This window comes from Euwallacea similis, chromosome 4, assembly GCF_039881205.1.
Source record: "Euwallacea similis isolate ESF13 chromosome 4, ESF131.1, whole genome shotgun sequence".
Taxonomy (NCBI): Eukaryota; Metazoa; Arthropoda; class Insecta; order Coleoptera; family Curculionidae; genus Euwallacea; species Euwallacea similis.
The window spans coordinates 105056-247611 of record NC_089612.1 but is presented as its reverse complement, the minus strand read 5'-3'; the positions used below and the strand labels follow the sequence as shown (position 1 = coordinate 247611).

Genomic DNA, 142556 nt, shown 5'->3' with positions numbered 1-142556 from the left:
GCACACTCAAAGGATAATAAAAATGTAATATAAGAGCGTAATCGGACTTCTAAATTTTATACTCGTCGGATGAAGTTAGAAGTTGAACGATCGCTAAAGAATCGAGGAGTTTCCAAACGACCCTCCCTCGTTTTTCTTAGGAACAGTATACAATATACATAATATGGTTAACGAGAGTTGTAAATTCGATACGCCTCGTCTCCCCTATAACTTTCATGAAGCGCTACAGGAGATAATTCCATTAAACCACGTAAATGTTAACAAAATAAGTGAAGTTGCCCAATATTCTAGGGCAGGAAAACTTCCATGCTCAGCATTGTCAATCAAAACGCGAAAATATAATTTAGGCTTTGAAAGCCATTTACAGTAACTCGATACGTTCGTTAATGAAATTTGTTCAGTGCCAGAGGGGGGTGTATGGAGAAAAGCTTTAATTGAATCCAAAAGAGATGATTACCTGTTAGATTAGTACTTCGATTCAGTCATAAACCCTACTAACATATCGCTTGTGTGCTCTTCATCAATACAAATCTGTGTATGTAAGTAATTAATTTAGCAGCAAGGGGGATACGTTCGTTAACACAATTAAAATCAGCACAGAGGGAAGCTGAAAGCAATTGCTGAAATTAGCGAACAAATAATATGGAATATACATCCGAGGAGAGTAAATCAGTAGTAGCTTGAGGAATTTTAAATTTTAATATATCAGTAGCTATTAGCATTAATTGCCCTTTTGATTTATTATTCAAGGGAACATTGCCGCATATGGATATCTCTATCATTCATGATATATCATAAATTTTGGTAGAAGAATTTCAAATATCACTGATTGATTTATGTTAATTTTGCTCTATGCTCAATCAAAAACGCTGACGTAAAGCAGGTTCATCCAAAAATCCAATACAAATGTCATCTAAAGAGTGATATTATTTTCGAGATGCGACATAAATCAGAAAATAAATTGTTCACCGTAAACCCACGCAGTTTTTATTACGTGCATACATACATACCCTTATCTTCTTTGTCTTTCTGGGTCCCCCTGATATTATTTATGAAGCTATAAACGCGCGAAAATACGAACGTCGGCATCCAAATATTACTACTCTTGAAATTCAGATGGAAAACAACGTTAAGAAATGAGGCCGGATTATGTTTTTATTTGATTATGGAAATTATGTGCATTTGTATCGACAAAGGGAAGTAAAGTTTCGGTAAAATAAGTTTAGAAGGGAAATCCAATCTAAAGTAGCAAATTTCATAAAATTAAAAGTTTTTTTGAAAGTATAAAATATCACCGAATTAAATAAGAATTCGGATATTAAAAAGGTAGAATGTTCTATCTCTAATAATTATCGAAATCCTCATATTGAGAGGATTCGAATTTGGGGCAGATCGGATAAAACCAGAACAAAACCTCTTTACGACCTAACTGAGCATTGTGAGCATTGTTCATCTGACAATATTGTTAAAGTTTCATTTGACAAGACTCCAAGACTGAAATAGTCGTTTAATTAACTGATAATGTGGCAAATGATAATATGACAAGCCAAATTCGGAGCGTAACTTTGTCTATTGCATACAAATTTCATCTTCTTAGGAGAACCTCATAGGTGCTCTTAGATGTTAAAATCATACCATTATCTAGCATCCATCAAATTATGTGAAAATATATTGCAAATTTAAAGCTTTCTAGCAATATTGTAAGTGAGATCTCACTTTTCAACTAAAACGTAGATTTTTAACAAAGCTTTGGTCAAATGTGAAAATCTGAGCGACTATCATAGTTAAATGTCTTGTTAAAACCGAAAGGAAAACACTGAAAATACATTTGAAAAACTGTAAAAATTACGAAGGGCGCACCTCTATCAGCAATACTGGAAATACATGAATGGTCACAATACTGAGACTGTTAGACAAGATTTTAATACCCGTTAAGAGGAAGTTCACCAATTACATTAACTCACAACTGCCAAACTGAAATATCGAATACACGGAACAAAAAGCGGGTTTTCTAACACCTTACCCCTGGAATGGTATTACGAGCAACCGGGACATCATTAATTCCCACACTATTTGTACTAAACAAGATGCCGGTTGTCACACCTGACGTCTGAAATTAATGGCTCCGCTCGTAGGCCTGCCAATCTGCTTGAATGACAATTTGTTACCTACACCTTGCTGATCGAGCATAATGGAGTTAAATTGAACTAATATGGGACCTCCAGCCATTCGATATGTCACGAAAAGTTTACACCTACAGAGTTTGCGTTTTCATTTCGTTTCAGTTTTAATCAAATTCTTAAAGTTCATTGTTCCGGAAAGTCCTCGAAACACGTTCACAGAAGTAACCAACAATAAAACCTCAAGCCACCCCAGGCAGCGGCTTTTTGTCGGGGGCAAAATCCCTTTCGCATCTGAATGTATTTCCACACAATACTTTTGAGAAGGCGAGAACATGCCTTTTCCGACAATTTCTCTCTAGAAAATTGCACATGACGGATGTGTGGTGGGTGGTCGGCTCGGCTGGAGTTCCGAACACACTTTCCAGAGAGCGGAAACTGTTTATTAAGTAAAAAGGCCCAGAAAGTCCACCGAGTCCGGAAGTTTTCGGCAACTTAAAAAGCTTAGACTTGACGAGTGTTTGAACGCTCCGTATGTCACGTTCAGCTTCATAAAACTTTTTGTCGACATCTATGAAGTTTTTCTAATTTTCAAGGAAAATGATTTATTCGCCATAGTCTTGCTATGGGAAGTCTACAGTTACGTTCCGGATAGTTTCACTAGTACAGGCTTTCTTCTCATGCATCCGTCATCCGACAATAAGACGATACTAACCACCAGTGGCGAACGTTTAGTCGGGCAATTTTGGCGACCCGTTTACACATACAGCGTGTCAATTTGAAAACGAACCACCCTCGATGTTTCGAACGTTATAGAAAATATATAAATATGCAAAAACACGTCAATTTCATTTTTAAGAGGGACATTATTTAAGTCGGTTTTCTATTAAATTGCATGCACCTTCTAGCGAAGGTGGAAAATACTAAAATTTTAAATACGAAGGGGGGTTGAGTTATACCTGATTTGAAAGGTCTTTTAATTATCTTTCTAAATGCATCTGTTTCCTTTTTCATTAAGAGGTTTTCGAAAAATCATGTCCAAACCGTAAACCAGCGTACGTATCAACTGTATTGTACAAAAAAGGTTTATTAATGTACTAAGTGTTCAAAATGTTGTTAATTATTTTCTAAACTAACAAAGTAATAACGTCTGCTTTCAAACTCCGCTCTAACATTCAGAAACACTTCTACTTGCATTTTCCTACACGCAGCAATAATTCTTCTCCTCAATCCTTCCAAATCTTGAGCCTGGATTTTGTAAACAACAGATTTAAGATGCCCCCAGAGAAAAAATCCACAGGTGTTAAATAGGGCGATCGTGATGGTCACTCAATTGGTCCTCTTCGACCAATCTATTTGCCAGGAAACTTATCGTGCAACCACTGTCTAACAGAAAGAAAATAGTGTGGTAAAACCCCATCTTCAACTCATTTTTGTAAAACGCTACTACCAGAAGCATCATCTTGATTTACTAAATTAGTTATTATTGATGAGTCTATTACCTTTTCTAGCAGATTTAAGTAGAGTTCACCAGTTTTGTCTTCCTCTATGAATAAAGGACCGATAATATCATTCTCAAAAATACCAGCTCCAACATTTACTCTTCGTGGTTACCATGTATTATTTTCTCTAAACAATCAGGCATTTTCATCGCTCCAGTATCGGCAATTCTGTTTGTTACCATGTCCATCAAGGAAAAACGTACAGTCATCACTAAAGCAAATGTTTTGTAAAATATTTAGATTTTCATTTATAAAATCTGTGATTATTTCACAAAATTGAATCCTTCTGTTAAAATTGTCGTTAAAAAGTTATTGAAGAGTGTGTATTTTATATGAGTGGAATTTATTTAACTTTAGTGTTTTCCTTACTGTTTCGTACGACGTTCCTACTTAGTGTGCCATGATGCGAACGGCGCTGATCGGTTCAACAACGAGAGAGCCTAAAACTTCAATTTGAACAGCTTCATTCAAAACACGCACATAACATTTTTTTTCTTGCGGAAAATAGAACCAGTTTCAGTAAACTTAGCAACTATATAATTCCAATAGGTGTTTATGTTTCAAATTTGTATTGGGATTCCCCTCATTAAAAATTTTTACTGTTCTTGAGCATCTTCCACATTTTTCATAGGTGAAAACAATCTCAGTTCTTTGTAGAAGTGTTTATACCTTTTTTGTAAATATACCTTATAAACACACAACCTTTGCCTCGTGAAATAAAATTTACTATAACAAGTAATATTTAAAAAAATATATTTTTTTAATAAAATAAAAAGTACAAATCATCTTTATTTCCTCGGAAAAAGGCTATTGATCAACCTGGTCTCTCTGCCCGTGGTACAAATTCTTAACTTAGACCAAACATTATTACAAACCAAACTTATGATCTAAAGCTGGAAGTATTCCAACAGAGTGTTTGACAGAAAGGGGAAGCGGGATTGTCTTATCCGTCTTGTTAAGCAAAGTGGTTTTAGTATAGTCGAGTTGTGAAGATTGTCCTTCCGTTTGTTCTGCAGTTGTAGTAGCCTTTCGGTTATTTTTGTTATGTGCGTGCATTCGTATAGTAATTAGTTGGGTGGGTTGTGTAACGGGTTTTCGAGGTGTCTTATTTTTGTAATTAGTCTTAGTGCAATCTCTCCTGTTGTTGGGATATATTATTTAGTTTTTTTCTGTTGCATTTGTCCTTAGTATGTCATCATAGTCTAACAGTGGTCGGCAAATTAATTTATAAAAATGTGGAACGCTTCATCCTTGAACAGGGGCCATACTAATCTTCTCTGTATTGTTCCAATTTTAGTATACGTACCACCGAAGCGAGTACAATAGATAATAATTTAACAAAAAATTCAATAATTCCTTCATCCTTTTTTAATCGACAATCTTTTTCTTACTGCTTTTACTACAAGTGGAATGTTTAAATAAATAAATTTAAAAATATAAATAAACAAATAAAAACCAAAATAACCATCTGTTACCCAGCCTCAAAAGTTGGAAGGATTACAGAGAAGAATTATAGCTGCGTGTAGAAAATTTCAAGTAGAAGTTTTTGTGAATGTTAGAAAGGAGTTTGAAAACAGACTTTATTACTGTTTAGAAAATAATGGATAACATTTTGAACACTTAAAACATGAATAAACAATTTTTCTACAATACAGTTGATACGCACGCTGGTTTCCGGTTTGAACATGATTTTTCAAAAACCTCTCAATGAAAAAAAAAGGTACATTTGGAAAGATAATTAAAAGACCTTTCAAATGAGTTATAACTCGACTCCCCTTCCCATTTAAAATTTCAGTGGTTGTTTCCACCTTCGCTAGAGGTTGTATGCAATTTAATAAAAAACCCGATTTAAAGTATATCCCCTTTGAAAATAAAATCAACGAGCTTTTGCATATTTACATATTTTCTATAGAGACCGAAATATCGAGAGTGGTTGTTTTCAAATTGACACGCTGTGCATAAATCCACTAATGACTGCAAGATAGAGTTCTCGATAATTTGAAAAACACGCATTTGAAGCCAGTAAGAACAAAAGAAATATAGTCCACATTTTTTTTTTAATCAACGAATCAAAGAGTAAAAGAAAATTTAGAAAATTACTAGACCTCAAAAAGTTGTGATACACCAATAATTTTTTCAACAGCGTTGAATTAATGATAAAAAAAACTGTGTACTTGACGAATCGGAAAAAAATATGAACGGTCAATGAGAAAAAGTCGTTAGATCGTAATCTGAATTGGGAAAAGTTCATAGAAGCTCTGAAATACGAATGACGCCCCTGGTTGGCATGAATAATAATAGATCATAAATCGTAGCTTCGCAACATTGCTATAGAAAAATTACAGTTGTACCGAGCACGGAATAATAAATTAATAAAATCCAGCTTTTCTTGACATAAAATTCGATTTAATTTTTTTAATTTCCAGGAGGTTTACGAATTTTACTGCTCATCGTTTAATCTGAGTGTCAGATAATGGGTGCGTGAGATCCAAGTTCTGTGCCCATAAAAAAAATTAACAAATTTCGGAATGGTCCAATAAACACTTCTCGCATCTGCCAGTCGAACTGTCCATCGTATCATCTTATTGTCGGATGACTAATGCATGAGAATCAGACTTTGTGTCTGCGAAAAAAATGTTAAATTGTCAGATAATTCAATAAAAACTTCTTACTTGAATGAATTGCTTCGCACATTCAATAAAAACGTCTCTTTGCTTGGATAAACTGCTCCTCACATTAGGTAAAAACTTCTCCTCACATGTTGCTCATGGTATCATCTTATTGTCGAATGACGGGTACATAATATTCCGGCTGTGGCCTGCAAAGAACTAGCAAATTTTCAGGTGGTTGAGCAAAAACTTCTCACTTAACCAGGGGTTCTACCAAAGTAGGTTGTAAAAATTAATTACTCAAGACGCAGTAACTTATTTTATATCCTTTCTGAGGATTAATATGTTTCTTCACCTCTTCGCAGAACAATAGAAGGGAAAACCGGAAAAAGGCGCTGCAAATCTAGGGTTTCAACCCCGTGATGTGGTAATTATGTAAATTATTCAGTTAAATTCGCGAAGTGTTGGGAAGTCTTGCTGGATGGGTCCGTTTGTTGCGGCTTAAGTTGTTTCCAGACAAACATTAGAATAACGCAGTGCTTTGTTGGGGAAATAAAATCATGTCGTAAATACGTGTCGTTGAAACAAAGGCAGATGACAATAAATTTATCAGGGCAGGAGTGTCTTAGATTAGGCGCTACTTTCTTGGGGCGGGTGCTATTTATTAAACGGGTATATTTTAAAGTGGGGCTAAAGCTTTTGTCGAGTCCGTTTAAAAGGCACACTTTAGAAAATTACCTTCCTATTGTTCTCTATATTAATACTCAATATTATCTTCAGCTGCTTCATTAACAATTTTTGGAACCAAAAATATCTTTGTCCAATTCTATTCGGATTTAAAAGGATTTTGGTCAAAATCCAAATTGATTGAAGTTAATTCATGAAAATCTATGTGAAGATTTTTATTTATAACGTATATTTACGAGCTCTAACATACTGATTCTTTGACAATGGTGCAGTGGATATTAAAACTGAAAGTGATGGCGAATAGTAAACGCTAAAACTCCTGATTACTCCTATAAGCCTAGACACTTCTCGAGATTTATCGCACTTGACACTCCTGCATATCTGAAAGAGTATCATCATGTTGTGATTCTGTTGGACGTGACCAACGTGTTTGATCCTTCTCGTAGGACCCAACTGACATGCGTCCGACTGGAAAGACCAAAGGTACTGTATTTTCCAAACGCTACTGAAATTCAGTAATTTCCAAAATAGCAATCAAGATAATTATGGACTAGATAATCACATTAGAGCATATTAACTTCACAGTCTCAGAGAAATTCTTTCGCACAAAAATAATCAACAACCTTATTAACTATAGGAAAATTTGTTGGTAAATTTTCAAATTCTTATCGCTTTTAGATCCTAGTACACTTTTAATGAGCGAATTGCGTGAATAACCCTGTATATTGAAAATTTTAAAATATCTTATTAATCGCAAATTTCAATGTGCTTTTCATATACAATTTTTTTAATAGAGGGTCCTAATATATGCTCGTTTTTTTATCAGTACTTAGTCAAGAATTTATTCAGGTGCCTATAGGTCTCCCAAGTAAAATCTATCTTGGCATGCACCTGATAGTTTTCGATTATTTCTAAACGTAAGTTATGTAGCCATCCATAACATCACAGGATCATTTGCCTCGGTATGTGGTCATCTGTATTTCTTCGCATTTTGTCTTGTCCATATATTATCTCATATATGGACGTTTGGCGCCATGGACAACCGAAGCCTATTAGGACACAGAGATGAGGGAGTTAATGTAGTTTTGACTTTGACCATTCAGCAACATTTTGAACCGCTGTAATCGCAATGCATTTTTATCTCTGTCCCATTTTTTGTATGACCTATCGTGATGACTAATTTCTTCAATGTTTAGACATAGTATGCTTAACGTACATTGAAACTCAATTATCTTTAAAACTTGATCTATGTTTATCTTGATTTCAATTGTCGACACGTACAAAAGTATTTAAATTATTCTCCCAAGAAAAGAGAAATGCATAAAAGCTGTAAGAAACGTGCTTAAGAACTTTGAAAGAGCTTCTAGCTCCAACCCTAGGATTATTGCTAAACCCTCCTGTCACAAGAAGCATTAAGTAGCGTGATTCAGAACCAGAAGTTCTTGTTTTTACACTCCTTCTACATTAGAAAAAGAAGCTTTATGAACTAAAATCGGAAATTATCTAATTAATTTCTCATACCTACAATTTGCTCAAAAACAGTCAACCATAAAGTACAATATTACAAAGTCGCAATAGATTTTCCGACAACTTTCTATACGTAAAGGGAAGCTTCGACAGAAAATTAAATTTTATGGCCGGCCATTTGCCATCTAAGATATTTATGTGACAATCCTTTACTCTTGTATTTTTATCTGGAAACAATTTAATGGATGATTCTGCCTTGTAATGGAGAACATTGCTTTTATAGATTGCCTTCCAGTGTGCTTTATGTAAATTTTCCCTGAAAAATGGGCACTTGCGGAAAGGAGTTTGATAAGGAATTTTGATTTAATAAGACTGGCCGGTTATAGATCTCCCATTATACACGAAGGAAATTCCGTTTTTGAGAGATTATGGTTTATTGCCACTTATGAGGGCCTTCGAGGAATATATAGAAGAACGTCTAAATCTCGTTGCTTTAGAAAGCATGTGCGAAATAATATCGCGGTTAAAAGCAGCCGGCTTGCAACTGAAAGGGAATAAAAAAGGCAACACAAAAGTTCTCTTTTGTTGGTGAAAAAATGTGAACAAAACATGGGCGCGATATTTTAAAAGCAGACATTATTAAAGAAATCTTTTAGAGCTGAATAATGCATTTAAATCAAGATTATGAGCACAATCAGTTTAAAAGCGTTCCCTAGTTTCTTAGCAATATGACTTAATTAGGATGCGCTGATAATATTTTGAGCTAGCGTAGGGGCCCTAACTTTATATAGCTCCACTTCTTCTTGTTCCATTTTGTTAATGAAATTTTCTTAACTTCTTAACGACTCGTAATTGGGTAGTTTCACGTTTAAAATTTTCAGTTAATTAGATAGCTACACACGAAATAATTCTTCTTGAATAAATTTGAGAACGATTTAATATTCAGTTGGTATCAACATGAATCAAACTAATGCTTAATGAACTGAAGTTTCAATACTGAAGAAGTTTTATGCATTTGAGGCGAACTGTTCATTTTTTAAAATATTATGGGAATAACACCTTACACACCGATAGGGGTTGTTGGAGCGGTGGAACTGCGCACCTTTTACTAAGACATCGGAGGAACACCCTTGTTAACGGTTAATTTTATTATGTTTTGATTATTTTATTTCCAGAGAAAGAGGCTATCGACTATTTGATCTTTCTGCTGCATAATAATTTTAACCGAGAAAAGTGTTCAATTCCACCTATACAACAACCTATACAGGGATGTGAGACGCTATTCTCAAAAATATATTAAAAAAATTGTGGAAGAGTTTGTCAAAAACACTCCATTTCCTTAGCTTTCTCGTATTTATCTCCATCTTTATTTCCCCAAAGATACCCCGTTTACAACTGCATTAAGACGTATTAAAAAGCTAAAACCAGCTCGTCACCCCGTTTCTACAGCCATTTCATCGCTTGTATCCACCCTATAATGTCGCTGGCTATACGGACATTCTTGTCACCCCGAGGCCTTTTATCCGGCCAATGAATGTTCGTCACTATCAAATAATACTTAACCCCACAATGGGGTAGTAATAAAGTGTTATTGACATGTGGCGAGATTAGGAACTAAAAGTTCCATTTCCTAGGATTTTTCGTGTGGGAATTGATTGTCTCCTAAAAGCATGTAGGTATATAAAATCGATTCCCTTGAAAGCCTTAATACAGTTAATGGCCCTTAATACCCACTAGTTAATAAATACGGACATCGTGCCCTTTGATGCAACTTAATCTCTTCGAATTATTGTGAGCCTGTGACCTAAGTTAAGCTCGGTATTGTGGAGTAGTTAGGTCGAAAGGCTGTGAATTAACATAATAATAAGTTCAAACAGTGAAGTTAATAGCTAGGCCCCACGCCCTCTCTTGGTAAGAGCTCGTAAATTTCGGCTTTTCGTCGAGTTGTTCCAGGAAAACTCTCTCACAAATTAATTCCGCCAGCAAAACAAAACTGTGTAGGGTTTGTCCCTCATATCACGGCCCCTCAGTAACGTAATAAATTTCCCCGTTATTTTCTCCCCTTTTTTATTGCTCTCTCGCTACAATCCAGTCCTAGGTGAAATTAACTTTATTCTTAATATTTGCTAAAAATAACCTATAACGTAACGTGCACCGTTCATCCATATTATTACAAAGTTTTATACCGAAACCCGAAGAAATTGTCTTCGAATTATATTTCCTAGCGTTTTTTAAATTTCCTTCTGGTTGCGACTCAGTAATTGCTTAATTTTTAAAATTTTTCTAGAAATTTAAATAAAATTCACGAAATCTAAATTCGATTCGAGTGCGAACACCTCGTACCTACCCTTCATAACATCGTTGCAGAATGTTCCTCTAACAAGGACTGAGTTTCCGATCGAGAACCCTCGTATCGAGAGCGAAAGGCTTTGGAGTGGATCCCCAATCTGGATGTCCGTTTACGAATTTAATCCATTTTCGGTTATCTTTGCCTTTGTTAGTTTTCTTGTTAAGTGTTGCGTTCCTTCTCGCCATGCAAAATATAATATACGGAGTCCACCACTAGATGGTCGACATATGACTGCTCGTAAATTTAAAAAGGTATGTAATTGAGAGATGCGAGATCTAGCTATTTACGAGGTGTCCACATAAAGTTTTTTACGAGATACTCTATATATTTTTAGATGTTGAGATATAAGAGAAAATATAAGTACAATGTGGGGTTTATACCCCTAGTTTAGGAAATATGGTTGTTTAAATAATGAAATTCGGCCGTCTTTGGAGATTTATACCTCAGTTGAAAAAAGTAAATCCAAACGCTAAACATCCAATTGCTCAAATTTGAAAAAAAAAAACGTGATTGCATAGAGAAGGAAAGCTTCAAAGTAATGTCTCACTCGGCCGCTCTTGCCATTTAAAGTTTTTGAATGGGTGGCTGTTGGGCGCTAGAGGAATGCAGAAATTACTTCGAAACCAAGATCAAATTTGGAGCCCTTCAAGTCAAAATTAACATATTTTAGCATTTTTCCCACATTTTGACGAAATCGGAGATTTCATGGGGCGTAAATTTTAGTTGGGACTCCCTGTATAGGATATCCCATAAAAAAAAAGAAAACTTTTTGTGCCGTCTATATATATATGTAGGATCCGCTCGTCAGATCGCTCTAACTCTTCTAAATGTAATTATTACTGTCTGACCAAATCGAGACACCAAAGGGAAAGTCCGAATATTTGTTAGATAGTATTAGTTAAATTAGGGTTGAGGAACCGAGGGGGATTAAAAAGTGAAGTACCTCGATGTTACGCCCATGCGTATCGTACCTGAGTTCGAGTGATTCTCGGCTGTTGCTGGGTTCTCCCAGTAACCTCCTAGAATCTGTGTCACGGAAAAAACCCAAAAAGCGAACATCTCTTTGTTTGAACCAAGGAAGAAGGGCCTGAGGATGGTTGCTAAGGGCTCAAACAAAGGATGGTTCGTGGTGCTGGCTCGCAGCAGCCAGATGTTGTAACGGTCGCTGGCCTCTACTCGAGGTACGACACTGGTTTATTACCCCCAGGTTTAATATTTAAGATTTGTGACAAGGAGAATCGCTCTCTTTGATATCCGGAGTGAACGACGAACTAAGTGACGCGAGTTTTTACTAATTAAGTTACCATTTAAGCTTCGTATTGTACCCTATCCCAATTATACATAAACCCTAGACAACCGAATAAAAGATAAATCCCACATATATATATAAAACTGGCCCTATAAACCAAAATAATTTGAAATTGCGCCCACACTTAACATCTATCGATGCGCAAAAATATATTTTGATATCTATTCACATTTACGAGCAACCATTCATCCACACATTAGTGGCAAATCCTGTAGATATCATATAAATGATTGAACTCCATTACCTCCTTCAATTAACGAAAACATCAGATCCCTAACCTGATTTCCTTATTATTGAAACCTTGGTTAAGCTTCCATTGAAAATTAATATTGGGCGTTTATTCTGAAGGATCAATAGACAAAGGTCCGTTTAAAGTAGCACTGATGCTTTCAAACCGGTTTAATCCTTTGAAAACGCCACAATTGTATTCCCCGGTTGGAGGCCTGTATTATGGAGAGGTTAGAGAGGGACGCCGAGAATTAATACAATAATAACCAGAAACAATGAACGGTAATGAGCAGGAGCTCGTTGGCGTTTTGAAAAGCTGACGAATTAAGAGGTTCAGAGTAGCTGTGAGGATTGTTTATAAATAACGTTTCTGGATGAGAAAATAAGTTTTTTAGGTCAGAAATTATTTCCGCAATAATAGTGACTACAATGGTATATTACAGTGAGAGATAAGAGTGAGAGAAATATTTGATTATTGTCGAGAGACTATGTTGTTAATCCTGACGCTACGCGTCTCAATGAACAACTTAATCTCTCGACTACAACGAACGAGATAATCTACTACCAAGAGATTATATTGTTTATCTCGACGCTACACGTCTCAATAAACAAATTAAAATTCCCATCGAGAATGCTGAACAATTTTATTTTCAACCACGAATTTTCAAATAACATTTAAAAATGTGCTTGAATACTTTGTTACTGTTTTGTTATATTTAAATAAATGGGAATTCGGCTTTTCATACATATTTAGTTTTTTTTTTTATTTCACTTTATAATAATTCTCCAATTTGAGACATGAATGTATATTTTATACATATGAATACATAATTAATCCTGGGATGAGGCGGGAAAATCGAGCAGAGAAATCAAGATAGAAATCATACAGAGAAATCAATGCCGGAAGCAGAGGGCAACAATGCAACAATTCCAGAATCTTAAAAAATCAGTAATGGCATTATTACATATGTAGTTAAAAATAAATAATCGAACTGAATTTATGAAAGTTAGATAGAAAGGAAAATCCTTAAAACAAACATAAAAACAATTGATCATAATTAAAGCAGCAGTTTCCCAGGAATATTAAGTTGCTAAAACGTTTTATTTGTGGCAATCACGAAATAAAAAATTGTTTCATGTGGTGTAGCAAAATCTTTATCTATAATTAAAATTGTTTTGATTTGTAGAGGACAATGGAAGGAATGGCGATTGACAGTACACTAAGGGCAACAAAAATTAATAATATTACCAGATTTTCTTCATCGACGCTCTTACGGTCTACCTTCGCTGCAAGAATCTGATGGGCTGCTCAAACAACGGTGATTCACACCCATCAAGGAATATTATGGAAGTCTCAAAGGTGACAGTTTCCGACGGTGGTCGGTGGTGTGATCAGTCCAAGGAACGGTCGCTAGAATTACAAACGCATCAGTGAACCTCAGACACAACAATAGGTCACCCAAATTTCACATATAACACAAGCGAATAAATAAAAATAATTGAAAAAGGAAAATAATAAATCACTAAATTACAATGACCGCGATATGGTAATGGTACAGTAATAAAAGCTACGAGACGAAAATTAATTAATACATCAAAAAGGTGAGCTGCAAGAACAAACTAATTGAATAAAAAAGGCAAAAGGTTTCTAAAAAAGTTCCATAAAACAACTAGTAAGCCAAGGCAACAAGGTGACGAAACAATGCAAATTCTAATGACAAAATCAAAAAGTTTTCAAAAAAATTCTAAAGACAAGTCACTCTGTATGAAAATTTTGCACTTATGCATTGCACTTATCTCCTGTTCACCCACGTGCAACCCATTGGCTGAATGCCGCATCACGTGCCCCGCATCGTAAATAGCGCTATTGCCATTGTGAGAATAAAATATGTCCATTTCAGGAATTAATATTTCATACAGTTTTTAATTAAAAATTAAATATTTATTAATTTTAATTCATGAATTATTGATTTTTACTCTTAGAAACATTAAAAATAAATTAATGTAATTTCTATTTATATTTTTTGTAGAATTTAAGGGTACACTGACATAAGGTATAGCAAAAAATTAGTACAGCATGTGGTGGAAGACCTAATATGAAAAAATAGGAGTGATTCATATTCTACAATGTTCCTCGCTGGACGAAGAAAAATGATCTTTTGTCGCTCTCCTAATCAAACAATAAAACCTTCCTTGTCTCGTTAAGCATACTTTTATTTAGTGACATTTATTTAGGAAACATTTGCAGGAAAACTCCCCAAATAGAATATAAAACTGGTTTGACTTTTTATTTCACTTGAACCGACCTACAAATCAAGTTCAAATCCAGCCAAAATACCTGAAAAACGCCAAGTAATTGAAAGAAAGATAGAAAATTGCTCCTAACCTTACCCAAATTAACATTTATGTAGGCCGGAAAAGCCGGATTGGCCCTTTAATCTCACCAAAAAGATTAATAATAAATCAGTTTTAAGGGTGCAGGGTGTAATAAAACAGCGATCTCCCAGATTTATTATCCTCGCAGATTCGTAGGAGATTTGTCTGTTTCTGGCATAGGGGGGATATTAGAAATGAAAAATTAAACAAGCTTGAAGGCCCTTTTGTCTTGTACTTTGTTCGGAGGGTTCGAAATATAAACTGAAATGTCTTTTTTTATTAAACGTAATTGCATTTATCGCTTCTGGTCGCTCATCATCTATTGCACTTGTCCGATTAAAATGCGTTTTACATCTGTAAAACCAACAGCGGTTGTTTAGGACCAATATGGGCACGAAAAATGAAATTGTTTATTTAGGGAATTGAAAACTGCAGGATTTGGCTGCAAATATTTATTGGATCTTTAGGTAAATGTTTACCAAGATTGATCAGCTTTTTATCGATTGCGAGTGATAAATAATAGTTATTTTAATCACGGTGCCAGTCAAGGGTCCATCAACTAATTTGTTAGTCAGAAGTAATTAATACCACATGATGGGTTAACTGAAATGCCCTCGCACACAATGGATTATGGAGCCCTTCGTCAGGATACCGATTTGGTAACGCCGCCGATAAATTCGCGTCTTCTCTATACTAATAGAGGCATTCACCATGCTTTATGGCATGTAGCTCTAATGCAATTACCGGCCTTGTCAGTGAAATTATTATGAACTGAAGGAGATGCTTGTTTGACGGCAGTGGATTTAGACGTGTATCATATCAGAATGAATTAGATCAAAGGTTTTGTAGTGCATCACTCGAGAGATCGTCCGCTCCGAGAACCTGCACCGACAAGTGACACTGTTACGCAAGTCTCACTCGGCGGGTGACAATAGCGGACGGACCGAAAGGAGTCGTTGGCCTTTAAAAGGGAAATAACCCCCTGAAAAGCTCTCTTCTTTTGATCCTCAACTTTCTCGAGGTAAAGCAGAACCAACATCACCCTTAGTATTAGACATACCAAGCTGCGATAATTAGTATATATCCTAGTTCCGTGTAAATAAAGTGGTCGAGTGGAAAAAGCGCGTATTTAATCTACTGGATCAGTTTTTCTGGCAGATTGAATACTGATCCTTTCCGTATGTCTACCGGGAACTATAATGCAAAACGAACCTGTTCACTCCAGGTGCACGCCACACTGTTACCGACATCTCAATCGGTAAACGCACGCACAAACACGGCACAACAACGGCAATTGGTAACTCCGAAAGTTTCATCAGAGAAGTCATGTAACGAAAAGAGCACAATAATTTTTGATGTGTAAATTTCAGTAAGTTCCGATTAATTTATTTCAGCAATTATCGACATGATTCGTTAAAAAAAAAAGAAGTTTAGTTACGTCTCGAAGGAAGCCAAATCTTTTCAGGAAAAATTTCATCGCCTCTATTTAAATGACAACGTTGAGGAAAATTTATCAATTTCCTCAATATATTATTGGTCATTACTTTCTTTAACGAACATTCTAATTACATTTAGAAACATTAATTCTTTCGAGTTAAAACAATTATGGAATGTGTCAAAATCCAAAAATCCAATGACAAATGTCTAGATATAATTGAGTGATATCCAGTGATGGTTTTTTTGGTATGCAAGTCCATTTGGATATATCCTTACTAATTTATCCTACAAATTTCGCTGTTACCAACCTCTGCTTGAATAGTAAGTAGAGGAGCTTCTAGAAAGGCGGATCAGGTCTTGTTTTAAGTCTTTCAGGAGAGGATGTTTCTGGTGAAATTCACCACTCCAAAGTTCTAATTAAAATGACCTTAAAGCATGCAAATTGAGGACAAGAGTTTCCTTAGAAGAGGAGTTATGGAATGAATTTCAAAGTTAGTAATTGCTGCATAATTCTAAGAGTTTCTGAAACATTCGCTTGTCTAAAATTTGTGTCGCTTCCTCAGTAAATCCGGACCAGTTCCAGAAGGCTCTCCAGCTTTATCATGTATCTCAATAAAACATACACGAATATGCTGACACATATGTATGGAGTTTTTATTTTTTGCCATCTAAGAGTTTTGCTGTCCGTGTTTCCACCCAATGATTTTTCGATACATATATTACGTATCGAGACAGTTCTGGGCCAGTGGACGTTTCTGTAAATGAAAGTGATAGATTCCAATGAGTAATGGAATGTCTCGGTTCAAAAAATATGGTTTTAAATAAAAATGGTCAAATATATCGATGTGACGCTCATTTATCACATCTCTGATTTATTTGAACAGCTTCGTCTTGTTTTGTTATTGATGAACAAAAAAAGTTGATATAGAAAAGTTCTAGTGAAAAGTACTTAAAATGAAAGTAGGTTTATCGTAATTTTTATAGTGAAGCGCTATAGAGAATTTTTTCTCTCTAACTTCCTTCATCAGTTGTGCCCAGCGGAGCGAAGTTAGGATTGTCATTCGTTAAGATGGCCCCGCGGGTATATGCCTAGGGATTCAAGGGGGAATACATTTTTGTTGCCGTGTCTCTCAAGTTTTAATTACTCTTGCCAAGAGAAAGTTTTTTAAAACCGGGTTTTGCTAACAAGGCCAATTAATTATAAAATTTGAAACCATAAAAAACCTAAATAGTGCGAAAACTCAAGTTTAAAGTTGTTGCCTATAGAACTGGATCTACTCAAACAACAATAGCAGCTGACCTAGATCTTTTCGCACTCAATTCAAACTTAAAACATTCCTAAATAAATACTTAGAGACCATTAAAGATACAACAATTAGAGACACAATTTTTTTCTACTACATCTTTTCTAGATTGTAAGTCACAACCAACGATCTCATAGACCATATAATTGATTTCTCATGTATAAATTTTTCTCTAGAATTCATTTTACACATCCATTACTGTAATGCGATAAAAGAGCCCCGTCCATCCGAACTTCAATTTGGACGACGATTCTTTTTCCAGTGACAGCCGGATTAGGCGATACCAACGGTTGATACTCAAAAAAAGGGCGCAAAGAAAATGCAATTTAAAATTTTGCTTTGATGTTAAATTACGGTATTTTTAATAAAGGAAGAGCAATAGCTCCACCTAAACGGCTGGTTTTAATTTCGAAGAAGGATCGTAAGGCATTTGTCAGGGTTTACTAAATAAACGTCGGCTTTTCGAATTTTGTTCATCAGCCAAAGTGCAAATTTTAGAAGGTTGAGCTCCGGTGTCTTTATTTGATGAACACTCGAAATTTGTCTTTAATGTAAATAAGGAAATGGGAGAATATCAAATTAACAATAAACGCAGAAAGGAGTTTAGATAAAGTGAAGAATAAGTTTAGATTTTACAAGATCTAGGGACTTCTAATGTAATGAGTATATGGGAGCTATAATAATTTCATATCATAATACTTTTCATATCTTTTGTTAACAGTCATCCTCAAAGTAGTCTACGATATGATGAATATTAGTTGGCCCTCTTGTAACTTTTGAACTTCACAATAATCGCTCTCAAGAACAGTTAGACGGACAAATTCCAGCATATTGTCAGTTTTCCGTTTGCGAGAAATTACGTCTAACTTTCCTACTTTAAGCAGCATAGTGATTTTCCAAGTGAAATTTTCTACATAACAACAAACAACATTTAATTTTAATATTAGAATATTTAATGTAAAAGCCCGGATTGTGTACATATGTTATTTAGATCTCTTTTAACAGTCATCATCATTCATTGGTCATTTACGGGTCAGTAGTTTATTAGTCATTTTCGTATTCAGACCTCGCGTCTGTTTCGGCATTTCTTTCAGATGCCTTAGACGTAATAGAAAATACGTGATATTGACATCATCAAGTTAGAATGTTGTTTGACACGCGATTATCAAATCTTGTTGCAGTATTTACTGAGATCATTTCCTTTTTTTCGACACGCTGTTGTGTCATGCATCGACAACCAACTGCTACAGCAATCCGCAATTTAAAATATATTTTTTTAAAGAACGAATCTTTTTTCCTACTTCTTTCAGCCAAAGTTTAAGTCAAACTCCAATTTTCAACGGGAGTAAAAAAAACATAAATAGAAGCCATTAAAAGTCTAGCCATTGAGGCCAAAACTCCCCTCAATAATTTCCTTCCAATTTTCACAGCGCACTGGCACTTCATCGATGGATGGTAGTTTTTTTAATTCCCCATTCTTGGGGAGATTGAAATATGAGGGAAAGTTTTCGTTTTGGAATGCCTTTTAAGCTTTTAACCGGCTTTTTAATTTTGTTTTCTTTCCATCACGCTACTAATTCCCTTACTTCCTTCCAGTCTTTCGTTTCGAGCAAAGCAAACGGCGATATATAAGCAACTATCAATCAAATTCTATGTAAATAATCGAGGATTATCTTTGCAGACAAAAAATGGTCAAAGAGCGGCAGAGGTCACTGGAAGGCAGATCATTCAAGCGGACTTTTAATATTGTTTTCTTTCCATTACGGAGCTAATCCGGAGGCGTCCTTTTCCATTCAGGATGACACGAAAGAGGTTACAAGAAACTAGGCAAAAACTCTGTTAAAATATGATTAACCGACTATAATCATGTGACCAGTCAAGATGCCGGTGCGAAAAAGGGGTCGATCTGCAGACATTTCGCATTTGTAATTCCCTGTCAGTTGTCTGTGAACTCCCCAAACACCCCGAAGGGTGTCGACGTTCTTTCCCCAATTCGGAAACCTGCAACTGATAAAAACGGGGCTTGAGGGAACGTTTCGAAAGGAATGTCTCGCATTTCAGGAATTTCAAATCAAATTAAATACCTCCAGGATGTTGTTTGATAGTTTTGACATGCCTCAAAATTTCAGTTAAGGAGATTAACACCTATTGAGTCCAAACCATGAAAAATGAGAAAGTTGACGAACTTTTAATTTCATTAAAGGCAAACTAGTCAGGATAAAAACACGATGTTAATTAGAACCCGGGCCAAGTCCGTAAATTTTGCGTAATATACATTATTGCAATTTGTTTGCCTCCATTCGGGGGACCGTAATTACACCAAAACAACACAGTACAACCCCGTAAATTTCAGTTTGTAAAGCGGACGTACAAGTTTGTTCCTTTAAAATCGGAAAACTCGGATTAGTTCATTAAAATGGGTTTTTCAATTATTTTGGCCGGAGCAGTATAAATTAAAAAGCTGGAAAATGGAGAAAGGACAACCTCGTGTTCTTTTTTAGTCTCCAAATTCACAAAATCGGTTCTGTTGAGATAGCTTTGAAGTATTTTTAGAAAGCATTTCAACTCTGTTGAAAACATCTAGTTGGTTCAGTTTACATTGAAACCTACAAGAAAAAATCCAGGTCAGTTTATATGTTAAGTTTAAGTTACCTCAATAATTGAAAAACATTCACGTCCTTTCTGGTCAATTCAAAACATTTATGAAAAAAATCAAGGCAAATCATCGGTTCCTGCAACCATTGTCCTCTAAAAGAAAACGAGAAATAGAGCTTGGAAATTGACAAACTTGCGCCCTTCAATAATGTAGAAGATGAAAAATGTTGTAAAACTGTTAGCCTTGATTAGTATATGCAATGTCGTAATCTTCTTCGAATTACTTGAAATTCTTTGGCAAAAACCAGGTCTATTTAAAATACTTCAAAACCTAATTATTGCAATACCTTCTAGCTCCATCTCAAACCATCCTAAACCGGTAAATTAAAATAATTTCTCTAATTTCAGCCGAACCTAAATTTAGCGGCTTTAAATTGGATATTCGTAATTCTACCACCTAATCAAGAGGGAAATGAATATTCGTCAGTGTTCGTTAAGGAAGATTAATTGTATTCCCAACTGGTTCCATCCCTTTTTGCCGGTTTAGTGTCAGTATTTCATGTTTTTAAATGAAAAGCTAGGGAAATCTGAAAAATAACCGACTTAATCCGTGACATAGGTGACGTTTTGATTGAGATGTTAAAAAAAGTCTACATCTTGGATTTGTAGACTTTTTCTTAATCACCTGTATTTCGTTTTTTAATTATACAAGTCACAGTCTTTATATTATTTGCTATTGTGTCAGGTTTTAAAATATCCGGTCCCAAATCTATGTAGCATAACACATTTGGTCATCATCGTTCTAAACTCGAAATTCCAGAGGCAAAAGTTTCCCGAGTGTGCCCCGATTATTATGAATAATTATTTTCCATTATACTTAATTTGGCATATAAATTTCAAAAGGATTTAGCAAATAGCATTTTTCGCCGGTTTTTAGCTCCCCACGTGGCAATTTATCATTCGGCTTATTTAATTATAAACATCTCTACCGAAAACCGGGCGTCAAACGTAAAAAATCGGGGGTCAACAGTAAATAATCCGACAACTCTCGACTTTTCGGCCAATCCATCACTTTTTTAACGAATCGCTGGAAATAATTCACTAATAAAACCCGTATCCCTCCCTAAACCCTAAAGATTGAATTGCAGATTAACGATTGATAATTAATTCCTCTTTTTTATCGTTCTTCTTCAGCGAAATTCGGTGAAAAACCACCGTTTATCTGTTTCCCATATTGCCGCTGATTTGATGATTTATGCAATCATCAGTGCGACGTACATATGCTTTTTCAATTGAATTGGCTCAGAATTTTATTCTATTAAACTTGACACGTGTTTTAAATTTAGTCCTATTTGTTGCCTATCTAGGTAATACCCATCCATTAAAGGCTGCAATCTTCTTCGAGTACATTAACAGGATTGCTCGTTTTCAGTATTCAAGACAAATCGTTTAATCTCAAGGAAAGACCATTAAAACACCATTTCCGTGAGGTAATCGGATGTCCTGAGAACGAGGCGATTGCGCTAATCAGAATATAGCTGCTTAAGGGTTTAATGTTCATTTTTTGGAAAAATTGACAAAATTACACATTGAAGAATTTTGTAAATTATGCCTCAATCGACTAACTTTTTGAGTTTTATTTTGGAAAATTCAAATAATTTTTGCCTGGCACAAATTAGAAAAGTATTTCTAACTTATGTATATTCGTATCGTGTCGTTTGTGTAGAGATCTTCCTCTCCTTAATTTTAACTTGATGTGCATGTAAAGTGATCATAAAATACAAACATATGTTGTTTTACTTTTTGAGAATCTCTTACAAAAAGTAACATTTTTTGCAACTGAAAGAATCCTTACCAGAATATAAAGAAATATGTGTTACGACTTGTATACTCGCCAAATCCATCGATGACCATTTATTGTTAATTAACACATTGGTTATGTTTATCTCGGAAACAATACACAATATGTGTATCAAATTTATGTAGTTGTCAATATCATACGAATGTAAAACGTATTAATAAATTATTAGAAATACAATGAAATTGGTCATATAGGTACATAAAATAATAAAATATAAATATAATTATAATAAAATATGGACAGAAATTTTGGTGTGATGTCATTCGGTAAAAATTCTATAATTCTAATGAGGTAAATATAATCACTGGAAAAATTTTAAACCAACAGGGTTGCCGCTAATCACAAACCCATGTTTGATTGATAATGAAACCCATGATGTTCTGATTATTTGTGAGGTTATCTTATAATACCGGCGATTTTGTCAATTTTTGCTCTTAAGTCTCTCCGAGTTTTATTTACTTACACAATAATAAAATTCTTTAATTAAAAACATTTTTTTATCAAATCTTACAATTGACTGTCCTGAAACAAATTATATCGCCTCAAAGATTTGTTCTGAAGTCTGGCAACAGCGTAGGGCAGCGCGACATAAAACTTTGATGACGTGCATGACTTTTTGTTTGGTGTTTACTATACTAGACGCGTTCGCGTTTCAGTAAATATAACATTCACACTAAGCCAACTCTTCATGAAAGTAGTCGATATCAATAAATCTCAACAAGTAGTAAAGGTTGTTGATTAATTTACATGAAACAGAATCTCTGAGACTGCAAAATCGGCGTGGTTCGAACGTGAAATGTCCAGTCAAAAATAACCTTAGTTGCCACTTTGTCGAAGTACCACATCTCGATCATCGGAAAGGATCAAAATTTGGTCCCTCGAGCCGCACCACACAATTGGTTCATCTGCCCTAAAACTACATTTCGTCCTATTGGACCGAACAATGTATGTATATGTCAGGTATAGTAGAAGACTTTTTTATACCAATTCTTACTGTTACGAGAAATCATAGATCTAAATTCATGATTTTCAAATTACAAATTGTCAAAGATCGATTAATTTCCTTGTAGGTTTATTAGCTGTAGTAAAGACCTGAAAAGCAATATAATGTAGAAATACAGAAGGTACAAGATAAGTCTTGCCAAAGTGAAGATCTCGTAAATAGTAATAAATACAGATAAATAATTATTCAAACAGCGTACTGTTGTAACAAAATAATTTTTACACAAGGTATTAGTGTAAAATTTGAAACAAAAATCGCTTTGGGATATATTTTTTAGAATTTGTTTAATGATAATTATAGTCCTTATCTCTTTTCAAGAAAAACATGTATATTCGTTACGTGTAAAGAAAACTCAGACATTTCATTTGACTCTCCACGGAAATTTCTAGGCCTTATGGGGAATTCGGAAATTGGGATTAAAATCAGACTTTTCAAAATAAAATTCAAAATTTCACCATTATTTCAAATTTCTTCTGATCTCTTCCATTTTTGGCAGGTTTACGTAAACATAAATGAAGCATCTTCGGCCTTTTTTTCAAATTTCTAGCTCATCAGGATACGCAAGTCACAAGGTAGACGTGATGAAAAGACCACAAAGAGATCTCTAGAGTGAAAAATTAAGAACTTAAATGACTTGGCTAGTTTAAGAGCTACACGAAATCTCCCAATAGGATTTTGTCCTTTCTCAGATCTTTAGGCCACCAGGGCGGGAACGAATTTTTTCAGGTCCCTCGCGACTCACGTCGGACGAGGACGAGCTTAAAATTAGGTCGAGTTTCACGTCGAAATTTTCATCCCTGATTTACACCCTTTAGATGGGCTCCCTCGGGCAACCGTTAAATACGGTGAAGGTAACCCGGACGATGCTCTTTTTGATGCCACCGGGAGGGTCTTCCTGCGCCTCATAGGAAGGGAGCTATTTCGCCCCGCTCGAATCCTGAACTGGTAAAAGCAAAATTGCAAAATTTATTTTTTATTTACTTCTACTAAAATTACTACCACCTAAAGGCATTAAAAACAGACACTCTCGAAGTTTACCTCTTTGTTAAGGATTGACACGCTTAAAACGCCGTGGCGACCTGGACATTTTTAGGAATGCGCCTCTTTAGAAAACGCAAGTTTCGACTTTGGCACGCGATGCTAACTTCCCCCTTGTCCGAAACCCCTAAGAGGAGGAGCGTTGGGGAGCTCAAACATTCTTGTTTATGCGGTCTTTAGGCCCAAACCGCCCAACAAGCAACCCCCAGCCCTACGACCCCCCAAAACTACACAAAATTGTATGATAACTACGCCGTGCAACTCAAAAAAGACAAAGGCAGATAACCCTCCCGAGTGATCGCGTTAGGATAACAAACAAGAAAGACGGGGAGTGATGCTCGAATTTTCATCTCAAACTCGAGACAAAACATGTGATTAGGTTGGCTTAATTTGAAATATTATGCTTCAAGAAGGTAGTAATAATTCTAAACCAAAAAGAATAATATTTGAAATTTCCTCAGTTGTAAGAAATCCCTGAAAATTACGGAGCATTGAATATTTTAAAATAACATATTAAATTTTTACTGGGTTTTGTTCCAAATAATATGAGACATTCTGGAACAGGGGTTTGAAGAGTGGAAAAATCTCCCACCCCCCGAGAAATTTCGCGACATTTTCAAAACATCAAATTAAAAAGAAATTTCCATGACGATTTTGGTTTCTAATTTCAACGTTTCTATGTTTGTTTGTCCTAGCACTGATGGAAAAATCCAACGCTGTTAAAAATCGTCTCCATTCTTTTCTCGACAAGTGCCAATAAACCGCACACAACCCCTCAACATCCGTGCCATTTTTAAGTGTCGTCATACATACAGTTGCGTATCCCACTTGTTTTAATTCCCTTGCAAACAGAAGCCATTTTCCAGCACGTGCTGGAAAATGCACTTTACATGCTCAAACAATGCAGTAGCCTTTTCGATTATAAAGTGTTACTTTTTTCCCTTGTTTGCGCTCAGCTCGTTAACGAAAACAAAAGACAATGGCGGTTTTCAATTCCAGAGAGCGGCACAAAAGTGGGTTTGTTTATTGGGATTTTAAATGTTTATTGAATAGACGCCTGTTTGTAGTCTATCCGATATCGGGCGAGCATTGATGGGAAAGTTTGTCCGAACATTTCCAGGTGGCAACATCGTTTAGGTCCGCGTAATAATTCAACTAGCCCTCTCAATTTAATGGTAAATCCTGATGCCTAATCCTAATTGTTAGAATAGTAAATCGCGTTAAAAGCTTCTAATTCGGACGTGTTTGTGTCGAATTTACATGCCGATTTAAAGGAATACACTCCTTATTTATGCTCTCCTAATTAACTAGAATAGGCAACAAATTGTCATAGAGCCCCCTCTGGTCCGAAGACCATTTATCTGACACGTGAAGGCTGTCGGCTAAGGTCCGTGTTTAAATGGACCATGGTTTCCTATTTTAACGGCTCTCGCTTAACGGTAAGTGATTCATCTTAGGTGTGGAAAGGGAAGTCATCATTCAAGAGGTTGGGTATATTGTCGAGTTTCAGGTGTTTAGAAGCAGGTTATTTAGCTCGGACTGCGATTAAAGGAGCATGGAATATCGGCTGTTTTCGGAAACGTGTAGATATAGAATCGATACCTCATCACACCTTGAATTTCTAAATTAGACATATAAAAACTACACTCTTTCCAGGTAATGTTTTTTAGAAAGCTTTGTGCAAACAAAGCAATATTTCGCCGCAGAACGAACAACACATGAACACAATGAACCGAACGCGGAATAACGCACCAATTTGGGCAAGACAAAGCCCGCAAGGTTTCCAAACCTGTATTTGGCTCCGTTCAAATCAGAACTTTGTTCGACGTTCCGTTCGCTGTATTATTTGTTGTTCGGATTAATAACGATCTACACGTCAAACGAAACACCGGTTTGGATGGGGCCTCAAAGTGGGGCGATGTTCCCATCCTTTGTCAGTTTTTCCTCAATATCTCAAAGAATGCGTGCTCTCATTCAAAGATACATCACATATGCGTTTCGTTCGTCGTTTGGTTCATCGCAATCAAGAAGCATATTCAGACAATTTGCGACTCTACCACCGTTTTGCTCGTTATTTGGCGAAATGTTCAGATATATACTAATCTTAAAGAAATTCAATTCGCAACTCACTTTTCCGATAATATATCAAACATAAAGCTGCGTACAGACCTGAAGATTTCGCCGAACAACGTGTATTGCAACGAACGATGTTATAAACGAAATACTAGTTTGGACAAGGCCACAAACGCGTTGTTTCGCTATTGTTCTCTATTTTCAACTTTGTGCAGGCTGAAATATTGCGCCGAACCACGAACCACATAGCAAACGAAACATTAATTTGAATGGGCCCGCAAACGTGTTAGCAAACACCTTCGCAAACCATCTCTGCTCGATAAATGATTTAGGATGTTCTCATCACTTGTCAATTTTTGCCTGAAGACCAAAAGGAATGAAAAACTAGAGGAGATATGAAAAAATATAAATGGGGGCAAAATTGTGTAATTTAGTGTTTAACCAAATATTGTTTTCAAAATTTGAGTTCTCCGAAGATATCTGAAAGAAACTAAAAATTGGAGATTTCATTTTAATTTTTTTAGCGTTATTCGTCAAAGAAGCCCAAAACTACAAGTAGATTTTCACTGTCACTTTTTCTCAATCTACACGATGACGTCAGATGTGCTATCCAATTATTTGTCTGTCGAATAACCCGATGTGGTAGCCATAACAAAAAACAAGTTAATGATGGTAGCCGAAAGACGAAACGTCGGATGGAAAATCTGAAAACGTCATCGTGTCGCTGAGAAAAGGTGGCAATAAAAATGTGCTTGCAGTTTTAGGATTCTTTGCCAAAAAATGTAGAGAACAAACAACGTAAAGAGAATGTAAAAAACAAAAGTTGTAGGAAATTGCGACTCACTAGAGGTTTTCAACTTTTGTCAACCTCTTAGATGGTGAAGTTAAAGGATATGTGTATCAAAACATCATAAACTCCCTCCTGAATCAATAATTCAAAGCGAGGTAATATGGAAAAACAGATTTCTGCAATATCTGGGTTGTTCTGTAGCCTGTAAATACAGACTAATTGAAGTTTACCAACAAATAAAGTTAAAGTATGAGCATTTTTCCCTTGGCACTTTTCCAAAATATTAATATTAACGGAAGTATGGAATGTTAAAGTTTTATTTAGACAATGAATATTATTTCCGCGAAACCATTTGAAATATTTGAAGGAAATTTTACAGGTATTGATAGGTACAGGGGACGTATATTTTTTTATATAAAGATATTTTCAGGTCTCCCAGTGGCGCGTGTACCAGCAGGCCATTGAAAATATTGAAAAAAAAAATTCTGTACCACTGTTTTTTCGGACAACACAAAGAGTTTTTAATTCCGTGTTTCAACCAAAATATTGGCTTCTTCTATCACAAAAATTTCATTCCTGTTCAAAAAAAAAATTAATTTTAGAAATTCTAATTTTGAAATTTCGAATACATGAAGATAAGATAATTAAATTTTTTTCTTAACATGAAATGCAATAATTATTTTGACCTCTCTTTTACACCCTGCAGTCTATGACATTACCTTTCAGGACACCCTTTATACGTACACATTGCTTATGCTACGCTCTGATCCATTTTTAATATTTAATGGCAAAGAAACTTAATGCATGGAAACCACAAATACGTTCCGTTTGTCGTTCAGCTCGTCGAAATCAAAAAGTATAATCAGGCTGTTTGCGATTCCGTTTGCTGATCGGTTCGTTGTATTGTTCGTTGTGCGGCGAAATATTCAAGTCTGTACAGTCTACAAAGCTTAAGAAATAAATCGTTTGTTTTGCAACTGTCTATTCTGTAGAGAATCCTATGCAGGTTAGTAACATAAATTATGGACAATTTCTCCGTTTTCATTCTTCCAATCTAATTAATCGGTGTACTGGAAACCAAAGTTAACCTTGCATATACAAAACATAAACAAAAGGGCATATCGAAACTGCCGTATTTCAGGAACTAAAAATACAGCGCAGATAGGAGCAAAAGCAATTTTTACTGCTCTGCAATAATGTTTTTATATTGCAAAATATATAGGTTTTCCTGATAAGCTTGCAGAGCATTTAATTAGTTTTTAACCTATGTATACGTCCATAGCCCGAAGCAGTCGTATTCACTGCAGGTTTTCCGGAATTATCTTTTTATTGGAAAAAAAAAGTGATTTGATTCACTGCATTTTATAGCTGATCATACAAAGTAACATTTCCGGATAAAACTCCTTAAAGGATTGGCAATAAAATACTACTCCTCAATAGAGTGACAATCAATAGAGGAGCACAAGGCGAATGGCCAAAAAGAAGTCGGTTTGCCGCAGCAGCAGCAGCGTTTCCAATAAACCTCCTGTAAATTCATAGATAGTGCTTGACTTCGAAAGAAAATTAAATTTTATGGCCGCCCATTTGCCATATCCGATATTTATGTGACAGTCCTTTATTCTTTTATATTCTGTTAGAAAAACAATGTAATGGCCGATTTGAGTGGAGTTCATTAGTTAATAGAATTTTTGCGAAATTTACGTAAAAAGCAAATGGTTTATAAATATTAGAGATCATCCCTAAAAATGTATCCTATATCCTAATATATACATACATTAATGTTATTAACCCACTACATTCAAAATTTTTTGTGAAAGTTGAGAATTTTGAGGGAACCATCAAATTCAAAAGAAATGAACTAACTAGCCTAGAGGCTGTTCAGAAATAGTTTCAAATTCTACAATTTAATTTTAAAACAAAATAATACTTCGAACCACTAGAACCAGTTTAAGGTCCAGTCAAAAGGCGAGTTTACTTTTTTTACATTTTTCCTTCAAAAAAATCAGAATTTTTATATTGCATATTTATGCATTATCCAGCTTTTCGGCCTTTAAATCTCGACTCACACGAGTTCTAAAGGTTTTACAAACATTCCGCTTTGCGGCGCAAAGAGCCGCATGTATTTTGTATATCCCTACTTAGACGAAATTAAAAAATTTCCTGACCCAAAACCAGAACGTTAACAAAAATCCAATAAATTTCATTTTTTATTAACGTTTTACTCTCAACTTTCTACTTAACAAAAAAACTCTGAGAATATCTTTTTTTCGATAAACTCATCCACATTCCAATACTATTCCGAGAACAACAACGGGGAAAATATCAGATGTAGCGGGAAAGGCATAGCGCATCAAGAAAATCCGGATTGTCATAAATCAAATAAGGAACGCTTTGTTCTATTATTTTTTCAGTTTATTGCAGTATTTGCTTGATTGGCTATACAAAAAACGTGCTTGAAGCTTTCACGATATTATATCAGCAATAAAGATGAAAAATTCTCTGGAATGAACTCTTTGTATCATACATTTTTGTCGTTTAACTGAATGGCTCAGTTGCGATTCTGAAAAACAAAAATTGTTTTTCTTGGAAAGGTTTAAATTTCTCGTAAATTTTCTCACAATGGACAACAAATTTAACTTGACTTGCGGTCCAAATAAGTTTCAAAATTACACTCTTGAAAAGTTCTCAGCCAACCGCAATATTTAATTAATTTTCCAGTAGTCGCTACAGACTATTCTTATTTGTTTCGTTAACAGGAATTGCATGTACAAACTCAGAGCGAACCGTGTTGATCAAAACTTCTAATGTTCGAATTCAAATTTTAATTAAGACTAATATTACCGTAATAAAATGAACCAAATTTAATTTTATTCTCATTAACGAGGTTTTAGTCAGTTTTCCCCAGCAGTTCATATAATAACATCGAAACTTGGGATATTCGTGTTCGTGTTTGTTTCAAATTTCAGTGACAGTTACCAATATAGTTAGCGGGTTTGAATGTAAATTAGGTGATTCAAAATGAACTAATTTGGTCTTGCGGCAAAATCACTTAAACATTTGATAAAAATACTAATTACAGGAAAAGAAGAGATCATTGAGGATGTTTTATTAATATTTGCCATCACCGTGCCATCACCATGGCAGGCAAAATCATAAAACCTATAAAACGACAAGAATGCTTGAGAACGGAGCAGTTGTAACTTTAGAAACTCTGAAACTATATAGGAATATAAATTGCAAATATTTCAAAAGCCAATTTACTTTCATAATTTAATATCCTGACCTAAAAAGCAAGATCCAATAAATTGAATCTCGGAAATTCATATACCTACGTACGAAATTAAGGATCATTCATAAATAAAACATCCCCTTCAGAGACTTTCGCCGATCAAAAACACGAGGTCCCGATTCTCTTTGATCTGACTACATATTTTTGCTTAAAATGCGCTTACTTCAGACAACTCAATACCTCTCGAACTTATGATATCTCTCTTTCTCTTTTTGTGTTCGTTTAAGAGCATTTCGCTTTCAAAGCGATTCAAAGCCCCAGAAAAGGGGATTTTTTGTCGATAATAAATTTCCAAACCTCAAAAATTCTTCTTAGAAAAATAATTCGTCGGAATGGGTGTAAAAATACAAACTTTTCTTTTTTAGTAAATTAACTTTCTTGTGCGGGAAGTTCTTTGGCAAAACCTGAAATTTTTGAGAGCGATTTTTTAAAGGCACCACCCATAAATCACACACTTAATGCCGCGCACTAATTCTGGAATAGATCGGTTCGCGTTTTTGTATTGGCCCTAAATCAGTTTGCCAATTTAATATCCCGGAAAATAAATATCCGACGAGGGAATCCGGTGAAAATATATCACTTGCTTTTATAGCATATCTACTAAAAATACACTTCAAAATGCCCTAAAATTACATGGAAACAAAAAATACGCTTTATGAATTTACCGAACATTTTATGGAAATAAGTGATTTTTGGCAAATGGAAATGGATTTCGTGGTTATTTTATAATAATCTGCACGACGTATTTGACAGATTTTCAGAATAAAAAAAATTGATATTAGCATGGTCAACGGAGAATTGCATTTAACTGCGATCGAAAATAATCCGGAAATAATTGACGTAAAGTTACATGAACAGCATAATAATCCAGCAAAGTTTCAACCAAGCCATAATGGCCCCAAGAGATTCGTGCGATTCCTGCTATTTTGCCTTTAAATCATTATTATCAAGTAAATGCTCTGCAGCTTGGCATTTCACAATCCAATCATGACTAATTTCTGCGAATCCTTCCAGAAGCAATGACTCAAATCTAACCGACAGGTATTCCGGTTCTTGTACGGCATACTTTCAATTTTGTCCTCATTTTAATGCAGTCATTATTGACAAATATTGAAATGTATTTAATTTCGTGAAGTGAAAGTGTTTCATTGCCCCATACCCACTAATTCTATAAGAACACACTATAGGTATAGGAGACAATAATATTACACACCACTTATGGTGAGGTTCAGCATGAAGGTGAGAATGTCGAAATTTGTAGCACAAAGAAATATAAAATACAAGAAATTTCAATAATTATTCTCAATATGCCACGTTCGCGGTTTTGAGCTAATCTACGATCAGTGACAAGTTCTAAGAGTACTCAAGACCTAATTACAGTAAGCAGTCAGTATTCAGAATGATATATGTACAGGGTGTTAGAGAAATAACTTTCGTAAATGTAACCAATTATTAAGAAAATCATTTTGAACAAAAAAGTTCTTTACAAGAGAGGTCGTACATACAACCGTTTCCCCGAAAAGTCGACACATCTTGTGAGAATTGGCAACGTCGGGTCGTATTTACTTCATTTCCATACCTACCTAAGTTAGCTGACCAAAGTCGATTGCTTTGGGGTGCTTTTTCACACAGTTTTTTTGGATCTCAAGAAATTTAAAAATTTCATAAGCCATTCTTATTTTATTATTTCGAAAAGCCATTTACCTTTAAATTGTTGTTATCATCTTTAATTAGCATAACATGTTACGTAACACATTTTACACCACTCACATCACACTCAAAAACACAAATTTATTATTGTTTTTGCTACATTAAATGTTCGAAATGTTCACCATTTGAGTCCATGCATGCTCTCTCCGGGTACTCCTCGTTGAACTCTCTCGAACAAGATTTAAAATTTGTTATTCGGCTTCGGGACCGAGTTGTCGCTGTCGACTTCATCCTTGGTATGTAGGAATAACGCTACCTGTATCCAGAGGCATTTGGGAAACTTGCACAAATGCTTGTCGAGCTGGAAGTTTTCTTTCTGGATAACGATTATCGTAAATGCGTCTAGCTTCTTCAGAATTTTGTGGAGCCTCTTCATAAATCAAAAGCATGCCATGATATTCGCGTGAAGACTACATTGTCACGTAGGTACTGTTAATAAATCGGAATAAAATCACTTAAAGCTCGCCCAAATTAACTTTGCGGATAATCTGTTGCGTGTACTGCCAGAAGGTGCATTCAGCGAGACCAAAATCATACTAAAATATTAAAAGTATGGAAGGACATACAGTCCATGATAAAACTGAAAAATAAGGTTGATTTTATCTTGTCCCTTCCGATGGTTCCTAATGGGCTCCACTTGTCCATGGTCCCAGGCGTCTTTGCACAGGATCACGTGTCAGATAAGATGGGATGAAATGCAGATGACCATAGTATAACGCAAATGGCGGTTACACGTGCTATTGAGGTACTATGCGCCTACCTGTTTATATGTTTACCTGTTTACCTGTTTACTGCGCATTCCAATGTCTTATCGCTTCACCTGCAAAGTGGGCGATCGACACTGATAAGGGCTATAAAAAACAATCTTTGCTTCAGTCACGTTCAGTGCTTACATTTATTTTGTGTTTCATGATTCATAAAGTCGACCAATAATACCGCCTTTCGATCCTAAAAAATACAGTCGCCACGACGTTGCCGGCAAATAGTGTCACCACTTGTGGATATTTTTAATATCCATGCACGATTTTCCATACACTTCCATTAATTGATGATGAATTTCGATTGGTTTAACGTTTTTTGCGTTTAAAAATTGAATAGCTGCTCGAATTTCGCACCTGGCAATAGCGACAGACGAGTACTCCATTACAAATGACTGCCCAACCAGTAGTAAATAAAAAGGCAAAGTAAACGGTAGATCGCTCAAAAACAAGAGAAGCGACTAGGACGATACAATGGTCAACAACAAGGCGAAATGTGCCTCTGCGACTCTAGCGCTTTGCAGACCTTATTTTTGGGATTGCCCTCGTATATACCAAAGAACCAAAGAGATTCGCACGGTATATCACCAGTTCTTGTAGTTCAAGATCCAATCCAACAATGAAACTTTTGTAATTAATATCCTTCTTCTTGGCACTTTTTTTTAACTTTTGAAAATTTTAGACGTGCAAAGAGTCAAGAGCAGTATTAAAACGTGTAGAGAATATTTTCATCCTGAATCTTTTCACAATAGGGATTTACGTAAACGTCAAAGTCTTTGCCTACACCGTTCCCATATTATCGTTACTTTTGTCCCGACATGTAATCCTTTCTATCGTCCGGTCGGTCCACTCCACGCCCTAGATTACCTCCAATTAGAAGTGGAATCCGTTTTAAATTGAAAATGGCCCATCATTCTCAATAAGGTCAAAAGTTTATCCCTTTTCGTTAGAAACTCGGATTCAGGAAAGTTTTACTAGCCCTTTCGTTTCCAACTGAGGCTCTAAAACCAGCTCTTTAATGATTTATTGAAAATTTGGCTCAGTTTATTAATGAAATGGTTAGCACTAAGCTTTATGTTCATTAGCTTTTATTCCACAATATCTTCCAGGTAGAACCAATTGCTGAAAAGAGAGTAACAGCCAAGCGGATTTTTTCCGGTTCGCAGGCAATAAAACCGGAACGTGAAAACTGTCTAGAAGACAAAACTCTTAGGTAATTGCCCATCGTAAAAACAATCTTTAAGTTGGTTGAAACAATATCAGAGGGCTTCGTGCCAAGTGTTCATTAAGCTCATTCTTAGAATAAATGGGGCTGGTCCTCTGTAAATTATTACATTAACCGTTAACTTCTTTATTAGTTTGTTAGAGTGCCCTCAAGAGTAGCATCGTTTAAAGTAATTTGTAGGGAAAAAAGCTTGTAAATTATTCGTTGCTACCTAAACTTAAAATGTTAAATTTTGAGGCTAAGTTGGTCCTTTAAAGCCATGAAATATGCAGAGGTTCAAACACGGGTGGACCATGGAGTAACTCCCATTGGAATACTGACACAAAATGCTTTGAAAATTATGGTACTTAATTGTTTAGGGACTGATTTAAATGAATGATAAAAATAGAGTCAACGTTAATTAAGATTTTATTAATTTTATTAATTAACGATTTTAGTCATCTTATCGTTATGGTCATCTGATATACATATCAAAGCGATGAGAATTAAAAATGTGTAAATTAAAAGGAAACCTTTTAATTACCAAAAAAAAAAAAAAACATCAACTTTGTTTATTTCAGTGAAGGTACAAAATATGAGATGGATTTCAATTAGATGAAAACATAAACTTTCTGGACCTGGAACAAAAATTTGCCATCCCAGAAAACCACTTTGACCTGAAACTCACGGAAACAAGTCCCTAGCTGTCCCATATCTCTATAATTCCATTTCGTTTGTCTGACTTCGCACACTGTACTTTAGGTAGATGAGAACAATTTCATTACACAATAACCGAAATAATTTATCCACATTACATGACGTTTCCATGCAAAGAGCTGAATTATTAATATTTTTGTCACTTGTTGGCTGGTTAAATATTAATCTTAACTTGCGGGGCGCGAGAAGGGTAAGTCACAAGCCGAGCGTCTTTTTCTTCATGAAGTTGTAAATAAAATATTCTCAGTTTCTCTGTTTCCACGTATTTAATTTTTTGTTAGGTGAAATGGGATGTTCAAAGAAAAATTTCTTTCGTCCGCAACGTTTACAGGAAGCTAAAGGAAATCTGAGATCGTGTATGGGCTTAACGTTATTTTTGTTCAGAGAGACGACGATTTAGTTTGTTACGTCCTCGGACAGATATGATTTTGTGGCTTATACAGTCACCAATTGGTTCTTTTTCTACGTTTTTGGTGCTTCTTAGAGGTTTAATGCGGCATTTAAAATTAATTATAATTTGTGAGAATGGGTGACATTAGTGCTGGTAGTCATAATACGTTTTTTTTTTCGTGAAAAACACATTTGACAAATAGGGAAAAAAGGATTTTTATCTGGGAAACTAAGAGGCAATAAAATAGATAAAATCTGAAATTAAGTGGAAAAAGGCTCGATCCAGGCAAAACAGAGAGGAATATAATTAAGGTGCATAATAAGTTGGAAAACCACAAGTCTCAGTTTCACTCAGTAATGTCAAAGCCCAACGAAAAAGATAGAATACATACATACTTGTATATCAATTCGATCAGAAGACAGGAGTTAACAACACAGTTAAGGAAACAGCCGATAATAATCAAATGGGCACCACAAAAACAAAATTAGGAGATTTTAAACAGTTACACGGGTGAAAAATGTTACATGTGCTAAACAAACAATTAAAATAATTAAAAGAGGAGTAATTGTAGAAGAAAATGAAAACAAAAGTTAACAGAAGAAACAAGACAAATATTGGATAAAGATAAAAATGTGAAACTAAAGGGAAGTAGTGGTACAAATACCATGCTCACAGTAACTGGAATTTTAAAGGGATGCATAAATCACGAATTTGTAGAAGAACTAGTGAAATTAAGCGAAGAAATAAAAAGCAAGGGAATATTGAAAATCAAGTCCAATTAATTTTAAAAAAGCAGTAGAACAAAATAATTTTTTAGGAAATAACAAGTGAAATTTTATTTAATTAAAGTAGATGTTAAAGAACGTTTATTACAAATTTTCCAGTACGTTATAATTACTCTAAATTTAGACATGTTGCAAAGCACTACATGGAAAAAATATGTTGTTACAAATGTAGAAAGGATCATAATGAAAAGGACCATTAAAAAATATTCATGCTTGATCTGCACAAAGATGAAATAATCGGAACAGAACAGTAAACATACAGCAAAGGATATAAAGTATCCAGTATATCACAAACGGTTAGATAGTAATAAAACACCGGAAAACAAATCAACAATTGTCTAATTACGGTATTATAAGATATAATGTGGTGACGAGTTTTTGTGGCCAATATGAAAACATATATAGCAAAATTTTAATTTATGTAAGTAGCATATGAAGATATAATGTAACGATTCATGTAACTATATAGGAGAGGAAGAAACCATTGAGTGTAGTAGATATCAACTTAGAACTAAGAGGCGAACAATCTAAATAATTAGTGCATATCGGCCCCCCACTTCTCACTTTGATATGTTCTTGGAGAAGCTACAACAACTTTTAATTGACTGCCAAGATGGAATTGCCTTTGGTAGGAAACTTAATGTTGGCTTCCTAGGATATTCTACAAACGTCGCAAACCCAATATCGATGATCGACTACTTTAATGCGTTTCCTACGGTCTGTGAAGGCAAGAGAATAATAGCAATTTATGCAATGGGCATTGACAATTTTATAACAAATTTTGAGAGAAGCATGACTACTATTGTACTGCACTCGTGTATATCTGATCAGACTGTCCAAAAATTAGTACTATATATTATGATTTCAAGGCCAAACTTTGCTAAAAACAATACAAAAAGAAAACATGTGCAAATAAAATGAAAACTTCAGATAATAAAAATCAAACAACGTGCTCTGTAAGTAGAGAAATTGATGGGAAACTGATCAACCCGGAGATGAAAACCGAGAGCTGTAAATATACTACATCTAATAACTTTAATGGGTATTTCGTCACTGTTGCTCCAAAATTAGTGTCCAAACTACAAGTAATATCATTTGACAGTGACATGGGATTCAATATAGTAGATATCAGCTTAAAATGAACGAACCGAAAAAAATTCTACAAATTATGTATAAATTTTAAATTAAACCAATTGCGGATGCTAACGAGGTGTCTAATTAATAAATAAAATCTGTAATAAAGCCTACTGCTACATGCATTAAATAACTCGATTATATATGGCACAATGCACCGGATTAATATTATTATTATTGAGTGTTCTGAAAGTTTTAAAAAACATGTCATCTAAAACAGTTTTATTTTATATCGGTTTAATTTTTAGGCAAACAGCAAAAAGAGCAGTAAAATTCTGAAAACAAGATATTATTATCAGAGTTCTGTTAATTCCTTCATATTATTCTCTTCTCGATTATACCAAATTAATTGGTTTAGAAAACAGAAAGGAAAAAATCACATGAAGCTAAATCTCTAGAGTGTACATACCAAGACCGTTATGCAACACTCAATTGCAATACAAAATACATTGGAAGATAAATTTAAATGTTTTTGGTAAAATGCTTGTTTTTTTAAAAACTCAACAACTCGCTAAAATAGTTATCTTAATTTGTTAATGGAAGGATTAGCCAAGATAAAATACTGTAAAATGACAATAACAATATTGAATTTAAATATAAGTGAATGTACAGTTTACATGAATTCCATAGAAAATATTCCATTGGCATACTTTGTAGATGATTTGTATGAATATGGTAACGCCGCTTATTTTTATACTTATTCATTTCTAAAAAATATCTCACGTTCCCTCTATTTCAATGCAATTTTGAAGAACCCCTGTCATGATCCAACACTCCAAAATACAAAACTTATTCCCAACTAATCTACGCCAAAACTCTTGAGAGTATTTAACTTGGCTGCATAAAGCTGCAAGAAAACCAACTCAACTAAAAGCTATTACGACCTCCAAACCTCCTGCGATATTTTAAGAGGGTAATAAAGGGCCATTTACAAGAGAAATATTTTACTTTCTTATCGTTACTCCCATCTGTTTCTCTTCATAAACATCGTCAATTATATGAAGGCGAATTTATATTGCCCTTTCAGATACGCTGCGATCTGAAGTTTATCATTACGATACGCGATGATGAGAAACGCTGAGAGAAAGTCGCTTAAAGGGACAATTTTGAAGGTCCTGATCTTTAGACCGAGAGAGTTAAGAAAAGGTTAATTAAAATTGTTTTCGAGGGGGCTGAGATTTCAGATAAGCTCCCGAACATCGCACTATTTATAGAAGGCTTGTATTTTGTATTCTCGGCAGCGTCCAGATGAGTCAGCAACATTCACCGACAATATTGGTTTTAAAGTCCAACCTTAATGGCGCTTTTTTGCTAAACGACCGAGCTTCATACACATTATTAATCCAGACAAAGCCGTGGTGCCCACTGTTGAAAATGATTATTATTATACCAGTGAGATTTATGATCCCGCTTTATTAAACCCAAGACAGTCCACCGCACAATAACTTAAAGGATAGGATATTCCGCACTGACAGGGGGTAGATGGGGATGACTAATATTTCCTAACTATCGGTCTGACGCAATTCTGGTACTGATTTCAACTAAATGGAGTCTATGGATTTGAAATAAAAGTGTCGAAGATGACATGTTAGTTGAAGTTCGATTACTTCTGGCGAACGTGAAATTGCCACTATTCATTCTTAACCATGACCGACATTTGATCATGGATAAACAATCAAAATATTCTCTCAATATCAAAATCGTCAAATATATTGATGAATAGAAAACCTCGAGTCGTCTCGTAAATCGGTACATGTGAGCAATCATAATAATTTATTGGTTTAAAAAACCCTAAGAAAAAAAGTCGCATCGACCTGAATCTGGAGAGTGAGCAGACCAAGACTATTATGCAACACCCAACGAACTAAACAAAATATACTGGAAAATAAATTTTTTTTTTTGAGTGAAATGCTTGTTTTTTAAAAGTTCAACAACTCGCTAAAGTAGTTCTCTTAACCTGTTAAAGAAAAGAAGTAGTTCTCTTAAACCTGTTAAAGAAATGAGAAAAGCGAAAGCTACGATGCTGTAAAATGACAATAACAATATTAAATTTATATGTAAATAAGTGCTATTAGCGTCGGGAGAAAAAAATTACATAATGTTCATCAACATCAACCGATTCGGTTCACTAGACCGGTTTGCAATGCTAATCATATGACGTAGAGACTGATAGAAAAAAGGAAAACTGCTACATTGATACGAGATCCGAGACTCTCTTCAGCAAAGAACATTCACTGGAATCTGACACCGCCTCAGCATCAGATCAACGACCGCCCCTTGAAGCTAATAACGAAGAGGTCTAAAAGAAGTTATCATAATCTAACCACTCAAAATCACATTAGTCAGAACACATACAACTAAAATCTCTCTAAGCTAATCAACATCAAGGCGGAAACTATGCGAATTGAAACTGTTACTAATAGTTTGCAAAGAAGGATGATTGTGATTTTGTTAGAGAAAATGTCCTTAACAAATGAGTAATTAGACTTATTTGATTAAACAATAGGGATCTATGACCCAAGGACGGGTATATTTGGATGCTCGGCAATTAGACGTAGATATTTGGACGAGCGACACAAGGACGACTATGACAAATGGAGGCTGGCGACAATAGGACGCATCACTAAAGGACGCGAACGATATTAAGGCATATAACAGATCAATCATTAATATGTCATTATTCTATACCTTCAAGGTAAGGTTAGCTATACATTAAGAATAAATTCAATAACTTGGTCCTTTTCCTGATTAACAGACCACGTGCATTAATAAAATAATAAGAATGCAAGATGCAAGAAAGAAAATTGAAGAAGAAGAATTCTCTTATCAACTTTACAGAAAAAGTTAAGAAATAGCTGAAAAATCCATTGGATAGGGCTTACTTGAAGTTCTTTTCTTCAACCATTTTATTCCTCAATTCTCATTTCCATTTCTCCTCTATTAAATACAGGGTGTAACGTAAATAGGAGTTTTCCTTTTAATATGACATAGACCTCATAAAAGTAAGTAATATTTTTATATAACATTTTTTCGAAATCTCAAAAAAAAACGAAATATGCGCAGATGAGTTTTAATAAATTTTTATACAAAATCTAAATCCATTCCTGCATAAAATAATAAATTCAATGTAAAGGAATTAAAATGTCCCACAAAAAATTATCAGCTATTGTAAGAACGCAAAAACAGTTATTGTTTACTGTTTTTATGCAATTTTCCCGTGCCGCTTAAAAATCGGCCGTAAAGTTTAGCTCCAGGTGTTATTTTGATAAATCACAAATTGGTGGATATGTTGTTGATATACGGTGAGTGTCGCCAGAATGCCGCCGTAGTTTCGCGATTGTATACTAAACGCTTTCCGGAAAGACATGATTCTGCAGCCAGTAGATTTGTTTATCTTGTTGAAAGAGCTCGTAAAACCAGAAACCTAACAGTAATGCATGGTGGACATGCTGGTAGACCTGGGGCACATAGAATGGCACCCATTGAGGAGCGCGTTTTAGATATCATTCAAGACGATCCAGTTATCAGTGCTAGAAGAATCGGCGAATATTTAGAGGAAAACCATCTCTTCTAACAGCATGCACTGACTCGTAGAAAAAACCAACGACAATTTGTGCAAATGAAACCAATGGAGACAATTTCGAACACCTTTTAGTAATAGCTAAAGATATGGTACTTATTAAAACTTTCATAGGCGCATATTTCCGTTCTTTTTGAGATTTCGAAGAAATGTTATATAAAAATATTGTTTAGTTTTTTAAGGTCTATGTTGTGTTAAAAAGAAAACCTCTACTTATGTTACACCCTGTATAATCATAAAGGGAATATGATATTAAGGAAAATAGTATAACTTAGAATTAAGTCTCTTATTAGGATAGGCTGACTGAAGAAGATGCTAGAAAAATGGTGAAAAACATTAAATTGACAACCGACACAACCCAAAAATCTTCTATTTTTTATTTTTCATTTTTAACCAGCATAGGTACGAGTACATTTTTGTTTTTCCTTTCTCTGCCTCTTTATCTGCTTTATTACAACGTCCTTTCCAATTTCCCTTTTTCAAGAGATATCCTATAAACAAATAATAATTTAGCACTTCAATTGCGACAAAAGTGGATAAAACCACAAGGAATTGTATTATGTATATCTGATCTTAACTAATGGAATTTAATTCAACTATTTCAGTTTTATCTAGGACAAAAACAGAAAGATTTGTTTTAGCATTGATCAAATCCTAAAATAAATTTTCCACTTTATTTTTAAATTGATTAAGGAACATCAAATGAGACATGAAACTATTCGAATTTAAACTTAAATCGTCTCAGATCCACGAGTCGTTCCACGCTTCCCGAGTCATTTGAATTTATCCCGCAGTGGAAAATAAAATATGATAATACCACAAATTTTCTTGTTTTAGGGCTCACAGCAAGAGGCCCAAAAATGATTTCTAATGGTAAAATATGTAAATGTATTGGCGTTACGAAAATTACTTTTTTTCTACCTTCGTTAAAACTGCGCCAGATGTTTGAGTAAGCTAAAGCAACGAATCGCGTATGCAGCGAATTTTGCATTACAATTTGTGAGATTTAGGAGGTAAACGAGAAAAACTGAACTCTGTAAAAGGAATAAAAGAAAAGAATAATTGAAAAAATAATTACTCATTTTCATCCACCCCTAATTAAACGGGTGAGTAAAGTTGGCAAAATACGCCAGAAACTTTTATGGTCTCCCCCTATCTTAGTTTTAACGAGGCATGAGGACGACTATTTTAGGTTTATTGTCGAGATAAAGTCTCTTGTCGAAATCCCCTCAAAAACAGCATATTTTCTAGCTAGATCCCGGGTTTTGTACGCTAATAACCTCCGATAATCCCTGCTAAGATAAGTTCAAAATGTGACGAGCAAAGTTTCCCGCTTATTCGGGCTCGAAGTAATAAAATTTATGCCTCTCACGCTTTCCCGCTTGTGCCCAAAAAAGGCAAGGAAAACTAACTTTCCTAATTTTTCGTTTACCGCAACACGTGCCAGTGTTAACTGACCGTGAACTTCGAGAAATATGACTCAAACATCACAATAGTTTTCTGATGGGATGTGTTGGGAAAGTTTACGAATGCCATTTGGGCGATAGTTTCTCCGTGTCGAAATCGATTAATCCCTCGTGATTTAAGTAAAAACCTGAAATAATAGGAGTTCGGCATTTACAGTATTTGCTCAAAAAGCATTTTTTTGTGTTAAAATTTGAAAAACTGAGTGTAGTCACAGTTCGCGCCTTTCCACTCTCCTTGCTCCCAAACTTGCGACGTAAATAACAGTAAAATGATTTGCATTTTTAAGATGAGTCTCGGTGCCCAACACGTCCATAAAACTTCATTTACGTTAACTGGAGAAGTTTAAAAAGAGATATAACTTAAAAAGGAATCTCTTCTTTTGGCGTCTTTTATACACCCCCGGTCTTAAACTTCTATCCTGGCGAGAGATAATATTTTTATCCAGGTTTATGACTCGCATTAGTTTAAGGCCTTTTCACGGTTTCAAGTCAATTAAGACTTAATTAAAAGTCCAAAAAAAAAACCGAAGTTTTTCGGCAGTGGTGCTTCGAAGCAATTATGTTTAAGGCGATTAGATTTATTTTGTCTAATTGCCAAATCGATGCAATAAACTTGAGGGTGGCATTTTTTAATTAAATCATCCCAGTAAGTAGACCTTGCTGAACCTCACAAAAGGATCTCGCTTGAGGCAAAACATCTCTTAAGTGTGATCGACTATTTTGGCTCATAAATATTTCATGAATCCCCGGGATAAAAATAAGGCTATAAAATTTTAAGTATTTATTAAAAATCGATTTAGGGCAGACAAGTGCCTTTTATTCTTAAATTGCTGGAGATTTATTGTGAACGACCGACGTCTTGTTCCTTCCTCTGAAAGTTTTTTCACCGGACGTCTTTCAATATTTTAAAGTTCAGGACTCAATTAAGAACATCACGTTTTTAAAGTATTGAAATTGGCATTTAATTTTTTTACTTAAAGAGCAAGAGAGAAGAGAAAAACCTGTTTGCAGACCCCTTCGAAATCGAATAGATTATAATTTGTTTTTTTAAATTTTATTTTGCGAATGGAAAACGTGAACGAGGTAAATTTCGAAAGTTAACTTCAATCCATAAAGAGCAGTTTAGTCGACTCCTTTCTCTCTTAAGTAAACCTACTTACAACTCAAAGTCCTGCTAAAACTGGATGTAAACTAACTTAGAATCAAACGTCAGAATGTCCGTGCTAATTGTGAGGGTGTTTACGTTAACAAGGGTTTTCGTCCGAACCCCTAGTAAAGGGTGAATGTTATTCTCAGATAGTTTTAACTGAGAATAGTGCGCAATTCCACCACCCCAACAACCCTTACTGACGTGTAAAGCGTTATTCTCAAACAAAATTAAACAGTAAAATTGAAAAACACTTCATCAGCCAATTAGTTGTGAACTGCCAGTTAGTCACTAACCGAACATAGAAGAACTCGCCCTAAGGAAGCACCGCTTTGAGTGTTTGCTTTGTAAATGTAATTCTGGTTAAAATTGGCAAATGACAAATTCTAGCATCCGCAAAAGTGCGGACCAAACAGATTGACTTACCTCTTTCCGAGAACCAACACGAGACGAATTTCCAGCCGAGTTCCACTTCCAGAAAATACCAGAATATTGATAATCAATTTCACTATCAACCCAGAAGACACTTATTGCGTCATCCAGAAGAAGTACCAAAGGTAGGTACTTCACATGACCAATGACAACACGTCTATTTTTCCACAGGAATTTTTAGTGATCAACAGTTTCAAAGGCAGCGAGACAGTTTTACAGTCCCCAAAAAGAGAGTCCAAAGTTCATTTTGACCCGGCAAAATGTTCAAGGAACAAATGCATTTTCAAAGATATTACTAATTATTTATTTCAGTATATTTTTATTAATTTGAAAATATCGAAAAATAGTTGTTTATGTAACCAATTAAAAAATTCATAGTGTTCGGTACCGAGTGAAATTCTGCGAACCAATAAAGGAAGGGAGTAAATAACATTTCTTATTGAGTTTCATGAATCTTTTAATTATATTATATTTTTCTGTGCAGTGAAGAAATCGCAAGAAAACGGTATAAATTTTATTATATTCGACCTGCGCTGTGTATCTGTAGGTTACTGCAGCTATGCTAGTTACTAATCCTATTTGTTAACTCCGTTATGAAATAAAATCTATTTAGTCACCAGTTTTCGTAGCAATCTGAAAGAACAATAGAATATCAAATTTTTGCTTAAAAAGAAATACTTTTCCGGTACCATTTGCGAACAAAACAAAACGCTCAGCTAACTAATCAAAAAAAGAATTTTGCCAAATTACATTACCTGCGTTCTCCAAATGCCTGTGTAATAAAGCGGTCTTTTTTCCAAGGCGGTTTCTTTATACGAAAGAAGGAAAACTAATAACAGTTAACAATAGAGCCTCTTTAAAGACGCTACCGGCTGTGCTTGAAAATGAAATATACTTTTAAGCTTCGAAACGTATTCACCTAACTTAGAAAAATAAAAGGTTTCCCCATTTTATGCCTGAGAAAACATCATCCATTGAGGAATAGGTCTGGGGTGCTGCTATTCAGTATTCCTGCTCATCATTATGTGGGATTTTTCCAAAAGTTTCATAATTGAACGATATTTCATTAATTCTTCTTTTTCTTCTCCAAGCTGGGAAAGACTCATCAACACTTTTGTGATGAAAAACATAACATACTAAGCATCAAATATTTAATTTTTAAGAAGAAATTGCCAGTGTCCCCTGGCCTTTTCCTTGAATATCTATTTTGGTAATTTGAAATAGGTAATAAGGTTTTGCCACGTTTAGAAACGTCATCAAGTTAACTCCGAAACAGCACCGCTCATATCCATTGATAATATCCAGTCGGGCGAAAAATGGAAAAATTTTTATTTTTCTTACGTAAATACGTTTTCACGGCATATCTAAAGAATTTCCAACTGTCGAAAGCACCGTTAAAATCGTTTCTTTACGAGGATCGTTATTTATAAATGAATTGCAGACAGAAGAAATAACAATTGCGTTTTTGTCACGAATACATACGAATACCTCAGGTATCTTAAAATTGGAAAATAAAAATACCATAAACCGCAATATATTTTGGATTTCTTTCCCTTATTGAACAGACACTTTCAAGAAAGCAGACCTTCTTTATTAACAAGCAACGAAATTTACACAAAAAACCATTAGGTTTCTCCTTGCAACTCTTGTTCATCTTGATTATTTTCTTTACTTTCCTTTTCTTGATCTTTAGACTCAACCACCTCTATTTCATCCTCATTTTCTCGTGCTTTCCGCATTTTTTTCTCCTCGTCGCATCTCTTGGTATGAGCATGACAATGGAACTTGCTTGCATCCTTAGCTCTGCTAGCTGAAATTGAATGATGAATATTGGATAGAATCATTTGCAGGGGCCTAATTATCTGTTTTCTTACCTACTAACAAATTCTTAAAGGTAAAATTGTATTTGAGAGGATGTGTCATGATGAACTCGTTGGTATCCTTAGAGAGATCTTCATAATACATATAGCAATTTGCCAATATCTCTTCAGGTTGTCCTCTGGCATATGGATTTGCTGGAGGTAGAGGTTTCTCCTTAACAACGTCCGGAAATAAACTGGCGACGGTGTCTCGAAAAATGATCTCTCCTTGTTTTAGCCTTGATAGGACATTTTTTTCAGGATTAAAAGTTCCTAATAGATCTATTACCTTTCTTTTTGTCTTCGTTTCTTTTTCTCGTTTTCTTCATCCAATTTCTGCAAAGGCTTTCGTCTTTTTTCTAGTTCTTCGGTGTCCAACTGCTTCTTGTTGATTATCATCGCCTTTATTCTAGCTTCCCTTCGCAAGTGACGTTGCTCACTAATCCAGTCCATATATTTTCCTATACGCTCATGATATAATATACAACCATTTATGTATAAAATAATCTAAACCTGGTTGAAAACCTTTTTTAACGGATTTCTCAGGTAACTTCACCTCTTCTTTTTTCTCTTTGGCCACCTCCTCTTTGGCTTTTTCCTCCGCTTCTTCTTTCATTTTCGTCAAGTAAATTTCATTGCGCTTATTGAAACTCTCCTATTAGAAACAGAATTAAATGCTCTCTCTGATTATTATGGAATTTCTTATACGTACCTGCCAGCTTAGGAACAACTTTTTTCTGTTGATTTCTCTATTGATGAATACTTTCGTTAATTTCTTAACATGTACTGACTTGTCTTCTGAAGTTTGTTCAAAATAGAACAACCTAAATGAACCTACAACAAAAACGTTATAATAAATAACTAAGTACTTTTACCATAAGTTATAAAATTTCATTTCTAACAAAATATACAACTCAAATACCTAAAAAGCCATGCCGAAGAAAAATCTACGACATTTCCTTCACTCTTGCAGAAAAATTTCATTTCCCATTTTGTCAAGAATTTTTTTTGCTTAATAAGATTTTATTGACAATGTCTAATCAGATTTTTTTTATGTATACGAATATAACATTATGAATTTGAAGTGCATATTGGATTTTTCTTCTCTTTGAATGTGAATTTCTATCCTACCTTGCTCATCGCCAATACCATAAATAACTCTGTCACCCGGATACTGATGAACAGCTGAAGCAGTTAAAAGCCCGTTGGACATCACTTGGGTAAATATCGGCCTTTTACTATTAATAGGCAGAATCCAGTGACTCAAAACTCCTGTCACCGAATAAAGAGTTATCTTGAAGGGCTATAGAAACTTAAATGATTAACCCAAAGTAATTTGTAATTGGTGTTGGTAAACCTGAAATGGGTTTAATTCCCCCTTAGTGAAAAACTGCCTACTCCTCCTCCATAGAATCGGTCTATCGGGAAAGTCTTTTCTCCACAATGCAAAAATCTTCCCCCCAACCGAAAGAGTCGTGTTGTCCATACAAGAAGTATGGAGCGATGTGATCGGTCCATCGTGGTACTTTGAACAGAAAATATACTTTACTGGTTCACTGTTAACAATTTTCCCTGGGTCGATGTCTTGACCCTCCAAATGAAGCTCTGCATAGCCCCCTTTGTGATACAGGATGATTAAACAAGACAATAAAGTTTTAAATCAAACAAACCTTCAGCTGTCCCTATCTTTATCTCAGGTCTAATGCTCCTAATATTGGTCATAATGGGCTTGTAAATAACCCTCTCTTTAATGTCACGCTTCTTTAATTGACCAGGATGTTTTTCCTCATATGTGAGCCAACAAAACGATGTGCTACTTCTTGTTATCGCCTCACTCTTATTCTTGTTATCCTTTTTACTAACATTGATTCGATATCTCGGCTTTAGGTTCAAATGTAAAACCCTATAGGGAGACTCCTTCTCCTGCAATTCGTTAAGTTTCTGCCTAAAACGCTCGAATCTCTTAAATGTGTAACCTCCAGGATTCATTTCGGGTTTGTCTTTTAGATCCCAGATTAAAACTGTTCCATCTAGACTGCTGGTCACAAATTGCATTGAATATTTTTGGTTTCCCTCTTCGTCAAGTTCGAGAAGAGATAATATACCGGTTCTGGAAAAGTGGTGATGGGGTTCTACCCACGATACCCCTAGGGAAAAAAAAGAAGGCGTTAAATACGATTCATTATATTGGTTAGGTCCCAGTCTCTCCATGGTCAGATCAAATATTGCAACATTAATTTTGTATTGTTGCTAAGTACGTATATCTTCAAATATTTACCACTAACAACGCTCTTGTGTGAATGCCTCAAATCGGATACTGCTGCAGGTCTTACAATTGTAATATCATGAGTGTCCTTCATCCACCCCATCAACGAATGCAGGAAATTCTTATACTTCTGTTGATGTGTGGTTAAAACCTTTTTCTCTTCAACATTCTGAAGTTTATTTCGTATATCCCAAACAACCTTTAAATAACACCAAAGCAATCCGACTATCAATTTAATAAAAACTATCTGAGGCTTACAATCTGCCCATTCTTACATCCTCCAATCAACACGTTTTCATCAAAGTCACAAAAAGTGATCCTATGAATTTCTCTTGGAGACTCCAGGATTAGTTTCGGCTTTAGTGTGTCCAAAAAGCTCCATATAAGTACGAGATTTACAGTATGAACGGCTGTGTATACCTATTTAAATCGTTAAGACCCAAATTAAGTTCAAATATGATATTCACCTCATCTCGCTTATGAGGTCCAGTATAGAATATATTAGGACTAACGTCACAGTAGGCAATAGCGACGATTCCTGACCACATTTTATGCCAACAGATATCGGAGATCATCTTTCCTTTGCACAAATTGACATCCATGAAGGATAGATACTCGACTAAGTCCTTAGAGAATTCAGTCCAGTTGGTACCTTTTGCCCAAACAGCTCTCTTTACCAAAGATTCATAGTCGTCTGAATATAAATTTATGGTCCCATTGACCTGCGGATTAAGAAAATAGAAACAATTTCGTGAGACTGAGCATAGATAGACTCACTTTAAGTAGATCGGACAAGTTCTCCAAATACCTATTAGTGTGTTCGATGATTTTGGGGCTCTCTATGGGCCCAGTTTCGTATAGATATTGGGTAGCAGCATTCCTGGGGTAAGTACCTAGATTTTTAGATAACATAAAACTTATATTAAGCAATAATTTACTTTACTAACATATGGTTTGTGCTTCTGCAGACACTAAAGCTGAAGCCACCTGTACAGCACTATCAATCCTCCTCATGTAAACATTCGATAAATTCTCTTCAACTGTGCATTTTAGTTCCATGTATCCATCCTTCTTATTTTCAGCCCTAAGCAGCCTAAATTGCACCTTTCCAGAGAAAATCGGGTATCGAGTCTCCACTTCCACCTCCAGCAAGGGTCTGTTGTTCTTCGCAATCGATTCGTTCACCTCCGCTTCAGATCCCATTGATTGCATGTAAAATTACTCTTCTTGATATAAAGGGTTCTTTAGTCAGTCAATTGTTATTACCACTGGTGAATGTCCTTGTAGAGTTGAGAATGCAAACGTTCTTCCTGCTCCAGTCGCAGCTTTTCTATGATTTTCTGCACATTGTCCGTGGCTTCTTCAGTCACACACAGATAAAATTCATCATCCTTGTTTTGAGTTTCATCGGCAATGTAACCTAAATTGAATTATATAGTTTGTTCATGCAGGTACTACTAAGGTGAAAAAACACCAATCAATATTTCTGGTTTTGGATAGGAGAGGATTTCTTCTCGTAAGGGCCCAAAATCGGAACTGTCTCCGTATAATTCTAAATTGTCTTGAATCAACTTCTTCTTCACATATCTCCATGGGCTTTCTGACGTTATGTTTTTCCCCACAGCACATCTATGATAGTACATTCTGATATCACTTGAGGTTCAAAATCTCATAAAAGCATCTTACTCTACGATCTTTTGAGTCAGTTCAGATAAAACAATCCTCTTCACTCCAGGGATATCAAGGAGATTTCGGCGCTTCTTCTTCTTCTTGCGCCTTCTCTTTGGGCTACTCAAAGCTCTGCCGCCCACTTCCTCTACGTCTTGCATTCTCAAAATTAATTATTGAAATTTAGTTATGCACAACAACCACACTTTAACCTCTGGATTTAAATTACTGTCGAGCAAACAAACTCCTCAAGGTAAACACCCCGTATTGATCAAACGCCTAAGGGCGGTTTTTCACGAGAGTTGTATTTGGATTTGTTCTGTTGTTGATGCATTTTTGCACTTCGCAGACTAAACTGGATTATTCACTCACAAGGGAGTTAAAAATGTTTTTCTCCCTTTGAGGTAATTAGTGATTCGTGAACAAAAACGCTTTTCCATATTTCTCTATATTTCCTATATTATATTCTATATTTTCAGATTCAGTTTTTAAAAATCGATTATTGCGTGGATCTGCCTGATTTTTTATATTAATAATTCTAATAAAGCTATCAACAGTAACACCGTTGGCCGATAACTGCCAGAGCTCACACCCCCCGGAGGCGCTTGCTACTCTCATGATCAGAGCAACCTTCCAAAGTGTGAAAATATGAAACCGTTTACCATATTACTATTTACCTTCTGTAACAGATAAGCAATAGTCACTTTTCGAGACATCCTGCATAATATACTATTCTTTTTTATATTGTAAAGCCCAATAATTTGTTTCACGTGACGATTTCAATTGATTTCAAAGTGATTGAAATCAAGTGCATCCAGTGGAATTGCTGGGAATCAGTCCCTTTAAGGAGAGTTTGTGCCAGTAAAAAATGCATAAAAAGACTGAGTACAATTTATTTTACACTGCCAACAGCAGTGGAAAATGAAATACTCTTTCGACTTGAGACCGTCCTTTCTAGAAAAATAAGAAAAACAAACCTGTTCCAATTTTTCGCTCGAAGGAATAATATCTATTGAAGATGATGTCTACGGAGCTAACTAAAGTGTAGTGACGCCTTTTGACGGACAAGTTATTTGTTATTCCTTACCTTTAGTGTAGAGCTTAAAATTAGCTCAACGTTACTGTTATTTTGCCTTGATTTAAAAACCAATTCAGTAAAATCAATACCGAACAGCGGCTCATTCGAAACACATCAAACGCAAAGCACTCTATCAAAATATTTGAAATGTGCCCTAAACTTTAATCTTTCCCAGTTGATATCCTGACATTCACGACTCCATTTTCGCTATGTGTCGATAAAATGCATCAAGTGAATACATTAAGGTTTTGTAGTGCCATTTTGGCTATCAATAAAGCTAAAAATGCACCATGAATCGAGGTAAAATTGTCATCTGAGAGTATTCTCAAGCCTAACAAATTCCCGAAATGCATTTCATTTTTGCAAATTCATTTTATTTCGCCTTAAAGACGTGAGCTTCGCCGTGTATGAAATCTGCGTATCAAAGTGCATATTCGACGTTTTAGAAACGTTGCATAACAGACGTTTCAATTTTGCCCCCTTCTGCGTTTTTAAAATAGCGTTCATGTTGAATTCGTATAATCACCAATATCGCTTGCATTTGAAATCTGATGGAGTTGGGCTTTGTTTAATACTAAAAATTGCGTCAATTTTTTTTCTTCCATTTTTCAGTTAAAAGGATTAGGAACGATTTACTCGTATTTCTCTTTGTTTAAGGGGAAAACTATTTGAGAATCTGAAGATACGATTAAATCCGACAATAGGTTGTCCAGAATCACTTAGGTCCCGACATTCCGACTTTTGTTAAAAATAGTGATTCAATAACACAGTGACTATATTAAAGCTTCAACCAGCATGGGCCTTGTTTTTAACAAATATATAACAAGAGAACAAGACCCTGAAGAGAGTTCATAGCAGTTCTTAATTCTTTAAAAGTTTATAATTCTTCGATGTAACACTAGACTCCACAATTTCTAATGAAAACTTTATATCGCCATTTTTAGTCGATCAAAAAGTTTTACGTGTTCTCAAGTGCAAAATTGTATAAACTTCTATTGCTACATGACCCTTTTGCACAGCCATTTTAAGACACAATTAGCAGTTAGGTATTTTCTTAACTTGTTTTGTAATATGCCACATGTCACTTTCTTTTCATATTTTACATTTCGAATTACTCTTTTTTCCGCACGTTTTCATTACGTGTATCTGCATTACCTTTTTGCAAACACGTTCCAAGCATAATTTGCATAAAAAGCATATTTTTTAAAATTTTTTAGCGTTATTTGACAAGGAAGCTCAAAACCGCAAGCACATTTTCATTGCCACTTTTCTCAGCTACACGATGACCGTTTCAGATTTACTATCCGACATGTCGTCTACCATTATCATCTTTATTTTTTCTTATAAGCGCTGTATTGGATTTTTCGACACAAAAATAGTCGGATTGCAAATCTAAAAACGTTATCATTTAGCTGAGAAAAAGTCGCAATGAAAATGTGCTTGAGATTTTGGGCTTCCTTGTCAAATAACGCTAAAAAAATAAAAACGAAATCTCCAATTTTTAGTTTTTTTCGGCTATCTTCGGGAATACCCGGAAAAGCCAAATTTTGAAAATAGCATTTCGCCAAGTGCTAAATCATGTAATTTTGCCCTCATTTAAATTTCTTCGTATCTCCTCTAGTTTTCGAGATTCCAATGGTGAGGTTTGAATTTGAAGTGTTCTGTATATTTGTTATATGTTTATATGCGCCGTAACATGTATAAAAATCGGATTCAACTTAAAATACAAGGAAGAGAGTTATCTTTAATACATTATTTTGTTCATTCATTACATTCATTCAAAGATTTAATTTTTTTAAAATGCAATAACAAATAAAAAAGAACTTGATTTGGAACGTATTTGACGACAAATTTATTATAAAGTACAGGCGGGCGTTCAATTGTTTTGAGTAACTGCATTCGAAAGTTTCGCTTTTGTATAGTATGCATGGAATTTTTTTTAATTGATAAAAAAACGCCGATGAGATACTCACATTTTCAATGTACTCGAATGTTCGACATTTTAAAACACTGTTTTGAAACTGTGTTTTATCGCAAATTAGTCGAGTTAATAAACCACTCCGCGATATTTTGCAGATCAAAACCGTTACGGATTCCAAAATCAGAGAGTTAAGATCGAAAGTCTTAATATTTTCAACAAATATCATAAACGTCACAAATATTATATAACTCACATTTTAATCGATTGAGCCAATGACTCCATAACTACCATATTTCTTCTCAAATCGTACATACGTATCGAGCATAATCCTCGTATTTCTTCGGCTTGTTATGTAAAACATTTTGTCAAAGTTTCCTATTAACAACTCGCAAACTTTAAGCGGCAGCACCGAACTGTCAAGCCAACCGGAAAGTATTTTATCGATGTTGCAATGAATTTCCTTCACTTGCAAATTGCTTTGAAAATTTTCCAATTTGTTCGCCTCTGCTTGCCTTCGACTGACTGGAGTGGTTCTTGACTTGAGTTATTTTTTGTTGGTCCCGAGTCGATTGGTAAATCAAAATTGCTTGGCTTTCATGCGAAGCAAGATTATTCTTTGCCGATCAGATACAAGAAAATTCCCAAGAAGCTAAGAAAAAATAAAAGTATTTTTGATATAATGAAGGAAAGTTTTCGGTCGAAGATTACTTACTGAGACAGCAAACTTGTTTTAATTTAATTATGTCCAATAAACTTGGAAATTGGAATAATATACCTAGTTTGCGACGCTCAGAAGCGTCTTTTAAAGTTGCCACCAGAAATCAACTTTAACTTCACTCGGGACCAATTTCCCCATGAATTCAATTTATAAAGAGCTCTTTAACTTCTAAATGAAACATACTTAATCCCTACTAGACTCACGATGTGAAGTGCGAGTATCCTCCATATAACTTTTCCATTAACAATCCATAAAAAAGAAAATCCTTAATTAACTCTCACAGTTGCGCGAATTTCGATCTAATCGATCCCCGATTCAATTAAGAACTCCCGCAGAACATCATCCATAAATAACACTCCACGTAATTACACCCAAAGTTTCCTTGCATACTTGCCCCTTATTATAACATACTTTTAATACGAAAGTATTTCAAAATTACATATTTTGCGAAAATCTCAACTTAGCGTACTGTAAAGTAAGACGTTCATCGAAGTTAATAACATAAATAGAAGCGCTGCCGCTCGTTAAAATTTAAATTACACTCCGAAGTTGCGATCGGAATTTTCCAGAGTTGCAATTCTTTTCGGGCTTACTTATAACGAATTATGTTTCTAAGTTTGTTATTCCCGTCATTTAAAAGTTTTGGACTTGGAATGGTTTTCTGGATTTCTATAGTCGACGGACCTAGAAAGTTTTAGCCATAATAACAAGATTGCTGATTAGCGCGATTATGCAATAAGCATTTGAGTGATTGAGGCTTGTGAACTGAACTAAAACGTACAAAAATTAGTAGAATTTTTCTTCGATGCGACTGACGATATTTTCAAATTTTTATATGAAAGCTTTTACCCGCTTCATACTTCTGAAAGCCGATTTGGTCCCTTTGAAGTATCCTAATAATAGAACCATTACGACCGATCCACGTAGAAGCAAAAATAATCAGCTTGAATCCTCTTCCAGAGGAAGAAATTATATGTCTGCAGAAAGTTTGAAGCCTCCGTTGATCTTCGAAATGTATTAAAGTTTTTACCGGCTTTATACTTCAACGGCCAGCGTCTTCCCACTGAAGTTTCTCAATAATAGAAACAGTACCACTTTATCCACATGATAGTAAAAATAATCAACTCAAAACCTCGTCCAGAGCAAGAAAATTTATACTTGCAGATAGTTTGATTTCCGGAGATCCTTTTTCTTGTAAATAAGGAAAATCGTTCTAAACGTTCATGGAAAATTCAGGAAACTCATATTTAGCTCATAATTTTCCCAGGCCGTCTACCTTTTTTTCACATCAATTTCAAGGTAATAAAATACATTTATCTTCCAATAAAATGATATTTATATTAAATGTCTACGAATGCTCTTTCCATTCGCTACGTTTCATTGCATTATGCTACATGTTTCTTCTGAATCTGCTGTTATTTGTTTTTTTTGTTGATTTTTACTAAGAAATTTTGACAGCAGATAAAAAACAATTTTTCATAAAATTTCATTCATTAAGATGAACAAATTCTAAATTGGAAAACTGAGGTGAAATCGTAATATTTCAGAGTTATGTGGGAATAGAATTTTTAAATTTGCCAAAATTCCCTATTTATTGCATTTTATTTGATTTCTGGATGAATTTTTTGTTTTTTTATTAAAATTTCTATTTCAATCGATTGATTCAGGTACACACGAGGAAATCAGATGCGGATTTAAAAAAAAAAAATCGCTTTTGCTCATTAAATCTGATTTGGACAGATCACCAGTTATTTATTATCCTGATGCGAAACCTTATTAATAGTGATCAAATACAAAAGCGGGTAGAGAATTATCGCAGGCCGAAATGCGCTCATTGTTTACGTAAACGTTATGTAAACTGAATAGACTGGTCAGCCTTTTCAGCCGCAACTCGAATAACAATCTACAATACCGAAAACCGCGAATTTGTTCACCGAAATATCCAGGCGTTCATTAAACTAATGGCATCGAATACTATATTGGCATTAATTAATTCTCTGTCAACAAACGTTTAGTAGTAAACGTGCTGCATATATTATTGTAAATAGGTAGAGGGTAATAAATTTGCTAAATCGTTATAAATCGCCGAGATTACAGTAATACATTATACTAACTAAATTTAATGAACTTTGCAATTTATTTAGGTTTCTCCCTCCCTAAATAAAATTAACCGCTGACAGGAACCCTAAATAACCATAAATTTTCTGTAATTATAATTGCTTTTGTAGCATTTATCACCGGAATTACATATGAATACCATACATAGTTCATGTTTAAGTGACAGCATAAAGTATACGGCGGTTACGGTTAAACATTTAAACTGTGCTGGGAATAAACATCTCCCAAATATTTCCAAAGACAGACTTCTCAGTGGATTTCTTGCTTGCCTTAATTCAAATTATTGCTAGATTCACAATTATAAAACGGTCCTTGACCTTCCAACAGAGCCCTATAAACAATTTACATTATATTAGTCCCGATCCCACTGGCCTCTAAATTATCTGATATCCGGAATTATAGGGCATTCGTGAGACATGCCTCGGAATACATTGTTCAGTCTAACGTAATAAATAGAGGAACTGCAAACCATCTCCCAGGCCCTGATGTCCTTTTACAACCACTAAACTCATGAAATATTTATGAATCGCTGATGAAAAATATAACGTCGGGCTTTCCAGGCATAAAAATCCCTGAGGGAATAGGAGACGTATACCCGAAAGTATTTTGTATCAAAAATAAACGAAATTCTTCATTATTTTTGTGCAAATTGCAGAGTTGTTGATCAAGCAAACTCATGTTCAGGATTTAAAACTTTCAGAGTACTCTTATTGAAAGAGCCATCTCCGAGCTAGGTGCAGATAAAACGTAGAATTAATTTAAGTTGTGAGAAGTGATATTCATCTTCAAGCATAGACCTGGTAAGTTTTCTATTTGAAATGAAAGTTCCGACTTTATATAACCCCTTAACGTACCATCTCAAAAATTCCCGGTTAAAAAGTTCGCTCCCAAGTTTATGTCAGATCCGAGATTTAAGGCGATGCCATCTAGGATGCTATATCTTTTTAAGGATGGAAGACGTATCTACTTTAAACTGGATAGAGAAGAGTATATTTATTTAGAAGCTTTTTTAAGGAAAGTTTTACTTTCAGGTACATAAGAATAAGATCCTTGTTGCTGAAATATCTATAAGAGGGATGGAGATTCGTGCAGTTACACTTCGAGTCAGTTCGGATTTCATTGTTTGAACCAGGTCACTTTATTTTTTTTAGGTTAATCCAAGTTAGTAAAAATAGCTAATTCGGCTAACTCTAAAGTTTACTGCTATCTAGTCATTCCAGGAAAGTATACTTTTTCAGGTCAATTTAGCTTGCTTTATGTAGTTGAAATCAAGTTAGTTTGTTCAGGCCAATTGACACCACTTTGTTAAACTCAGACAGAAGTTATTTTCTTTGACTGAGTTTAAGTTGATTTTGCCAAAGTCGTTTGTTCAGATTACTTTGTACGAGTCAAAGTCAAGTCAATGAGAAGTTTATGTTGATCTTCCTGGTTCATTTGCCAGTTTCGGTTACTTGGTTCCGGTAAATCCACCAACGTTAATTAAATCTGAGTTGTCGATTTGAGTTTCTTTGTTCAATTCATAAGTTAGTTGCTTTAAGTCAGCTCAGCACGCCTTATTCAGCGCAATCAAGTTTCTTTGTGCGGAACTTCACGTTACGTCATTCGAGATAATCGAGCTTTCAAGTAACCCTAAGTTTCAGATCAGTAAAATTTACTTTTAGTAATTTCAGGAAAGTGCTATGAAAGAAATAATTTTCCAGGTCCAATTGAATACCCTCTTCCCTTGAAAAACAATAACGATGGGATTTGTAGAGCTATAAACAGCAGAATTTTAACACCCCCTCGAGACTGAAAATATAGGGTGATTTATTAACAATTGGACAACCTAAAGCTCGAGATACTACACGTCAAATGGTGACAATTAGAGAAAATACGCCTAATCCAAAAGTTAATAGTTTCGGATATACGGGGCATTTCAAATTCAATCCTCACCATTGCAATCTCGGAAACTAGAGGAGATACGAAGAAAAAATGAAGGCAAAATTACATAATTTAGCACTTGGCGAAATGCTATTTTCAAAATTTGGATTTTCCAAATATTATCGAATATACTTGTTACCGAAATAACTAACAGCATATAAAAAATTTTAAAATGATTTTTTGGTTTCGTATCACCTAACAAAAGCGAAGAAACATACCGTACGCCTTTGTCAAAGTATAGCTTATGGTTTACTTTAAAGCTTCGCGAGAGCACAAGAATAATCTAAGCGTCGGATTGATGATGAAGACCGAGATTATGTAAGTTTGGGACTCGATCTCAGTATTCAAGACTGAGACCAGGACGTGTGGTAAATACGGTCTCGGAATATTCTAGGTAAAAGTGAAAACAGGCTTAAACATATTATTTAACATTATGCGTCAGTGTTTCTTGACTTCACCGAAAAATGGAATATGTATAATAATTAATTGAGTAGTAACCCCCATCCTTTGTTACGAAAGGGAAATTCCCCACTATCCATAATTGCCTTATACTTGTTCGCAGTTGGTGCATCATAAATCTTACCCTCGTAATAAGGCTGTGTTCCAATAATGGGAATAATGATTATCCGAAATTTTGCTCCCGTAATATTAATGTGCAGAAACGGAGTTTCCACAATATTTCAGCAACCATTGCTCACATCGTTTGTTTCGTGGAAATTCAAGGGATTCAGGGTTATCAGTTTAAAATCATGACAGCAACACCCCCAAGGGCATATTCCGTTATAAATAGATGAGGGCATAGAATCGAAATGCAGGAGTTTGTGTAATTATTAGTTGATTTCCGCAGTGCCTAAAGCAAACATTGTATTTGAGCTCATTTACACTTTAATAACTAATGTCCGGTAATTAAATAAATACACTTTGTAGGATGGGCGACAAACAAGTAGCGATTTTCGATGGCTCCCAATGGCTCTATATATCGCATTCAATTATGGACGAGGCTGGTTAATCTGGATAATTTACTTCCCTTTACAACCGATCGTATTAATATTGTTGGTTAATTGCTATGTGCTGCAAACAATGACAAGCTGGAAATTAAAATAAAGCTACACAAAGAGTAATAGAACGTATAGGAAGGGCAGAAGAAACAATGAAAGACGCAAATTCCGCTATAAACGGAAAGAAATCGGAGCTCTTGTGGAGTCCTTAATTCCTTCAAGGAGGGGTTTAAAACTGTCTCGAAATACTCCCAAAGCTGCCACTCAAAAAACAAAAAGCAAAGTGGTACATGCAAAACTTTCCATAACAACTTTTAACATTTGCTCTAACTCGCATTTTCCTAGTGCTAACTGCACGACCGTGTAATTCGGATTATTTGACCAACTTTAATGGAAAATCGTCGACCGAGAGGGACTAAACAGCCCAACGAAATACAAACAAACCGCAACGGGGTGTAAGTGAAAATTATTATAGATTAAGCCGGAGATTCCCAGGGGAGTAAATCAGTCATACAGTTACGTGTTACAAATGGAAAATTAGGTTCGGAAAACATGACCGATGCTATTTGGGAAGTTTACAAGCCGGCACGTGATGGTTCAACCTCGATAAAATGTTTAGCAGGGATTTAAAGGGAAATTTAGTCGGCAAAATGTTAAGGAAATTGGAGAGTAACATGTGAATAAATTCTTCATTAATTGGCCTCTGCAACAAACACTCAGTTATTGCGATTTTAACTCGGAGTTCACCGGAGCAGAAAGACCAAAATGGACGAACCGCAAATAAGCAACCCGCAACGAGATGTAAGTGAAATTTAGATATTTCATGGACCAATGGTCTCTTGAATCCTTTATGCTTTATATAAGCGTATGCATGCGTTTCAATCTAATTAATATAAATATCCAACTTTGCTTACGAGCCGATGTTAATTTAATTATGAATAATTTGATCACAAAGGGAATTTATTTAGCCCTCAAACGATTGATTTCGCTTCGATAATATATTTTGGGTGGGAAAAACGTATGGTGACCGGCTTATGAAACCGAATTGGTATCTCCGGGCAAATAGCTTAAGCAAAAACCGAAAGATAAATGTTGGAAGCAGCACTAGCGAATATAAATCAAGGCGAAACTGATATGCGTATAAACTAGTGTTTCCGGAAACAAACATAAATACGGAAGAGCGATAAAATAAATCCCCTCCGGAAAAATATCAACTTAAGCATAAGACAATAAATCGAAAACAATTCAATTTGCATGCTCGGCTATACATCTCCCTTTATATCTCGCAAGAATTTAGGGCTGAATTTGCGGCCAAATAATAAAACTCAATTGACGACCTTGTTTTATGTATGTGCCAGGCCTTCAATGAAGGTGCTGCCTTTGTTTTTAAGTCCATAAACAAAATAATTCATCTGCATTTCTCGGGATCGCTTTTTAGGGGAAGAAACTCCCAAAGCACATATGAAATGCAGAGGCAAAAGCGAGAATTTATGTTTTCTTTTGCCGCAATATCAGATATAAATCCGGTATTTTTCCAGAATATTAATAAGAGATAATAAACTATCTCCGAGTCAAAAGTGCCAAAAACGGACTTTCGAGAGGGTACACACAGTATTTTATCAAAAATTATAGCTTTCTTTACACTCCGCTGTGCCTAAGATTTATTTCAGTTTTGGCGCCTTGATTTTTATAATGCCCCTAACTCAGTTAATGCCGGCATATATTTTTAGGAATTTCCTGATTTATCTTTTGGCAGAAATAAACAGAAACATGAAAAGGCATTCCTGCATAAAAACCTATAAAAAAAGCGAAATATATACGTATATTCTTCAAAAATGCGAAATGTCTGAGCGATTCAAATCTTCCCAACTTCATTATCGATGAAGGTTCGAAGATCAACCACAGGCCTTTTGAGAAATGATGATTTGGATCGGATTAATCCCTATTAGCTAATTTTCAACCAATTGATTACAATCAACAAAACAACTATAGGAAGTAGGTACTAGAGTTTAACCTATAGGACACTCAACTATAGCCGGACATGCAATGCGTTTGCAGTAATCTTTTGGGCTAATGATAATAGCCGAAACTTTGAAGCTGAGCACACATCAACACCATTAAGTCAACCCGATTTTACTTCAAATATTTCATTTCACACAAATTTTCTTTTGTGTAGTAATCTAAAAGAATCAACTTAGGTAAGTATTCCTAAGTAGCTACACTAATGAGTAAATGACGCCTCCTTAACAATACAAGACATTTTATTTGCATGTTTACTTTTGCATTTATGAACAACCATTATACAGGGTTCCTCAGGGAAAATTGTCCATTCTGAATATCTTTTCTGTGGTTTGTGAAAGAAAATTATTAAAATACGTCAGCTTTGATAGAGAGGGGGACATCATTTGGTGAAAAAATTGTTTTTGAAATGTCATCCCTCTACTCCTGCAAACCGCCCCTTTTTTTTAACAAATAACAAAAAGATATTTAAGGTGAACATTTTTCCCTGGAACACTCCGTATGTATTTTTATATTATATCTTCATCTGTACATTTATAAGTATCATTATCATGAATAATTCCTATTTTAAGCTGCCAGATAACGCATTGATATCACTTAAAGACGTACCCTCGCTGTAAATATAATACTATAAGTACATATTTAACCTTTCTACCGCATTATGTCGTGTATATTGAACATTAGAACATTACTAAATATTGAAAAGGGCAGTAAATCAATATTTACTAACAGCCATATTTTTTATATAAAACAAAACAAAAAAAAATGTTGAAAACTCTGAGAAAAAAATCACAAAACAACCGAACGAAAAACGTACCGATATACGAACTTTTTTCAAACTTTTTATTCCAACTTGGACAAAGTGAAAATTTTATCCTGCTGAAAGCAGAATCCCTTCAAATAAAAAGGGAGCGATAAGAGGCGGTATAAAGTCAGAAGTTTCATTTTAAATAGGAAACTTTGTAGATTTACACGTCGGGATGAATATCTCTACCTCTAACTTAAATTAATTTTTATACTTTATCCGAATGTGTTGCAGTGATAATGAGACGAATGGAAAAATAATTTACGCTCAACCCTCGGAGGGATCATACGAGCATGAAATAAATTTTATGTTATGTGAAACGGGTTAGAAAATTTTTCGTCTGAATTTCTGTCGTTTAACAATTATTACCATAGTCTCACGTCCAATGCTGAGGCTGCACACGAACTTCTCAACTCAATCAACTTGCAAAATTATAGCAGCTCTTCGCAACTATAATAATTCAATACATCTCGGAATATAACGTACTCCTCCCGGCATAGGATCCCTATACTTAAGCAACAATAGGTGGAGTCACTCAACCTCCGCAAACAAGTACAACACATCACAATTGAGCAACTACAAGATGGAAATCCTGAGGCGAGATTACGATAATTGATTGGGGATGTTACAAAGACCATTGTTTGGCAAGAAATCCCACAGTATCCTAATTACCCACAGTTGTTCTGGACCAATGCTCCATAAATCTTACCCTTGTAATAAGATGCTATTTCACTAATGGATATTATAGGTATGACATTCGCAAATTCCGCTCTGGGAATATTAATAAGAATTTACAATCATTGAAATTTTGATCTTTTTGTTTGAAATCAGAAAATTGAACCATTTTGGAAAACCATTTTAATGGCAGTTTTCGAGATTTTGAAATAATCTATGACAAAAAAGTATTTCAAAATGTAGTAATAAATGAATATTTGATTGTGTAAGATTAAAAAAACATATTTGATTGGAGTTGCAAATGAAGTAAATAAAAAGAAAACATACAATTAATAATAAAAGAACAGGTCCATGTTATATTAAATTTTTTCAATCACAGCCACTTTAATGTCAACACTAACAATACATATTTACAACTTTCACACCCCTAATTCCTTACAGTGTCTCGAACTAAGAAAACAACAATAATATAAGTAGGTCTATGTTATATATGATGTAGTCATTACTTGGGAACCCAGTAAATAGCGGGTGATCATAAACAGAATTCGCAGTAGATGGTGAACCGGAAATATAGGACGTTGATTAAACCATTTGGCATTTACAATCAAACACCCTATATAAATAAATAACGAAAGTAAATTTTGTATTGTTTCTCATAGAATTGTAAATGTTAAACGTATCTTCTTGTCACATGATTTTAATGATCGCCTTTCATAAGACGACCTATATAAGGCAGTCCAATTGCCATGATTCATTATGAGTATTTCCTAACCCATTATTGGAAGATGGGTTAAATGAGATAAAAGTTGCTAAATTCCAAGATAAACTAGGATTCGAAAATGGTATTGCCAAATTTCACTTAACATAACTAAATATTGGGAAAAAATAAAGATAGTTTTTTCAAAATAAAGCCAAAATCAGCGGTTATAAAAAAAAAATCAATACAAAATATAATTAGTTTTTTGCAGTCTACACACTGATCTTAATTTGTTTTCTTTTTGCTGTTTAGTTTCTGTGATATAAGTCTTAACTTCATTTCTTTAAAGACGAATCAGATTTTTTCATTGTATTTTGAAAACCCTTTTTATCTCCAATTCGATCATCTATCATAAGATTGCATGTTTCGACGTTTCATTTTCAAATTATGACTAGCGAAGATATAGGTTTTGTTTTTATTCGTGCTATCTAAATTTAAATTCAGAGCATTATTTTTTTTTAATAATATAAGGAATTGGTATAACATAGCATGTACTTTTAAAGACAAATTTAGATTCGGATTGAAATTTTAAGAAAAGTCTGATGATGGATGTTTTCTAATAAAACTTCCTAACATATAATCTTCTGAAACATCGTTGAATTGGAGACATAAGTGCTCCCAAAATACGATTCAGAATACCAAATCCATATTTAAAAAAATGAAGATAGGGCCTGTACCTCAGAAACTAAACAGCAAAAAAACAATTTATTAATGTTATGTGTAAACCTAAAAAAAAATAATACAATTTCTTATTGACTTTTTTTTGGAAAACGCCGTGCACGTTCATTTTATATTTATTTTGAAAAAACTGATAGATTGTTATTTTTGCCAAATACTTCGTAAACCAAACGAAATTTGGCAATATCGCTTTCGAAGCTTAATTTACCATTAAATTTAGCAATCTTTGCCTCATTTAACTGACCTTCTCGAACTGTAACGGTTTAGATGTTGAACCACCCTGTATAAATCACTTCCTACATATTCAAGTATTCTCTGCACTGTAAAAATATATTATAAACTAGATAAATATACGCAATACATTGATGTGTTGTGTTTCTTTATTTCAACAACATATTTTAATATGTTTCATAATACCAATTACGACATTAATATGAAAAGAGTTGATTTTCTCCCCTGAAAGAAGCATACCTATGAAAAAATGCTTTTTCTCTAACAGGGAATATTCCCAGATATCACTAAATATTCTGGCATCTTTCCAGTATCTTTTATTTAAATATGTTTATACCTTGCTTACTATAATATTCATAGAATATGTAGAATATTTATGAATTAGAAGGAACATTCATAGAATATTTATTCCAACTATCACTAGATTATTCAATTGGGTTCTTATACATGAATATTTCCTGATGTTAATGTTACTCAGTGCGAACAATATGAAAAACTTGAACGATCATATCACTTCGACGTTAAATGATTCGTCTGATTGGATATGAGTTTAATATCAAATATATACATATGTACGGACAATTTTGAGTAACCCAATGCATTATCTTGTTTAATTCAGGATGTCAGAAATGATTTCATGATCCATAAATAATTAAAGATATCCCGCTTGTGTAAACTGACAATGAGCTGGAACAGACTACACTGCAAACAGTTGGTTCTCACAAGATAAATAAACATTCCGTCAAAGAATGCAAGAAGACATGGATCTTGAATTCATAATCGATTGGATTCAGCATGGCTTGCGACCAAGCGACAAGAAGAACTTGAAACGACAGCCGTGTGTTAAATATTCTAACAACCTCTCAATGGTTAACGAAACTGCTTCACTTGAAAAACAAGTTATTGTACTTCCATGGCCGAAATACAAGTTGATTCAAGAATACACACCCGACACTTCAATCAAAGTCCAAACAAGGTTAACCAAACTGTCTTCACTGAGTTTTGAAATGAACCCTTTTGATATCACTGAACCTCACTCGCGTCCTGTTGATATGAATCAAAAGAATGACTCGAATGTTGTGCCTTCAAGTGGAAACATTGAAGATAACCACTGAAGTCTTCCCATGGAACTTTGACGTCGTTGTTATTTAACAATCCGCCGCTGGCACCTCACATCCCCCTCAATAAGCCATCTAGCTGCCTACAAATGTTGTGCACACCACTCAATTGCCTAGTTGAATCCATTACCACGCCACTGCAAATAACTGACTGATTATAGTTCAATTCTAGATCGTAGATCACATGTAGACTGTGTCAATCATCCAGCTTCAGTAAAGGAAGAGTTATTGAGTTGGAGTTCCTGTTCTTCCACTTGAGCTGAATTAACCTGAACAAACCTGAGTAATTTTAATAAGTATGATTTCCTAGTTAGAGTTTGATCAGTAATTTGTTTTTATTTGTCTTGTAGTGTAAAATAAAATATTCCTTTGCTCGATTCCGTACTCTAGAGAATAGAGCATTCCCTGGGGATTGATGCCGAAATAACCTAAAGCAGTGCCAAAATACACAAGTTTAACAAACTCACGTCATTTTGACGTAATTTCACAGGGGGCTTTCTACTCTGCAAGATACAAAATCTGGCCCCTGAAACCAAACTACGTACTTCTACCGATATCGGTCGATATCCACAAATGACTGTTTATTCCAAACCAAACATTTCCAAATATCTCAAATGGATATTACTAAATAAATATCTCATATATTTTTATTTCAGTTAAGATGGATTTTTTAGTCAATTACATACTTTACCCTGATAAGCATAGGAGATCGAACCCAATAATTCTTATACAATCCATTAGCAATATTGTCTTAATATTCAATAATTCATATTCAAGAACATTCCAAAAATATTTCAACATAATGCCCATTTACTACAAAAATATTCCTAGGAATAGCCTACGCAAATGCAAAGAAATTCCATGATATCAATTTTCACAAAATATTCTTTTAAATTATCTCTACGAATAAATTTCTAAAAGCATATTTTTAGAATGTTAAGAAAATATATAATGTTACCTGGGTGTCCACCATTAAGAAGAAAGGAAAGGTCGTCCGAAAAAAAACCTATTGAACGAATCATAAGACTATGATGTTTTCAAGCTATAACGTCATATAAATAAACACTTACAAACACAATTCCAAGAATTTAAATCGGAAAACTTCCTATATGATGAGATGATGAATTGCCGAATGGTTTGGCTGAAGGTGCGAAGTCTTTACTGCGGTTCTCAATGAATGGTTCTTGGCCTAAACCCTAAACAATAAGGGGAAAACTATTGCAGTTATTCATATAATAACTACGACATGTAAAGTTTTAAAGATTCTATCAGATGAGTTTATAAATGAACGAATCGAATGAAATCGCATTAAGTACTTATTACATGCTAGGTTGTATATGTATACTATTTAACACAGTTAGTATGTATACACATACTAACGGTTAACTAACCTTATTAATTTCCGGAAAAATCGTACTTAAATTAAAGTTAGCCAGCGTTGTTCCAGCTGAATTTACCGACGGTGACATCTGAGAATGTTGAACAGTGACTCGACCTGTTATCGCAGGGGTCAACGGTGGCATCAAAGTATTAGAAATAGTTTCAGTATTTGATTTTGAATACAAAGGATTTTTACAGGAATATATTGTTGTTGGAGGCAGGTACGTAGTGTGAAAATCGTCTGGCAAAACTGGAGAATTAATAGCACCAGGCATGGATAGAAAAGGTAGGTCAAAATTAGGCAGAACATTATCATTCAATGTTCGTTTCTTCACTTTCTTACAGCTGTAACTCTGATTTTTGTCCTCCTTAACCTCAACTTGCCTGTAATAATTCTTGGAAAAGTGGCACTTTTCTTTGCTACTAGCCATAGGAGTTACGTTGCTTTGGAAGAGATTGGTTGTATCCCCTAGAAAGTCCTGGGTGTTGGACGTAGACATAAAAGTGTTGCTTGCCACATAAGAGGACGTTATAGTGGATGCAAAATTATTGCCATAACTAGCATTATTATGGAAAGTGGTTGAAAAGTTTTGAGTAAAACTTGAGGTGTTGGATTGATGGTAAGTTTGACCTGAAGAATGCATGTACGAGCTATTATTATCCTGGGACACTTCTAATGAAGGAAAATACAGATTTTCATTTAGAAAATTCGGGACTATGGTCTTATTTGTGCTGCTCTGACAAGTAGCATTCCTTTGAGAAGGTTCTTGAATCCCAATTAAGGCTTCCGCCGAGTAGCTACTCCTAATATTTTTCGTATTGTTGTTGGTTCTAGAAGGTTGCTTAACCTCATTAAACATGTTACTACTCGCAAACCCAGGTTTCTCATTTTTCTGATAACTCCCATGCATTTCTTTGCCAGTCTCCGACCTCCCAGAGGCTCTTTTATTACTTTTAGCCACCCCAGCCTTAGAGCGATTCCCACTATTTCTTCTTGAGGCTACTTTCGCAGGACCATTCTCCTGATTTTGGTCAACCAACTGACTCACTGACAAAAAGCTACTCTGGCCCTCACAGCTACCGGTCTTTCTAGCTCTTCCCCCACTATCTCTAGCCCTTTGATCTTTATAAGCTTTCTGTTCCACCACAGGGGTGTTTAAAGCTAAATCTCCAACTAAAGTAGGCAAAGTTGAAGGTACAAACGGTTGAGAGGTGTCCAAAAACTGAGGAATCTTGCTCGGAGACCAAGAAAATTGATTTTCCTCATTTTCCGGTCGCTGATAAGAGGGATACATATCACTGGTTTTTCTAAAATCCTGATGGCCAAAATGCTCATTTGAGTTTGTGTATGTGGGAGTGTTAAAATAACTGTTGGAGTTTGTAAACGCGTTGGAACTAGTACCGTTAAAAGGGGGCAGAAAATAGTCGCTTTTGTATGAGGTTGTAGTGCTTGGGGTGGTCATCCAATTAATAGGTTTATTATGAGCAGGAGCTTTAATTTTGGTTTGCAGATTGTTGTTATTGTGGAGTTTATCCTTCTGATAAATTTGATTCGTATTGCAATTAGTGAATGATTTTCTGTTGTAATCGTTCGTATATGAGGAAGTAAATCCCGACATATCCTCTCCTCCAAAAGCATTGTAGAAGCTGTTGCTAGTAGTGGCGCTAGTGTATACTGGAGCATACTGCTTCGCAACGTTATTACCAACAAATTGATTAGAATTAGCAGAAGAACTAGTGCAATTCTTATACCCAGAATAATGACTAGGAAACTTGCCAGAATAAACATCATTTTTATTGGAATATCCCTGATGAGTTCCTGAAGGTTTAAAGGAAAAAATATTAGTACTGATATCCACAGTACTACTACTTCCTCCTTGTATCAAGTCTGGTAACTTCCCGCTATTACCAACCATCTCCTTTTGAATGTTACGCTGCTGATACTCTGGGAACTTATTATAGCTAATCTCCTTGACGACTTGAGATTTATTGTTGCTGCTAGGAGCTTTCACTGGACTTTTAACGCTGCCAACATTAAATCCGTCAATGTTTTTCCCACCGCTATTATAAAACCCTGCACAACTATCTTTGCCAAAAAAGCTAAAACTGTCAAAGTTGAGTAAATTGGGCGTTAAACTCTCCGAATACGACTGCGTGGGCTTAGCAATATCCATTGTACCAATTTGTAATAAGTTTGGGGTTCCAGTTTGGCTCTCAGAATTCTCATCCCCCAACACCTCGGCCACTTTAGTCCCTGAAGAAACCAATGGAAACGCGAGTAAGAAAGCTGCAGTGGGAGAAGTAGATTCCTGATTCTGACACCCCGGAGGTACTTGAAATGAAGCGAAAATGTCATTAGAGAGTTCAGTTTGGGGTAAATGCATTTCCAAGGATTTTAAATCGTTTATATTGTTGGAATGCTGGTGATTAATGACGTCGGCGTGCAAACCATTAAGCACTACATCACTTTCTTTCTGACACGAAGGCACTGCCATCTCCACAGTTGATTTGACAACAGCATTATTATCAAGCTCTGAGTCTTTAAGTTCGTTATTTTGTAGCTTAACAGTCTTAGGTTGAGAATTTTCATTAGTTTCAGTATCAGCAAGTCTATCCAATAAGAAGCTGTCAGAATTATCAGTAGGTTTTATGGAAACCTCTGCAACATTTGGCAGAGTTTCTCCTTGAAATATATCAGAAGTTTCCTTGGAGATACCACTGTTTTCTGCAGGGGTATTTACAAATCTTGTTAGCTCACTTTCAAGTGTGTCTTTATTAGTTTTTCCATTATCAACTTCACCTACACTATCCATCAAATCTTGATCTGTCGATTGCTCTGCAACTTTAGCAACAATTTTTACTGGAGAGTCCGTCTCCATTGCTTTAGATATTTGGTCAGTTTTTACAACTCCTTCTGAGACAACTTTAGTTCGTTTAGCCTCACTCTGTATACTTTGCTCAGCCCCCTTTTTCCTACTTTCACTCTTCCCCCCACCTTTCTGTGGCTCAGACTTTCTATTTGAGGTAATGCCACTGTTTAAACAATTATATTTATTGTACTTGGACGTTAATGCAGGAATAGGAACCTTATTGACTTGCGTCGTACTTGTTATACTGGTCCTAGGTCTGAGAACTGAAAGCGAATTGGCGACAGCCACTTCTTTAAGAGAGCTTGGTATTGTTGTCTTTTTCTGAGTGGTGTTAGTAGTACTAGTAGTGTTGCTTTTACTTGACACGACTATAAGGGTTGAGAGGGCAGTTGGGAGAGGATTGGTGAAAATTGTAGGCAAAACTGGGAGGGGTTGAGGGTTGGGGATAACAGGCATAACAGTACCGTTGGAGAATACTAAGGTTCCGGGAAGAAGACCTGATATTTGGGACTGGGCAGGGACTACTGTAGATTTTACTTGTGAAGAAGCCACTGGAGTTTTGATGAAAACCGAGTTTGTCAACACTGAAAGCGAAATTTTAAAGTTTGAAATTCGAAATTTTGAAATGAATTATGAAACTGCAGAACCAATTTACCTGTTTGGGTGGACTTTCCTGAAGGTCTGGATAAAATGAAGCAAGAATTGTTTTGTTGTAGGCTAGACTGTGTGACAACAAAAAGGCAGTTTTGTGATGATAGTAAAACCTTCTTAGAAACCTTATTCCTATCTTGTGTCATAGTTTTTTTTCTCCTAGCCCTGGGTTTTAAGGCTTTGGGTTTTTGAGTTTTAACTTGATTTTCCTCTGTAAATAGATGTGCGATAGTAATATCCAATAAGAATACACACAAGAAAAAAAGTTAAGGATCTATCATCCAAATTCAAACTTATTCAATAAAAAACTGTATTTTTGTCAATTGATGTTTTTTTTTATCAAAATAAAATTTTATGTTAAAAGGCTTAAATGGGTGATGGAAACACTATTGTACAGGGCGGCTCGAAAAACTAAAAATTTGTAATTTTTTTTTTCTGGAAATTTTTAATTTGTGAACTGCCCTGTACAATGATAATGTTTTAGTTTAATAAAGAAACAAAAAAATAAGACAATTTCAAAATGTTCCAGAAAATGGAAGGATTTTTGAACTATGTTTGTTTCAACAATTTTGTTTTATCTATGAAAATATACACAGTTTTTACTAGAATAATTGGTCTGTTTTATATAGAAGCACTCAATACTATATTAGGGCATATTTTTAACATAAAACTATTCATTTCAACCTAATATAAAATTGAAAATTATATAACTTACTCTCCATCTCCTTTTGCAACATTTTTGCCTCTTGTTCTTTTGAAATAACATTAATATATTTACGTCTAGTCTTAAGCTTCTTAACAACTCCACATTCAGAGGGAATTTTAATACCTGTGGTTTTAAGCAAACTGGCAAGATGTTCATTGCGCAATAGCAATTTCTTTACCCTTTCCTGTAATTTCTTAATTACATCACTAGAAACTAAAATCAATAGAAAAAAATAATATAAATTTTTCCATATGTTATGAACTTTCACAACTTTTTACCTGTTGATTTTTGGTCTGAAATCTTCTCTCCTTCAGAATTCACCAAAAATACATTGAGTTTTTCATCAAGTTCTTTAATAGTTGAAGCTGCATGTAACAATATATCAGGTTTGGAAAGTGGTTTGGATGCATCATACATGGGTAACACTTCCCATAATTTCTTGAAATAGTCATTTATACGATTTCTGCGCTCTTTTTCCCACAGGCTAGTTTTGCTGTAAAATAGATAAGCTAGGAATGAAGGATAAGTAGTGAATTAATGCAAATAAAATTAAAACTGGTTCTATCCTGAAGATATACAATAGTATATTATTGAGGATATAATGTTGATTATAAGAAAACCTTAGACATGATTCATGAAAAAAGTAGAACACATATTTTTTTTTAATATCAAAATGAGGAACTTTAAAATTTTTAGGAAATGAGTTGAAAATGACTGGAACTAAATAACATTCAAATTAGATAAACTAGATCAGATATCAACTCCAAGCTTTGAGAACCAAATAGCTTGAGTTTTGCCAAGTGTTAGAAACTCCTAGCCCAAGATAAAATGTTTAGCAAGTCATTCTTAGTTAAATTTATTGTATTTGGCAAATTTTTAATTGGGGTGGAAAGATACACTTGTAGATCTGCATACACATGGTACTCTGAATGATTAATATGTCCCACACCTACTGGAATAGTAACAAAAATCACAAATAAAACAAGTTAAAGGACTGGTCAGGACTCCTTGCACATGTTTCTGGGTTTTCCACAGTAGCTTGAAGCAAACAGTTTTAAAATCAAAATCAGTTAAGTTTTTAATTTTTTTGTATTTCTGATATTTCTCCACTAGAAAGGTAAGAGTTGACATGATTTAATAACCCTATTCCTATTGTGAATCTATTCCTTTCTTGTGTTGTGATGGGAAATTCTCAAATCAGGTCCATCCCTCATACTAATGGTTACCCTACCCATATAGTGATCCATATTTGCATTAAGCAGGCCTGAATGTTTCTTAATGAATGTGACATGTGATAAGTAATATAGCAATAGCAGTCACCATATTTAATCACTAGAAATACAGCCTATAAAAAATCATAGGGGACTATTTGAGAATTTACCAGACTATCATTTTTTGTACTACAAAAATTCTGCTGGCACCCAAAAAAGAACTTGAAATCAGCAAACTATACATCAGTATTGATATAATACATTAATAGTAAAACATGCAGATATTCTCAGTAGAGATAAGTTCACAGCCTTTGAGAAGTAAATAGCAGGGATTAATTAGCCTATAAGTCAACATATAGATATGGTGATCCCAATGTAAAGAAGCGTCCAGCTGTACTCCTAGTTATCAGATACTGCCTACAGAAAAAAACCAAATGATAATTCAAAAGAACATAATACATGGATAACATGTTATCAACTGCTTTGGCAAACCAAATGTAGCCCGTTTTTTCGATATTTAAATTTAGTGGGTTCCCATCACTGATTCATTTGGAAGATGATCCCTTTCTGAGACATACATTTTGGCTATATAATCATAGACCTAAATAAATAATTCTTTATGGACTTATATGAACAATTTGGAGAAAAATCGAAGGAGGAACATGGATATCTAGTAATTCAGAATTTACCTGCTTTCTCGCTTCTTTTTCTCGGGTGACGAGGAAGTCATTGCGTTATCATAGTGCAAAATATCGTCGCATACTTAAATATGGAAAGCTTGCATTAAAATATAGAAAATCTTTTTCATAGTAGATTTGTAAATTATTGTTCAAATAAATATAATTTACGATTGTTGAATTGTTTTTAGAGAAAAATCAAATGTAAACAAACAATTTCCTTCATATGACAGAGACGAAAATTTAAATTGAATTCAAATTGAAAGAATCACAGTCATTGCACACATATAAATTCAGGCTGTCCTTGTTTTATAATAGCGTTTTGACAAAGAGAGCACAAGCTCCACGCCTATAAAGGTGCATGTCCTCTTTTATTGCTGACAGAGACATTTAGCCAGTATATTACGTAACGTCCTAGTTGATCATCTGAAAACTGTCAATTCCCTCTTAAGGTACTTCAATATACCTCAATATTGTCAATGTAGAATTTAACAAAATGAAAACAATACAAGTCAAATTATTTAAATTTTATTAATTTTAGTTTTTTTTTGGTTATTATTATCAATATTGTCCTTCTATAAGTTAAAATATTGAGTTTCTTCTATTTTCTCTCTAGACCTCCTATAATTTGTGTGCTAGTGTCACTTGCCAGAGCATAATGTAAGTAGCTACCCCATCCCTATAATATTAAAATTAAATATCCTGTAAATTTGATACCTGCTTTATTCTCGATCCTTTTTAAATATTTAAAATAATCCCCCTTTAAGTCTCGATACTGCTATTATGTGGTTTAAATACACAAGTGGTATATTCAAGTATATTATCAGCAAAAATTTTGTCAACTCAAGAATGTTCGGGTGGTACATACCTATGAGTTATTTTAATGTATGGAAGTAGTTAACTGTTTCAAACAAAGCAGAAATGTTACATAAGAGATGTTTAATGGCTCCAAAATTTTGACCACCCTCATTCGCCATTTAAGTCATCAGGTTTTTTTTCAGTTTATAAAATAAATTAATAGTGTATTAAACACCAAGCTTGTCAAATGCATCATATCGACTCAAACCTCAAGTTTGAATTCTACAGAGCTGAAATATTTAAAGCATGAGGGTCATAAGTATTTTAGAACCCCCATATATGATTTTTCTATTACTAAACTTGATAAAACTGTAACAAAGTTCCCTAAATTAAGCATAAATTAAATCTGAAATATAAAAAGACAATGTTCTTAAATTATAATATCAAGAATCATGATGCTTTATTTAATTATTATTTCAACGGGAAACATATACAAAACAGCAGTGAAGAAGATGACATTGTAACCAACTTCTTCATTAGGTTGTTAGGTAAATAATAAGCCATATATGTGAGGGGCTATAAGAAGTTCTCAACCAAAGGTGTATATATACAATTCTTTCCACAACTAGATTTTATAAAATTTCAATAAACACACCTAAATGAATCGTAAAATAAATCTTAAACACAAAAAAAGCAACACTTCTTGACTGTTTATTAAAATTGTTATAATGGTTAAAATATACATACAAAGGAAAAAATTATAAATGGAGACGATATTCCCTATAAGTAATTTAATAAAAGTATACCAAGTGTAAAAGAATAAAATCCTTCCTTTTCTGAAAAGAAAGTAACGAAGTAGCATTTATTTTGTGTTAAACGAAAGCTTTCTTTTTGGCTGTTATCATATAGTTACTGTAAAATTATTTATTTCTGAGCTGTCCCGTACAATGTTTATACAAATTTTTCTGAATCAAAATAAAATAAATTCTATGTTAATAAGCAGAAATAAATCCTTAGTTTAATATAGAAACAAAAAACCAATAAAATTCCATCACTTTCCAGAAAACTGAGGATTTCATTTTTCTATATTTTCGTAGATTTCTTTTTTAATTACCTTGTAGAAAATATCTAATTGAACATAATCAACTTTTTATGGTTACTCCTTCAAGAGCATACATAACTTTTTAGGCTATGAAAAACAGGAGAAGATTAAATCCTTTGGCAAACATTTTATGACTGTTTAAATTTGGATGCTAATTCTCAATATTCCTAATTTTATTACTTGTATATAGTTTCATACAATTATTTAAGACATTCTTAGATACTTATAAGAGACCATTGAAGAACATCAATAATTAATTAAAGGTGAAATAAATAGCTGAAGAGCTTTATGTGTATGAAAGTCATGTTCATATGACATTCATTTGTTCATAATTTTTGTTGTATAACGCATCCCTATAGTTTATCTGCATACTTCAGAAATCCTTGTTAATATAATATTTATAAGGCTCGATATGAAGTATAATTTTGAATGATTTTGTAATGTCATTTTCCAGATTGTTTCTTAGTTGGGTAACATCGTGGTAGCTATAAAGTTTAATTAAATATTAATTGTATCTATTGTGTACTATATGAAGTACTTGCCTAACTCTAATTAAATTGTTCAATTAATCGATCATTTCATCGTGTAGAGGTGGACATAAACCAGGTAATATATTTGGAAGCCGTACGTAGCTTTCTATTATGTGAATTATTTATTATATTATAAATAAAGGTGAGTATGTATTAAGCGCGTTATGTGCCTAGATATTTAAAGTAAAGAGAATTATTTAATATGCTTTTTCCATAAAAAAAAGAATGGGTCACATAGGTGGTCAGCGTAATAGCCAATTGTTTTTCACGAGTTGTTCTGTTGGCAGTGTCACGGCCTCAATTTCCTTTTTGGCGCGAAACAGACGAGAACACGTAATACGCTGGAAAATTAAAAAATAAGGCGAAATTACAAGTACAGAGGCCAACGAGCTATTAAGGTCCTCAAGGGAGTTATTTTTAGCGCCATTGTATCCCTAGGTTTTAAAATAACATGCACGCACACTCCACATAACAATGGAAACGGTAAAGGATTATAAACCGAGATTTCCCGCTCAAAAGTTTCCATTTTCTGGCCGGTGTCGCTTTGTCAAGTCCGGCAACGCGGACTATTCATTCTCGTTTATAGTGGTCGGTGTTCAGTACCGGCGTGCGGTACTGTCAATCATCGTTATTTATTTGACATTTAACTCAATTCATTAGTTTATTGGAAATTGGAAGTAAGTTTTTGGCATCGATTATTATTTATGTTTCTATAATGAATGATACAATACAGGCAGTTTGTTTCATGTGATGTCGCACATTTAACATTTCAAGTCCAAGGGAATATCTACAATACTGCCTGTATTTGCTCCCCGAGTAACATTTCTCCTAATTTATTTTTTCCTGTTGGCCTTCCAGAGGGGCCAAGTTTGGTCCTATTATGCTTGAAACCCTATGGACCAATCTAAAGACATACTAGATTTAAGTCGGAATTTCAAAATCGACCTCGATCAACTGCCCTATATTGGCAAAAGCAATGAAAAGAAAAAGGTGGCCAGGAGAAGGTGGGCCATCTTGGCAAAAGCCCTGAAGGTATTTCCCTAATTTGATGGCTACCATACTCATTCATCCCAAACTGCACACATAGAAACGGTAGAGTTTGGTAGCCATCAACCAAAGGTGTTCCAAGACAGACCATAATCGACTTAATTTGAATGACACCCTGGTTTGATTTGATCCTGTGACGTATTTTTGACAGTTTTGTTTGGTAGTTTGTGCTTTATAGAACGTCAGTGTTACTTTTCAGCAGTTTATTATTTGTCAGTGTGTAGAGTTAGATTTTATCCTTTTTTTTCAAAATTGCAAGTGTTACATAGAGTAGACAAAAATGTTGTGTTATCTATTTTTAATTGATCGATAATTCAATCGATTTTTATGTGTGTGTCTGTTAAAAGCCCAATGACTATCAATCAACTCAAAAGTAATTAATGCATTATTTGTGACAGTTTAGCAAACACAAAGCTCCCACCAACAATGAGATGTTAACATAACTGTAAAAATAAGCCGTAATTGAAATGTAGGTAATTCAATATCAAGGCTATGGAAATGTTTGTAAATATATCCTTATCCAGGAAAGGGGTAAACAGACTTGACACCATAAATTATTCTTCCACTCCCGTTAGTGCCGTGTAAACCAGGTATTTCGCTGACTTTCGACCAACCTTTTTAGTTTCCTTAAAATAGAACCATACTAATTTAATTGATTTATCACATAAATTAAAAATTTATGTTTTTCTCGACATTCAAAACGGAATCGAAAAGGTCAAAATAATAACGATTGCTTCCTTTGTTGATGCATGACAAATATTTTTAGATCGGGCTGTGTCAGTTAGAGATACCACGTGTATCTTAGGCTCGCTGCCTCGTCTGGGGTATCGACCACTTCGTCCTCAGATTGAAAAGACAGTTAAGGGTAATGAAATATGAAAAAGCCCCACTTTCAAATTGCTTTACAATTCCCCATAATGGAGATATTGATTTAGGTCAATCAATGCATGGACATGGTTACGCCACGTAGATGACATTGGAAACTAACGTTGAAAAATAAGTGGGATTCTCTTAAAAAGTTGATGATGATGAGTTACCGACTAACAGATAGTATTTTTGTCAAAACAATAATTTTATTGCAATTTGAAAGAACAAACTTTAGATTTTAGAGCTTTGACTGATTACCAACGAGTTTACACGCTGTATAAAACTCTCGAAATAAACCTACGAATACAATAATGTTAAACACCCCTCAGATTGATTATGTCTGCCGGCCCTCCTGCAAAGCTTTGCTATTTATTGTTTTAATAATGCATCATTGTCAAATTACAAAAGCGGTATTAATGTAATAATCACAATGGAACGTGTATGTGGTTGGAAACCATTCAAATGACATTATGATTCTTTTTAGCGACATGAAAATAAAGACTCCCTTAAAAAGTCAACACAGTTTTGCTTGTCCAAAAATGACAAACAACCCATTTGATTTGTTTTCGATTGATGTTCTTTATCATTAAAAAATTTTTATGGAAAATTTAAATTTGAGAATTCAAATAAGATTGATCTATGTAGTCATAAAAGAACTTCAGCTCAATTGTTCCAATATTCGTTCGAAGAGGCAAAAGCATTACTCTTTCAAAATACTGAGGATACTTTGTCCGGTCCCAGAAAGAACCCGAAGGCGATTCCAATATATCCAAAAATAAAAATGTTAATTAAACTTTACTATGAAAAGAACAAATTTTCGTGTTTCATTGCTTGGCTTCCCACCGCATATTGCAGTATCATCTCGAAAAAAAACAGCTGTTGACAAGTTGCCAGACAATTGCACTCACAGATTGTAAATTATCTTATTGTACTCTTGAATCGTTTTGATATAAAGAAACAAACGTAAATACCTATGAGAGACTGATTATAATAATTCATATCGACGATTTGGGTACAGGCCAAGACAACTTGGCGTAGCCAAACCATGAACAGAACCCAATTCTACTTATATTTAACTTTCGTATTGAAAAATTAGTATACCTAGTGAATGAATGTTGCCTGACGTAGTGATAAACAGTGGTTAAAATCAATACCATACTGTCAAAAATACTGACGCAGCCTATTTTCTGCCCTTAGAGCCCTTCTGGAAGTCAACCCTCAAGCCCCACCGATGAGATCTCAGTTCGAAGGATATCCTCATTCATGCTTTTAGAAACTAGAGAACTACCAGGCCCTCCAACTAACCATGTAACGGACCAAATTTCTAAACGCACTTGGTTTGAGTACTCGATTACCATAGAACAACGGGTATTTAAACTAAATATCGGTCACCGTAACCGGACATTCAGTGCTGAAGACTTGATGGGTTTTAACAATACCGGGAACGTTTGTATTTGGCCCTCCGAGGAGACTTTGAGTTACTATGTTTGCCTGAATTTGCACGTGTTTACCAATAAGAGTGTGTTGGAGTTGGGAGGAGGCATGTCGTGTCTTGCAGGGCTCTTAGTGGCCAAAAACAGCGCCGCCAGGGACGTTTTGGTAACCGACGGCAATAAAACCTCAATGGAGAACGTAGAGGCCATTCTGCAATGCAACTCGTTCTCATGCAACACAGACTGTGCCGTTCTCAAATGGGGAGAACCTGACAGGTCCTACAACAAATTCGACGTAATTATATCAGCAGACTGTTTGTTTTTCGATGACGCTAGGTTGGACTTCATAAACTGCCTTTGTCATTATTTGGCGCCTAAAGGCCTAGCACTCGTTATGGCACCCCAAAGGGGTTCCACTTTAGATAACTTCATACTTCAATCGGAGGCGCGAGGGCTAATTTGTAAGAAAATAATGAATTACAGTGAAGTCGTGTGGAAGAAAAGGCTGTCTCTTTTGGACAGTAATTGTGATTATAACGATAATATTCACTATCCTATTCTAATAGAAGTGACCAAGCCCTAATTATAAGAAGTGTCCTTAGGTGTTTTTGGGGAAAGGGTGTGTTTACTGTTCATTCGCGGCTGCTACATGTGTTAGTTGATTAATACATTCCCTGTCTATCTGCAGGAGAAAATCGCCTTTCTGGTTTACATTAAGTGAACTTGAAGCAGTCATCTCCAAACCATTTTTTATTGATGAAACGCTAAAATTTACACATGACTTGGATTCATAAAAATGTCTCACTTAATAACTGATTAATGTATCCTGTTATACTCACACCTACCTAAAACGTATTATCTAGTCTGATTAACCTCATCTGTGATATAAAATACCAATTTTTCCTTAATTCGAGTAGAATCAGTTTTGAAGAAAATTGTAGTAAATTTTCTAAAATGAATAACCCTTTCTAGTCACATTCGTATGGAATGTATAATGTCAATGTTACTTAGTTAACAATTTTTAATAATATTCAAGGGAGGGATTTATAATAATAAGTCAGATGGTACTTATTTATTATTTATTCCAAAGATTATTTTTGAAGGTACAAAGATAGTTACTATTATTTACCGTATTCCGGAATCCATGCGTCCGATATCCGACGCTACGGCAAACACCTGATTGGGCACGAGGCCATACGATGTCGGATAAAATATACATTTTTATTACATCATCATTATATTATCATCGATTCTTAGTTTAATTCTTGAACACCGTACCCTTGGATAGCGGATGCATGAGACGAAAGGTAAAAGCCTCTGTCTCGTACATTCGTTATCCGAAGATCCGATAATCCCAGATTATTATAATTGCGTGAACCACTCTGTAAATTAAATTTCCAATTAACGTGTAATTTCACGATTTGCACAGTTGATGTGTGTATATACAGGGTTATTCACGCTATACGGCGCGGAATATTGTGGCTAAAGTACGAGGCTTTCAAAAAATTTCACTTTTGGGCTATATATTATATAATTTTAATTTTTGCACATCCTTTATGAAATGGCAAGTTTATCATGATTGGGATATAAAATATGATCTATTGTTACACTACATTGTAAATTACATACTTGCATAACTTAAATACTTCTTAAGTGTTTAAAACATGAAAATTAGGTCAAATTTTGATAAAATTCAAATTATTTAAAAATCCTTAAGTTTTAGGTATAGTAAACCTTATTAAAACAAGCACTTATTTTGATCAGAGAATCCAAACATGCAATAATATACAGAAGGTTCCATTAAAAAAAACACAACTTTGATACTTTTAGGGCTTTTGGGTCACCCTGTATAGTATGAAAATAATTTCAAAAAGTAGCCATAATAGATCCCCATATAGCCCAAAAGTGAAACTTTTTGAAAGCCTCGTATTTTAGCCACAATATTCCGCGTCGTATAGCGTGAATAACCCTGTATATTATGCATATTTCAAATTTAAATGAAATGAATGATCGCACTAATTAGGATAAAAATTATATTGATAAGAGAGTTCTTGTGACTCACAATTTTCTATCTATTCAATGAGTCACTGCTGAGTTTCTACTCTATATCTACGACAGCGACAACCACTTTTTATGACTTCATTGGCAAAATCAATGGAACCATGAGGACTCGTGTATTTGCGAATATTTCTGAGGTCGCCAACGGATATTTTTACATCTTCGTATTGGCAACACTATATACAACATTGGATGAAAGTTAAGATGGTTTCAACTTTATTCGCGTATTCGGCGTTCTTATAGCCATACAGAATGTTCGTTAGATGACGAATGCATGGAACATAAACTAAAATTTTCTGTCTCATGTATCCGTCATCCAAGTATACAATGATCTGAAATTACTTTAACTGCATTAAACTAGAAATCTTAAGACTAAAAAAGTTTACGACACCGAACAGAATATGAAATGATTTCTATTTTATCCAACGTTGAACAAGAGCCCTGTCACCGGGTACTCACAGATGTATGAAACAAAAGCTAAAATCCTGTCTCATGCATGGGTCATACAACAATTATCGGAAATTACTATACTTGCGTGGTCAAAAGCAAATATGAAACTAAAAATCTTGATATCAAAAAAAATATATTAAACAAAATTTCGAATTGCTATACTCTTATACGTTATCGTTGTACGGCCTTGTCACTAAAGTAGTCATCGTATCGTCGGATAACGATTGCATAGGCTAAAAGTTTTAAAGATCTAGTAATTAAATGTGTAATAATGGGTTTAATATTTAAGAGCAGAAAACCGTCTGGTGATGCTACAAAAATTTGAAATTTTTAGAGAATAAAATAATAATACCATTACAATGTACATACTTATTGTATTGACCAAACCTATTATTGCATATTTGTTTATTACGAATTTTATTGAATCATTCGCTCTGGTTCGGGCTCTAGTCAATTATATGCTAGTCAATGCATATCAGTATTATAGAATAGAATATTTATTTAATTATTGTTAAAACTAGATCATCTGGATTTCAAACAGAGGTATTAAGAATACTATATTGAACAGCTAAATTTGGGATTTAAAAAATATTTTAAATGGATTATTTTTGTATAATACATATTACAATTTCAATTTAGTTATAAGTATACCTACACCTTCTTTGTTAGCAGTTGATAATACTAATCTATTGAACTCAGTGGCAGAACTATCATATTAGCCCAACGATTCTAGAAACTAATTTAATCATTATTGTGTTCTATTGGGAGGCAGTTGTTAAGCTACTGATTGCATATTAAGTTCCTATATTGAAGAATGTAGCACGGAAATTACAGGGATTATTGTACTTGATTAATATACCTTTGTCAGTTTGTCATTACATTGTTTGTAATAAATTTAAGGTGTTACGAAGGGTTTTTACTTAGAGTGTAGGCAATCCATAAATACGAGAAAGAAAATCAACAAAAGTTTTTCGAATATTGCTCATTAGTTACACTCTCATGAATCTTAAATTCAATTTTTCACTCTATGATAGCTCAATGGCCCGAAAAAGTCTCTCATTCATAACAAAGTTAAAGCAGGGTTTTCATCAAGTGTAGTAAACAATATTTTTACTCACACAATAATATGATTCTTTGCCAAACTTTATTCTTTTATAATGAAATTCGGTATAAGTTTTATTTTTACAGCGCTTTTGACACGGAAAAATCGTGTCGACTTGGACAAAACTTACAGCTTTCCCCATGATCGATTTCGAAATGTCCCATTATTTATATTCACGTTGACTTTTCCTAATTCCTCGTCATGTAAAATTGTCACGTCCCAACTAAAGTTTTCATCTGTGTTTTTTCCAATGGCTTTGACCTCCTTATACCGACATTTAAAACCGGAAAAACCAACATATAATTAAACCATTTTTCTCAAGTTAGTTTTATAGCCGATATCCAGAGTTTTATTACCAAATATTTAATTGTAACATGAGTGTTCATCTAAAACAAACCGTTTTTATTTCTTTATCAGATCCAGATGTATCGTTTCGACGAACGATTGCGTAAGACACCTCAAAAAACTATAAATTTTCGAAATATTATTTATTGGTCGATATTTCAGAAGCGCTCTTGAAAAGGGCCCCGAAAATCCGATTATTAAAATTATAAATAGAATCAGACACCAGGATCCTTAGTTTGGTTTGTGTCTGGATCTAAAAAGATCCCGGCATCTGTTGAGATGAGTCAAACTGGATTGAAACTACATTATGCATGAAGCCACGATTGGATATGGCACTGACGCCATGATTGGCGATTCTTCCTCGGAACATAACTTTGCATTCTGTTCCAAGTTTATTAAGAAGTGCAAATTACAGTTAATTTCTCCAAAAAAAAACGGGGATTTATGCTGTTCGGATTAGGAGGCGGATTTGTTGTTGGGGGATACGTAATGGATTTCAAATCGTCAAACTCAGGAACAATTTACGAAGTAATGAATTTCCCTGTTAAGTAATACTGCACCTCAGTCAAGTTTGCAAAAATAAAGGGATTCTGTTTACGAAATGCATATTAACACGGCAATTCGGCCAAGAGGGCTTTTTACGTTTTATAAAGTTCTTATATACTTAAACCATGGCTTAACATACATAGACATGCTATGACTAAGAGGTAATTATCTACTAGTTTACTATCAATATCTTTAAAGTACTTAGATGAATAGCTAGGTTGGTGTTTTATTGGGGTGATCCAGTTATAGTGATTAAACAAAACTTGTATGCGCTGAAACTCTCATTGTTTCAAAGAAATGGGTGAAAGTTTTGATATACAGGGCAATCCTCATTTGGGGGTAATCAATACTAAAATCTAACCATACCGAATATATTACCTAAAAAAGTTTTAATGTTCATGGGCGTAACATAATAAGGGTACATTACACTGTCATCGTCCAAAATTTAAAACATTGAGATAACAAACGTTGTTAGTATATAAAGGGATATTCTATCAAAATATTTACACTTTTTTCTAATAAAACTTAACATCTAATATCTTTTGTAGTCGAAGTCAAAGGCAACATTTAAAGAGATTTAATGCCTAAGATGTTCTCTGAGCTTAAAAATTGTTGTTTCAAAACTTGAGGAAGTTTGTTATGTAATTACGCATATACGCAAAATAATAATCGATGTGTTTGCGTAAATGGTTTATGAAATATATCACAGCTTGGCAGTGAAAATCTGACTTTCCTAGGTGTTGCAAACACCTGTCTTTCAGTGGGCACTAATCGCCCAGTTCAACTCATCAGCTGAGGTTATTAAAACTACCCAGTTATAGGCGACATTATTTCGTCTCATCTAGAAAATTTCAAAACATGATATGTTCAATAGTTTTATATTTTAAAACCCAGGCGCAAAACACCTATTGTCCAGAATATGCGATAATCCTTCATATACCTATTCATTTTATGTTTCTTCCCCAATTTTTGATTAAATTGTTGCGGTTATTTACACCTACACAGAATGTAACAATTTTCCATAATAAAACAGTTTAATGTCTCTTCCTTGAACTATTAAATCGCTCATAAAACACAAAACGACCTTCGGAGCGTAAATATTTTCATGTAAGGCTCATTTTCCACACGTTACCTCTAAGAAAGAGATGCATGTAAAATTGAAAAATTACTGGTTTTTTGTGTTTGTAAATATTCTTCAGTTCAACGTCGTAATTCTCGAAAATAAAACGTAAATCACAAAAGAAGTGTAAATTGTCAAAACAAAGAATTCGTTTGCTATATGGTTGATTTATTTTGCGCTGTTAGCGTGATGTAAATTTAATGTTTAGTTATTTATTATTTGAAGATCGTAATACATACAGGCAGGCATTAAATCGGAATTATCTTTTGTCTAAAGTAACGAGATTATTTTGAATGGGGGCCAAATATTCGCACATACATAAAACACTGTTAATAGCTTTTGTTTATATAACTGTTCGAACATTGGAAGGATACAAGCAATAACAATCATAATAACCATTTTGTATTATTTTGTTATTGATTTCAATGTATTAAAAAGGATTGAAACATTTCGAATATTTCAATTGTTAATGCAATTTGATAATATTTTACGGCCACTGTAACCATAACCGACAACCGATAGCCCTATTATTTAATTGTTCAGGGACCAAATGATGAATGCAATTTCACTCGTCATTTTCAAACGGCCCCAAATTGAACGAAAATTGAAACTAAATAAGAACATCGGCAACGCTCCTAGTTTAACCTCACGATAGATTCATAACAATTTGGAGGCAACATACCATACATCAACAAACGTTATCTTACATTGTCGCTAATTTAAGCGATTTCCAAAAATTCAAAATGGCATTCCTAATAGTTTACAAAGTTACCACATGAAACTCGAAAACAGATGTCGACTTTATTGTTGATACATCATCGCATTTTACATAAATAAGTACACTATTAAGGGCTTGTCTGCAAAATCACTCTGGGCTTAGTTTAGCTACAGTGCGAAGTTGAAAATGCAGTGTTTTACATCTTTCCATTCTTCCGAAAAACGGCAAAATCTTTAAAAAAGATATGAGTATCTCATAAGATTTCTTAAAACATTTCCCACCCTTCCCGACATTCATCTTTTCAGTGCATCCCTAATTTAACCAGAGAAAATTGAGAAATTTAATTGTTAATCTGCGACATATAAAGGATCAAATGTGCAAAATTAATTTCCTAATAATTCATCTCGATCATTTTTCAGGGCTGATTACTGGAAATCTCAGGATCGCAAATATTGCGATTTTTGCAAATGCTGGATAACCGACAACAAAGCTGTAAGTAACTGTAATAGCTATAAGTTTTAACTAACTTTCTTGTGTAATTGCCGAGAAAAACTTCTAGAGTCGAGATTTCCACGAGAATGGCAGGAGACACAAAGAAAATGTTAAAAAGCGACTCAAAAACATTATCAGAGATAGTGCTAAAACTCAGAAAGAGACACAAAAGGTATCGTTTTCTATAACACATTTTCTATAATACTTATTTAATTCACAATTTCAAAGGTTGATGTGTCAATTCGCGCCATGGAAGCAGCCGCATTGGAGGCCTACAGAAAAGATGTTGAAAGTAATTCTTCAGCCGATTTAACTTCAATCGCGATGAACAAAAAACTAAAAGATAGCAATTTGGAAATAGCCAGCGGTAATAACAGCAAAGTATGGCACGAAATGGTAGCCACAGGTGGAAAAAGTTATTACTGGAACACCATCACAAATGGTAAGATTGTATGGTCTCAAGACCTTGAATTCACAATAAATAATAATTTTCCAGAAACCACGTGGAGTCCTCCGGCAATAGGATTTTTCTCAGTCTTGGATCAAAAGGCTGAGAAAAACAAGGCCATTGCCAAGCAGTACAGAGAAGTTGAGAGATACAATAGAAGAGAAGACATGCTAAGGTTCGTGTTCATGTTATTACTTCATTAGTTATTTTTTAAAGTATATAGGCGTTTATTGAGAATGCCTGGAACTCGCCAAACAGTAGTGCTACATGGCTCATATTGAAGGAGTTTTTGATAGACACAAGGTCTGGGCTGTTGTAACATAGCATTAGCCTTGCTGCTGAATTTCACAGATATTTTTATAGTTTAACATTTTCATTATTTATTTAAGTACTATTTAATAGAATTTGTTTGCTCAAATAACAAAGCATTGATAAAGATGGTACATGTTTGCTGCACGAGTTAGTATGGATTATAATTCTATAGGAAACAAGACAAAGAGCAAGAGGAGGCGGAAAAGCGAGCCCGATTGGCTCGAGAAAAACTCAAAGAAAGGAGAGTACTAGACGAAACGCCTGAACCTGTTTATGGTCCTATAATAGATCCCGGGAGGAGTGATCCTTACGGAAAGTGGTATACTGTTCCAGAAAGGTATGAATTTTTTAATATTACACATTTAAATTTCTCCTAAATGCTCAAAAACGTTTTTTTTTTGTTTCTCCTAGTGCTCCAGCGGAAATAGATTATCAGCTTCCCGCACAGGAATATTTTGAGTGTCCCATTGTGGTAGAACCTGAACCGGTAGTCAAGGAATTCAAGGAAAAAATTGTTGAAAATATAGATGCTTCTGAAGGGGAAACCAGCTTTAAGAAACGCAAATTGGGTTCGGCGATGAAAAGAAATGTGAGGCAGAGACTGGATGTAGATTAATCAAAATAAAAATTTATTTTAAGATTCCAAAATTTTTTGTTGCTAAATTGATTTGAATTTTTTATTCGAGATGACAGGAATATTTAGAATAAATGTTCGTTATGAATTCATAGTTTTATCATCCGTGCTATGGGAATTAATAAATATTGTGCAGTAGTCTACTATATATAAACTTATTATAGAAATTTTCTGTGATTACAAAGCAGAACTTACAGAAGACATAGTAGAAACAGCAGGAGAGTAGAGTTAAGCAATTCTTGCAAATGGAAAACTACTCAAATTTATTCAAATTCCTCAATGGCTAAGATGAAGCTAACCATTACCCAGTTTTATTGGAAGCTCTATCTATTCCAGAAATCAAATATTCAGTATATCTTATGTCTTATCATAAGTGGAAAGCACTGAAAGTAACCACCCTACACTGCGATAAGCAAGTTTGTAAATCTACAAAAAACCCAAATTGCACCGCATTACGCATCAAATATTCGATTTGCAAGTAACCTTGTAACGTGGGTTCAAGGTTCCATGATATTATAATACATAATTTTGTTGTTCGAATTCAATTACTTGACTTTACTAATGAAACTACATTAGTTGGAATGAAAGTTCAGTAATAAGGAGGTGATGTCCGTATTTTTCACTAAAAACAAGCAGCCTTTCAGTGTTCAATTCTCTCCTTTAAACCCATCGTTACTAGCCCTAACCACAAATGCAGACAATGGAATTTTTGGAAATGGAACATTATGTACGCTTAATATAACCCCATATGGAAAAATTCAAGAGGTAACAGCACACGACTGGCCGAACGCTTTGCTTGACGTACAATGGTCTCCCTCTTCAAAATTAATTTTAACTTCATCTGAAGATGGAACACTGCAGTTATGGAGTTTAACTGAAAACAGACTTCAGTCAAGTTTCTCTGCTCATAATCTGGAAGTTTCGAGTGTTGACTGGAAAACTGAATTTGTAATATTAAGTGCCTCGTGGGATTGTACCTTAAAAATATGGGACGCAGAAACATGTCAATGTATACGAAGTTTTAATGGACATTCAGGTGCAATACATGAAGCCCAATTCTCCCCAAAAATAACAAATCTCATTTCCTCAATATCATCAGATGGAACATTAAAACTATGGAGCAACGTTACTCCAAAATATTTAGCAACTATTAAGGTGCATGATGCAGAGGTTTTAAGCACTGATTGGAATTTACAGCAAGAACACATTTTAGTGACTAGTGCAAGTGATAGTTTAATAAGATATTGGGACATACGGAATTATCTCCAACCATTATTTCAACTTAAAGGAAGTGAAAGGGCAGTGGGTAAAGTTAGGTTTTCACCTCATTTTAATAACATCATTGCCTCAACTTCTTTTAATTGTTTCACACAGATAAGTGATATAAGATTAGGGAGAAAATTGGAAGTTTTTAGACATCATACAGGATTGGTGTCAGGCCTTGATTGGTGCAGGCATGAATTGGGTCAGTTAGCAGATTGTAGTTGGGACTGTTCAGTAATGGTATTCAAGTCAAATATGAATACAATCATGACAAATAAAATTTAGTCACAAAATAATCTTTCTATTTTATGTTAATGAACGTCATAAATTAAAACACTTTGACTGTTTAAACCTAGAGGTCCAGCAATACCACCCTCTGGCAACTTATATTCTAAATCTTGCAGCTTTCTATCTGGAGAAAATTCAAAAAGCTGTAAATTACTTTGAGCTAAATCTCTCAGGTTCCAAATTGCAACATTTTTAGCTTTCCCATGCCTGGCAATGACAAAAACATTATCTTGGGTCTGAATAACACCTGACACAACACACCAATGTGCTTTGTGTCCTCCATGCAGCCCTGGTGAGTTGTCCTTATTAGTGTCATAACTGAGAATCATTAAGTATTAATTTCACAGTGTATACTCGAAAAGTCAGCACAAGTAGTGTTTTAATTAACAATTGGTAATCTTTTCAAGAGAAAATAAAGTTTAATTATAAAGCTCTTAACATGCTTTAATTTGAAAAAGATCTAGTAAAATAGAAAATTATCCTAATTTTAATTTTATTCAAATTGCTAGGTGTCGAAAGATGGACATTATTTATAACACTTATTTTGTGGAAGAAAGTAAAGGGTTATAACATTTTTTCATGTATGTTTTCAACTGTATATTTGACAAAAGGATACGGTACCAACAACTTCCCTCTATTTAATAAGACATCCACAATTTCTTGACTCTCTAGATTACCATTATAAATTTCTATACCCTTGTCTCTAATAAACTCTTTTGCCAATGAATACATAAAATTGGTGCTGAAAATTTCTCCATTATGGCTAAATCCCATGTTTTGGGCATATTTAAAAACTGTATCTACTAATTCTTTAGAAGGTTGTTCCATTAAAATGGCCAATGCAACTAGGCCGCATTGTGGGCCATTTTGTAAATATCCCAATAAAGGAGTATAGTACCACTTCAAGGGATTAACTAGGTCTGTTCGACTGAATAAAGTGCATACTTTGTGCAGATCGGGATAAGGGTCAGCCCAGGTAAAATTCATAACAGTAGTAATAACACATAAATTTAAGATATAAAAAGAACAAATTTATAGAAAATTAGATAAAATTAAGAATATTTTTGACATTGGGAGATCTGTACTACTTTAAATAAAAATTAGAAATAAATATGAAACCTAACCACAAAAACGAAGAACAAACAGTGTAAATTGACAACTGTTATTCTACTTCGCAACAATGCTTCGTAGTGCGTATTGATAGAACGCGCTTTCTTATAGTATAAAACAACACTAATATATTCTAAATAGTTACTATCTCACCATTGATTGGATAGGATAGGAAGTCTTTCGGCAACAAAGAAACTAATGCGCGAAAAACATTGATAAATACCTGTTACTACGTATTCACGATCTCTCAAACTAACCAGATTTAATAGTATCAATGACAATAAACCTCTGAAACTATCGAATTTCGATTAAAGCTTCCTAATGTAAAGCAGTTATGATACTTCTATAGCTATGCAAGAATTAGATGACAAAATTGTGACCAAGAAAATACTACAAATCGTAAATATCCGCGGACAGTCAACACTTTTAGATTTCAGCACTGCCCATAAAATGCAAACTCTTTCTGCCAAACTAGATGTTATTATATATACGAAAACTCATGTTTGTCATGAGACCAACTGTATCAGTTGGTAGAAAACCTAATTAAGCTAGGACAAGGCAATATTTTAGGTTTTTTACTCGGAAAACCACGAATATCTCATCACTAAATTAAATGAATGTTTGTCTATTCAAAATGAATTAATACAACCATTGGTATCTGCCTAGATATATTACAGCAATAAGGGCATTACAATCAAGAATGTGTAGTTTCGTTGCGATATATCTTCCTAACACAACAAAATTTAATTCAATACGCCAAAGAGCTTCTGAAACCTGAATCTGCTGAGAAATTTAGTATAACCACAGACAGGTTTATTTTTAATATTTTTAATGAGCTAAATATTGTGAGGGAGCTATTCTGTTTAATTTATCGATTGTACTATTTTGTTTAGTTTTATGGGATTGGTTATATTTTATCAACCATATGTATTTGTGAAACGATAATAAAGCAATTTTTTATTAATTAATTGATATATTAATGTTTAAGCTAAACTAGCACATTGCTGGTACCATTTCGTTAAATTAGCATTAAGTTCGTTCGATATTCCACTCTGTCTGATAGCCGAAAATGCAGCAATATCAACAATGCTGATTTGATCTCGTCCTACCAACCATGGAAATTTGCCCAACGATTTGTTCAAAACTTGAAAAATATTTGTTCGCTCAGCCTTGGTCTTTGTGCGGGCTAATAGGTAGCACTGGTCCAAGAGTGAGTCAAGTTCAAGAGAATGCCTGTCAGAGTCATATGAAAGGTTTGTAGTTGCCAGTCGTGATAAGTATCGTAACACGTTCACCTCTCCAGAGACCAATGTGTGTGCCAGAAGTATTTCAGAGTTTGAGTTGACTGATTAGAGAAAATAGAAAATTACAACGATGGAGATTGAAATATTATTAACCAATATGGAAAATAGTACTTTACCACACAATGATTGTAACAATTGCAAATCACTAATTGAGTGTGGTATAGATACTTTCACCCATGTTAAGTACTTATTATTTACCTAACAAGTAGTGAAAGTATAATACTTTACTGCATTCTGATTACAATTGACCAAACGGAAAGTGGTATTTTGAGATTGTAAATATTTGAGGTAAAGCCACTTTGCCATACATTCGTAAGGAAAATATTCCTTTTATGAACACATGTATATCTGGTGTAAGCATAATTAAATAATAGCAAGTGGTAAACTCTTTACAGGCACACATCCCACAATAAAGGGTGCATTAATTAAACAAATAAATCGCTTACTGTTCTTCCAAATCAGACTAACAACGATCACTGGCACTCCTGCTACTGGTTGAAACTTCTCTAAAGTTTTTTTCAGTTGCACTGCAAGGTCTGGAAGTAAGGATATTGACGAGTGTAGATATGAGGTGACAACCAAAGCTACATCATTGCGCAGTAACTGCTGTAGCAGCTCCAAGAAATAAGGTGGAGCTGATGGGTTGACTGTAATAACTAAGCTATCAGGAAAAGAACTGACCTAAAAAAATATCACCTTATGAGGTTTTAGTCATGAAACTGCTTATTGTTGCTTACTTTTGTTGGAGTTTCATAACACTGTGGTGCTGTTTTTGGTAATTCACTTGAGGCAGCCCCATTCTGAATGTTCAAATCTTGTTTCAGGCTAAATATTTGTTGTTTTAACTGGGCCAGTTGTGCTAAAATGTCCTTTTGTCTAGCTTCTAGTTGAGCCATTCCAGGTACTCCCTGGCAGCTCTAAGGTCAAATTCTTAAATAAATACCTTATTTTTCATTTTCATATAGTTTAGATTATAGATATCAAATAACGCACTTTATTTATTATTTTTTTCTTTGCAATATTGTGAAGTTTTGGAGATTGGGGTTGAAATTTTAAGGAAGTATAAATGGAAATATTATGGAAAGCGTTGATTTAATAATTAAAAAACAAAGCAGTGATTAAATAAATAAAAGATAAAAAAACCTTTAAAAACTGTTTAACCTGGTCGAATATGTCCAACTTTTGGGTAGAAGCTGCAACGTGCTGACCAGCTTTGGATTCATGAATGTTACTCAATTCGTACATGCACTTGGGGATCTCCACAGCAAAATCGTGAACAACCAGGGGTTTTAAATGGTACATTTTTATAGGGGCCTTCATAATGCCTTTAATTATATCTTTTTAGTTTTTGCTTGCCAACTATTCCTAGAAATAACGTAATCCAACAGCTACTAGACCAGTTTTGTATTTTTTTATTCGATTCTTCCAACCCGACGACACTGTTCGGCATAAAACATCAGCTGATATGTGTCAGGTCTACCATGGTTGTTATTTTCTTTTGAAAAAAAATTATATAACTTTCAGTGTATGACAAGAAAAAGTACATGTGCCAGAAATATTATAGAACCACTGTGGAATTGAATTTAAACATTTTCATCATGTTTACAGACTTGCATGCTTAAATAACAAAAAACTATTTCTTAACTTTAACTTTACAATTGGCAACGCTGCAGGTGTATCTGAGTCAAAGGCGTACGAGTTCTGCAATTTCGATTAAAAAAAACTACAAATTTCAGTTACATTGACCGAGATCCAGAAACATCACTGGAAACCCTCATGATGAAGCCAATGTGAAACATACAAATGTATATCACTTTTGACCCAAACCAAAAATATCTTCTAACAATAGTTCCAAATGAATCAAATTCAGTCGAAATGAACCCGTAAATTTAGGATTTAAATATTCCCAGACTCCCCAATAAATAAAAAATAGTGAAGAAAATTGGCTTTTCAGAAAGAAAATTAATTTCACTTACAAAATAGAACCTTTTAATTTACCTTGAGTGTGGTAAATCTATTGCAGTCCTATTTATGGTCCTTTGAATTAGTAAGCCTTTGTTTAAACTGTAAAAATAAAATTTTGACTAAGAAATTTGTTTATGGCAATAATGTCTAAATGTTTTATGTAAATGTAAGTACATTACTCTTTCTCCTAATGCCACTAGAGCTTGGAAGAAGGCTTTGTAATCAAGATCCAAGAGCAGAGTGGCTTTCATTTGAACGTTTAAGAGGGGCAAAATGATTAATATTACTATTTTCCTTTTTTCTGTTTCTTGTTGAAATCTATTTAACCTATGCTTTTTTTAGAGACTCACTTTTGTACAATATTTAATTAGAATTAGCAATAACTGCTAATTGCTATTATATTGCGTAACTATCCAACTATTAGTTAAACAAAAAAAACTAACGCTCTTTAGTCGGAAATGTAAATTTGTTAAAAAAAATCTGTTTTTTCAAAGCAATTTTAGTCATTTTAAAATTACATACATAGCCATTCCAATATTAACTATTTGCACTAAAGGTTATTCTTTCATTCAAACTAGCAACTTGAGACGATATCTGGTATATTGGGGAAGCGTTTTACAGATTCTTCAAAATATTTATATACTCAAAGAAACGTAATCAAATAATAAAATTTCAACAATTTATTTATTTTATATCCTATTTTTACATTATATAAAACAAAATATGTTACATGTTACATGCAATAATGGATTTTTATATGATGTTTTATAAAACAATCCCCGAAATGCATTCCCAATTTTTCAGCACGTATCAAAATAATTGATTTCACGTCTTACCGCTAGGTTTACTACGATCAGAACAAACCTTATAATTCCTCTTTGTTACAAACTATTTTGTCAATGAATTCAGTGATAAATAACAGTTAAAAAAAATCGACTGGTTCTTTTATATTTGAAGCTATGTGTGGACCTGTTCATTTTTTGCGACATATAAATTGCATATTTGACAACATTTCTTGACATTCTCTGCACAGTACCCATTCTGAACTGTACATCTTCCGTAGTTTCATTTTCGCTATCTATAGTTCCAATTTTTCGTCTTCTCACACCTTCTACTTTGTCATTGTCGCTCCCGTTGGATATTTTGCACATAAATGATCTGATCTATATCTATATTTATAGAGCATTAAAATTTTTAAACCGTTATTTTCACTTGTAAGACTGCTTCAGAATATTGCTGAACTCAGACTTTTGCCGAAACTGCAGGCCGAAATAAAAAATTTATATTAAATCAAACAAACAAATCAAGTTCCAGAAACATATCCTATTCTAAAACGTACGGTGCCAGTACACCAGGGCGATGTACCGGCGCCCTTCGAGTACACGAGTAATACCACCTGCATGCTGTAGTGGCGTCATTCAAGTGTAAAAACTTAATATTCCAACTTAGGAAAAAGCAATGTTGGATAGAAGAGGTATCGCGCGACTAAGTTGTCCATCTGGACAAATTCTCAGAAAGACGATAAGTAATAACATGAGATCATGTCATATCATAACGTACATTCTTTAGGTAGTTTGACCCTAGCTTACAAACTGGGGATTCCCTCTCTAACAACCAATTTTTTCTTCCAATTACAGCCATTTTGTGAAAATAAAACTCTTCCATTTCATTTGCATACCAACACTTATTAACAAATATCATCTTTTCTCCTTTAAGTATGTACATTCCACCCTTCACCATAGCCTTTCTTCCAAGTAAATCTTCCCTTGAATCTACAAACAACTGGTTTAGCTTTGTTTTTAAGTCTTTGGTTCTAGATTCCATAGCCTCAATTAATATGGCATCTCTAGCACTATCATATTGTCCTGATGGTTTATTTTCTTGAGGCTCTGGTATTTGTTTTGGGATATTTAACCTGCACAATACCCTTTCCATGTTTTGATCTTCAATTAGTATCCACTTGAATCCGAAGGATTGTGCAACAGAAACTATTTTTCCACATATCATTATATTAACTATTGGCACGTCCTCAACCACACCATTATTAAGAGCCCTTGAGATCACTATTATAGTTTTTTTGACCCAATTGTCATAAAAATTTTCAATTTTCATCCTTCCAATCTCTTCACAAAATGCTGCATAGGTTCGATTGAGTAATTGTTCACTCCAAGGTATCATAAGTTCATTGGAGCATAATGCAAGTTGATTTTCCAATTGTGTTTTAGCAACTGCATCATGTTCTTCCTGATTCACATCAAGCAAGTGTTGAAATTCTGAAAATAAGTCCTTTTTAAGGACATTAAATGCCAATTTATTAATTTAATTTAATGTGAACCATTTTCAATTTACCATTTATATTAACAGGCCTTGAAGCAGAAATTATTTCTTCAGAAATGGGAACTACTTCCATAGGAAGATCAAAAGACGTAGTTGCAGGAGGTACTTCCTCAATAGTAGGAAATACTTTCACAATAGCAGGAGATATTTTTAGAGAAGTAAGAGCTGCTTCTCTATCTCTCATTAAATTTGCATATTCATCTTCACTGCTAAATACAATTTTATATATAAGGTGCATCAGAGAAAAGTGCTATAAATTTAACATATTCTAGGTCCTAAAAGGGATCAAAACTGCATATAAACATGTATCAAAGAACACTTTTTTCTCCATATACAGGTTGTGAAAGTTAGATCCTAAGGGCCATTTTTATTAATATTTACTTAAACAAGAAATTAAATTTTTTTACAATGACATTTTCTGGAATTTTGCTAATTAAATTATTAATTAAATTATTTTCATTTAAAACCTCTAATTGAATAATAAATTTATGAGATGAATTAAAACCCATCTTCCAAAACTAACCTTTTAAGCTCTGGATAGTTTTTTGATACATGTTTATATAACATTCTCATTCTACTTTGAGAGCCTAGAATATATTGTTCAATTTATGTTCTTATTTTGAGAGATACTTTGAATATCTATGGCATAAGAAACCTTGTTTAATTTACCTTAACTCTATAACATCTTCACCTATATAAGTTAATTCTTCTTCAATATATTCCACTAGTATTTTTTCTGGATTGGACTATATTTTCCATAGACACACTGTTCCCATCACTATCAATAGAATTTAATTTTCTATTAGAGTATTTAAAGATCACAGGGAGAAAACAGAATTATGAACGGAAAAACCGGACTTTAAAATTTGGAACTTCTAAGATTTTACACATTGAAAAGATCACATCCCACTTGCATAAAAAAGAACTGTGTATTTACCTAATTTTTACAGTTCATCGATGAATAATTTCTCTCTATATTGATAGGATTATAGAGTGATTTCATTTGGACATGTTCTGCTTATCTTGATTTAATTTCTATGCAAATTCAAATTTATGTTTTAATTATTTTAGGTTAGGAGATCAATTACTGTAGCTATAAAGAAGTAACGCTAGATTGCAGAGCTGCAGCTCACTTTAAAAGTTACAGTTTTACGATGAATATTAGACATTTTATTCGCCATAGGTGGTGAAAGGACGTTTTACGAAACCTCAGACTATACAAAGTACGATTTAAAAAAAAATTTTAACCCCGGAGAATGAAATTTATGAGTTTCTATCAAGTAATAAATAAAGTGCGCTCCCAAGCCGGTTCTAGTAGATTTCTTGCGACCTCACAAGTATTTAGGGAAAATCGAAAGAATGTCGTGGAATTGGCAACAGTGTCGACACCACAGAATGACAACGACACTTTGTCGTCACCACCTCCTTCTATACATTATACTTAAGTCAGTAGTTTGCTCCTTGTGGGGGTTATGGTGTATATGTTTTTTAGTTTTTAGAATTAAAAGAAATATAAGGAAATAAAACGACAAACAGAAAACATGTAATTGAAAAATAAATCACAGCAATTTACTCAAGAATCTGCTAATGACAAAAAAAAAAACATGGTATGCCCTTGGATTATTTTACCTAACTTTTTTGGACCTATATTTTCATATCTCTTCCCAGAAATGCAATGCCTCAGCAAGACTAGAATAGTTATTATAAATATTATAGTTGAGTGTGCTACTTATCACTCTTTGTAGTTAATAGTTGTTAAAACTGATGTCCACAGGAACTCTATTATTAAATACAAACAGCCGACCTGAAGATCCCGATAATCTATTGAAGCAATTGCTAGATTATGTTCAGCGATGCCAAAGGAGGTATTTTTATATAAGTGATTTCTATTTTGTTTTCTCAATAACTAATTAACACTAATTCAGAGTTCTTAAGAAGTAAACAGTGGGAAAATTAAACATCGAGTGTTTACTGCTTATTTCATACTTGCTCATACCTAATACCATTATTGAACTCTGAATTAGCATTTACTCCAGACACCTTTCTTCATATTGAGTATTTTCCACTCTTTATGTTAAGACAATTTAATACTACAAAAAGGATTTAAATTAGACCTAAGTACATTTTTTCTTTAGGTATGGAGGTAAAAATATATTAGCAACTGAATTTGACTCACATGTAGCAGGTTTATGCATTTGCCTCGAAGCTGTATTTTTACATGGACTTCGAACTAAACCTTTAACAAATCAAGTTAATACAAAGTTGAAACAAGTTTCTGATATTGTGGCACATAGTTTAAATATCAAACAAGAGAGTGTTTGTAAGTAATCATGTGAATGTTTTTACCCTTGTAGCTGCATATATTTTTCACATCTTTTCTCATTTTGAAACATTTTTGTGTTATTGTTTCAAATTGTGTGATGCTAAAACCTTTATTTCTACCACACTTTTTTAGCCTTTTGGGCATTTATTGAAAATCACCTTACAAGTCATGAACAGGAAAGATTTAACATTTTGAAACATGTGTGGACTGACATTGGTAGATGTAAAGCTTGGATAAGGGCTTCTTTAAATGAAAAATCATTAGAAAGGTTTGTTATATCTAATAATAAAGCTATTGATAAGATATAGAAGAAAAATTTATAGATATTTTCACATTGTTTTAAGTGACAAAAATATTTTGAAAGATCATTATGAATCCTGGGCCATTATTAGAGATGAAGAGAGAAACAGCATGTTACCCAATATGGCAGCAGGTAAGCAATGAGCTATGAATTATTTAGGTAAATCCCACCACAATACTTTACTTTTTTATATTACATGACAGGTTTGGGATCCATCTTATTTGCAATAAGCATTGATAAATTGGAATTTAATGTATCTATATCACCAAGACCAGTGCTGATAAATCACCATGATGAGCCAGTTATAGCAGTACCAATTCCTGGTAATTTTCACCATCAAATTTTGCTAATTTTTATTTCTAAAACAACTTTGTTTCAGACAATAAAATTAGGAATACTAAAAGTAAAAAAAAGGTTGCAAGGAAGATAATTTCCTTTGAGGATGATGATACTGTGCTTTCTACAAGCATTCCCTCTAATTCGAGTTTGAGCACTTGTTCTGATAGCAGTAGCTTAGAAAATAAACATAAAGGTCCAATTTAGTAATCTTTATATGATGTACCTAGTATTTCAATGATAATTTTGTTCCTTATACTTAGTTGTCAACACTGAAGATATGGAAAATCCACATTCAACTGGCAGTGTAATAGCTCAGGAAAATATCCAATCAGACAGTATTAGACAAAGTGATAAAGTTCAGCTTCATCATACTGAAAAATCGCTAGAAAAGGACAGCGAATACAGCGAGAAACGGAAGGGCACTAGAAATCTCCCTATGGATATGGGAAAGCACAGATTTTCATCAACTGTACCTGAGAGTTTAACTCCAATTAATCAAAATAATATCGGAGAATTAACTCCAGTATCAGTGGAACGGATAAGAGGTATTTGATAATGAATATTTTGAGAGAAAAATTATCAAAGAAATGATTTTAGATTGCAATGAACCTCCAGACTCATCAGATGATATTTTAGAAGTACCTACAGACATATCAGCAGTCTTGACTGTGGTTGAAAACAAGAATCTGGAAGAGATTAGAAGACGGTAGGATAATAACAGTCAATTCGGAACTAAAAAACAGATTATTATTTTTTCGTTAGAGATGAAAGGATTAAACTATTAAGCAAAGAGAATGACGCACTTAAACAGCAAGTTAAAAAGTATGTGGGCGCAATACAAATGCTCAGGCGGGATGATGAAAGTATGCAAAAGGCATTAGATGGATTACAACTAGAAACTCCACCGGATTATAAAGGAGAGGCCAAAGTTTATGAACAAAAGCTTGTACAGGTGAGAATAATATATTTTAAGTGTCAAAAGAACTAGTAAGTTTCGCTTGGAAAAGGATAGATTAGATTAATTATGATTGGGCATTAATGTGTCCTTCCACCGTAACCTAAAAATCTATTGTGTGTCAATATCCTCAATATCTTACGAACAGTTTTAATTTTCTAAGAAGACAATTATGGCGTTAAGTGAGATTTTGTGGATGTCCGATCCCAGCAGTTTTCCTAGTAGTGTTTAGTCTGTTTGGCCCTTCACTGGCCTTTTTTGCCAATCTATAGGCATACCATAACCTAATGAAAAAATATTGATGCGTGTTTCCCTAAACTCATCTGGAATCCGTGAAAAAATTTGAGCTTTTTAGGTGTATGCTCCACTTTTCTTTGTATTCCCTTATCAATACGTTTTCATCGTTACGTATATTCCAGATATCGTTTGGGTATGAATAAACTATGTTTTTACTGACAGATTGTTGAATCAATAAGTTTAAAATAAGGCGCAGTCTAAGATTTCATCCTGCTCCTTGTTTTTCCAAAATATAAAATTTAAGTAGGGTAAGTTTGTTTTTGCATAAGCTTTTCTCCAGTAGAATTTTAAAATTACCACCGTAAACTACAGACTTTTGGATGGCCCATATTTTGGTTGGATTAAGCTTAATAAGGCATAAAAACCCACGTATGAGCGTACAGTCATCGATTTCAGATGTCTGATAAATGCATGCACATAATGCAGTATATAGTCTGTGGGGGTTCTTAAAATCTGTATTGAATAAAAGCAATATTAAGACAACACTTATCAGGTAGCAGAAATGCATGCAGAACTGATGGACTTTAACGTCATGTTACAAAAAACCTTGCATCTAAAAGACGCAACTGTAGAACGACTGACGCGTGAATTAGAAGAATTAAGAGGACCCATGGGCGTTGATCAGGAAACTGAAGGCTCAAGAGGAAATGTTAACGTGTGGATTCCGTCGGCATTCCTCACTGGTATATTTCTTTGTTACACATATGTCTAAATTAATTGTTATAATTGGGCTTATTGTTAGGATCAGGTTCTAATTCTCACCACGTATACCAAATATTTCTCAGAGCAGGCAATGATGAATGGAATATATACAGAAGATATGCACAGTTTTATGCTTTACATTCCGATTTGAAGAAACTAGATCCTGCCGTGGGGACATTTGATTTTCCTCCAAAGAAAAGCATTGGAAAGAAGGTTCGCTAACCAATCGTTTTTGGTAGTTTGTTTGTAAGGAAAATTTTAGGATTCAAATTTAGTTGAAGAAAGGCGAAAACGTCTGCAAATCTACCTTAGAAAAGTTATCGCCCATTGGCCGGAATTATCCCATTGCAGCAATAGATTTTTGTTGGAGCAACATTTGTCTTTTTTCAAGTAGTAGCACATCATACTTTTGCTTTTTGTTTTGTTATAAATATTGAAATTTTGTAGAGATCAACAAGAAGATGAAGCTAAAAGGAACATGTTTAATTCAAGACGGCCTGGCAATTCCAGCAATTATTCGGGTTTATAAGAGGGAATGTTTTACGCTAAATCTTGTGATAGGTGGGGATCTGGTAATGTATCAATTTGACTCATTTAAGTAGGTCAATCCTATTATTATATAAAGCATTATTATTTTGAGAATATGAATTTCCCTATTTAATTTTAATATACACATGTATTTATAGAGCACATATAATTAATGCCAAAAATCAAGGATATTTCCATATAAAAATAAAGAATTGCTTACATCGCTCATTAACTGTATCAATTGTTATTATAGGTATAGAACCCTTTTATGAAATAATATACAGTATGTTCCACAATAGATGAAACAATAAGACTAGATACTCCAATAAATAGAAAAACTCAACACAATGTTATAAATCTATACTATATTCTCTATAAAGGAATGTATCTCAAAAATACGAATTTGACGCATGAATACAGAGAATCTATTCCAACACAAAACAAACTCCATATTTCAACAAAATGAATTGAGTAACAAATAATATAAAATAGTATAATAAGTAAATTCTATTTTGACTTTGTAACTTCCTGTTGGCGCCTTTGGTTCGCCAGATAGATAGTCCAGAAGAATCCTATTAAATTAACAACCAAAACTCTTAGCTGAAAGAAATATTTATCTAATAAAAATCATTGTTTACATTATAATTAAATGATTAGCTCACCATAGGGGGCACCACACTAAGATTCAAGAATTGCAAAATGGTTAAGTACTTCCAGCTAGATGTCAGTACCACCCAGTATAAACCCTTGAGCTGCTGAAGGGCAGTTTCATGATCTTTGCCTTCAAACCTGGCCAGTGCATAAAGAGCGAAAGCCTATGATATAATGTTATTGTTTTGTACTTTCAAGTAAAAAAGTAAAGCACCTGATATAAAGGAGAGTAGACTAGCCTTTCCAAAATTAGTCTTTTGGCAACAGCAAAGGAGGCTTCTTCAGGTACAGCCCATTCTAAGAATGTGTAGAAGTAATGGGGAATTGAACCACCAAAAAGAAGTCTAAATATAGCAGGAGAATTTATTTTAAAAATGTAATATGGTTTGGGGGCCAAGTTATTTTCATACACTACATTAAAATCTTAATCAATGTCTTGTACCTTACCCAAATGCTCCATAGGCTGCAAGGTTATGGAAATTGATAATTTTACCATCAGCGATTCTTTGGGAAACATAATTTCCAGCTAGAGCTACCAAGCAACTAAAAGAAAATTCCCATGCATTCACGTCTCTTATGCTATAAATACTTACCAACTAATTGCTTTAGTCCTTATTGGATGTTCATTCAACTCCATAAAATAGAAACTTAAAGCTTGAATAATTGGTTTGGAGAGGGACATGTTTTGATATAGTTGCTCTTTATGAAAGTCCAATAAATCGACAGGAAATGTGATAAGCTATTTAGTAAACTGCTAGAAACTCAAATAAATATTAGAAAAAAACAACGCGCAGTCACTCCTAAATGAGATCTAGTTTTAGTATTTGAACTTTGTCTCTCGTCAAACTCCCACCTCTCCATACGCTACGGAAAGACGTTTCTGTTTTTAAGTTTTAAATAAATTGATAAAAACTTTGATTACTATGATAATGCATCTTTTTGTTTGCAATTTTTAATTTATGGCACGGTTTAAGGTTATGCATTCCGTCAAATAAGAATATTCGCCAAGCTATGATGTTGCATCTAGCAACGTTGGATACAAATGAAGTCTGATCACTTTACCGTGTTTGACCGCTGTAAGGATCACTATAACAACTTGTTCTAAAATGTGCCAAAAACACGTCAAATACAAACAAATCTCACGAGTTATTGGCCTCCGTGTATTCGGACTAACATTAAAAAATTTACATCGAAAATTAAGTATAATAAATATAATCATTCTTGCAGGTTTACCTTTAGTTAAACACAAATTCGAATTCTATAGCTCCCAATGTTTAGTTAATTAGTTAAATTAATTTTCTTTACGAAATTATATGGGAGATATTCAATTCCATGAATAGTTATACCTAGAAAATTCATACACGACCACGTCCCAATAGGTAGCCCACCATGAAATGACTTTTGTACCGCTAAAAACCAAATACTTTGAATTTCATTCTCCTCAAACATAACAAAAACTACTCCTCATTATAAAAAAAAATGGAAATAGGACGTTATTAATACACTTTTTTCCGAAAAATTCTCCTCCGTGACTTGTCTTGTAAGAGGCCAGGTAGATAGATTGACTCTGACAGTAGCTGCCAAAAGTGTGTGGTTAGACTGGGTGGACATTTAATATTAAAAAAATTCTTGAATTTTTTTAACTTTCAACATAAACATAATATATAAATAGTTTAGAATTAAAAGCACAAAACCATCCAAGCTAATTTATGTTAACGAACCTCTTATCTTAAAACCGAAAAAGAACGAAGTAATCTACACAAAGATAATTGTGCTTTATTATAGGGCGTAGAAACAAACTGCTATCAATCTGTCATTTAGTGACTAAGTGCAGAATTTTCTAGGAATTTCGTCTGTTATCTCTACACTCTCTACAATTGTTAACTCCAGTTTCGTGGCATTTGTTTTAAAATTACTATTATATTCTATTGAGCAATTACTCAACAGTCAAAATGTCCCTCTATCCAAGTTTGGAAGATATGAAAGTAGATCAGATGACTAAGGCTCAGCTGCAGGTGAGTGATCCAAAAAAGCAAGTTGTTAAGGAACATTGTATCGATATCTAAAAAACAATCTCAAGAAAATACATTAATGAAAGCTTTTAGATTTTCTATATTCTAAAACAGCATATAATATATTAGTATTAGAGGCTGTAATGAAAGCTATTAAGCCCCATTTATGGCTTAATTCATTCCTTTTTTATGGGAACAATTACAGCCTTGAGCCATAAATATACCAACTTGATCTAAACTGTCCTAAGTAAATAGAACATTGAGATATTTACATCCATGGCATATAGATGTCCAGGGTACTCTAGAGGTAATACAAAACAGGACAACTTAAAGAGTATCAATTCAACATTAGCTTGCCAAACTATTAGGTTCTAGAATAATAATAAAAGTAACAATAATCTCAAAATTGCATAAATAAAACTTATCAGGAGAGTTTTTTATTATTTTTTATTTAACTTACAGATCTCTCATCAAGAATATGCTCCTCCAAGGACTTATGAATTTGCTAATGTTGCATCTTCCAATAGTATGGCATCTGTGTATCCTTCACTTGGAACTTATATGGGATTGGAACTCAGCGAAGACATAATAATAAAAAATATGCCAGAGTACGTACAGCAGAATATCAGCTTGTATGAACAGGTAAATCAAGAAATCAGCTTTTACTTTACATTATAAATATATAGTAGAAGGAAATGATTTGATTTAATTTAAAAGATTATGAAAATATCCAAATTAATCTACAATAATTTATAAAATATAAACCTTTTTTTGGGGGGATAATAATGTCTTGCATGTTCTTCTTAATTGATTCCATTTTGATAATTGAAAAGTGACTTAGGATAATAAAACCAAAAATATTAAAGTTTTAAATACCAAAATAGCACCGCTTTTTATTTCTCATTAATTCGCATTTCATAAAGCAATTTCCCTAGTTATGAGCTATGCTTTAATTTTTGTTTAGTCAAGTAGCATGGTCATGCCAGTTATAGGAAACCTGGTTGCTCCCCTTTCTTCTCAAACAACTGGACTACAGAAAGCTCAAATATCTAATGGGGTTCGAGAAGTTATTTTATGCAAAGATAAAGATAACAAGGTTGGTACAGTGGCATAACATAGAAACTTCTTAATAAGCTTTAACAAAGAAGCTTCTTAATATTGATTTAAAAAAGGATTCTGCTCAATTTGATGTAGTAATTAATATTCACAAAATGCAATATGGATTTAATAAGGCGTTAAATTCTCTATATCTAAATCAGTTGTAATAAATATCACTGGTTCTCACTTTTTAGGTGGGTCTTCGGGTGAAAGACATAAACAAGGGCATATTCGTTTCCCTAGTTGTTGAGAACTCTCCAGCTGCCCTTGTTGGGTTGAGATTTGGTGACCAAATCTTGCAATTAAATGGCAATAACGTCGCCGGTTTTTCCGTTGATAAAGTCCATGAAATAATAAAGAAAAGTCCGGTCAACGGAATTAGAATAACAGTCCGCGACAGACCCTTTGAAAGAACCATAACTCTGCATAAAGACAGCACAGCTAATTTGGGTTTTCAGTACAAAAACGGAAAAATCATAGCCATTGTTAAGGATTCGTCTGCAGCTAGAAATGGAGTATTAACAGATCATCAGTTGCTTGAAATTGACGGACAAAATGTTGTTGGTTTGAAGGACAAGAGAATCAGGGAAATTATTGAGAGATCGCCTAATGTCGTGACTATCACAGTTATTCCGAGTTATGTATATGAGCATATGATTAAAAAGTAAGGATGTTGACTAATAATTGAAACATTTATCTGTAATAAGTTTAATGTTTATATTCGAATCCAAAAAAAGTGTATTAAAAAAGGGGATTAACAATGAAATATGGTAACATTACTAAATAGTGTAATCAAGATCGCAAATTAAAACTTCTTCCTTTTTTAATAAATTTTCTCTTTTCTAGGATGTCTGGGACCCTAGTTAAGGAACTAATGGACCACTCAGTACCCACACTTTAATTTCTACCCAACAAATATTGTGCATGATAAGAGCTATAATCGTAAATAGCACAATAGATTTTTTTTGTTAAAGAGGTTTTTGACGGAAACAGATGGACTGAACGGATCTAAATATATTTTTCATTTCTTTTTAAACTGCATAAAAATATAAATCGACTATGTGCCATTATATTGTAAGTCACTGTACTATGCATCTATTATTGCACATTATATCTAATACAATATATATATTAATATTTACTTGTCATATTAGATATGTAATAGTAACAAAATGTTGCATGTAACTCTTATTGATGTAGCTTTTTCATTTACTAACATTAAACATACCTTGAACTTAAGTTTGAACACAAATCTTTTAACTTTATGTCTATCAGCTTCCATATTTCATACAGATTACTATGAATATCATTTAAATGATGTGTAACTACAAAAAAAACATAAACAAATTAAAAAGAATGTATAAAATACTTCTTTCGGTAATTTATGTTTTTAACATGATGATAATATTTGCACGTTTATACAGTGATAGAATACCAAAGCAGTACTTTATTTTATGTGCATAGCCAGTAAGTATAACTATAATTACAACTTTGTTAAAAGTGCACGGGATTTATTTGACTCAAAAAAGTTTCGCGTAATACTGGAAGAAAAATGTTTTCCGTTTTGACAAAAAAAAACAAATTCACGTTGTAGTATTTAAAAAGCATTGACGTCAAATCTAGTTAATGTGTATCGTGGTTATTTTAACTTACTTGTTTTATTTTTTAAATCTCTAGAAGCTAAAATATACTATAGATTTATTTTTTCACAGTATGTACGCTTGAAATGTTAAAGAGAAAAGTAAAGTTTCTATTTAGTTTTTAAATTCTAACAGTCTATGCAAAAACTAAAAGCATAACCAAAAATCCAGAATCTGAAAAGATAGTCTTTCAAATTAATTATATACTATTATGCTGATCATATATAATTCATTGCAGCATTTAAATATTATCTATTTTATTACTTTCGTAAGAAACCCTATTTAGTAATATATTAGTTGTTATGCAATAAAGATAAAATATAGATAACGATGTATTTATTTTACCTGGGGCCTTTATTTGAGTGTACACTAATATTGTTGAAAAATACAGTGTAAACTCGAAATTTTCATATATTGATATCATCTTTCTCTTGAAATAACTGGACTTTTTTCCAATGAAACAAACTCACTTTGTCAAGAACGAAATATAGTACATCTGTGATCATCTATGGTAATAAGTAATAAAAAAATGTAGGTAGATAGTAAAAACCCCAAGGTTGTGAGGGTAGTAAGCACGGTAGGCCTATATTTACACGATTTCTTTTCCTACATTATAAGATCAACATTGCTATGCAAAGTTCATTTCGATGGTAACCATCTACTTCGCTTACTAGGTGAGGACTGTTATTTTGTGTAATTAGTGTCACATTGCAGAATCTTGCTTTGCTGGTCCCATACATAAATAAATAAGGATGGAACGTTTACTTTTTAATACTTTTAAATTACTTAAATTGGGCATATTTCATTTTTAAATCGTCACCTTATATTAACATAAGTGTTTGCATCTACGAGTATTACTTAAAAAAATCATTTTCAGATTTTTGTTCCAATTTTTCAGAAAAAATCTCTTATAAATGAAAGTATTCTCCATTAACCAACTACAACACCCTGTATCCTATATAATAGGGACCTAAAGTAAAACCGTATCTCCGCGAAAATGCCATTTTAATCCCATTATTCCAACAATTATGACAGTTTATAAATAACGAAACAATTGCTGAATCGATGTCTTCAAGATAAGTAATTAAACGATTAGCGTTACACTATAAAAGCAAAAAATCGAACGTAATTATAGCATAAGTGAAGATGGATTATCTTCTGTTAGTGATAGTGGCGTTGGTATCCACCGTTACCCCTAGAGAATTGGTAAGTTAGGAAATATACGGAAGTAGGTACTGAATATTCATTCAGTATATATGTAGGTATTAAAATTTTGATGGTGAACTCAGATGTAAAATAAGATATTTTTTTAGATTTGCTATAAGAATTTTTTTTTTCTTCTAAACCGACTGTTTCCGCAAGTAATTTTACTGTTAATTGATAATGTTCTTGAATCCATTGAACGATACATTTATAGAAAATCTTTGTCTTCATGAATGGAAAAAACAAGTTTCCGTTATATTTTAGACCAAAGAAGATCTCTATAATGCTAAACCAGGCCACTTGGAGTACGATTCAGACTTTAGAAAAATGTTTCCGAACATTCCAGGACCATCAAATGACGCAGAACCATTTATAGTTGGTGGTGATGAAGTTGTCCCTAATTCTCGCCCTTATCAGGTAGTTAGAATATTTTAAAACAGACTCAAAAAGGGGCTTAGTCTTTACTCTCAGCAATACTGGCTATGCACATAATTTGTCTACAAACCTATATGTTGTTTTAGGCCGGTATGTATATTCCAACAGGATCAGGAAATTCGTTTTGTGGGGCCACTCTTATAAGTGCTCGCACGGTTTTAACAGCAGCTCATTGTGTTGATGGGTAGATATTTCCAGATTATTATATAGAAAAGGTCGATGAAGCAAAATTTTTCGTTCTTTAAGGATTTGTATCTTGGAAATGTTTCAGCTGAAATTCATAAATTAAAAAAATTTTGAAATGCCGTTTTTTCTTGAATTAAAGCTGAAGATTAATCTTGAATAACTCTTTTTTGAGGATGTAAAGTGAAAAGAAAAATGCACTGTAAAACAATTCAATTTCAACCCACTGCATTTGGTAACTACAAGCTTTTAAAAATGACGCAAAATTTTGCTGTATTAATTTTTTCCACGAGCAATTTAATATTTTTCCATATCTTGAATGTACTCGTAGTATCTTGAATGAACAACAAGATACAACACACCTACTTACTTTTTATCAATTTTTTTAAAACTTTCATCTCATATTCTCTACTTTTCAGACGGAACGGAAATGTAACGATTTACCTTGGAGCTCATAATATGCCTCCGAGTAATGACCCAAATGTTGTAAATGTATCTTCTGGAGACATTGTTATTCATCCAGATTGGTATAGACCAACCTTGCTGCATGATGTGGCTATTGTGCGGTTTCAAAAACCAGTTCCTCTAAATGGTATGTTTTCATCTAATATACGTATTTATTACATGGTATGGTTATAAATTATTGCTAACTAGTTAATACAAAAGGATAAGATCTCTAGTAGATTAACCATGACAGATCAGATGCTTATATGGTATCGAGGAACAATGAGAGAAATGTTATCATAGATATCACTCCTACCAACATTCTAATCAGAGAAGACAAAACAACAAAATGAAACGGCATTAAGATAAATTGGCTTAATATTACTATTTGATTAGACCTTAAAGAAAGTAATTACATCCGCGGGGCATTTTAGTTACTTACGTATAGAGGACTGATGGAAGATTATGCCTATAGCCGAAATTTGAACTTAAACTTTTATTCGGCCAAGAGCGTAAATCTTCTTTCAGCCCGTTGCCGTAAGCAACGGTTAAAAAATACAATCACATCATTTGGACGTAAACTCCATCATGCAAACTACTAATTAAACAAACAGTTCCGACCCATTTGTGCCAAAAAAATATAAACTTAACTATTGTTGGTTACCCTCCCTACCTACGATAAATACAAAGTAAACTAAAATAAATGGTAAATGTAGTTAATAAATAATACGAACGGATCTTTTAGTAATCTCTGGTTATAATAATAATCCAGGTGCAATAATGTTGTTGTTTATCCGTCCTATTATATCAGCTTTAACTATAATAAAAAGCCATAAAAAAATGGTGCTTTACACGTAACTTTTACTGTTATGATTTTTGCATGTAACTTTGACTAAAACGACTAAATTCAATTTCCAGCTAACATTACTCCTGTTTTACTACCAGTGGACAGTACTCATGATTACTTAGGAAATACAACCCTAGTGAGCGGTTGGGGTCGTCCTAGCGACAGTGTGAATTCTATTTCACCCGTGTTAAGAGAAGTCACGTCTTTCGTTATCAGTAATTATGCGTGCAGACTTGCCTACTTTGGAATAGTTGAAGAGAGTCATATTTGCATTTCCGGAGGTAGTGGAATAGGTACGTGCAATGGGGATTCTGGAGGACCTTTGGTGATCAATGGATATCAAGTGAGTAGAAAATTATACATAATTTAACAAGCATGATGATTAACTTGTCAGGTAGGAGTTGTATCCTTTGTGAGTTCATGGGGCTGTGAACAAGGATGGCCTCCAGGTTTTGCAAGAGTTACTTACTATTTAGATTGGATCCACGCAAATATGGCTTATTAAACGTGATATATTATAAGTGATAAATAGGTTTAGTACTATTATGAAAATTGAATGTCCTTATTTAATATGGGCACACTATCATGATTTATATAATAGAAATTAAACACTTGAATAGACACTCATAATGCTGTATATCCTCAAAAAAATATATAATACAATAATTAAATTTACCCAAAAAAAGAAAATATTTGATACATTTCATACATTAAAAATACTTAGTTGTAAGTATAAAGAAGATCCTATGGCCTGTCTATCTAGAACGATAAAATAATGCCTACTTCATCTGAAATATGAATATTGCTAAACAAGTCTAGCTACTCATAACAATCATAAATACTTAATAGTTCTACATATGAGAACATTATCAGAAGAAAGCTGCTATAGCTAGCTCAGTCAGTTTTCAGTCTCTTTACTGACAGTAATTGTTCACTGCCTTGTGAATTTGAGTCGTCAGAAAATGTCATATGTGAAGATGAAAAGTCCGTTGGACCCTGTGAGTCACTGACAGTTGAAAAGCCTAAAATGGTGATGATATAAGTTTCAAGATTATTGACTGTGATAATTGACATTATAAGACACACATATTTTTTTACAGAACCTTTTTCTTTACTTTATTCTTTCCATTGCAATAATTTTTTCTTCACTTACATGTATTGGAATCATCTGCTAAGCTAAAATTTGAATTTGAGTTAGATGTGTCCAATAAGGGGGGTGCAAGACTTTTCCTGGCAAAATTTTCCTTGTTTTCTCTGCTATGTTTCATTTTCTTGGTTTCACTGCTAGTCACTGGAACCCATTTATAAATCTTCATTGTAGTGTCACCTATGGTTACCCATTTCTTTTCCCTGTAATATATTCTTCCTTGCAATATTTTTATATATTTCTTTCTAGGCATTTAAATACAGGAAGATAAAAAAAATAATAGTACTAAATTAACATTTACAAAGTTTTAATAACTTGATAGATAAAACCATATGTTCTATAAGTTCCTCATAAATAAGTAGAGGTTATTGGATGGGTGAAATTACACACTATTTTCAGCGGAAGCTAACTGAGAATAATGGTTACTCTTTCCTAAAGGCAAAGAGCTTGGAACCAAGTTCATTGGAATATAAGATCAGATAATTTGAGGCTAATATAAGACATATTGCATCAAAAATGTTTCACAGCCTGAAATTAATGTTGATGACTATCACCAACGGAGAGGACAGAAAAGTTTAGCTTTTTGTAAATAAATAAAATAACCACAATTTATAATTTGGCTTACTTTCCCATTTATTTTTGACAAATCAGGTAACTTGTTTCTGGGGGGACATCACACCCCAAAGCACCAAGTAAAAACCTCATTGCCCTATGAATAATTATTATTATTTTGACACTTTAATTCAACACATTTGATTTTTTATTTCAGGTCAGTTCAGGCTACACCATGACAAATAATACTATGAACGATAAATATTTAGCTAGAATCAACTACAAGAACGTATGAGAGTTAGACACATGACTTAGCTGATTAGAGACACTTGAAGGGTCTGAAAGTGCTCATTAATTTATCAGTTTTAAATATTTTGGTATAATAAAGAAAACTTAAGAATTGAAAAAACTGGAACAGAAAGTATTATTAGCATTCTACAGTTAATATGAACTGCACAATGTAAGTGAGAATGAATGGGGATAAAAATTTGATAAATACTTACCAGTGGCGAACCTTCTCAATGCTATTCATTACTTTCTTGATATCATCTTTAGCTCTACTTCGAGTTTCAGCTCGAATTGACCGGGACATTGTTTTCGCTACACTAATTTTGAAAACAGTAGTTTTACTAATATTAAATGAATGTACTAAAATGAGACCTCAATCTGGATCCTCTAAAGAACCAAACACTTTATACTACAAAATTTAATTTTGGAACTTAATTTTAAAGCTTCGAATTCTCAACCCTATATTCAATTTAAACTCAAAGAAAATACTGAAGAGAATTGAGTATTGAGTGATTCTTGAGTTCGACCTGTTTTGAGTTTTTTATTGTTTTGTTTTGAGGTTGAGTTATGTCATTAATGACAGCTGATAGAACATAGAAGACAAAATTTCGGTGTATGTCAATAGATCACACCGATCGTAGTTCCAAAATATTCTATGAGTCTCTGCCAAAAAATGTATGCCTTTAAATTTTTCGAAAGAAACAAGGAATTCTAATAAAATGAACAAATTTAACCATGTCGGTTGTATCTAATTAACAAAATACATTAGCTAAGTTATTAGCTTTTAGCAAGGTCAGTGTTCTGGCTCTTCACTATTTTATATGCTGTATTCGAGCTGAAAGATTTATTTTTCGGATAGCTAATCCTCAGACGGAACATGGATATAATAGCAGAAATTTCGACCTATCTTGTTCATGAGCAAATTATAAAAAAATCGATTTTTAAGTTACACTAAGGACACCAAAATCGGAATGTGGCTGGTTTGCTAAGTGAAAATACCGTATTTATTTTTTTTTGTAGTTGCATTGTCGCCAACCGTTTCAATACAGAATACAGAAAACAAAACGTAATTCGGTAAAAACAACATTAAAAGCCAACAAAAATCTCTCCATTTTTTATGGTCAATCGTCCGAATTATAATTTTTCGAAGAGCCAATATTTAATTAAATTTGGTAAGTACTAATTTAATTAAATCATCCACCTTTTTTAACAGTTTCTTCTTGAAACATCACCTGCATACCTTCCCGTGGCCAACTTTTTATTCTTTTCTTTTGTGATGTTGGCAAAGATGTATCGTCGCAGTCGCAATTTCTGAGATTGAGGTCAGTTTTCTCATATGGTTGAGTTTGTATCACAACAATTTTCAAAAGGTTAATAAAAAGTTTGTTGTGTGGAGCTAAAATTAAAAAATTAAACAAATACATGTTGTATGGGTATGACCCAACATTAAATACAGAGAAACGTTTTCTGTCTCATGTAATTATACTATTTTTGTACATATATTTTTAATTCACCTGTATTATGGCAGATTCTATTGAGTTGCGTGCCAGTTTGAACTCATTGAAAAGAGTTGATCCATATGTTAAAAACATTTTAGCGACCGCGACGCAAGTAGCGTTGTACAAATTCAATATTGCTCAAAATATTTGGGAAAAAGCTGAGAAGGAAGGAGCACTTTTCCTTTACAGTAGAAATGGAGAACCGTTTCATAGTTTAATGATTTTCAACAGATTAAACAAAGACAATTTTATAGAGCCCATAATCAAAGATTTTGACTACCAGGTGCAGTTGCCATTCTTGCTTTATCGCAGCAAGAGTAAAATATTCGGCATCTGGTTCTTTAACAAAGAAGAGTGTATTCGAGTTGCTTCACTTATTGAATCACTAATGGATAATAATAAAGTTGACTATAGGTTTTCTGGGCACGATCGGCAAGAAAATGGAGTAGTAAGTATATACTTAACCTAGTTTATCTCTTGATTTAACCCGAGATATTCCAATTTCCATGTTTCACTATTGCTGTCTCCTAAACCATTAAAGTTAGGAAGTCAGTTAGATGGGACAAAAGTTGCTAAATTTAGTGATAAATGAATATTGAAAATGCTATTGACAAATTTAATTTCGTTCACAAAATATAAAAAAAAGTAAATCCATCAAAACAGTTTTTTCAAAAGGCATCCATAACTAGTAAAGTTTTAAAGGAAAAAATTCAATATGTTATTTTATTAATTTTTTAAAGGCCTTTGGATGTCATTTGAAATTCTGTTTTGAGAGATTTAATTTTTCTTCAATAGTTGGACAATCTTATATGTATAAAAAACTGTGAGGTTCATTAACTATTTAATACTATTTGTATGATAGGAATTGTTCCTATTATTAATAAATATTTACCAGGATTTTATTTGTCTATTTCTTACTATTGTAATAGTGCAGGTTTAAGGGTTTAAAGAAGAAATTTGTATATTTTGAAGAACATTTTTATCAGATCAAAACAAGTTTTACTCTGTAAACTTTACTACCCCCATTTACCTCATAGATCTCATTGCACTCACAGTTTTTATTAGGTTAACAAAGTAAATGAATGATAAGCACTGTGATTGTGCCTCTGGACTGAAGAATATTAACTAAGTAGAAAAGTGCACATCTTTTTATTAGAACATACCAAATTAGTGATAAGCAGTTCTTTTTTTCTTTAAATCATCTTATGTATTTATTTTTTGTCTACAAATAATTTGTATATACTTAATTCCAGCAAGGCAATATTGACATCTTCAGTATGCTTTCAAAAGCCCAAGAAAAATTCAATAAAACCCCCTGTAAACCTGAATCCAATCCGTCAACGTTTTCATCCTCAACGCCACGAGCCCCTGACATATCTTCTCAGAGTGTAATGGATTTCTTTGCAAAAGCAAGCACAAAATCTGCAACTCAAAAACCAGCGGCAACAGGAGAAAATGTTCTACATCGATTAATGTCCAACCCTGCACATACTGTAGAGCATATTGAAAAGCAACAGAGATCTATTACTCCACAAGAGAATCTGAGCTTTAAAGGAGAAGTTGATACAGCATGTGTTAGGAGGAGTGTGCCTATAAGTTTTCCTAATACTGTTAAAAGATTTGAGAATTTTGAGGTAAGATTATTTTTGTATAAGCTACTATAATTTTCCTTCTTTTTAACTTTCTTTAACCTCAAAAGTATAAGTTCCAACAAATCTATGTAGGGATATACAAAAATATGGTCTCAATTTTTCATTTTATTTAGATAAATAAAATAATACAATCTCTGAAGATGATTTCTTAAAAGTCGAAATTCAAATGTTCCTGCATGGGTATTTAGTTTACAAAGCTTGAGTAAAATTGATTTATCAGAATTACTGTAATTTTTAAATGAAAGGTGTGATGGCGTAAATAGCGGTTTTAAATGTGATTAGAGAGTTTGGACACAGTGTGACTACACTTGCTGCAATTCTTAACAGTTTTCTTGGTGTCTTGACTCGTCCACGTCAAAAGAAATGATCACTTGCCAAAATTTTCATGCGTCGAATTTCCGTATGTCCATGGTGACGCTGATCCAGAATGTAATATCTCAGCCGTCCCAAAATTACCTGTGATCATCTGATTGCCTCTAGAGGCTCGCACATTTTTGCGATGTGTAGCGCTATTAAGATGAGTTATTCTAAATTCAGAAGTTGCACCAATCTGTTGGGCTATTAAGAAAACTGCTGATAGTGTAGGTTTAATGGAACAACACTTTCAATAAGGTGGAAAACTAATAGTTTACAACTGACTTAACTTTGACTAAACATAAATGCTTGGGTTGGTATATACAAATATATCCGCACTGGTAATTGATTAACCTCATGAATTCATGATCATACAAAACGTCCTTTTTTAAAGTAATTTGTTAGTGTGCTAGATTTGTGATTGCTATAATCTGTTTTAAAATTGAACATTTGTCTTTTAGTTGCTTGAAAACGTCATCAACAGCACACAAAGGTTGATTTTTAAAATTCCCGTACATCAGACATACGATTTAACTTACCAATTTAATACATCACTTACTGATAGTCAGTTACATCTTTAAGACAATTGATTAAATTAAAATTGCTTTCATTCTCGTGACGAAGCTTTGGCTTTGGATATTATCATTGCCAAAAATTTACAGTCGTCGTTTGTTTCTACTAGTAGTCACTTCCTCTTTCATCACTTTCTAAAATCTAAGTCAATTAATGTTTCAGAATTCCCAAAACGGTTTCAACATACCCCGTTGTTCTCCCCCCCAATCCCAAACAACAGCCATAGCCATGGCAGCCTCACCTTTAGCCTACTTAATGCAGAATCAACCCTCCACAAGCCAACCGGCTGAAGAGAGTATTGAGGTTCTCGGAACATCACCTTTTCAACAGTTCTTGGAAAGTACACAAAAGCCTCTTTTGATGACCCCAATGATGTTCACGGCGCCTAATTCATCAAAGGAACCGTTAAACACTACAAACCACCCCGTAGATGATGGACCTGTGGAAATGCTTACGGAAAAGCAGTTAGCACAGGCGTTAATTTATCTTTTAAAGAACAACTCAGACTTTATTAAGCAGATTCATCAAGCGTACACTAGTTCTATACTGGATAAAGTAGATAAGACGAGGAATCGAAGTAATTCTTAGTTGAAATGTTGTTGCAGTACTTATTATTTATGAAGAAACTAAAGGAGCTTGAATATGAATTCATAGTAGTTTGTTCCTTATTCCTGTTACTATAAGGACGCATCTTGGTACGAAAATAAGTATGTAGTTTAATTTTTTTTAAATATCCAACCTCACAGAACCCATAAAGCAGGCCACACTAGCGTCTGTTAAACTGTTAAGCCTATAGTTGATTGTGAGATCTCAATTCCTAATAATTTAATTATACTTAAATGTGCTTTAACAAAAATTAAAAATATCTTGCGTCCTACATCAAACCAGGTGAGTATTCTTGTATTCCACTTCCAGAGATATCGTGGAATTATTAAAGAATCGATTATTTAAATTTCTGTTACGTAATGAGACGTTTCACTTAACGATAATTTTAAAATAGCGAATGCGTCGAAAGTTTTGAGCAAAACACTTTAATCGGTGAAAAGTCATAATTTTTCGTGAGAATAGGAGATAACCTTGAACCTTAAGGGGATTTCGAAATATTTTTAATAATTGATTTTATTTTCCATAATGTTTGTGTAAATAATAAACGTTTTTAAATAAATTCATCAATTTCAAAATTCGGTTACTCTTAACATGCCCAATAAGTTGCTAATTTATGTAGAAGTTTCATATAATGAGGAAATTAACAGAAAATTATAAGTAAAGGTTGTTTTTATCCTCATAATATTTTTAATAACTTATTGGAGATTTTCAGGGATGAAATATACTTTATTGTTACATTATCAATGCACTTAAAAACTAATAGTTCCATAAACAGGTTTATTAGTATCTTCATTAGAAGCAGAAACACGCCAAATCTAGACTATTTTGACTATAATAGATATTAGGAGCTTTAATATTGATTATATTCGATTAGGTTTAGTTTAGTAGAAGGCGCATATGTATTTTTCCCTTGTGCTTCTAATTATTGCTGCCCTAGCATCGATCGAAGTTTTTTACACAATACACGACAATATTATTTTTCTAGCAAGATCTATTTTACCAATTTGAATGATATGTGTTAAGATTGGCTATAAGTTAAATTCACACCTATTAAATTGCTCTGTTGTACACCCAAATAAAGTTTTAATGTATTTTACGTGGAATATCAGTTGCGCATCCAGAAAATGTGTTTCTAATAAAAATTTTATGGAATCTCTACAGAAGACAGACTTTATAAATACTTCTTTTATTTCTTACTATTTCTCTGGATGTGCCATATAGAATCAATAGTTATAGACTTTTGCTTTATAGGGCGCAAACCTACATATATTAGTATTGTCAGATATGTAATTTTACCGGCTGTAGAGAAAAGAATCGAAGTTGTTCATTAAAAATACAATAAAGTCGAGTTTTATTACGTTTCTGTAGGGTCAAATCATTGATGTTTTCACACGGATAATTTGATGTGAGTGTGCACTATTCGGTCTCTGTACTCAAATATTAAATACTTTTAAGTCTTAAGACTTTAAATGATGCCTTAAATCAATTAATTTTGGATTACCTTAGGCAGAAAGCCAAGTGGTTTCGACTAAAGAAACCGTGCTCATTCACGCCAATTAGTGAAGTTCACCACACCAAGTGGTTACAATGAATAATTAATGTATAGAATTACCCAGATGTCAATCTATACATTGTTATTAGGTGCATCAATGTGAATAGTTTCCGTCAAAGAGTTCTGCGGTTTAAGACAAAAACTAATGCTTCGTCAAAAATTGAAATGATTCTATGAGCATTTAAAAATTTGGTGGTCAATGTTAAGACATCGCTAAAATAAAGTTATGTGTGGTTTTTTTGATTTTTTTAAAACTTGATCCACTGTTTTGCAAATAAAAATTCATTTTAGGATAAAAGAAGAAAAATGAAGACGACATGGCATCCGTACTAAATAATTTACAACTTTTCTGTGAATTACAGTAGTGCCATTTTACCTTCTAAATAGTTGAAAAGATCTTAGGGATACTTAAAAAACCGATAAAGTATTAAGCAATATGAAATGGGAGGTATACGGCCAAGTGGGGAAATGAAAAGAACCGTTGGGATTGATTTCAGTCCCTCTGGAGCCGAAAGAGCTTTGTCCGCGTAGCTATGGGTGAAGAAAATAAAAGAATATATCATAATTTGATATAAATAATATATATATTCAAATAACATAATATACAGTATACTTCTTACAATGAAGTTTAAAATATTGTTTATTTCACATTATTTAGTCAAAAACATAATAAATAACTAACGATGTACATCCCTTAAGTACCTATCTAATATCGAATATATACAGAGAAATCCAGGAACAGATTATACGGCTAATGGTTCGAATGTACTTGCATACAAAAACTTTCAATAAGTAGAGGGCAACTTAACATTGCATTAGAACAGCTAAAACTAGGTATTTACAACATTTACAATGTAAATTAGCAAATGTATCAAACTTCTTCATGGAAATGGAAAGTTACGCGTGCGTCCAGCATACTATTGGTTGTGTTTTTAGTAATAATCACATTTTGCTGTCTGTAAGCGTTAATTGATATTATATAGAGTAAGTTTGAAAATCTTGTTATTGCACTGTACAATCGGTATATTCAGTCACAGTCGGAAGATTTCGATGTTAAATATATTCCTTAATACTTAATTGAATGTTCTATATGGGAGTAGTGTTCTTAGCAATAAGAAACGTTTGAATTTAGCAGAATAGTTTGATGATAATCTACTTTTTAGGATATTTATAAAAAATTATTAAAGGCTTGAGGAATGTTGTCAGATTCTGGGTAGCACTATAGGATACAGGTAGAGGAGAAAAAGTTCTTTACGCAGGTACCACATTAGTTACGTATATGGGATAAGCACGTTTTACAGGTGATTCTTGTCATATGGTTTTTGGTTAATGGTTTTTTTTGTCTCGCATATACGTTCCATATGAAAAATTCCGATATAAATATAGGTTTTTTACATTAACATAAGTTCGGCCATAACCAACAGACTTAAACCAATTCTCTTTGGTAACTATTTCTATTAATTATTGCAAGTACAAAAATCAATTACTTCGCGTAAGTATATTTTTTACAATGGCACAGACACCATATGTCTTGAATCTTGAGATTCACACTTAAAACAGACAGTCCTATTTACTTAAAGTGAGAGTGTGCTTTTCAGCATTATTTGAGATGCCAGACTGGGTAACAATAAGCAAAATTAAACTCAGTACTGGAAGCGGTTCGAAACTTTTAAGCAATAAACGGCTTCGAATCGTTCCTAAATTTATCCTCATTATTATTCACATTCATATTGGCAGCTGCGGAATAATCCGGGGTAGCCTTACCTAGTTCTAAAATTAAAGATTGAGTGGATTGGTAGTGCAGCCCTTTCTCATTTGCTTCATTCTTGTTGAGGCAAACGTTCATGGGAGCACTGTTTCGAATGTCCCGTTCGCTGGACAATAACAGAGGGGCTTGGGAGTCTCTGCTAGTCCTTCCCTCCTCAGGTCTCTGATGAAGAAAGGCGCTGGGGTGAACTTGGGCGTAGTAAGGCGTTCGCTTCGTTGTGCACGGCCTATAGGGAGATGGTGTCCATTTGGAGTCTTTTTGTGCGGAGGTTAGTACATACATTGTAGAGCTGAAATGAAACAAAGAGCTGTTTTATTTGTGCTTCCAATAGAAAGCTATTCTGCAAGACTTACCCTAACTTGTTATGTTGAAGGGAGTTTCTGTTTTCGCTTTTTAGAAATTTCACAGCCAAAGCGACGAGTGCAAACAATATCACAGCTCCACAAATAGGGACGGCAATTGTGGCTGCCCTGAACCAAACTTCTGAATCAGTATACAGGAAAGCTTCATGATCGTCGCGGTGTACCTTGTTGTCTGCATCATCTAAATAAATAAAAAATAATAATAAGATTTAGTCAGTATCATTTTGTAAGGAAACTTGCCTAAACTTCTATTAATGAAACTCTTAGTCAAAGGATTATCCACATGATTACACATATCGTTTGTGCAGCACAGTAAGGACGATTTTTGATGATCTTTGTCCTTTTTAGGAAGAAGCCCTTTGTCGGAGATTGGACAATGTGGCAACTGAGATCTAGAAAAAAACTCAATCAATAGCAGGCGAAGTATAATTTAATTAATTTGTTTTTAAGTGCCATTTACGCAGTACCTAGCTTATGAAGAAACGTGTATTGGTAATTACACACTTGGAAAGTAGTATAAATTATTATAGAAGATGAATGTTTCCTTATCGATTCATGCAGGTTCCACTATATAGGAAAAAATCGACCGGACTTCGAATAGCGGTGTAATTTAATGATATTCCTGTACGCTGCAGCAATAAGAGATAATTTGTTATGGTAATAACAATAATAGTGTTCCGCCAGCTTAATCTAAAATGTATCATGCGTTATTCCAGGTCAGTTAACTGTCGTGATATGGAAAATAGCAGGAAAAGATATTATGTGTAGTTATGGTAGTGCTGGACGAGATATTAGGGTAGAGAGATTTAGCTATTCACTGCTGAATACATAAGGTTTGGCTATATTTATTTGCACGAAAATGTTTCTAGGTACCTAGAAATCCCGAGCATGGTCCCCCCCCCAGTGAATAATAATCTCGTAAACTTGATCAAGCCAACGAGCCTACACTGGAATATTATTCTTTGATCTCAGTGGGCAATAAGATTGATTGTCTTAAGTACCTACTGCATTCGGCCAGCAAGTGCTTAAATGTCATTTCACCCCCTGAATTTAGGATCCTTGACAATGCCTATCACACTCTTCAAGTTCTTTCTTCTGAGTCGAAGAAGCTTCGTCAGTCCAGAATTTGGACATTAGAAGAACATCCGCTCAATCACCGATCTTATTATTAGTGGTAAGATCTCCATGATGTCTATAAACGGCTCAACCTTATATGGCATTGTTCTAGAGTTGAATTTGACCAGACGTATACCTCCTCGTTACCGGAAATGACTGGGGAAGACATTGGTACCCCATTCCTTGTGGCCGAGTTTTACTACTCTCAGGATATTTAAGGATGAAAGGCTCCGTTAATCGAATTTAAGATTTAATTTAAAATAGAAGTTAGGACGTACTTCTCGAAAGAGCATATCTTGAACTACCTATCATATACATATATGTATACATAAAGGCATCATGTAGATAGTAGCATTTTTGTCTCACTGATACACATTCCTGAATGATAAGAAAAAATAAACAATTTTCCCTAAAAAATGTCTTCAGCATTTAAGTTGTGAAAAATTTTGCAAAAGTATTCAATACATTGTTAATTGATCTTATCAAATATGATGAAACAGTTTACAGTTCAAGTGAATTTTTAAAATTCAATTTTCGAAATCCGACATGAGGAAATTTTATGAGTTTTATATTACAACTATCGTAATGCGTTCAAAGCTATCAGAAAGTCTCGAGTTTTCTGTAAGTCATAAACCCATTCGAAGTATTTTTATTAAAAGAACATTAAATAATTTTTATTAAAATAATGAAACTTATAAGTATGAAATTTCTTTCAAAACTTTTTCAGAAATCTCCGGAAAACCCATCTTAGTATACCATGACTTTGCCTGATAACTCAGTATCTGAATTCATCAGTTTGTGCAGTATCTGAATTTCATTATTTATAATAGGCACTAGAGGGTGATTCTTTTCGTACAAATTCCAGTACACGGTTGTTTTAAATCTAGGTAAGTAAAATTTATGGCCTAACCTATATCTTTCTCTTACCATTTCTGAAAAAATTCTACATTCATCATTGATATAACTAATTTTGGATGTCTTTTCAAAAAACCGAAAATGATAAGATATAAATTTTAGAGATAGATATTATGTTCATTAATGTAGAGCCCAAAAATGAGTTAATATACAAGGTGTGCTATTTGACATAAGAAATTTGATGTCACTTTCGGTGAAATCAGTTATGGAAACCAGGCATCCATATGTACAATTCGCGAGCACGAACTTTCTATTTTCACCTCCAGAATTGCAAATTCCTAAATTGTTTTATACCGAAGAAATCATTGCTTGCTTAGTAAGTTCTGTCACCCGATATATGAATAGTAACTAATGAACCGTAATTCTCATCTCTCACGTCAGCAATCTTATTTTCAAGGATACTTTATACATGCAGCAAAAATTATACTCAATTCGTTAAGTTTTATCGGTATAGTAAATTTTGAGATAAATATCTGTGCACTCTATATAAAATTAGATCAACTGTACCAAGAAGTTTTAAGATCGCAAGTTGAAAACAAGGAAATACCATTTGTAAATTTCACCAAAGTCTCCAAATTGCAAGCTATTCAGGGCCAACGCAATTTTTCATCAAATCTATGTAACACCGCCTAAAAATGAAGCAATTAATATTCTTTGCAGATCTAACGACATACGTACATCAACGGCATTGCATTACCGCTATTTTTTTAAGCCAACGCATTCACCTGTCAATAGTCGGGTACTTTTGCTTATTAAAATTCTTGACCTGTTACTTGTGTCGTGTTGGTCAACACATAATCAGCGGATGCACAGAGTTTATTAATATAAAAACGAGAATAATAAAGCTGTTACTTAAATAACTGGTTTCACTATAAATTTAACATTTGGTCTGGCGATGTAAGAAGTAAGTGTTCATTTCCTTGACGATCCAGTTAATGCTTTGACATAGAGAAGAAAAAACGCAAATTTTGTGTTGTCTATGTGGATCACATCCGACCTTGATAGAATTGTCGTTGAGAATAGAGAAAATAGTTATTTGTCTAATAAGCTGGGGAAATCATACTTTCCAAAATTGCAGTTGCAAGATCCACGAATTGCGAGAAAATATGTTTTTGAAGAATTTTCTTGCAGAGAATATTATTTTCTTTAAGCCGAAGTCTCCATACATTTTATTTTCGGATATACTCTTCGCTACTAAGCGTGGAAAAAGCAGCGATTTCATTCATCTAAGTCACTCAAACAAGAATGAGACAAATAACACTAACAAAAGATGGAATTGGATAGCACCGTGGAACACAAAATTGAGGTTTCTTTCGGGACAAGACAAATGTTCAACTTTAAAATCAGCTAAAGATTGTGATTTCTAATGGACATGGGAAGTCGGAAATCTAATGTGCGAGACTCCGATTTTACACTCATAATCAGAGAAAAATGAGAATTTAATTGGGATTTAAAGGTGTAAAATGACTTTGGTAAATGCGAATTATTCTTCTTATTCTGAATATTTTTTCGCAAATGAAAATTGTTTTCATTGTCCACAAAATAACATTTAAATGATGCGAAAAAAATAACAGAGAAGTGCCAAGACATGCACAAGCACATTAAAATGACAATAAAACAAATTTCACTTAACCAAATTCCGTTACTTTGCCAATAAATTCACCAGCTTTAAGTTCAAGTAAAACAAGTCTTTATAGTGCTGGTAAATAAAACATTCTATTAATATGCACGGCTGGGTTAGTAATAAAGGATGTGGCGCCTGTGAAAAAAACTGGCGCCAAAATACAATAAACAATGGCAAACGAGTGAATAAGTATACGCCACAGACAACGCCACTGTCTACATTTATGCATTGAAGAACGTTCACATTTCGAATTGGGCATTACGTCCTCAGTTTTTTTGATTTACATAAAACACTGATTTACATCCAGTAATTAACCAGGAACGCGCGTTTGAATAATTCTTTTTCAGTCATTATACATATATGGGAAAGGTCGGATTTCAGGCTTTCACCTAGGAGATGTACTACCAGTAGATCTACGGAAGCCATGGCCTTAAATTTTAAAATTAATGGAATGGGATGAAAATCTATTGAAAGTAAAATAAGAAGAAAGAAAACTTCGCAATTTGCCATGTTAATAATAACAGTGAGTCATAAAAGAAGGAATGTGCATGAGAAAGTAGATATGATAGAACGAATAGTGTATAAATAATTACAGGGAGTGCCTTTATAGTCCTTCAATATAGACTAAATTCCATACATGAAAAAGGGTTTTCTAGATATACTTACTCTGAAAGATGCTCTATACATCCATGCCGTGCCCTGTAACCAGATTTTGAGGTGACATCTAAAAGCTCAGAGAAACATCCTCCAGAAGTGGATTTGCACATGTACCCAGTGGTCACACACAAGGGCAGGTTGCAAAAACATCTAACGTGATCTGCAAAAGAAATTCTCAATTACTTTAGTGCAAATATTGGTTTTAACGTTGGTATTGAGCGCAAAAGAAAATAATGTTCCACTTATAGAGACAATTGACGGTACAAAGGAATGGTGGCACGTTCTCAATTAGCAATTTATCTTTCATCAGAAAGCCATAAACATTGTTTTATTACTAGCAATTACAAAAATTGAGACCTACATAAACAATCACTGTTGCGAGTATAACTTGTTCTTTAATTATATTGTTTACGATTTTTGAGCGACCGCTGTTCGATGGTGTGGCATTATAAATTAATGACAAGAAAATATTCAAATAATCTTGAGAACATGAAAATAGGACGCCTAGCGTGATTATCTGAAAATACCCATACATCATGGGTTCTCGTTGTATAAAACGAACGGAATTTCGAATGAGAAACTTTCGAATAATTTTAACGATTGAGCAATAATAATTCTTGCTATATACCGAGTTCTTTATATATAATACCAATCCCCAGAAGAGAGGTGTAGTGGACTGCTCTTTAACGTACACAGTAAATGCTCAATAAGGAATTCTTTCGTGATCTTGATAAATTTCTTTTATATCACTTAAGATTTGTTGTGTATTAAAAATAATTAAGATTGATTAATTGATTTTTAAGCGAATTGTAACTTTCCTTGAAATGTTACTTGTGAATATAGCGTTTGCTTTTCTGCCTCTCTCTATATGTCTCTTTCAGTGGTTCTTCTCGGGCCCATCAGGTTATTAATTCCATGAACCACATTCCATGTAATTTTCCCTTGCGGAAATTATCTTGTCCTGCGTTATTAAACCGTAACGGTTCTTTTGTTTTTCATTCCTTATCTCAGAACAAATTAGTTTTATATCAAGTTTTTATTGGGTGCGTGATTGGGTTGCTTGTCATCATAGACCGTAATGCAGTTGCAGCCTTTTTGCGCCCTTCATTGAATTAAAGAGGTCGACATTATTATACTTATATTATGGTTATTTGAAACATAACTCAATTTAATCGAGCGGATCTGAATGGTTCTATAAATATTATTCCTACAAATCGTTCATGCTTGAATTCGAAAACCCTCCGCTGAAAAGTTATCGAGATCTCCGAGATACTCGGATACAGGTTTATTTATCCGATCGACCAAATAATAATCATTGTGCAATATTTCGCCAATTACGCTGCTTATCAATTCCATTATGAAACTGTGAGCAATAATCTTTTACTGCTAGTGCAAAAAGGGTATATCCTAAAGATGACGTAAATACTACGTTGTTAAACAGCATAATCATAACTTATACTATTGATAATATTATAATATATCTGATATGATTAGCTGAAATTTGCGGTATTTTATTCACGAAATTCAACAAATTTTGTCAATTATTTAATTATGAAACTGTGTTTTAAGTCTGTTTTACAGTCAAGATTTCTTTTAATTTTCTTGTTGCAAGTTTTTGGCCTTGGATAAATTGACGAACATTTTTTGTTCCTTTATTTTACAGTCGACAAGTTTCTTTACAGTTCAAAAGGTTGTTATTTTAAAAATAAATTACTCTGTTATGCATTCCATGTAATCATAGTCACAACCGGAATCTGGCTAATAAATGAATTAACTATAGAAAAGAAACTTGTAAAAAATTCGTACTTTCAATCTAAATAATGATGAACGTCCAAGAAACTTGGTGAAATCAATCAGCTGATGTATTGCTGCGAATGTTGATTTCAAGTTTCTTCACAATTCATCAAGAGCTTGGCGATTGTAAAAAGGATTTTAAAAAATAATTTTATGCCACACCCTGCGCTGAATGAAATCTAGCTGAGCTAATTTTTAGGCCTCAATATCGATAATTAATAGCAGTGTATGCAGTCATTTTTACTCATTAAATTTTGTTATGCTAACCTATCAAGACACGGACAAGAATAAATTGGGTTTCAGACCTTGCTACTTTATTAGTTTCATAATATATAACGCAGTGTTATTCATTTGTAATAAAGTAAATTAATTTCACTTTCCTTTATTTATTATTTTTATGATCTATATTGAAAATTAACTGTAAAACACGACGGCTTCTAAGATACAAATTAAATTCTTATCTTACAAGACGAGCTTTGAACGATCCACTTTGGAGACTAAAATTGAAACACGATATATTTATTTTCCTTGAATTTTTTCTTATAATTAGATTAAATAGGCTAGGGAAGCAGTAGGTATTTTCGAGTGACCCTAAGATGTGTGAGGAAGCTGTACAAATAGCAGGGAAGTAGGAGAATCTACTAAGGAATTTCTTGACCAATACCTTACAGTGAATTACATCCGTAGCTTAAAAGTAAATAGAAAAAAATTGTAAAAGAATAAAAAAGACACGTGTTATTGTGAAGATAGAATCAGAATCGTACACTTGAATATTCTCTGATAGCTTAATTTTCCACATTTTCCTCCTCATTTTTAAATTATTAATCATGTTTTTCAACCTGTCAAGCTTTCTTTCCTAATTATACCAGTGAAAACTCAGTATCACTTAAATTTTCTTGATTTACTTTTTCGTATACACCTTAAAAACTGTACATTATAGAATTACAATTTCATCTTTTTCCCCGTTTTAGATATGCTAGATGTAGAAGTTACTGCTCAAATTAATTTTTTCAAATTTTAAATTGAAATCTTAATGATTCTTAGTTTTAAATGAACGTTAAAAAAACATTTAAATACAAGCATAAATTTTCTTAATAATAAATTTGAACAAACTAGCGATGAGTTCAAATTACCGAGCAGGCCATAAATCTTTATGAGTGCTAAAATCATATAATGTTAACATAATAAAACATCATATCAGTTGAAACATTTTATCTGAATCTCTTTGATTGCTTATTAATCATTAAAATGCTAAAGCTAAAATTTTCTAAAACCCATATGCTTCCTGCACTTCCAAATTTTAGGTAACATCTACCACCTGTCTCTATCTTTCCGATACAGGTTTTGTTAGAATAAGCAATAGTATTGAAGCGTAATTGTGAAGATACTATGATCATCATCCGTTCCAAAGCACGGTTACATCGAGAAAAATCGCCATGATAAATGGGCTTTGTTTGAAACTAATATAGTTACAATCGCTGGTAATTACCTTATCTAGGACCGTTGTTAGCTTTTATCGCTATTTAGCCAAGCAAAAATAGCATTGTCGTCGTCGTATTTATTAACATATTCAGTCTGTTCTTTTTTGCAGGCGCCAGTTATTATCGGGAAGCAAAGATTGCTTTCACTTTTTATTCGCATATTGATTAATCATATACTTAGATGAAGTTGTTTGCTTAATGATAAATTCACGTTGCGCATGTAATGGTTTGACCTGTGCTTGCAAGATGGTGTTTGGCCAGAAAAAAACGCAAAATTTGAACAAGATGATAAATAAAGATTAAAAACAAAAAACCCAATATTCCTACACAGTGTGGTTTACTTGTATGGGTATCTTGAGATCTATAAGAGGTAGAAAATGATTAAATGAAAAAAGTTAAAAGGGATTTAAGATCGGTTCCACGCTGGTTTGGAAGCGATCTTAAATTTTTTTGTTTTTGAGTTATTTTCTCAAAATAAAAAACTTGAGTTTTCGAAGGAGTGCTGTAATTTCTCAAATTCAAAGTATTGTTCAAATCTATAAAAACCTTGCTAGGGAAACTTTTTACGGATTTGAAACATATTTCAAATACAGAAAATTATAGTAATTTTTGGAGAAGGCTATTGGTTTTTTGAAAACAACTCATACACGAAAAAAGAAACAATATTAAATCATTTTGAACTCAGCATGGAGTCGGGCATATACATATTTTTCATTTTCTAGTTTTTGTAATTTTCAAGACACCCGCATTCGTCCAATTTGGGCCGAACTGTAGAATATATCAAAAACAAAGCTATTGTGACTCAGCGATGAATACACTTAATCTCCTACTCTAATCTGGTCAAAAAACAATACGTAGATACATATTGAATTAGATAAAATGAGAAATTTAAAAACGAAAAGTGCAAGAAATTCAGATAAAACATTACAACCTGAATGTTGGCGGAATTAACATGAGTCATTGTGTAAGTAAATGAATGTTTTATCGTTTTTTTTTTGTTGTACTGGATATGATTTTTGCCGTTCGCAGCTTGATTTGTTATCTCCAGCATGATATAAAAATATAAGCTCGCCTAAATCTCGTTAGGCTTAAACTGTGAACTAAAGAATTCAATTGCGACACCCAATATTAAATGTTTAAACGTCATCATATGGTTTGAAGATTGGAAGACATATTGTCTTACTAGTCATCAAATTTAGTTGATTGAAATGGAAATTCGAATAAACTAGATTTTACGGGAGATTCAGTTGAATGGAAAAGATAATATTGTGATAATACAGAATGACCTAACATAATATTCTTTATCAATGCCGAAATTTTCAGATGTTATATTGACTATGACCTCCTTGACTACAGTAGCCGGTTCTGTGATAACAATAATTAAAAAGTCGACATAAATTGACTTTTGGTATCACCAAAAATAAACAGACAGGCGCCAGGCTCCTCGTCAATTAAAAATTTTGCTGTCTCTAGCTAGACGGTTTTACAGAGACGAAGTTCCCGGAATAGAACCACTTAAGGTTTGGGCCCTTATACCAGGGTTGTACTATAAACCTCTCGAAATCATTGCAATATTTCTTAACAAACCAAATCAGACTCCTAGAGATAACTGAAGGAGGTATTTTGTAGTGAAATAAAAATGTACGACAGTATTATAGCAGTTAAGTCCAACGAACCTTTAGATTAAGAAAGAAGAACGATTGGGAAAGCCCTTGTAGTTGCCGCATCTCAATTCCCCCTGGAGTCAGACAAAGACGAAACGAGTGGCGCCAAGCGAAAGTCTGGCGCTAAGTGCTCGTTCCTGTGTTTGGTTTGAAGTGTCTCTTTTTATTCAAGGGCCGAGGGGTTTGCATTCTACGATTTGTATCCGGTGTGACTAACTGCCATCAGTCGTTTTACTGTCTTTTTAACGATACACTGGCTTTTATGCCGGAACATAAACTCCTTTTTTAGAGTCTTGTTTGAATTAATTGGCGTTACAAGATCACTTTATGTATATTAAATTGTTTGAAGCTGGTGAATTAATCCATTTATCGATCAAATCTACAAGTCCTATTCGACCGTCTTTTTGTGTGAAATTCGTCAGAATCATTAATACAAATGAGAGGAATATTGACTAATTTATTATTCAACCAAACTTGTCGCCAATGATTCGTCCTTCAGAAGTTCCGAATGGACACCAGAACAATTATTGTAATTCATCAGACCTGTTAAAGTATTTACCGTTAGAAATCAACCAGTTTGTCACAATGACACGTTTCTTAAAACTTAAGAATAGACATTTTTGATGTCACTCTTTCAAAATAGACATCAGACCTTCATAATTTAATGATATACAGCCACGGTAGCCAAGTTTGCATGTTGAGATGGAAACGTAATTAACTACTGTAAATTAAAAAAAATAAAAATGAGTTCTTAGGATATTTTTTTCGAGATAAGATTATTACCAGAAACAAAATTTTTGAATCTTGTTTCTTTTTTCTAGAATAAATAAAAAATCGCACTTATCATTTTTGATTGTGTCTCATAAATTGTCTTGCTGTTATCTATACGCAAACGGTTTTTACCTTCTTAAATTACTTTTCTTAGTAGTTGACGATGACAAATGTAAATTTTTTTGAAAATAAATTATTTTTCTAGTTACAACACAAGGTTTTGTTTCTTAATGTAAATCATAGGTGACTAGAAAGATATTTTTTCTTATTGAAAATGAATTATAAAAAGTGGGGTATCATTTGAATTAGAGCAAATAATTTGAAAAAAATCTTATTTTGTGAATGATTGCTGTCATTATAACATTAAAATCAGCAAATTTGGCCACCCTGTACAAAAGTAGCATTAATGACCTGCTAAGCTTGGTTGACTTCTGATTAACCTATGTAAGTAACTTTATATTCTTGATAAGACGATTTTTATAGTGTATTCTTAAGCATACTCGTCAAAATATTTCAGAGTGACATAGGATCTTCGTATTTTAATAACGTACTAATAATACTAAAATTAACCCTGAGTTTTTGTTTAGTTGAATGCTGATGATCCTACGATCTCGGCCCATCGATTTATCATTTTATTTTAGGAATAGCGGAGCTATGTGGAAAGTCCCAACAAATTCTAGGGATTCTTAAGTTTTCGATCGATTGGTTTTTTGGTCAAATTATAAGAAATTTATTCAGAATGGATATATATGTCAATAGCAAGAGAAAGGGAAAATAAGTATGTACCTGATAATTAGTTAGATTTTTCTTCAAAACGTAAAGAAGCTTTTGAGGGCAAAGTTGAATCAGTATCAAAGTTGAAGACAAGAGACAGAACATTGTATTAAAGAGAGACGAACACGACAATGTGGAGACTAACGTTACTGCGGTACATTACGCTTACAAGAAGGAGACTATAATTTTGTACATAAAATTCTCAGAAAACACTAAAAACAAACAGGGGCAATGTGCATCAAAAGGAAAAGCAGGTATCAGCAGCAACTTCTTAAAAGCATTATCGAACTTAAGGTAACGATACCTGAAGCCTAAATTCCTCTTAACATGATATTGTTATTGTTATTGCACACAAATAATAAACCAAACATGCTTAAACTTGTCTTGCAGGTATTCCTTAGGCAAATATTTGCAACTTAAGCAGCAGTTTAAAGTACCTATCAATGGCCGCAAACACCCATCTCTGATTGCAAGCGTAAATAAAGCAATTTCAAGTGGAATACCCACATAAATAATTGTCATGGTACCGGTCATAAAGCTGTTAATTGCGTCAATAATGGTTCTGGCGCCGACTTTTGTCTATGCGAATAACCTTCGACTGAATTTTTGAGTCTCCATTGCTGTTCCATTTACCTGGTATTTAGGTGCCAGTAAACCAAGTCTACTGGTTTCTTTTAAGTGTTGTGGCACCTAGTAATGGCCAGTACCAAGAACATTTTATGACATTTATATCTCCCAGTATGACTAGTTGATAAAGCTGATCATGGGGTGCTTTTATTCTTGGTTCTCATTTATGAAGGGCAGTCAAGTCACGGTCTCTTACATGTTTGCTAATACGTTTTGTCGCCACTGAAGTGATGGTTTTAAGGTGACCAGTCCGAACCTGCCTTCAGGTAGAAATGTAGTAAGACAATGTGCCCTTTATCCTTTATTGTCGCCACTGGCTTATCTGGCAAATCGGCTTTGCCGCTATTTATTTTGAGAAGGTACTTTTTATTTCTCAATAGGAAGCAGCGGATGAGCGATGAGATGTCGAGGGACAGGTACATTCTTCGTTATTCGACGGTGGTCTAATTAATTACTTTGAAGACAAGTCGGTGCAAGTTTTTTTGCCTTTTTCCACGGGCAATTTAGGAACGATCGAGTGCGGACAGAAATAAATGAATTTACGGAATTTTTATTATGGGGTATTCGAATTGAGTAATAAACGCACCGTTTTTTCGGTCAAAATGACATAATTCTCGGGCTTAGACCTATCTTCTTCTGAAAGAACTAAGCAAATAGTTATTCCTAGAAATAATTAATAGTCGAAGTGGCAATAATATGTGCAGAAATAAATGGTAGAGTTTAGTGGACCCAAAGAATTTTGAAGAGGAAAACTTCGGTGATAACATTTGTTGGCAATAAGACTTAATGAGTTGATGATGTTTATTCTAATCTACAATGTTTTTGAGACAGAAGTTAAATTCTTCAAAATATTCTTCCATTAAAGATGTAATGGAATCCACTCGTTCTGGATCCAAAGGAAAAAATTACAAAAATAGTGGTACCCACGGTATCATTTAAACTATACCAGATCCACGGAGCCATCCTGAGTGCTTTAGCTTGTAAAAAAGATACCAAGGCTTTTACCTTATCTCTCTGTACCCAGCCGGAGGTATCTCGGGGACGGTATTATACCTACCTGATGGTGGTACGACGAAGTTCTGCACTTAGAGAGAATGACGGTATGCATTGTTTTTTTCATGAGGGTTTTAATTTTATGACCTGAACCCACCAAAACGTATCGATAAGGACTGTATGAGTTGATCCACTTAAAGCTTACCTTTATTCACACATTTTTTGAATAATATTGAAGAATGGAAGTTCATAAAAAAAATAAACAGGAAGTTTTCGTTTGGGTTAAAGCACTAAAAAGCAAACAAAGAAATAAGCATTGTTTAACCTCGAGCAGGTATAATAAAAATTGTCCACAGTTATTTTTTGATAATGGGCTCCCGGCTTTATCCGAAGCCACCGAAGAAAAACCGCTTGTCATAACTCGTAATTAACGAACTAAGCAAACATCCGAAAGAGGGGCTCCATATATAATCTATTCGGCCCGTGAGGTCTGGTCAGTAAAACTCGATTTCTTCCGAGAATCATGCCGTGCCTTCGATTATGTTTATTGGTTTGTTTTATGACTGCATATGAAATTTTGAAATGTGGAGAAACCAGTAATTGAATATCATTTGAGGAAAGTTGAGGAATCGTTGATTATAGAAGTAACTGGCTTGAAGTGGAAACGAGGACGGAAAGTTAATACAGTTTAAATACAGTCCAGTGTGTATTGTGAGAGCAATGTTAAAAAAAAGCTCGACGCGATGCCCAAAGTACTGATTAATTTTTTGAAACGAATTTATTTATGTATTCAGGGAAACGGGCAACTTTTTAAATAGTTGTTATAAGAATCAAACTAAGTTGATAGTTATAAAGAATTTAATTTTTTTTTATGTTTTCGTGTCGACTAAAGAACAATGATGAATTGCAAGATACCGTAAATATTTTTTTTGTAGAGAAACTGTATGTCTGAAGAAAATTTTATGAGAAGCAGAAAAGTTTCAAAATAAAATCATCTTGTGACAGAGAAAAAATTTAAATCATTCGTACAACGGGTAACAAAAATGCAAACTTTTATTTATGAACCCTGCGCCATTTTTAATATTTCCTCGCATTAATAAAAGATCCCACTCACGTCAAAATATGCCAATTTATGTAGTAACACTTAGTTCCAAAATAAATGAAAATCAGTAAAAGCATTTAGCAATTATTTCGAAAAAATTACATTAATTTTAAAACTTTGGTGCCCTGTAGCGGTAAAAGAAAGCCTTATTAGATATAAATATGTTTGCCTAGAACGCCTTATTTTTGCTTCAGGAATTTTTAGTTAAACGTTGTACAGTCATTTCAGGGACATCTTGTATATTAGCATTCGGCACGAGTTCTAATCACTAAAACACTGTTCTTAAAACGAACTTTTTGACTTCGTTGTTAGTTTTATTTTCAACTTCCCCCAAGCGATTCTTTCCGAGTTCAGACTATATGTAGAGTGAATTTAAGTAATGAAAGGAGGTACCTACATTTTGAATTATTACTGAGTTTACCTTCCACGCTTTACATTATACCTAAACGAGTTCATCAAGCAATTAAACAGCAATAATTTTCGCCACATTCAATGGAGTATCTAGTTGAATGTAAAGTATGTCATAAAATGTTATTAATCTGAATAAAATTCTACATACTGCCTTTGATGTCCCGCTTTTACAATCTATCCGTACAGAAATAATCTGTGTAAATCTTTTCTTTGAAGCGGCATTAACAGGGCACCGTTATCTTTCTTATGAAATAACTTCGTGCTCATGTCCCCGGAAAGAAATGTTCGTCTTTTATGTTTCTCCTTAGTAATTTTGTTGTGATAATACTATACTACTAATAATAATAATAACAATAACGTTTATCGGCAACAAGACCTCACACAGTACTGTTAAGGCAATTACATCGGTTGTCAAATGATAAGTTTCCCATGGGACAAAAGCCCCATTAGGTCTCGAATTACAATGCAATTTTATGGCGGGGACCATCACGTAAAAATTAACTTCGGGATGAATAGGGGCCATGGGTTCTTGCGGGCGTATGCGCCCTATAATTTTCCAGGCCCAGACTTCAGCTTGCCCGCTTATTATTTACCTGGGCTTCGGTCAAACGCTGTCTTGCTTCGGGTAACTTGTTAAACGTAATTAGACAAACCATAGTTAGTCTTCGCCTTCAGTCTAACAGTGGCGTATGTTTAGAAAAAAATCAGTCACATATCTCTATTATTTGTAAAGACTTTTATTGGGCGACTGATAACGGCTGGAGATGAAGTTCAATCGAGTTATAGGTGTTTGATTGGCAATAAAAAGATTACTAAGTGTGCCAGAGGAATTAGATCTAAATCTGATTCGATATAGTAAGTGCCATTGACAAATTGCAGGGATTTGGTTGCTGACGCTCCAAAAGGACTTTCAATACCGCTCTTTATCTTATCATAAAAGATGAAGGCATTGAGTTATTTACCGTGGCAGTATCAATATCGCCAATAAATCAGTGTTTGTTTTCGGCAGTTAATGTGTTTTATTGGCTCATTATTGAACATGAGAGAAAATTCTAAAAAATAATCTTCTGGCACGCCACTGTGTTTGAGCCCATCAGTGTGCTATTTCAATAATAACAGTGCACCGCAAGAATTCGGTTGAGCCTCCAGAAGACTTAATTGTATGATCGCCTGTTTTTTATTGCATACTAATTTGATGGCAGTTGAAAGCCGGATGAAGTCGGTAATTTTGAAATTATTTTCATCCATCGTTGATGGATTTTTATAGTCTGTTAAGTAAATATTTCGTATATCAACTCCTATACTTTCAAGCTGTTAAGGCCAAATTGAGAACATGCCTGGTAAGTTTAGAAGGATAATACCTGTATAGCGATGCGCAAGCAAGTATAAAGAGCTGTCCATGAGGAAGTAAAAAAAGAAAACAAGAAAAGGGAAAGAAATCGTTCAGGTTGGACGTAGAAATTTCCATTACTGCCCTATGAACAGGGGATGAAGGTGTATTAATGCAAAATCGTAACATTTCCCTCTTTTAAATGTTCAAACTTTCCGGGAAAATTTGGATGAGTCTCTTCTAACCATTAAAAATCACGGTAAAGTTTGAAAATTATGGATTTCTAATTATTTATTAATTCATTAACTAAAACGACATATGAAAACCTCCGTTTAGTGAGCAAATGCTTTTTAAAGTACGGCTTTTAAGCCTTGCTTTAAGGGTACCTTTTTGAGAATAAATTCAAGATTGAAGAGGCCAGTTTAAGAGTAGAATTCATTAATACCTGTTCATGTATTTTATAAAACAATCGACCATTTTTGTACATTTGGGACATGATGGATTGGGCAGAACTCCAATTGATATGGGTTTCCCAATATTTTTGCCTGAGAGAAACAATTTGAAAAACCTTAAAAAGGTACCTTTTAGTTATTCTTTAATTACCTTTAAAGCGATCGTTTTAATTGTATTATATTCATGGTTCAAAACCAAATTCAGGCTTCAGTATGGGGGTTGCAGGGTTCCTGTTCCACTTTTTGACTCGCTACATTCTGATAAAGGTACAGTAGGGAGATTGAACTGATGAATGTTCATTACTGATTAAGTGTAGTTAATAATCATGATAAACTATCCCGTGAGTCAACGAGTGTTACCCATGACGGCGTTAATTTCCTGAAATGGAGACATAACATTACATGGCCAGATCGCTCGCTCTCCCGGCTTAACGGCACCCGATAGTTTCTTATGGGCATACTTAAAGTCGAAAGTGTATTTGAACAAGCCCAGTACTCTCAATGTGTTAAAGAGTAACATACTTCAAGACATACGTCGTACAAATTCGCAAAAGGAATAGAGCATTCAAATAGAAATGTAAATTATTTTTTTCCTTTTCATCTTTTCCAGGCTACACCCGCATATGTATGTATGTGTTCGAACATGCTATGGACATGATGTGTGTGTGTGTACGTACTTAGTACGTACATACGCCTTTCAGTAGGAACACGTGTCGTCGGGTAACCCAAGATGCTTTTTCCATTTGTACTTTAATGCGCTATTCCTGTTGCGTACTTGCCATTAATTTTTCTTATATTTAAAAGTAAGTTCTTATATTTGCATTAGATAACATAAAACGTCATATTCCTTGGATGGATCCTGCATATGAGCCGATTTAGGCATATATAGGATATCTCTGAAATAACTGTGCAATACTTGATCAAAAATTCCTAATCCAAACATAAGGCGTTTTAGGTACACTTATCACTATCCAATGTAACTTTGTTTTGCCGCTACAGGGTGTCAAAGTTTTCAAATTAATATTGGTTTTTCGAAATAATCGCTAAATGCTTTTATTGATTGTCATTTATTTTGGAACTAAGAGTTACTACAAAAATTGGCGTGTTTTGACATGAGTAGGATCTTTATTTAATGCGTGGAAATATTAAAAATGGCACAAGATTCGTAAATAAAAGTTTGCATTTTTATTACCGCCTATACAAATGACTTTAATTTTTTTCTCTGTCACAAGCTAACTTTATTTTGAAATATTTTTGTCTCCTGTAAAATTTTCGTTAGGCACACAGTTTCTCAACAAAAAAATTATTTACGATGTCTGGTAATTTATCATTGTTGTGAAAACACAAACACAGCCAAAAAAATCATGTTTTGTGTTTCGCAGACAAAAATAAAATAAATATTCCGTACATTTGACATACCGTCAGTGTTCACTATGGTTGTTGTTGATCGGAGTTGAGTTTATTGTAAATTGAATACTTTTTGGTCTTTTAAAATTAAGCATTATTCTATCGCTGAGAAGCTTGGCATGCTTCTAGTATATGGATTCTATGAGGAAAAATGAATGTACGAATGTCAAAGTCTATCATAATAAATATCCAAATCGTAAAATTCCGAACCATCAAACTTTTGCCAGTATCGAAAGGCAACCTAGGGAAATGGGTAGTTTTAATTCAAATAGTGTTAATTGAAGACGCCAACTCCAAAAACTGATAAGAAAATATGTGGTGACATCTCAGTTAACTAGTAGAATATCTATGGAAGTAGGAAGTTCCAAAGAACCCATTCCTAATTAGTTCCCGATAATACTCAATATAAAAATAAATGGTAAGAAAGCCTTCAGGAGGTCCATAGCGAAGTAAAATTATGTTTATACATATACATTTTTATCGTCAATATTGAAATAATTGTCTGCATAAGTCAGAATTAATAAAAATTATAAATTCTTCTTCATCAAATTATTTAGAATTTGATGAAAAAAGAGATGCCACTGCAGGATCACACAGTGCTTATGGCTATTGTTCATAAGAGAATTAAATTTATAAGTTCACATACACATACATGTATTATTCAGCCGTTGAGATTGTTAAGTTTTTAACAGACCGAGACAAAATGTTAAGATTGATAATGGCTTCATCTTTATTATATACATACGTATATTAATTATCAACAGGACGTATTTAATACCGTATGAAATTCCGAATTAGTACTGTTCTGGAAGTACCTCAGACTTCTTTTTCGATTAAGTTTTTTGCAATAGGAAATGTATTTTTTATTCCATTGGGGAATGTTTGTATAATGAAATTGTTACCTTGAATTCGAAATTTTTCCCTTTTTTATTAAATCTCGAAACGTCGTATGTTACTTCCTATCGCATATTGTTTGCAAGACTGATCAACTGTACTTCTACAAAAGGCAGGTTGTAAATTTTTTGTACGTTTTCGTACCGATATCACTTCGTAGATGATTCATTCGAATGTTAGAACGGCGATGAACAAAATATTCGAAATGCGTGGCGTACCAATAATTGGGATAATCTAGTTTCCTTTTGTTCTAAAGGCTCGTGAGATACGCCATTAGTATATCTATGACTCAGTGAGTGAAAATGGGTGAAAATGAAAACGGTGTAATTGGAATTTTAATTCAAAATCGAAATTATTTATCATTTTGACTCTTCTGGAAGGTACTCAAGACCTTCCAGACCTTCTTAGGACATGGCCGAAGAACGATATAGCAACTTGAGTTGTTTCGAAGATTTTTAAAAATTGTTTACACTTTAGCTCTCAACTGTGTACGCCTCTGCTTCAAGTCGAAATGAATTCGAAACTAACTGTTTTGAGTTTTTTTTCAGGAATTAATACTGAATTTTTTTGAATGTGAAACTTTGTCACCTGGTATATCGAAAATAGCACGTTTTTGATCATGGGTTTATTAACATTTTTAAAATTTATTTTGCATAGTACTACCGCTCCCTGATATGTTACACCCTGTATAAGTACTGAATGTTCCCTAATGGATGTCAATCAATTTTAAGGGCACGTTTGTTGGTGTAAGATAAGGTTACTTTCTCTTCGACTATCTCATGTAAACGTTGGGACTTGATTTCCAAAATTAAGGGCGTTAAAATTTTTTCTTTATCTAACTCTCAGTGTTTATGATACAGTTATCTTAAATTTGGCAAGTTCTTAAATTAGTTTTCTGGATCTGCATAATTTTTAGAGCCTGATTTAGTTCACAACTTATCAATATTGTGAAAACGATTATTTACAAACTTTCAAAGGGGTATTTAACTTCAAAAGGCTAACTGAATTTAAATCAAATTATTTGGTTATATCTGAGGCCACATCGTGATGGATGACATTGAGAATACTCAGGCGCATTGTGTAACATTACATTAACGTGTTGAATGATGAGCAAAAGAACTCCTGACGATACGGAATTGCTTTACAAGTTAGAAATTCCGTAACTGAAGAACCATAAGACGTTTTCAATTAACCTGAGTTGGGGATGTTAAAGTAACCAGAGCTGCCTGAAATCTAGAAAATCTCCGTAACTTAAACTCACCTCGATTATGAGTTTTCAGTTACAATATACTGAATGATGAATGTACAAAGTAAGTGTTTTCTGTATTCTGAATTAGGCGCTATGAAGAAACATTAAGTGTTTAGAATCAAAGGGTTCTCTCGAGGATTTCCTATAACAGGAACTAACCGGAATTCAGCTTACTTTTTAGCCCCAGATCTACCCTAAATTGTCAAGTGCTTAAATAACTATTTTGATTTCACTTGTGAGCAAGTATTGTAATTTTATTTTGCAACTTATCGGCACTTACAAGAAAAATCTTCAAAGTTCTCATATGACCCGTATTTGTATTTCTCCGACTATACAATAGATAACTGTTTAAACCGATCATCTATAGGTGCGACTATTCACACCAAGCTCTTCATCACTGACATTAATCAACAATATTTAATTAAAACTCATATAAACTTCGGCGAGATTTCATAAAAGATTCATGTTATAAACATCATTAAAACTGGCTAAAAAACTTACCAGTGTTTGTGTTTGTTTCTTCCCAAGGTTTCGGTAGTCTGGTTCTTGGTTTGTTAATGCTGACTGATAGCTGTTCTTGAGCTAGCAAGCAGGGAAATATCACAGATAAAACACCTAGAACGTACATTTTGATGAACTCTCCAATCAGCATTATTGTTCTTAATTTGTTGGGTGAGAAATTTCGTAGATAAAATTAACCGGCACTTTCTCTATCGCAGGAAAACAATTATTGATATCACGGTACAGCTTTGCACGCAGTCTAAATGATATTAAGTACCTGCAGAAACTAACTAACTTCACAGACTATTTAAGTTTGAGAAGAAAATTAAACTTAGTCAATAGAACTCAAGATTCGAACTTTTACATCGCGCGTTGTTGCGGAACTTGCGCACTACTTGATACGACCTCTCAGTACGACCATTTACTTCGAACTGGCGCTGGCGTATGAAGCGCAGTAGTACAATGCTGAGTTGGACGGAAGACCGAAATTGAAATTGATTTTGATTAGAGTTCACTTGCCTGAAGGTGGGTCTGTTTCGCAAGTAAGCGCCTCTTGTTTGCCTACTTTCGGAGCGGTGCTGCAGTACCATAAATTTTGATATGCGAATTACACAATAGTATTCGCGAGTCTGTCATCAATTCATTGCTAAAGGTACTCAGGATTAGTATTTGTCTGTTAATTCGTAACTGCCGACTTTTGTAGGTATTTGTTTTTAAAACTTTCTTTTTGATTTAAAGAGATACTAAGGAATGCTTAAAGGACCTAAGAACCTACCTAGCTTTGCGTGATGCAATATACTCTTTAGGTTCTGTGGAAAATATTTTTTTGGACCAGTAAGGCATAATATTTTCCTAAATCATTTTACCACTCATGGCCATCATCATACATAAAAGCAGGCCATCTCGTTCCTTTCAAGTGAATAGCCGGAATTTTTCAAATTGCTACTGACTGCTGCAAATAGCGAGTTAGTCAGGAGCACTCGTATGTGTACAGAACCACAGAACCAGAGTGCCACTCACCGTGAGGCCCGACAGTTCGGTATGGCCAGATTGCTCAGGCCGTTCCGAGGGTACCCCTTGGGGCGATGCTGTTGTTTTAAGTGCATGACGCAGCGAAGCAATGGCGTAGACATGAGGACCTTTCGATTAAAAAATATGACACAGATGGATTGGAACCATTGTCTAACTTAGTATTTGTTTGGTTTGCGATATTCAGTGACAGATCTTTGAGGTGAACTATATGCGTGATTTCTAAAGCAAATTTATTATTTTATTTAATTTACTGGTCGCAGCCAATCTACTATAACCAATGAACTATATTAATTATTACTCTTATGTGGCATAGGTCTCTGGGGACCTATACGTTATCGGTTATACAATAATTTACACCGAGTACACTGACTGGTTACTTTTCGTGCAAATCAAACTGACTCCTTATACTTCTCGTTTGAACCAGACCGAATTGTTCTCTCGTGACAATTCGACTTGATTTACTTATAATAACTGTGTTCCAACAGGGTAGAAAACCGATTTCGGATTGTGAAAAATATATATGTGAGAGGAACCCCTATTGGCATATAGTGCATATTTGTATCTGTTTCTGACGATCCGGAATGGGTTTATCTTTGTGTTGAATCAAACCAATCTTTGATTTAGCTTTAAATTGATGATACCGTTCCACGCGGCATGCGATATCGGTCGCCCGACACCGGTATAGAGCCCAACTTTCGCTCCCCACTAAAGTAAATAGACATCTGTAAATAATATTTGATAATAACAAAATATTTGAAATGGTATTTAATGGTAGACTGCCTATCGTTGTCCGGCGACCTATAAAGCATAACAGAAAAGTAGTATTTCCGTCTAGCAGCTAACGTGTTAAAAGCCGATTACGAGCTGAGATAGGACTATTTTATCCAAATATAGTCTCAAGACGAGTACAAAAAGGAATTGTTGCATGTCTTAGACATTTCCATCCTGTTGCAGGAGTGGTTGATAGAACAGAACATTTTAAAATACTTACTTCATTTCTGCGCGATCGGCTCGAGCACTCTGATGACTGGTTTCGAGCCTATTAGCTCTCATCAGTTCAGATAGTCTCCAGTTGATCATACACAAGCGGAAAATGATGAAAAAACACTATTGAATGTTAATATTTTAAAGTGCATGAAGAACTTGCAACCAGGGGAGGACCCTGTTTGAATACCTTTTTAAGGTTCTTCTACAAGATCTAAGTTTGTGCGATTGTAATTTGCTGTATTGTTGTTCAAAAAATAATGTCAAATTCTAAAAAATCATGATACTTGCGATGCTATAGTCGATCCTCTGAAGATCGTTGGGAAAGGAAATAGATCTATGGAATTATCCAGATGTAGGGCTAGCTTTGCAGTTCTTTTAATATTGTATATCTAGTTTTCAAAGTGAAAGTTCCAGCAGGTTAAATCTATTCCACAAAATAAGTTTCAGTTTCTTCTTGATGAAAACGCAAGCCCAGCTTAGGTGGTTGAAGTCTAGGAAATATGAACCTCCAAATGAAGGTAGGTGCACAAAAGTTTGTTACAAAAAACATAGTTCCATATGGCTTGCAACAATGATTTCATGAGAATTAAATGCATAGAATTAACACTTATAGATATGTGAAGATACCCAAGAAACCCTTGGCCACAGCAGTAATTGTAAACGTCCAAGCTCTAAATTTCTACCAAACCTGGATCGATGTTTCCTCTTAGCCTAGAGCAACGTATAATACTTCAGACCAATCTCATTTTATACGAATTTGTGTGGCAATTATCTAAGATCAAATAGGAGACCTAAGGGATTTTGCGACTACATAAAACCTTGTTCTGAACGCCACTGTTGGCATTTCTTGTTAGTCTCTGAACGCTGGTTCCCCGCCGGGCAGGGAGATGTTTATAATTACCACGGGCTACGAGAACACAAACTCATCAATATATCTCTTTTTTATCGAGTCATGCGATAAAGCTAAAACACACCGTCCCTGGGTACCTCCGTCTTTTTATAATGCTTTTAGACCTTAATTGATTTGATTGTCGGGCATTTTTTAAAACAAATAATAAATCATCAAACGTTCGGAGGTAGGTAAAAGTCAGGTTTTGAGACAACGTCAATCAAAGGGGTAAGGAGGTATTCTCAGGTATATCTAATTTGGATCACATCACTATATTGTTACATAATTTTGCTTTTAGAAGTTTCGACATCTACCATAAAAGACTTTTACTCTGATTCTAATTTTTTTAGGAATTTTCGTTACACTACAATTGTTATAAATAAAGGAAAATATACATAGCGTGTGTATATAAAATAAGGAATAAATTCGATTAAAATTTAAGAATTTTCTTTCAGAAAAATGTTCGAACATGTATTTTATTTTTTTTAAGTGCGCATTTGTTGAGGAAAAAATTTGAATATACAGGGTGTTCCAAAATTGAGATACGACCCTCTTAAGTGGATTTTTCATCATCAAGTAGAAATTTTCAAATGAGAACCCCTGTTTTTTTGTTGCATTTATGGATTCTACCTAAAATTTCGAGTATTTTTTATTAACATACCCTATATAGATATTCATCTCTTTGTGAGAAAATGACGGTTGAAAAAAATTATTTATGATAAAAGTTGACAAGGTTGTATTAGAAAGATTATATTTAATAATAAGGAGCAATAAATTACATACATTTTGTTCGTGTATCATCGAGTAAAGTACGTCTTACGATTACAAATTGGAAAATTGGAAGTTACTTTTATTTCATACTCTATATTCATTGCTTTTATTTATTAAACTGGGTTCTTTATACGATTTAATATGCATTGATTCACATACTTTTACGTAAACATTAAAAATTCTCAACTGGAACTAATTTAGAAAGTTATTCAAACTGTCGTTGTATTATATTATATATATACAGGGTGGCGTACCGTAAAGTTTCCACCAGGTTTTTTTTTTGTAAACGAATAAATGAAAATATGCTCGGATACGGAAACCTTAGTTTTCGAGGAGACACATTTTTTACATATTTGTTCCCTTTCTGTTCCAAACCTTACAAAGGAATGGCTGTCACCATTAAAATCTTTAGTGAAAAGGGAGGCGAGTGATATCTTATTTTAAATGGAGTTAAATTTCTTTTGTTATAGAAGCTTCCTCGTATTATTTGGCCAATAAATGATATGTACAAAAAGGAGTATTAATAATAATATTTTGGAATTTCACTTATTTCTTCGAAAAATCTGCTATTACCAGTTGTTCCTTGTAAAGATCAAAGTCGCAGCGAGAATTAAACGTTGTTGTTTTATTCAATAATTCAGGAATAAAATGACGTATACATTTGAAGAAAGGGTTGAAATTATTTCACTGTCATTAATACCCTTTTTTGTGCATTTTATTTATCTATCAACTAATACAAAGAAGATCTCATAACAAAGGGAATTTAATTCTCCTTAAAAGAAAATATCACTTGTTCTCCCTCCCCCTTTTCATATAAGATTTAAGGATGACAGCCACCCCTTCGTAAGG

The 142556-nt window shown here is 33.9% G+C and overlaps 14 protein-coding genes, 1 long non-coding RNA gene and 1 pseudogene across 27 annotated transcripts; 7 read left to right on the top strand and 9 right to left on the bottom strand.

The window, feature by feature from the left end:
• Positions 1-4851: 4851 nt before the first annotated feature.
• On the bottom strand, positions 4852-4943 carry LOC136408770 (U6 spliceosomal RNA; annotated as a pseudogene).
• A 40044-nt stretch (positions 4944-44987) lies between these two features.
• On the bottom strand, positions 44988-49360 carry mmm (missing minor mitochondria). The gene is made up of 16 exons (XM_066389881.1): positions 49174-49360; positions 48962-49116; positions 48754-48907; positions 48435-48697; positions 48265-48380; positions 47955-48209; positions 47746-47907; positions 47500-47686; positions 46892-47368; positions 46579-46838; positions 46353-46524; positions 45934-46055; positions 45735-45876; positions 45511-45682; positions 45237-45460; positions 44988-45172 (listed from the first exon to the last, which is right to left on the bottom strand). Exons 1-16 carry the CDS (start codon positions 49314-49316, stop codon positions 44988-44990), a joined length of 3189 nt encoding a protein of 1062 aa, XP_066245978.1. The 5' UTR covers positions 49317-49360.
• A 12407-nt stretch (positions 49361-61767) lies between these two features.
• On the bottom strand, positions 61768-71901 carry LOC136408205 (serine-rich adhesin for platelets-like). Of its 3 annotated transcripts, XR_010752063.1 has the most exons (8): positions 71699-71901; positions 70077-70291; positions 69808-70011; positions 69097-69303; positions 65583-69025; positions 65262-65387; positions 65150-65197; positions 61768-64328 (listed from the first exon to the last, which is right to left on the bottom strand). XR_010752063.1 is itself a non-coding variant. In XM_066389072.1 (7 exons), the coding sequence occupies exons 1-6, from the start codon at positions 71737-71739 to the stop codon at positions 65280-65282; spliced, it is 4218 nt and encodes a 1405-aa protein (XP_066245169.1). In that variant the 5' UTR covers positions 71740-71901; the 3' UTR covers positions 65140-65197; positions 65262-65279. The 3 variants fall into 3 exon arrangements, 2 of the variants coding, with proteins under 2 accessions (XP_066245169.1, XP_066245168.1); XM_066389072.1 differs by lacking the exon at positions 61768-64328 and having other exon boundaries at positions 65140-65197; XM_066389071.1 differs by lacking the exons at positions 61768-64328; positions 65150-65197 and having other exon boundaries at positions 65205-65387.
• Positions 71902-72142: 241 nt separating this feature from the next.
• Positions 72143-85698, top strand: LOC136408210 (calmodulin-lysine N-methyltransferase-like). 4 transcript variants are annotated; one of them, XM_066389084.1, is made up of 7 exons: positions 72174-72346; positions 84222-84294; positions 84362-84466; positions 84523-84736; positions 84791-84917; positions 85227-85391; positions 85466-85698. In XM_066389084.1, coding segments are annotated over exons 1-7 (891 nt in total). In that variant the 5' UTR covers positions 72174-72344; the 3' UTR covers positions 85671-85698. The 4 variants fall into 4 exon arrangements, with proteins under 4 accessions (XP_066245182.1, XP_066245181.1, XP_066245183.1 ...); XM_066389083.1 differs by lacking the exons at positions 72174-72346; positions 84222-84294; positions 84362-84466; ... (2 more) ...; positions 85227-85391; positions 85466-85698 and adding exons at positions 74359-74793; positions 74975-75148; positions 77228-79811; XM_066389085.1 differs by lacking the exons at positions 84222-84294; positions 84362-84466; positions 84523-84736; ... (1 more) ...; positions 85227-85391; positions 85466-85698 and adding an exon at positions 77228-79815 and having other exon boundaries at positions 72143-72346.
• A 537-nt stretch (positions 85699-86235) lies between these two features.
• On the top strand, positions 86236-87247 carry Pex7 (Peroxin 7). Its single transcript, XM_066389020.1, has one exon. The coding sequence runs from the start codon at positions 86295-86297 to the stop codon at positions 87234-87236; it is 942 nt and encodes a 313-aa protein (XP_066245117.1). The 5' UTR covers positions 86236-86294; the 3' UTR covers positions 87237-87247.
• On the bottom strand, positions 87232-88329 carry LOC136408169 (actin maturation protease). Of its 2 annotated transcripts, XM_066389022.1 has the most exons (3): positions 87856-88329; positions 87501-87557; positions 87232-87446 (listed from the first exon to the last, which is right to left on the bottom strand). In XM_066389022.1, exons 1-3 carry the CDS (start codon positions 88224-88226, stop codon positions 87263-87265), a joined length of 612 nt encoding a protein of 203 aa, XP_066245119.1. In that variant the 5' UTR covers positions 88227-88329; the 3' UTR covers positions 87232-87262. The 2 variants fall into 2 exon arrangements, with proteins under 2 accessions (XP_066245119.1, XP_066245118.1); XM_066389021.1 differs by having other exon boundaries at positions 87232-87557; positions 87856-88327.
• Positions 88330-89298: 969 nt separating this feature from the next.
• Positions 89299-91032, bottom strand: AIMP2 (aaRS-interacting multifunctional protein 2). 2 transcript variants are annotated; one of them, XM_066389018.1, is made up of 4 exons: positions 90797-91032; positions 90391-90570; positions 90100-90334; positions 89299-89694 (listed from the first exon to the last, which is right to left on the bottom strand). In XM_066389018.1, the coding sequence occupies exons 1-4, from the start codon at positions 90971-90973 to the stop codon at positions 89333-89335; spliced, it is 954 nt and encodes a 317-aa protein (XP_066245115.1). In that variant the 5' UTR covers positions 90974-91032; the 3' UTR covers positions 89299-89332. The 2 variants fall into 2 exon arrangements, with proteins under 2 accessions (XP_066245115.1, XP_066245116.1); XM_066389019.1 differs by having other exon boundaries at positions 90815-91031.
• Positions 91033-92364: 1332 nt separating this feature from the next.
• Positions 92365-94983, bottom strand: LOC136408158 (uncharacterized). 2 transcript variants are annotated; one of them, XM_066389002.1, is made up of 4 exons: positions 94893-94983; positions 94625-94733; positions 93968-94164; positions 92365-93904 (listed from the first exon to the last, which is right to left on the bottom strand). In XM_066389002.1, exons 3-4 carry the CDS (start codon positions 93968-93970, stop codon positions 93158-93160), a joined length of 750 nt encoding a protein of 249 aa, XP_066245099.1. In that variant the 5' UTR covers positions 93971-94164; positions 94625-94733; positions 94893-94983; the 3' UTR covers positions 92365-93157. The 2 variants fall into 2 exon arrangements, with proteins under 2 accessions (XP_066245099.1, XP_066245098.1); XM_066389001.1 differs by lacking the exon at positions 94893-94983 and having other exon boundaries at positions 94625-94748.
• Positions 94984-95411: 428 nt separating this feature from the next.
• Positions 95412-99569, top strand: LOC136408207 (sorting nexin-29). The gene is made up of 14 exons (XM_066389076.1): positions 95412-95562; positions 95624-95820; positions 96091-96275; positions 96411-96546; positions 96602-96711; positions 96783-96902; positions 96959-97111; positions 97179-97463; positions 97516-97624; positions 97681-97870; positions 98664-98853; positions 98913-99085; positions 99135-99262; positions 99320-99569. Exons 2-14 carry the CDS (start codon positions 95720-95722, stop codon positions 99399-99401), a joined length of 1962 nt encoding a protein of 653 aa, XP_066245173.1. The 5' UTR covers positions 95412-95562; positions 95624-95719; the 3' UTR covers positions 99402-99569.
• A 199-nt stretch (positions 99570-99768) lies between these two features.
• LOC136408214 (peroxisomal membrane protein 2) lies at positions 99769-100890 on the bottom strand. Its single transcript, XM_066389090.1, has 5 exons — positions 100645-100890; positions 100499-100594; positions 100266-100395; positions 100063-100215; positions 99769-100000 (listed from the first exon to the last, which is right to left on the bottom strand). Exons 1-5 carry the CDS (start codon positions 100731-100733, stop codon positions 99908-99910), a joined length of 561 nt encoding a protein of 186 aa, XP_066245187.1. The 5' UTR covers positions 100734-100890; the 3' UTR covers positions 99769-99907.
• Positions 100891-101638: 748 nt separating this feature from the next.
• LOC136408211 (syntenin-1-like) lies at positions 101639-105082 on the top strand. Its single transcript, XM_066389087.1, has 5 exons — positions 101639-102066; positions 102526-102705; positions 103028-103159; positions 103356-103825; positions 104008-105082. Exons 1-5 carry the CDS (start codon positions 102004-102006, stop codon positions 104060-104062), a joined length of 900 nt encoding a protein of 299 aa, XP_066245184.1. The 5' UTR covers positions 101639-102003; the 3' UTR covers positions 104063-105082.
• Positions 105083-105859: 777 nt separating this feature from the next.
• LOC136408213 (brachyurin-like) lies at positions 105860-108458 on the top strand. Of its 2 annotated transcripts, none has more exons than XM_066389089.1 (6): positions 105860-106007; positions 106269-106421; positions 106526-106623; positions 107042-107214; positions 107985-108256; positions 108308-108458. In XM_066389089.1, exons 1-6 carry the CDS (start codon positions 105948-105950, stop codon positions 108416-108418), a joined length of 867 nt encoding a protein of 288 aa, XP_066245186.1. In that variant the 5' UTR covers positions 105860-105947; the 3' UTR covers positions 108419-108458. The 2 variants fall into 2 exon arrangements, with proteins under 2 accessions (XP_066245186.1, XP_066245185.1); XM_066389088.1 differs by having other exon boundaries at positions 105862-106007; positions 107985-108260; positions 108312-108457.
• Positions 108459-108604: 146 nt separating this feature from the next.
• BCL7-like (chromatin remodeling complex subunit BCL7B-like protein) lies at positions 108605-110332 on the bottom strand. Its single transcript, XM_066389093.1, has 3 exons — positions 110116-110332; positions 109067-109263; positions 108605-108935 (listed from the first exon to the last, which is right to left on the bottom strand). Exons 1-3 carry the CDS (start codon positions 110202-110204, stop codon positions 108808-108810), a joined length of 414 nt encoding a protein of 137 aa, XP_066245190.1. The 5' UTR covers positions 110205-110332; the 3' UTR covers positions 108605-108807.
• A 581-nt stretch (positions 110333-110913) lies between these two features.
• Positions 110914-115976, top strand: DCP1 (decapping protein 1). Of its 4 annotated transcripts, none has more exons than XM_066389078.1 (4): positions 110914-111072; positions 111498-111847; positions 112653-113033; positions 114141-115976. In XM_066389078.1, the coding sequence occupies exons 1-4, from the start codon at positions 111018-111020 to the stop codon at positions 114564-114566; spliced, it is 1212 nt and encodes a 403-aa protein (XP_066245175.1). In that variant the 5' UTR covers positions 110914-111017; the 3' UTR covers positions 114567-115976. The 4 variants fall into 4 exon arrangements, with proteins under 4 accessions (XP_066245175.1, XP_066245177.1, XP_066245174.1 ...); XM_066389080.1 differs by having other exon boundaries at positions 110915-111072; positions 111654-111847; XM_066389081.1 differs by lacking the exon at positions 110914-111072 and adding an exon at positions 111083-111376.
• A 719-nt stretch (positions 115977-116695) lies between these two features.
• LOC136408209 (uncharacterized) lies at positions 116696-138506 on the bottom strand. The gene is made up of 5 exons (XM_066389082.1): positions 138029-138506; positions 122588-122738; positions 118507-118658; positions 118258-118447; positions 116696-118193 (listed from the first exon to the last, which is right to left on the bottom strand). Exons 1-5 carry the CDS (start codon positions 138177-138179, stop codon positions 117806-117808), a joined length of 1032 nt encoding a protein of 343 aa, XP_066245179.1. The 5' UTR covers positions 138180-138506; the 3' UTR covers positions 116696-117805.
• LOC136408217 (uncharacterized) lies at positions 118660-119666 on the top strand. Its single transcript, XR_010752064.1, has 4 exons — positions 118660-118923; positions 118983-119062; positions 119136-119440; positions 119495-119666. It is a non-coding gene; the product is annotated as an uncharacterized lncRNA (long non-coding RNA).
• Positions 138507-142556: the final 4050 nt, after the last annotated feature.

Coding starts and splice junctions, on each gene's coding strand:
- BCL7-like (XM_066389093.1), bottom strand. CDS start 110,204: ATGTCCCGGTCAATTCGAGCTGAAACTCGAAGTAGAGCTAAAGATGAT. Junction 109,264..110,115: donor ATTGAGAAGGTTCGCCACTG/GTAAGTATTTAT, acceptor AATATATTACAG/GGAAAAGAAATGGGTAACCA. Junction 108,936..109,066: donor AGCAGATGATTCCAATACAT/GTAAGTGAAGAA, acceptor TCACCATTTTAG/GCTTTTCAACTGTCAGTGAC.
- LOC136408214 (XM_066389090.1), bottom strand. CDS start 100,733: ATGTCCCTCTCCAAACCAATTATTCAAGCTTTAAGTTTCTATTTTATG. Junction 100,595..100,644: donor AGGACTAAAGCAATTAGTTG/GTAAGTATTTAT, acceptor ATTTTCTTTTAG/TTGCTTGGTAGCTCTAGCTG. Junction 100,001..100,062: donor TTAGTGTGGTGCCCCCTATG/GTGAGCTAATCA, acceptor TATTTCTTTCAG/CTAAGAGTTTTGGTTGTTAA.
- LOC136408211 (XM_066389087.1), top strand. CDS start 102,004: ATGTCCCTCTATCCAAGTTTGGAAGATATGAAAGTAGATCAGATGACT. Junction 102,067..102,525: donor TGACTAAGGCTCAGCTGCAG/GTGAGTGATCCA, acceptor TTTAACTTACAG/ATCTCTCATCAAGAATATGC. Junction 103,160..103,355: donor GCAAAGATAAAGATAACAAG/GTTGGTACAGTG, acceptor CTCACTTTTTAG/GTGGGTCTTCGGGTGAAAGA.
- LOC136408210 (XM_066389083.1), top strand. CDS start 75,011: ATGGACCAATCTAAAGACATACTAGATTTAAGTCGGAATTTCAAAATC. Junction 75,149..77,227: donor TCTTGGCAAAAGCCCTGAAG/GTATTTCCCTAA, acceptor TTCTGCCCTTAG/AGCCCTTCTGGAAGTCAACC.
- mmm (XM_066389881.1), bottom strand. CDS start 49,316: ATGCAAGACGTAGAGGAAGTGGGCGGCAGAGCTTTGAGTAGCCCAAAG. Junction 47,369..47,499: donor ACACAAGAGCGTTGTTAGTG/GTAAATATTTGA, acceptor TTTTTTCCCTAG/GGGTATCGTGGGTAGAACCC. Junction 46,525..46,578: donor GGGAATTAAACCCATTTCAG/GTTTACCAACAC, acceptor AAGTTTCTATAG/CCCTTCAAGATAACTCTTTA.
- LOC136408213 (XM_066389089.1), top strand. CDS start 105,948: ATGGATTATCTTCTGTTAGTGATAGTGGCGTTGGTATCCACCGTTACC. Junction 106,008..106,268: donor CCGTTACCCCTAGAGAATTG/GTAAGTTAGGAA, acceptor GTTATATTTTAG/ACCAAAGAAGATCTCTATAA. Junction 107,215..107,984: donor AAAACCAGTTCCTCTAAATG/GTATGTTTTCAT, acceptor TTCAATTTCCAG/CTAACATTACTCCTGTTTTA.
- AIMP2 (XM_066389018.1), bottom strand. CDS start 90,973: ATGAAGGCCCCTATAAAAATGTACCATTTAAAACCCCTGGTTGTTCAC. Junction 90,571..90,796: donor AGGTTAAACAGTTTTTAAAG/GTTTTTTTATCT, acceptor ATTTGACCTTAG/AGCTGCCAGGGAGTACCTGG. Junction 90,335..90,390: donor GTTATGAAACTCCAACAAAA/GTAAGCAACAAT, acceptor ATATTTTTTTAG/GTCAGTTCTTTTCCTGATAG.
- LOC136408169 (XM_066389021.1), bottom strand. CDS start 88,226: ATGAATTTTACCTGGGCTGACCCTTATCCCGATCTGCACAAAGTATGC. Junction 87,558..87,855: donor AGAGGGAAGTTGTTGGTACC/GTATCCTTTTGT, acceptor AATGATTCTCAG/TTATGACACTAATAAGGACA.
- LOC136408209 (XM_066389082.1), bottom strand. CDS start 138,179: ATGCTGATTGGAGAGTTCATCAAAATGTACGTTCTAGGTGTTTTATCT. Junction 118,659..122,587: donor TGTATAGAGCATCTTTCAGA/GTAAGTATATCT, acceptor GTTTTTTTCTAG/ATCTCAGTTGCCACATTGTC. Junction 118,194..118,257: donor CTTCAACATAACAAGTTAGG/GTAAGTCTTGCA, acceptor GTTTCATTTCAG/CTCTACAATGTATGTACTAA.
- LOC136408207 (XM_066389076.1), top strand. CDS start 95,720: ATGTCCACAGGAACTCTATTATTAAATACAAACAGCCGACCTGAAGAT. Junction 95,821..96,090: donor GTTCAGCGATGCCAAAGGAG/GTATTTTTATAT, acceptor TTTTTTCTTTAG/GTATGGAGGTAAAAATATAT. Junction 98,854..98,912: donor TCCGTCGGCATTCCTCACTG/GTATATTTCTTT, acceptor GCTTATTGTTAG/GATCAGGTTCTAATTCTCAC.
- LOC136408205 (XM_066389072.1), bottom strand. CDS start 71,739: ATGACTTCCTCGTCACCCGAGAAAAAGAAGCGAGAAAGCAG. Junction 70,012..70,076: donor TTCAGACCAAAAATCAACAG/GTAAAAAGTTGT, acceptor TATTGATTTTAG/TTTCTAGTGATGTAATTAAG. Junction 69,026..69,096: donor AGGAAAGTCCACCCAAACAG/GTAAATTGGTTC, acceptor TTTCGCTTTCAG/TGTTGACAAACTCGGTTTTC.
- DCP1 (XM_066389077.1), top strand. CDS start 111,422: ATGGCAGATTCTATTGAGTTGCGTGCCAGTTTGAACTCATTGAAAAGA. Junction 111,848..112,652: donor ATCGGCAAGAAAATGGAGTA/GTAAGTATATAC, acceptor ACTTAATTCCAG/CAAGGCAATATTGACATCTT. Junction 113,034..114,140: donor AAAGATTTGAGAATTTTGAG/GTAAGATTATTT, acceptor TTAATGTTTCAG/AATTCCCAAAACGGTTTCAA.
- Pex7 (XM_066389020.1), top strand. CDS start 86,295: ATGTCCGTATTTTTCACTAAAAACAAGCAGCCTTTCAGTGTTCAATTC.